Source organism: Archocentrus centrarchus, chromosome 24 (assembly GCF_007364275.1).
Source record: "Archocentrus centrarchus isolate MPI-CPG fArcCen1 chromosome 24, fArcCen1, whole genome shotgun sequence".
Taxonomy (NCBI): Eukaryota; Metazoa; Chordata; class Actinopteri; order Cichliformes; family Cichlidae; genus Archocentrus; species Archocentrus centrarchus.
In genome coordinates this window covers 4,296,636-4,429,982 of record NC_044369.1, presented here as the reverse complement: position 1 = coordinate 4,429,982, position 133,347 = coordinate 4,296,636, and the positions used below count along the sequence as shown (strand labels likewise).

The window sequence follows — 133,347 nt, the reverse complement described above, 5'->3', positions numbered from 1 at the left end:
GCCGCTGAATTATGAAGAGGGAAAAATACAAAAGACAAAAAAATAAAACAAAAAACCCATCAGATCTGCATGCAGGAACAGATTATAATCAATTATTATTAATAATATTTCAGTCTTATTGTCTGCCTTTGCTTTTGCTGTGATGCATGAACGGAGAATTAGCATCACAGCTAAACCAAACCTGTCCCTAATATCTGCATTACAGTATGTGTGCTAACTTTGGGTTCATATGCAGCTTTTAGTCTGAGGAACGCTGTAAACTGCACACCAAGCAAAACCTCATTGCTGGCTTTTATCAGCACATTAGCCTTTAAGATGCTTTAATGGCCCCGGATGATGATTTCATTTACGTGCTGACTGAATTTGACTTTTTATAATGACTTTGGTGATAATTCAAAAATGAACATGACAATATGAAGCTACTAAAAAGAAAGCAGGTTTTATTTGCGGTGAATTTGTTTCACTGCTTCAGGATATCATGCTGTTTGTCCTCAGCGTCACAGAGCTGAGGAAGGGCAGCTTTGACCCTCCTTCAACAAGGCAAAGTCACTTGAAACTGCAGATACATCTGCAAGTTCTGCAGAGCTCTGCATGCTCAGTGGTGCACAAATATGGCATTAATTATGATTAGTTAAGCTACTCAAAATGAAATGATGAACAAATGAACTCATGTTGCAAATCTGGGCTCGTATAATGTGAAAAGCAGACTTCAGCTGAAGTCACAGATGCTTCATTCACATCTCTCCCCATGTGTGTCATTATGAAATCATATTTTGCAAGGGAGAATGACAGCATATGGCCTTTACATTTTTTTGGATTATTTATTTGAGCTCAGATTTGTTAAGAAGATAAAATTACAGCCCTCTGAGGACCTCCATGAACGCTCCCGAGGTGGTTTTCAAAAGCTCGGCGGCCTGTACTGTTACATGTGTCATAGCTGGTGTCTGAATGTGTCCAGCAATACTTTGATCCAAGAATCAGTAGGAAAGACATAACAATAACACAGAAATAACATTCAAAATGCTGAATTCCTTAAATAAGAACAGATTTTAAACTCATATTTCTGTATACACTTCATACAACAACCTGTGTAATAAACAAGATAGATAGCAATTTTAATAAAATACCAACAAGGAAAAAAAAAATCTTGCATGTGTGGTAAAGCACAAAGCATCACCCAATAAAGTATATCTGTAATAAAACACTGTGTCTCATTTAATTTCATCTACATTTACAAGTGAACAAAACAAGCTCTGATATCAGTGTTAACCTTAAAAATAATCAGTGAACCTGCTCTGAGTGAGATTCAGTTTAGCTATGTTCAAGCAGTATACAGATGTTTAGTTCATGTAAACTTTTTATCCTAACAACTGGAAGCATCTACAGTGGTTGTGTGAGTGTGTGTGAGTGTGTGTGTGTGTGTGTGTGTGTCCCTGTGTATGGTAGTAATCTTTACATTTCCTCGTGAATCTCTTATTCAGATCCTATCGGCTCTCACCGTCCGACTGCTCGAGCTTCACCGCCGTGAAAAATATGTCCAAGACGTGACTGATCATTTTAAACTTGCACAATACTGTTTCTCAAAATGGAAAAATGCTGATAAACACCAGAATTTGGTCTAGTAAAATAAATATTTTAACTATTCATAATGAGAAGGAGAAAATAATTACATTTGTGGTTTTTTTTGGACATCTGAACTGAAAAGATCAGGCAGCTCTAATACCATCACTGAGGTTAGTTCAGTGTCATGAATTAAAGTCAATTTTATATATATATATGTTTTTTTTAACCTCATTATTAGTTCACTAATTCCAGTACATCCAAAAAGGAAATATTTCAAGACTCTATGAGGGGAATTAGAAACGGAGGAAAAAAACTAAACACAGTGAATCCAGGTAGGCAAGCAAATGAGATTCCAAGGTTAATGTTGGACATTTACAAGACAATTTTTTTGATATTGTCTGACATCAAAATGGTATATTCCGCAAAACAAACAAACAAACAAAAAAACTCGGAAATTTGCAAGAAAAGGAAAATAGAAATTCGGTGAGATTAAAGTCAAATTTACTCAAATCAATTAGTAAATTAATCACGGAGCATAATCCCAGTATTACTGCAAATTTGTGATTTATTTCTTGCAACTTTACCACTTTAGTCTCGTAGAATTTTGGGATGATTTAGTTGAATATTAGCCCCGTCCTCTCTTCTGTCTGTCTGGCTACAATGGCCCTTTTTGCACTATACACCACTATTCCTGTTAAAGATGAAAAACAGCCGAGTCGATGAGATTACATTGTTAGTGATGAAATGTGTGAAAGTGTGTTTGTATTGAACAGGCTGAACAAATCAACATGCAACATGTTGCATGTTGATTTGTTCAGCCTGTTCAGTGCAGGGAGTGCTGTTTAGTGCAGGGAGGCCTTACACTGTCAAAACGATATGCATAAAACAGTATATGGACTGTACCATGTGAATGTCACTGATAAATGAATCTGCTGTCTTAAAAGGTGAATTTAAAGGATCATTAAAGAGGCAGGCAGGTAGCTGGGAACCCTCCCCTGTGACTTGTGGTCTGCAACACAAAGCATGACTTTTAAATGGATCCCATTTTCCCCAATCTTTGCAAGACTGCAGGCAAACATTTAGGCCTAATGAGAGGTTAACTCCAAATAAACCTACTCTTAAAGTTGTATTTGCAATTACTGTGCACGTGAATGTGGATACATTAATCACAGAAACATGGCTGTTAGTCAGAAGTGGTGGTTGGCAGCGTTTGCCGAATGCCTTTCATCTCACATGTCTGAGGCCGGGCGTCTGCTGCCTCTTTACTGCTTCAGCCTTATTTTGTGATTAAGGCTGATAGCATATCTGGAGTTTTCTGAGGAAAATACGACTTTGTGCAGGTTCAGATAATAATGCCAGTGCAATCTTCTATAATTTTCATCCCCATTACCCTTTTGTCACAGTCGTAAGCACTGAGAAGTCACCGGGACCTTTGGCACTGAAGAATCTCTTTAAAATCTTTCTAAAAAGAAGAAGTGCTGCCCTCACAAAATAACACGCATTGTGTTCCTTTCCCTTAAAATGACTTTTAATGATGCAATCACTGTAGTGTATCAAAAGCAGTTTCCTTTTAATAGAGCTCAATGTGAAGAGATAATTATGCTCCTCGTTTACTGTTTTTAGCTTCATACATCAGTGTTGTTAATATAAATGTCTGGATTGAACTTTACTTTTATTTACTCAAAGAAAAGTTTGAGTAAACGAAGGAAACAAAAACAGGAGGCAGTGACTGTTAAAGCTGTCACAGAGCTTTAACAATGTGAATTAGCAGGAATATTGAGCTTTAGATTTCTCTGCATCATAGAAATGGTATACGTGGGAAATATGGAAGGGTGTGTCCTTTATCTTTTGCTTTACTCATGCCATAATCATATGTAATATTTGGAACAATATTGGGGATAATATTCGTCCCTCAGGGAAGAGAACTTAGGGCCGTATGTCACTGTCACAGTGGCTGCAAATGAATTACTGCTGTCAGTTACATCAAAATCAATCTGGGAATCATATGAAGACAGCCTTTGGGGACACCGGTCAATATCTGACTGCTCCATGTGCTGCTTATTTAAGAATACAGTTAAATATGGATTTTAAAAAGAGGATAAATAAAATCTGAATTCATCTCATATAGCAGCCTTTGGTTTGGAGCTTGTAGTTCAGGAAATGTCTTTTTTTTTTGCCACATGAACAATTTACTAGTTTGCAACAGTGTGATTGGTTGGTAGAGATCAGACTACAAGCGGACAACAAACCAGAAATCTTGTCTTCATATGCAAATATCTGTTTACAGAGTGCATTAAAATCTAATCAATGCTAAGACTATCAAATCATCCAGTTTTCTAGATGATTTGCGCTGTTTGTGGTTTTGCTCGGTGACAAACTAAAACAATTCTGACACACAAAACTTGCTTATTTGAGTTGTTTTTCTTGTGTGACTTTAAAGTTAGAACATAATCAAAGAGACAAAAACCTTTGTCATGGCTCACAGCTGGTGTGCAGATGAACCTTTACTCTGTGTCTCCATCTGCAGACATGTTAGGAGGAAATGTGGACAGCAACAGTCTCATTGGGTGTCAGCAAAGGTATTTTGTTTGAGCAGCTCTCACAGGTACGCACAAGGTATCGATTGGTTTCTGTGCCGTGATGCACAAAGCTACTGAGACAGGTCTGTCACACCCAAGTTGTTACTTATGGATGCTTATAAAGGACCTCTTTTTGTCAGATTTATAAACACTGCCTACATGTCATCCTTCACTGTGCAGGGCCCATCTGCTGCTCTGTAAGAGGACTGCCTGCTGACTCCGCCACGGACGATGTGTCAGATCACCAATGCCAGAAGACACCTTTTACCTATCTGTACAGCAGCATCAAACAAAACGACAGCATTCGACTCACTAGGACGACTGTGCGTTGGCAGCAATGTGACTGGATCGTTAATAGCAGATTCGGGTCAGTTATGTAATAAAATAACTTGTTTAGCATATGATGACTAATCAGGCTGATTCCAAATGAGCTGCACAGAATTTTGTTTGGAAAAGCTATAAAATATTGAACCTTATTGTATAGAAATTATAAAAAAGGCAAATTTAGTTCCATGTTATGCACCTCTTTCTGAAAATAAAGAGCTTTTTAAATTATGAGTGCAGACTCTATCACAGTTAAAAATTTAACTGCATCAAGGAGTAAGTGTAGCAACATGGGGTTTCGCAAAGGGTGAACTCATAATAAAAATTTAATCAGACATGACAATGGCCTTAATCATAGGTGCCATGACAGAGTATTCAAACTGTTTCTGTAGCTACTGTCTGCTCTTCGAGGACAGGCTGATCACATATTCGGTAAAAGCGAGGTATCGCCATCATACCAGCAGATTATTATCTCCCTGTGATTGATGCAGACCTCAGTGGAAGCGCACAGATCGCACTGAGCCGAAGGAGAAACCATTAAGAACAAGTCTGACTCGGCTTTGCACAGGGTACAGCCTCTGAGCTGTGGTAAGCGAGGCTGACATGTCGTGTGCGCTGGTGTGATAGTTTAACATCCCAGCTGTCTGCTCTCGTTGCAGCCGGCCACCTCACGCTCTCTGCCTGCCGGCCTTTATTCTGTGATCTGCTCGGCTGTCTGTTTGCCAGCCTCACTCTGCTGCGCTGCCCCTCAGAGCTGCATGTTTCCCTCCCGCTGTACTCTCCATCTTAACATTCAGTTGTCATACCTTTGTACTTCATGTGCCTGTGGTGAATAGTTGATGTGGAAGAACCTAAACTAAAGTATGTCAAACAGTGTCAGCCAGTGCCAGGCTCATGTATATGAAAGAAGTCCACATGATATAAAAAATAATACCATAAAGTATTTTTGTAGCTTGTCTAACTGCTAAAATAATAAGCAATCAGTTAATTTAACATTGCACTTTAAAGTTCTTTTTTCTTTAACATAAATAAATGCTGACTGTGCCGCAGGTTATAGAATAATGACACTATCAGCATTTAAACTGATTCTCTTTAAGTCCGAGTGCACAAAACAGGAAATGATGACATTATTGTCCTTTCCTGGTAGCTACAGGTAACCTTCTCCTGCTAAAAGGCAGAGGCTGGAATAAGAAAAATTAGAGTGGAAACTGACAAAAGTGAAAGAGGCTCATTATTGGAGGATAACAGGAAGGCAGAGGAGGAGAGGGAAACTGAAAATAAACAAGAATGGATCTTCAAATTCATTTTCTTGATGGAGAGAGCTTCAGGACTTTAAAGGGTTCTAAAGCAAAGGTCAGAGGGCGTTATTCTGTCTACAGTTAATGAACCTATTGGCTAGTCTTGGACTATCCCGCCTAGCTGGAACAGTCAGCTGTAAGAATTTATTTTCCATCTGACAAACATCGCTTATGAATAAAAAGTCTGATAATAGAGAAATTATCATCAGACTAAAATCAACTGTTTACACGTTTGCCTGGATTCAAACAAAGCCTGCTCAAAAGTGATTCACTGGAAATCAGGAACATTTTCCCTTACCTACGCACAGCACTCTCTGTTTATAGAGATGACTTTAACCATTAATAAGTGTTATCACCTCAATGACGGATAACCTGGAACTGGACTTAAACACAAAGTCTGTAAAGAAAAGAACTGCAGCCACTCATTCTAATACGACTAAATTAAATCCTGCATTTAATAAATTATTAATCACTGTGTGTCATTATTAGCTGAACAGTTAAATTATTGAAGTGAACCAGTTACCTCATTTAAAATGTCTTGATGCATTCAGGTGCTGTCAGGAAGTTCTAACAGCATTCATAAATTTCACAGGGGATCCTTAAATATGCTGCAACCCAAACACTGAACGAACACACAAAAAAAGCCAAAATTTGCAGTCAGAAAATTAAAAATTCCCTGATTTTGGTAATGGAATAATTTCTTCATCAAACAATGACATGGACATTTTAATTCTTTAAACTAATCTGCTAATTATAAGGTGAGGTTTCTTAAAGTGTCAAACTGCAAATAGCTGATTGTTAAATGCATTATAAAATATTAATAATATGTGAAAATGAATTTGAAGAAAGTGAATTGCAGCCTGGAATTAATATAAAAAATGTCTATCTTGTTGTATGTGATTTTAAGAAAACATGCGAAATGTAGCAGTGTAATCCTTTTATCGCTAATAATTATAAAATATTTTAATACCCTGCTAAAATGATGGGATAATAAATCCAACAAATGTGCCACAAAGTCACAGGAGAGGATGATACGCTTTGCCCTTCTCTCCTATAAAATTAGTCTCATTTATTTTGTGCATCTAGATTCAGAAAATATATCTTTTGGTCATCTTCTGCCAAACAAATGCATAATTATGTGAGTCAAGCAGGGTTGTGTTATGGGAGAAGACAGTGCTGAGTTCTGTGACATATGGGTAAGAAAAAAAAGAGAAAAAATAGCTGAAAGGAAAAAAGCAGATGATTCATAGAGCCAACTCTTACCGTAAAGGGGGGTTTGCTTTTCCAACAGATAAATGGAGTGAGACCGAAGAGTTTAGACATTATTTTCAGAGGAAAGGCGCCCAAACCCCCAGTAATCACGCAGTAAACACGCAGTAAACTCCCAGTAAAACCCGCTGCCTGTTTGCCAGTTTGTGTCCAGGAGGTCGAACGAGCTGATCACCATCACTGCTGCTGATCCTGAGCCGTGCTTCTTGCCCATATGGGGCATTTTTCCTCACATTACTGTACAAAAAAAAGGGAAAAACTGCAGGTCAAGAGCTGTGGCCCCGAGCCCTCTTTGAAGTTGGATTTTGAGTTTTCCATATTCTTTATCATCTATCTGCTATACAACTGTAGGAAACACTATACTTTCACAACTCAGTCTCTTGAGCGTCTCTTCCCTGCTCCATACTGGATTGTTTAAAGATGTTAATTTACAGTTTCTGAAATTGGCACTTGACAAATACCTAAATAAATATATATAGAACACCATCAGTAGCTCTTAGGATGCCCTTTAGTCTAAGGAAACGTCCTTCTCGTCTCTGGCCGCCTGATTTTCCATGAGTTCCAGAGAAACATGAATCCAGCAGCTGCAGCTGCAGCATTTCTTGCAGGAAGGTGTTTTTCAGGGCGCGTGTTGCTTGTGCACGGTAAGTCAGTGTATTTGTGTGTGTAAATATTGATTCGGGTATGCTTTTGAGCTGTTACTGCACGGTTTAGTCTAGCGAAAGCAGCGGCTGCATGTTGTCTTCTTCACTCTTGACTTTTTCTGGTCGCTTCAGGACTCCCGGTTCCACCACCGACTGAGACCTACAAGAACAAAGAACAGGAGGTGATTAGCATACCTGCGTCGCCCACTGTGCCGGAGGCTTTAGAGTGTCAACTGTGAAGTGCAGCGACATATTGTAACGCTATACCTTGATGTTAAAATTTTCTGGGTGACCTAGTTATGTAAGATCTGATGCGATAATCTAGCCATTATTTTTTCTCATGTATGAGGGAAATACTGAGTATGAAAAAAATCTGCAATAAAATGTTTTTTAAATTTGGTCAGTCTTCACCTCCAGGTTGTGTCCTTATGCACTTCTGTATTGCCTCCAGCACTTCTGCTGTTTCAGTTCTTGACTTCCTTCAGCACGGCCCTCAAACTCGAGCAGATCTAACATCACCTTTTGTGTCTAACTGACCCAAGTTGCATTTTGGAGGATCATTAGTGGTTATTAGAGCTTGGTCTGCAGCATCACACAATAGACTGGAAGAGCTTTTTCCTCTAAGTCTACTGGAATGTCCTGAGGAATCTGAGGGAGGACATCTGGTACGATGACCTGAACTGTCATGTCACTGTGCCCAGCTCACAGTGCACTGAAAAGGAATTTTTTGACCACAATAACACAACTTGCCTGATTCACCTTTGTTCCTTACAGACTTTGAACAAGATCATACATGTGCTCGGGGTCAGAGTGTGACTTTCATGGATCCATCTAAAAATGACATCAGGGCTGGATGAGGTCCTGAGGTGGAGACGACCTTAAAGGGCAGACAGTCAGTTTTTTTTCTTTTTGGGTGGAGTCCTCTAAACTGGGGGCCTGCTGTGGCTGTATGCAAGTGCAATATAAAGGAAAATACTTACTTTGTTACTGTCAAAGCAAGTAGTCATTGTGCTTGTGTTGATTTGGCAGTTGAAATCAGGACATCTAAGTTAAATACAGCTTCTGACTGAATTGGGGCTATTTGAAGTGAATGTTTTACACTGGATAAATGAAGATCCATGAAAACACCATATGCTAAATGAAAAAAATGCTAAAATGGAAAAAAAAGTATACAGTATTCATATTTGATTTTTTAAATGAGTTTGACCTGCTTTATGAGTTTTGTTTAATACCTAATAAAAAAGGGGAAACCTGGCAGAATGAACTTCCATTCATTAAATGGAAAACTGCATTTGTGCCTGCTGATCTTACAATATAACACTCATAACAATAACAACTCTTTATCGGCTCCAAAAACTGTATATTTGCAGCTGCATGGGACTGAACAGAAAAGTGAGTTCATTTTTTAAAAGTACCTGTCAGAGCATTTATAACTGGCTGATGATTAATTTATGATTGGCAGGGTTGGGCCTTCCTGCCGTGACAGCCTGCTGCCTTAACCTACTGCTGTTTGTCTTCCATAGTATAAATGTCTTTGAGTCAGTTGATGTCCCACAGTGGTGCGATGATTTACTGTCACAGTGAATTACGCTGCACAGTGGCCTATGGGGGAGGGGGAGGTTGCTACAGCAGAAAATGTCAAACAGCAGAATCACACCTTTATGATACCAGATGTTTTAGTTATGATGTCAGTTTGCAACAAAATGTAAAGACGTTTAAAAAATAAGCACTCCATTTGAAAATATATATATACTCACATTAGAGCTGTGCAATTAATCACAAAAACAGCGCGATCGACAAAAAATTATGCCGCAGCGTTGCGTTTTAGTGGTGCATACATAAGTGGGACAGTGCTTTTGGCACAACACCGTAACCGTGCACCGCTGCAGGTCGGGTCCATGCAGCCCGCAACTGATTGGCCTCTTCAGCATAGTCGATTCCTCCTGTGCACTTCCATTTACTCTTTTAGTTTTTGAATTTATAAGTGAGAGAATAACAATCATTATCTTAATATTAGGAATAATAATCATAGCATCAATATAAGGACTCACAAATGTCAGCAAATTCCTGGAGGCAGATTGCTGAAACTATCGGAATGGATGTGAAATGAAGGAATAAACGAAGAAGTGGGAAAACTAGAGGGACAAATATGTTCACACCCAAAAAAAAAAAAAGCTGACCACAGCAAAGAGCGAGGCCCCAGGAGGGAAAAAGTCCTGGCATTTTATTTGTTTCTGTCGGCCGGCACCGCGTGTAAAGCACCGGGACATGAGCACATGGTGATTTCTGCACCAACATGACCGATCTGTTCAGCCAGCTGAAGTTCAAACACCGCAGCCCTGCCAGTATAACCAGTCTAACTGGCATTTGCTGTGTTGGCCTGAATGAAGCTATGATGGGCCAGCCTGACTGGAATTGATTGAATATAAATTTTGCGCACATGTACAGGATCTTTCAGCATGTCGTGGCAGTGCACCAAACTGTGAGCAAATTTATTTGGTCTAAAAATCTCAGTTATTAGTTATGATAACTGGTATTGTCTTTCTCTTTTCATTTACTTATTATTTGTGTTTCATTGAATTTATAAAATAAAATATTAATGTGTTTACAAAGTCAGTAAGTGATCATGTTAAATAATCGTGATTTCAATATTGACCAAAATAAAATGATTGTGATGATTATGATTGTTTTCCATAATCGAGCAGCCCTAATTCACGCAACAAATCTGCTTATATCATTGTGCCTTTACTGTTTCATTTTTCATAGACTGAAAAACTGACCAAGCTATTTTTTTATGTCATTTTGAAGATTCAAGTTCAGCCTTTTGATCCTTATCGTTTTTATTTGTAGATAACTTTTTAGAGACTGTTTCCATCTTTCATACATAAATCTGATCCACAAGGATCACACATGGGTCCAGCTGCCTAAATCAAAACCTAAATAATATAAAGTCAGATGGAACCATTTAGTGCATATTCATCCTCATCAGCTGATCCAATGATGTCAAGAAGACCACAGTGACATAAAATCTGAATATTAGCTCTATTATCTCATTTGTTTACTATAATTATACAAGGATAACCAAATTAGTGCCACAATATATTAATGCTCTGCTGAACCCTGAGATCATTAAATAGAACTGTGAGTATTTGCTTTTCTAAAACAAGCCTTTTATTAATTTCTGTGCATTACAATTTTTTCAAACCTGTGTTATTATCTGAGAAAATGTATTAGCTGGTAGTTCCAATCCCTGAAGCAGCTGTGAATTAAAGGGGTGGGGAGAGAAATAAGAAAACTCTGTAGCTGAGGTCATCACTCTCAAGCTCTTAAAACTAATCATGATCAAAAACAGCACAACAGTAAATACAGTAAATGTGGAGGTTTTTTAAATGGTAAGCTGACCTCTTCATGGTCTTCGGGGAAAGGTTCTTCTCCAGGTCTCTCTCCAGGTCTTGTACTGACAGCGTGTAGGACTCTGGACAGTAGTCGGTTTCCTCGTCGTACGCGTGGTCCAGCAGTGTTCGAGCCCACGTCCCCATGTCGTAGGGTGGCATCATCCCACCGAGCTCGGACGGCAAGATCTCTGGGTGGATGAGCTGATGGAGACTGTTGAGGTTGTTACCATGCATGAAGATCTGCAAAGGGAAAAGTCAGTTTGAACCGGCAACATGGTGAAATTCATGGATTTTTCCCTGCAGATTCTTTTTTCTGTTCCTGAAACCGTGAAAAACTAGAAATATCAGAGACTGAAAAGCCTGACTTTTAATCCTCTGATATGATATCATCAGTGGAAAATATCATTATGTTAATGTCTTTGTTCCTAATTAATGATAACACCGCAACTTGTTAGAATTGAATTTTAATCTATTTTTTTGCCCATGTAGCTAATACCTGAATTTATTTAACTGTTTCATTTATGGATGCATTGCTTTATGTCTATAGGTTGCTAAATGGGTCAATACAATTTCAAAGGAAGGAAGAAAGAAAGAAAGAAAGAAAGACCCAAATTACTTCATAGCAAACAATAAAGACGAAGCAGAATCTTCTGGGCTCTAATATTGCGTCCATCCCCACAGACTCATTTTAAATTTGCAGTTTTACAGCTCAAACAAACATGTTTGGATCCTTTTACAAAAATAGTTCTGGTCTCTGTACCAAAATTTCTTAAAACAATTTGTGAATTTAAATCCATCCATTTAAATTGTCTCAAGGCTGAAAGTTATGCAATGTAAGGGACATGTTTTCTGTCTGATAGATTTCACCTCCATTAGTATGAGCACCTGAACTGGAGCTCTCAGAAAAGCAGTGCAGCTGGCTGTGGTTATTTTTACTTTTAGACTGTCTGTGATCCCATTTTGGGGAGTTCTTTTTACTTGATTTTGCACCAGTTGAACGACGGATTAATGACAAATCTCTCGGCTTACCCTCTTCCTCGTCTTGTCTTTAAGGAAGGGTCGAATGACGGTGTAGAGAGCGTGAATGTACCAGGGCTGATTCACAAAGTGGATCCCTCCAAATCTGGCAGGAAAACTGTCCTGTAGAAAACATGAGCAAACAAAACTGATGATTATGGTAGAATCTTTTTTTTTTTTTATCCTTTAATACTTAAAGTTCACCTAAAATTAGGTTATTGAGTTGCTGCCCCGGGTGGAGGAGTTTAAGTTTTATCTCGGGGGCTTGTTCACGAGTGATAGGAGAAGGGAGCGGGAGATCGACAGACGGATCGGGGCTGCGTCTGCAGGGATGCGGACGCTGCATGGGTCTGTTGTGGTGATGAGGGAGCTGAGTTTGAAAGCAAAGCTGTCGATTTACCGGTTGTTCTACATCCCTACCCTCACCTATGATCATGAGCTTTGGGTAGTGACCAAAAGAACAAGATCGCGAATACAAGCAGCAGAAATGAAGGATCACTGGCCTCTCCCTTAGAGATAGGGTGAGGAGTGCAGCCATTCGGGAGCGTCTCACAGTAGAGTCACTGCTTCTCCACATCGAAAGGAGCCAGTTGAGGTGGCTCAGGCATCTGACTAGGAAGCCTCCTGGGCATCTCCTGAATGAGGTGTTCCGAGCATGTCCTACTGGGAGGAGGCCCCAATGCAGAACCAGGACACACTGGAGAGACTATACTGTATGTCTCAGCTGGCCTGAGCTGGTGGAGGTGGCTGGGGAGAGGGAGGTCTGGGCTTCTCTGCTTAGGGTGCCGCCCCCTTGACCCAGCCCTGGACAAGCAAAAAAATGGATGGATGGATGGATGGCATTTGTTTTGGGGGTATGATTTCCTTTAACTGACAGATGGTTATTTTCTAAGAGATGCTGTCGACTCTATACTACAAGCAGAAAGACGGGAAATAGCAGTTCTCATGAAATACCAGTGAACGATCTTTAAGCTGAAAAACAGCACATGGTGACTAAAAACACAGAAAACATGCAAAGCCAATGCATCATAGAAAACAAACTGTAAACTGCACATTGTCATGGAAAGATCAAAATCTTAACCGCTGCTGTAAATTCAGTATTCACTACTACACTGCACAGTATTTTATAACAGCGCCAGCCTCAATCAAATTGGTTTTTTTTTTTCACCATTGTTTCAGTTCCAGTGAAAGAAAAATGACCTGTGTGAGTTTCCTGTCCCCTTCTATTAGATTAGTTTTGTAAATGGGCTCTAATCTCATAGTCAATAGGAAATAGTCTGCAGTAGCCACAGGACGAGACCCGAGGGAAATGAGGCCTTGTTCATACAGGATAGCGTGTGTATTCTGAGCCCAACTCTGTGAATCCTAGACCGCTGGACACCATTATTATAATTATGCTCCAGTCCATGTGTGTGAATCATGGTTTGGCCGTGGCCCAGTAGTACGGTGAGATTGTACAGCATTGTGACATAACAGAGCTGGCTGATAAAAACGGCTTGGGGAAAATGTTTTATATAAACATGTTGGCAGTGTGTGGGAGAGATGGTGACAGTGTCTGAGGTCAGTCCAGGTTTGTAAATCAGGATTTGACTGATATGAATCATCAAAGCCCTAAAGTTGCCACCAGTGTTTTTGGTCTGATGCCAGATACAGTTTATGGACAAGGCTTAGATTTACTGGCAAAACTGGTGTTAATTCAGGATGCCCAGAGGATGAGTTCTATTAATTGTGGCAATTTTTAGATTAACAATCAGGCCAAAATTTACCTCTAAACAACAGAGTAATGGTCATATAATCCATTAAACCTTTTCTCTATTAACCAAAGTGAGGTTCTGCTTGTGCACCAGAATAAAGAGGAAATTGTAAAGCTATTGATTTGGTACACTGGAGGTCCACAACACAACTTCACCTGCTTCCAAGGTGCATGGAAGACAGGAAAATGTCTAAGTAGGTCAAAAACTAATGCAACACATCTAGCATGCTTGTGTGTTTGCAGCACAGTGGCTCAGTGACCAGCAGTGTAGCCTCACAGTAAGATTTCCCCTCTGTGTGGGGTCTGCATGTTCTCCCTGTGCGTGCGTGACACGTCTCTGAGGGGTCTGGTTTCTCTGCCTTTAAAAAACAAGCAGTGTGAATGCTGCCCATGTCAGGCCAGGATGCTCCTGCAGAAAAGATTCTCAATCTCAAGAGTGTCACTTCTTGGGTATTAAATAAATAAATAATATTTTCTTTATACATCATATAATGCTGTTCAAGCAATAAAGTTGATTTAATCCATCATTTTTGGCCACTTCCTGATTTCAGTTTCCATTTTGACCTCATTGTTGTTGAACAATCTGGACCAGGCTGACAATGATCTTTCATTTAGCCATACCCATATTTCAAAAGCTGCCATGGTCTGTGGATCTTGTTGTTTTCAGTCATCATTTTGTGTTCTTCAGTACTACTGACTTCCAGTTAGGATTTCTTGGAGCTTGTTGCCTTGGTTTTATTGCTGTTTAACTTTAGTTCTGTTCAATTCCACTATTATTAATTACTTATTATTAGTTTTATTTTAGAATTCTAATTCTATTAGAACTCCAAGTTATTTATATTTTATCCTTTGAATTTTGGTTTATTGTTCTAGCCTCCCTAGTTTCCTCCATTATCCTGTTAAATCCTTGTCTCTATGCTCTGTTTCCCTATTGAATTACTTCCCATTTTATTTTGATAGTTCACAGTCACTTGTGTTTTGCTGTTAGTTTTACTTCCTGTCTGGTTGTCCTTGATTAATTTTATCTGTTTGTTGTTACTCAGCTGCTTCCACTCCCCTTATCCCTCAGTGTGTTGTGTATACATCTTTCCATATTTTATACACACACACACACACACACACACACACACACACACACACACACACACCCACACACACACACACACACATACACACACACACAAAGAAATGTATTTTGGTCAAATGGTGGTCAGACAGCTTCTCTCTCAGCTGTCATATCCCTCTGTGCTCCCCTTTGACTCTGAACCTCTGGCCTGCCCTCTGCTCTGACAGACATTTTCACTTTGATGAAGGGACCTGCTGCATTATACATGAAACACTGAAAATGGAATATGAGATGTAGGCCCTGTGCTCTGCTGGAGGGACAGGAGGAGGAGAAAAAGAAACAGGAGCTAAAGGATTGATCTGTCTTCGCACAAGTGATGTCTGAAGGGAAAGAAAGAAGCAGGAGGTGTTCAAATACAGGAGTGTGTGTGTGTGTGGGGGGGGCACAGCAGTGAGAATAACAGAAGGAGATTCAAAAGGGAAAGATGCAAGAAGATGTGGAGGACTGAAGATGGAAAAAGAGCCTAATTGGAAGTTATTTTTTGGTGTTCAGCTTTTGCTTTGCTTTTATGAAACACTGATGAAAAGAATCACCAAAGAGGCTGCAACAGGCAGTATGACTGGATGAATAATAGTCGAGAGGAAAATAGACTTTAAATCAATCTTTCGAACTAGACTTGTATTCGTTGTACAAGTCCAACAAAAGATCTTGCATATTTTTCAGTCAATATTCATCCAAACTAACTTCTGTTCAGATGCCAAAGTTTATTTTTACATTTTCTTCCACGCAGCTGAGCAGAAACCTTCCTACGGGCCATAAAGTGACGACATTATGCAGATTATGACTATGACTACTGTATGACTTTTCTTGCCTGGGGCATCACCTGGTTGTGTCTCTTTTTATATTTCTCGCAATAGAACAAAATCTGTTTTTTGCCAAAAACGGAAAATCCACTGACTGGATATGTCAAAACTATAAAAAGTGAATCTTGCATGTCACTCATCAAACGCTGTGGTTAAAAACATAAAAACCCCTCAAGGAATACTACAAATTCCCACAGGGCCAAACAATCTGTATTTTAACTGCAGCAAAAGGGGTTAAATCTCACAGACAAAAGAGCTGTGTACTGCACCTCTCAGTGCAACAAACACATACAGTCCCAAATGCAGTCATATCTTTATCAGTCGATGGCGTGCTGGAGAGCATTGCCTGATCCTGAGCTTTTTTTTGACCAGACTGCTGTGTGTGGCAAAGGAATGGTGATAAGTGGAGGATTAGTCGAGAGCAGTGATATAAAGTGTTACCCATTTTAAAAAAAAACAGTAAATTAGTACAACTGTAAGCCTACAGAAAAAAAAGAAGAAGGGTAATGACTTATGACTTATCATACCTGGCCACTTATGTTGACTAATTCCAGCAGGATAAAGCCTCTCCCAAAGTGGAAAATAAACTCTCTGGTGTGTGTCTCTCTCTTAACCAGCTGCCGTAACACTGTTCTGGGTTTTGTGTTTGGGCCACACAGTGTATGATGCTCCCTTAAGGAGCGCATGTTAATACTCTGCCCCACAGTGATGAGATTTGTTCTTGGAGAGATGATGTTCAGGTGATGGAAAATAGCGCTCTTTGCATGGAGACGACCAAAATAGTAAAATTTGAATTTTTTATATTTGTAATATTCATTTGTAAGATTTTTGGCAGTACATTGAAGTTACTGTTACGTCAATGAAGTGTTTCATCAAAGGCAGTTGACTCATTGTGTGCCTTTTAAATGTGTGTTTACTGTGGATACACTTTTCTGGTGATTGAGAAATACTTAGGAAACAACCAGTAAATGAGAGAGAACAGTGTAGAAAAGAATGCCCCATGTTTTTCTGATTCGACCTGCCTGTACTCTGGTCTGAAAACACCTGTGATTGGCCGAAGTCTCTTGCCGGGGGTTAGATTTTCAAAAGCCTGAAAACAGTGAGAAAACAGGCTGGTTCAGACCACTTGAATTCCAGTGCACTAAAAGCTTATATTCTTGGATTGTTGGGCCAATGATGCAAAAACAGTTTGTCTAACCTACGTTTAAGTGAAACCTTTTTTCCTCACTTAGACTTTTTGTCTTGAGCTGGTTTTATTCTTATTCTCATCTACTTTGGACAGAGTTAAAAACCTGTAATTTTAACCAAACTAGATGGTAAATAAACAGCTTGTGTATTAAGTAAATCCAAGCTGCCAATTCCAGAAACCAGACAGTCAACACCACTTCCACATTTCCTTTGATGTTTGGCTCCTGGGAGGCAAAATTCGATTCTAAACAAATGAGCGAGTGTGGGGATTATTTTTGGACTCCTGCTCCGGGTCACTGCTGAGTGTGTTCAGTTACTGCAAAATGTTGACAAGAATTGAAGGTGACAGAAGATGGAGATGGGTCCAACAGGACATGTGGAAGTGGGGAGAATTTTTATTTATTTATTTCCATTTATTAAGGCTGAATTTGTACATTCAGACGTTGCTTCATCTCTCTCCTCCCCCCCTCCTCTGAGAGCCTGTGGCTTCACAGACGAGGATAAACACATTAGAAATGATTTTCTCTTCAAAGCTCGGTCTGCCATATAAAGCAGCACCAACCCACTGCTCAGTGACACTCGGCAATCCAGCAGATTTCTGTCTAAATCTAACCTGCGGCCACAATCTGCAAAATGCAGCAGGATTGCATGAAGCTGCCAATCTTGTTGGTGATGGTCGTCTTTTTTTCTACAGTAATTACAGTAATGACTAGGAATCATTTTTCATAGCTTTTACTTAAGAGGAGACTATACTGAAAGGGAAAACCACTTAATTTTTCACTCCCACTGTGTGTTGGATCATAAAGAGTCAGGTAGGTTTGGTAGGTGTTGAAGCCTCTCTCATTCTGCCATGGTGATGCTCACCTGCTCCACCCAAGCAAATAATAAACTAAACAGCAAAGCTTTAATTTGGAGCTCATATTCAGTCAGCACTTTGAATACTTATACTTACTCAACTCATAAATTTATACATTTAGAGGTTGATGTTATTGCTCAGTATATCAAAATTAAGATAATTAGACTATCTGGGTGATTTAACAATAAGAAAACATTAAAGTAAATGAGTTTGGAAAGCTAAGAAATGTGTTAGAGTTAGTCACTGAGAATATTAATCGTGGAAAACAAACAAAAATAACAATTTGGTTGCAATTAGAATAAAATCTTTACTTCATGTAAACTGTGGGGAATGACAGGAAACAGGAAATAACGAATCTGTCACGTGGGAAGAAAAGTCATATATATTTACCATTTACACACCTGCTCTTCAGTCACTGTATAAATGTATCAGTATTGACACTGACAGGTGCTATCTTCAGCTGTGCTGGTGTGAAAGCTTTTTATGTTGTAGCCATGACAACCTCTTTTGTCCCATGTGACTTAAATGCAGCATCAGCATAGGCCCTCCAGTGTCTCTGGACCACGAATGCTGTGGGTCAAACATTGTGTGTGTGTTGAGGGGCACACAGACGCACAGCGGTGATGACATGTGACTTACCCTTGACGGCTGGAGCAAAGAACGCATGAAGTCAGCCAATCATCAGCTGCCACAGCTGCTTCTTTTGTCAAACGTCTGCCCAGCAAGATTATAAGCTGCACTATGATGATGCAAGCAGTGAGCCCTCCGTAAGAAGACTGGATGTGTCCTTTAATATGCACAGAAAGCCAGAAATCCAGCAAGTATTCTGGTGGTCAAATATTCAAAAATCAGGATCGATATGGGCTGCAGAGGATAGAGATTCACATTCTATTAAATTAATCTTCAATCTTACCCCCTTTTTTTTCAGCACATATTAATTAACACACTGTAAAGACGGTGCTAATGTGACAGATTCAGCCAGAAGGCCTGCACATACGTGTTATAAATTAAAAGACGCCAACAACACACACAAAGAGCAGACACAACATATGGTGTCCTCATTAACCTGAATTTTCTTTGACATCATGTAAATTTTCAGGTATAACCCATATTGTAGTGACGGAGGATACAAAAATAATTCCCATATCTAATGAATAAGGTTTTGTTATATAATGTTTTGCTGAACATTATATAAAGAAAACATTTTTGAAGCCTTTTACACACATTTTCTAAGTCTTTTGGCTTCTCTAAAAACTAGAATTTACAATAAATTTATTTTAGTCAAATGATTTCATTGTTCTTACGAGAAAAGACCAAACAGTGCTGGTTGGTCTCCCAAATTCTTTCTGACTGTCTACCAATGATTCCAAGATATAAATCATTGATCAAAAATCTATACTTTTGTTTTAAAGTAGTTTATTATGCTTTTCCTTGTTTTTTCCCCACTGTATACATACTGTCACAATGGTGGATTATCATATTAAACAGATAAATGTAATCCCTTTGAAGCTCAGGTATATATATATATATACATACACACACACAGTATGATCAAACTGAGGGAGGAGGGTTGGTCTGAATGGGGAGGAGCTAAAACATCAGCGCGTCAGACAGCGGATAAACTGAGGGGTTGCACGAAGAACCAACGGAAGATAAATAAGGATTGTTTTGATTTGTGAATCATATAAAGCTACTGAAGCAGAGTTGAAGAATGAGACTTTTTTTTTTATTTAGGTGTTCTTTTTGGTTTTTCTGTGGTTTCTTCATTCTGATTTCCATTTATTCAATAGTGTTATGTACCATCAGTTTTATTTTAATTTTAGTTACTGTTATTTATAGAGTTATTAGTTTCTCTGTGTCACCCCCCTGTTCATTCATGTCTCTGTTTCCCTGTTTAATTTCGGTAGTTATTTGTCTCTTGTATCTTGCATTTAGTTTTACTTTATCTCTTTAAATAATTCTGATTAAGTTCAGCTGTGGCTTATTACCCGCCTGTTTCCACTTCCCTGATGACCCTCATGTGTATAAATAGTCCAGTGCGTCTCCTCAGACTGTCTTAGTGTCTGTTTCTTATCCCCTGTGTGCTCCTCATTTGTTCCTGAAGGTGTTTGATTTTTGGTTCCTGAGCTCCTGTCCTAATAAACATCTTCTGTTAATTTAGTCTGCCTCAAGTGTCACCACAATATTATTAGTAGTATTACAATAGTATTAGTAGAAATACTACGGTGGTAGTATTTCGTGAAATGATACTCAAATCGGAGGAATTAGAACATTGGTTGGGACCATTTGCTTCAGTGGATTAAAGCACATTTGGTTTTATATTAATATGGCAGCAGATTGAGTGAAAATAAACTGCAGTGTGTTTAATGTGATTATGGAACATGTCAGTGTGCCATAGACTGTGGCTCATTGATCTGTTTAAGGGTTTCTGGATAAAACTCCAGCTCTGACACCGTGCTGTAAGCTATATCGTGTAATAAATGTTAATAAATATGATTGATCTTGGTCTTTTCAATGGGTTTGTTGACAGTATAGTCAAGAATGCTAATATAATATGAACAATTACAACAAAAAGCTGAACGGCCCTGCAAAGCTGCTCCCAAACCACTTTCTACACGTGAATATTCTTCACATGCACTATTTAATTTATCAATTATTCTTTGAATTTGACATTTAATGGCAGCAATTTACCAAACCAAACAAAAGCTGCAGGAAAAACAAAAGCAGCAGGCATCTGCTCTTCAATGAAGACTGGAGAAAGATAAAACAGCGAGAGTCTGCACACAATAGCTGAGAACGTTTAGTTAAAAACGCTCCACATATTTTCTACTCTTGCTGCGTTAAATCCTTTTCAAGATATTGTTTTTTTGGTGTGTTTGACTTCAGGTCTTTATCAAAGCAAAAGCAAAGTGTTACCTGCAGTTTAAACCCTACAACATTTACAGAGAAGCACAGCATGAGTGAGAGGGGGTCTGTCAGCAAATCTGTCAGGATAGGTCAATATTTAACAACCGTAGTGATGAACCTTTCAAAAGAGTGTGTGACAGGCAGCAGATTTACGTATTCAAATTTACATTGTTAGGTCATCTAAAGACAACAATATAGATATAAAGGCTTTCCTTTCATGTATATTAGTCCATGTCTTTATCATAGAGCTCTTTCTTCTGAACCTCTAACTGTATAAACTTGTATATAAAAAGTTTAAAAAGTAAAATATTCTTGACACAGTTGCGCTAAAAGTTACCGGTGATACTGGCAGCAAAGAAAACCTTTTAAAATGTTAACCACTGGTTCACTGTCATAAAAGGACTATAATTGTTTTGGGATTGCTGAGAGCTCCACGGTGGGCAGGCAGCTGTGATTGGATATAATTATGGTTGGACTGTAGCCCAGCAGGTTGGCAAAGTGTTGAATGTGGAAAAAATAAATATGAAGTGGTGAGAAAGTGCAAATGTTATGGTTAGAAACCACAGCAAACTTCAAGGAAGAGAGAGTCATAACTAAAGAGTCTTCTTTTTTTTGTTTTCACATAACTGAATAAATCAATCAAGCTCGATATTTTTTTTGGGAATGTGAGAAAAAAATTTGATTCAATCTCAGGCAAAACTACAGCAGCAGATACAACCAAGGAGGGCAGTTTTCACACAGCAACAGGAAAAAGAGAGACAGATCTTTGCTGTGTAAACCATGTATTTTATGGCTGAAGTAACATCAGGTCACACAGAGCTACAAACTGTGAGTCAGAGCCTGCTCATATATTATTTAGTTTCTCCAACAGGAACTGTGACAGCGGCACGAGACAGGATGGAACCAGTTGATGGAAACCAGACCCACACTAACCCATTCAGACCTGAAGGCTGCTCTGGACAGGCAGATGAAATCTGTGAGGAATTTCTGCATTTGACTCCTTCATTGGTGAAGCAAAGCATGATAATGCTCACAGTAAACTTATTTCAGAAATTCAGCTTGTAAGAAAACCCTGAAAACCACCTCGGTCCCATTGAGTTGTGGGAGAGTGGATTTAATTTTCTTTGTTGTGAGTCCAAAATTGTATTTTTGGTCACTTGCATTCAGAGGACAAGTGGATAGACTTTGCGATCAGGCTAATTTGTTACAGTGAACACAGTAAAATTGGTTACATTTGGCAAAGTTGGTCTTCAATACATGTATAAATAAAAGTGAATTGAATTACATCTCACAACACTAAAATACCCCAAATATTCCTCGAATGTCTGCACTGTTCACATAAGTATTTTATCTTCTCCTTCTTTTGGCTGCTCTGTTTAGGATTCACCACAGCGGATCATCTTCCTCCATCTCACCCTGTGCTCAGCATCTGCTTCTGTACTCCTACCATCTTGTAAACCTTCCCTTTCGCTCTCGCTGCTATCCTTCTGTCAAAATCACAGCTGACACTCATCTCCACCCAAGCCACCCAGTCTTCATCTTGTGCACTGTCCGGTGCTTTTGATGGTTGACCCCAGGTATTTAAACTCATCCACCTTCACTCTACTCCTTACATCTTCACTGTTACACCTGCCTCACTCTCATTCACACATGCATTCTGCCTTGCTGCTACTGACATTTCATTCATCATTTCTCCAGAGCATACCTCGAACTCTGCCGCCTCTTCCACCTGGTCCCTACTCTCAGTGCAGATCACAGTGTCATCTGCAAACATCATAATCCATGGGGACTCCTGCCTGACCTCATCTCTCACCCTGCCCATCACCAGTGCAAGCAAGAGGGGACTCAGAGCTGATCCCTGATCCTCTGTCACTCTTACCACACACCTGACCATTGTCCCGCTGTCCTCATACATGTCCTACACCACCCTCACATACCTCTCACCCACTCCTTCCTCATGTAGTACCAATGTTCCTCTCTTGGCACCTACCTGCTCATTTACAATAATAATATTTTATATAAAAAACACTGAAATCATTTGATAATAGTTCAACCATATGCTACCATTGTTATAAGACTGTCTATAGTCATATTTTGTGTGTTGCTCTAGTCCTTAAGGGGGTCACCTTCTATATAAGGTTATTGTAAACAATACTGAAATATTTTAAATCCTGTATATTTCATTGTAAATCTATTTCTCTCTGTCATTGCTGCCTTGAGTCTTTGTTGAAACAGCGCTGCAACATTCAAGATATTTGTTGGAGAGTTTGAGTCTATCAGGACTCCACTAGTGAGCAGTAGATGTAACCAAATCTGACATGTGTCGTCGAGGACTCTGATTCTGAGTCGTGGTCATACATTTCTCTCTCTCTCCGTCATGCTTTTTCAGTCTTTCTACACCACATCAGGTTGATGAGCTCTCTATTCTCTGCTCTGCTTCTGTCACTTCCCATCTGAACCAGACTGAGTAAACGTGTCCTCGAGTAAAAAAGTAGGTTTCTGAGAGAAAAAAGACATCATCCATTTGAGTGTGTTTTCTTTTTTTTCCCTCAGAGTTTAAAGTGTAGCCTGGAGTTCTAACACTGTTTGCTGCTGGCCTGCTCTTTACAAAAGCCGCCTGAATGGAGTTAATACTGAACTTACAAAAAGAGGAGTGGAAACGAAGGGCGTATCTTCCTGGAAGTGACAGAAAATGCTGTTTGCTGTCACTGTGCTGGGGCAGAATTGTACAGCAGTGCCACTTCAGTGATCTCTGAAGGCTGTTTTTTTTTTTTAAACCCAAGTTCAAAAACAAGCCAGCTCCTCCAATAAAATAACCCTTTTACTCCACTTTTCTAAAGTATAAATGCAGCATTAGTTCAACCTTGGGCTCTACTTCCATGTTTTATTTCCCTGGAGCCTTTTATCCAATTTTTTTTTACTCAAGAGTCATCCCCCTGCTGCTGCTCTGTATCCACTCAGGACATTTTCATCTGTCTTTATTCCAAAACCTTTTAAGCAATCAGACTTTTTTTTTTCTTCTCTGTAATGATGCTTAAATTGTTTATCATATTTGTTCCTTTCTGGGGTGATATTGTTTAGATTAAACCTCCAGCTTTGATATCTACCTTAAAGGTACGTACTGTGGTGCTACTGTATTTATCCGTCTACCTTTTTTGGTGTGAGTTTTTCAATTGTATCTTTTGGCACTTTGAGCATCAAATTATATTTAGTTCCATTATATTCAAAAGAGGGCAGACATATTTAACAGCTGATATCTCCAAAATTGGGAAACTCACTATACCAATCATGATAGATAAAGAGATGATTGTTTTTCTCATGTATGATGTGCTCTTTTAAGGTTCTTACCGAATCTTTCTGAGCTCCTTTCATTTTTAGCACATCCACGCTACCACAGACAAACTGTATGATAGAAAACGCTCATACGTCTGCTGGGAATGTATGATTACAATAAAGTTATTTATGGAATTATTCCACTTTGCTGCAACAGTTAAATGACCAAGGTATTGAATTTGCTTATCAACTGGCCTGGCTTACTGGAACACTTAACATGGATTAAACAGCATTAATTTATTCATAGAAAAAAGAACAGCAGTGGAAAGGCTGCTCTAAATGCTGTTGTCTGTTCTATATTAAATAACCTCTGCAGAGTAATCACATTGTGCTGTTGAGCTGAAGTCTTGTGAAGCTTTCAGGTAAATCCAGTAAATCCAGCGTTCCTCTTTTCACAAACTGCTGAGAAGAATCAGGAATCATATTTCTTTAATCCACAGTCTTCGATAACCAATCATATTAATGTCCGTAAATTTCTGAAGTGAGCCTCTATCACAGCCTTGGCGTCATGATGGTTGGGTCAGATCACTTTGATGTCAGCTACTAAATAAAAATGTCACAGAAATTAGTAACATGATCTAATAGATTACAAACATGTAATCGTACCACTACATGGATAGTTTTGTGTCAAACAAAACCCCATGTTAAAAAAGACAAAGCCACATTTCTTTCTCTACAAATAAAAAGGCCAAATCAAATCCTTCATACAAATATATATGTGATATAGTACAAGCATGAGTGCATATACTTGGTCATCATGAAAAAACCAGCACAAGCAAATTATCCTCAACACTGTAACTATGAAGTAATTACAAATCTTTTATCTGAGTTGATCATAGCTCCTTAGGTTTTGCAGTCTGGTTACATAATCCTGATTACACGTAGTCCATTCCTTCCCAATCCTGGATTTCACCTACTGCATTATAAATGTAAAGCATGAGAGCAAGTGGGATGAGATTCGTGGCAAATTTTCCACCTGCAGCTGAGCCGGCTCACACTTAGAGCAAGAAATCATCTTTTGAAGTTCCTATCATTTCCCTCTCAGGCTGCACAGGTGCAACACGCACCAGTGTTTTATCTGAAGCCTCCCTCAGTGTGCAGGCTCAGTGCTCATCAGTCCAACCTCGGTGTGCGCTTAATTAGCAACGAATCAAATCGATACACATACAGCAAATTGAAAGTAAAATGCTGTTAACACACGTCATGGGAATAGCAACAATTTATGCCAAAATATAACATTGATACATTAAAATCATTCCTAATTATAAATATTGTCCTGTTTACATTAGATGACCACAGGTTTGAAACACTTAATGAGGAAATAAACACTTACAGTATGCCAGGTATCTACAGTAACCCCATAGCTTATTTCCTGCACAAAATTGAGGCTGAGAGGAAAGGTTACACCAATTAAACTCTGCAGGATATACTGCCAACTCCACTCAGTAGCTCCGAGAGAGAGAAATCAAATTTTTCCCCAACAGAGAGCGATCATAAATGTATTTAAATATCTATATATGTTTTAATTCAGCTTCCTGTGGAGTCCTCTGCATTATCAGGTCTTTGCTAAATTGACAGGTTAATGAACCTGAGCGTTCAAATCCATCCTTTACGCCGGTGCTTCAGTATATGTTATCTGATAATAAAGAAGGTTTCTTTGTTGCTTGGCAGGGGTTCACAAAGGAATGAGCAAATGGTAAGCTATTTAAAAAATCTGCTAGAGGACCTCTCGCCACTGACAAGTTTCTGCCCCTGGTCTCTCTCTCTCTCTCTGTTTGTCCAGTGTGTGTGTATGTGTGTGTGTTTGGTGCAGTTGACCTGAGTGTCCAGATTGTGGGCTGAAGCTCAACAGATCTTGTCCTCCTGCCAAACAGACAGAGGGAAGGAGAGAGACGCAGCAGCAGCGGCCTGATTTGGCCCACCGTGCTCGCTTCATCACTGCGTCATGACTCCTGAAGCCTCTGAGCAGCAAACACACACACACACACACACACACACACACACACACACACACACACACACACACACACACACACACACACACACACACACACCGCTATGCTTGATTGATTCCCTGGATATTAAGGGCATAAGCCAAAGCTACTATCTGTATCTGCATGTATTCATTAAAAAAAAAAGCATAAGTTCAAATCCATGTTCAGATGCTTACCACTTTGATGAGTTATGGTATCATATCAACAGAAATAAAACAAAGGTAATGTTGCCCAGTATCAAAATCCCCGAGCGAAGTGGCTGATTTCTGGGAAGCAATAGTCTTGTGCTTGTTTCCAGAAAATGCCATTATTCCATTCTGGCCTTCTTCAGTTCTCTGAACACAACAGACAAGGAGCTACAAAGTCAGCACGGCCCATACACCCACAATAGACACAATGTTTCCAATTTTCATGTCTGAGTCATTTCTGATAAACTGTAATCCAGATATTCAGATTCGATCTGACCCTTTAATTCTTCTCTCTTTAAAGAGCAACTTGTTGGGAGGCTGCGGAGGGTGGGGGTGGGGTGATGGGTACCAAGGCCATTAGATTAGATTATTCTGAACTGTGACTCATGCAAACCTGCTTAAATAAAGGCAGGAGCTAGAAATGAGCAGTTTATCCACTTACAAAAAAGCAAACTTGTAAGAAATTCAGTCTTTTAGGGCCATCATTAGTTTCACGTGGTGCTGATGCGCAAAAGCAAACACAAAATGGCAAAACCTGCCTGTCATTGCCCCGATCCAAATAATAGATCACTAATGTCTGGCAAAAATAAAACTCTAACCTTATTGCCTTTCTTGCCCTGATTCTGTACAGCAAATATTAAGTTTGGATGCAGATAAAAGTTTTGGTTGTCTATTTTGTTGCCCCTGCAGCTCTTAATATTGTCTTAAGTTCCTCAGCTGCCATTTTGGTGCGACAGAGGATGAAGTAGGTTTTACAGAGAGCGCAGTGTTATAACTTTTAATGCTTTTGTAACTACAAAAGCATTAAAATTTACCAGTTAACACGTTGCAGCTGAATAAAAATCACAAAATGTATCCAACTATTACTTTAACTAGTTCAGTGTTTTATGGCCAAAGTGTGAAATGTTCATTCTTCACAAAAATCCTTCTGGAGATTTCGCAGTAAAATAGTCACTTAAATCACTCTTTCCAAGCATATGAACAAAGCGACTGATGCTGGTGCAGATTCACTTTCAAAGACTGAATGTGATCTTGAATATTGGCAGAGAATATCAGCTATTGGCAGATTGTCTTCAAATCTTCACTTGCAGGAGCCAAACTCGGCGTAGCTTATTTTACTGAAACGGGAGAGCGTTTGGTCAGATAGCCGCTGCCTTCATCCATCTGCACCTTAGAGATAACAGGCAGAGAGGACAGTCTCAATCGACACAGCATTATTCACAAAGAAAAACGTGGTCAAGAGCGTCTTTGTTCATTAAAAAGCATCTCAATTTCCTTTTTTGCAGACTGTAACAACAGAATATTGACAGTGATAAGTGACAGTGACTGATGTTATCTGCTGGTAAACTGTCAAGTCTTTGATTCCGAATAAAATGTAAAACATTAAACCACTTTGACTCCATTTCCCGTTAACCATTTTTCCCACCATGTAAATGGCAAATTAATTCATACTGGATGTCCTAATTACACTGCTTTAGATAAAATAGATAAATTACAGGCTGCCTCATAACCTTTTTATTACACTTGATGACGATGAAGAAAAGCAGGAGGATCATAAATCAGCAGAGTGGAATTAATGTTCTGAGACAGACTTCTCCCTATTCATAATAAAGTGATATTTTACAGATGATTACCTCTAATGAATAAACAAAGTGTTTTCATACATTTAAAGCCGCTTCACAAAACATACAGTAGGTCAACATTAATCTCGTGAATTTTCTGCAGCCATTGTTGGCACATTTTTCAGGAGACCCAGTTATTCTGCAGGGCTCTATATGTTACATAACAATGCTAATGCACTAAATCCACAGAGAGCGGTACTCTACTGTATATGTTAATGTGGTCTAAATATCTGCAGATATCCAGGCTCTAGGGATAAAAGTGTGTCACTATTCCAAATTTTCCTAAAAAACATGAATAAAACTACACATTATCCAACAAGTTAAAATAATTTACAAAAATAAAAATTTGTTTGCTATTTCTGCTCTCCTTTTAACCGGTGGAGCCCGAGTCTGTTTCACTCAGAGGTTTCTTTCTTGTTAAAAGGGAGTGTTTCCTCCCCACCGTCACCATGTGTTTCCTCCACAGCTGAGGTGAGATGGATTTGTCTCTAATGCTACAGTCAAACTGAGGAAAACAGAAGATTATTGTGACCATGTGCAATGAACTTGGCAATCTCGGTTGCTTGGTTGCTTTGAAGATGGGGATCATGTCTGCAACCGTTGTTTGTCAAGACGGATTCAGTCTGCTATCAGTTTGTGATTGAATGGTGTCAAGTTGGCAGTTACATGCAATCTTTTATGATAATATGGTGATCAATTGTGGTAAATTAGTGAAACTACTTTCATTTAGAGTTCAGCCAAAACCTGAAACAGAAATTCTGAAACTCCTCCACCAATGACAGGATGGTAACTTAACTGCAAAATAGTATTTATTGGACGATGCTGGCAGTCTGTCTGCATTTATGAATTAGATGACAGATATTTGCAAACTTTTGCCAATCTGTCTGAGAGTGACTGCAGTCAGTCTGAGTCAGACCACAAATATCTGGAGACAGGTTGTCTCCCATCAGAGGGGAATTCAGTTCAACATAGCCATGATTTCATTGTGTTAGCTGGTCTGAGAAATCCTAATACTCTGGTGGGAGATAATGGGTATCATGATGGTGGTTATCCACTTTCTCTGCTAAGCCGGGCTTTCTGCTTCAGGCTCTGAGTGTGCTAACATAAAAAACTGGCTTTGAGACTTACACATAAAATGAGTCCCTATGAGTGCCACCTACTCCAATCAGAGACAAAGTCAGATGATGGTGATTAAATTGGTAATAAAAATATTACAGTAAAATGCAACACTTGCAAATAAGACAAGAGATTAATGCTGCAGAAAATCATTAATATTGGGATTAATGATGACCACAGAGTGGTAAAATAAGCAATTTTAATTCAAAATATTTATTTTAATGCAGAGTGTGCTCTCAGTGCTGCTGTTTATTTCTAACACGAAGGGTGCACATTAGCGCTCTGAAACTTTAAACCGGATACATTTGGACATGTTACTGTCCCACAGCATAATAAAGGAGATGTGGAAGTTTCTTTAGTTTCTCAGCAGATCAAAGTGTGCGTTCTGTGTTCTAGTAGCTGCAATTCCAGCAGAGACCTGGCAGCAGATTAGAATCAAGGCTGACATTTATACATTTTCTGCAAATGAAGAATGCACTGCTGTAGCTTTACAGCTGGGCTTCATTTGTAATGTGAGCGGGTATGGCTTAAAACAAATTGCACATATAAAACACATTCTCCCAGCAGAGAATCTATGCTTTTAAAACATGCAGTAAATAAAAGAATCTGTGACTTTATTAAGCCCATTAATCTTGCTTCATTACACACCTTTCTGGTGAGCTGTGCAATCGCCTTGTGATCGTAAGCGGTCACTGCAACTACTATAGATTGCCGAATAAAAAAAAAATCAGTGCAATCATCAAAAAACACCAATTTTTCCTACTGGCAAGCAGGTTGCTGTCCTATTTTTGCTCCAGCGTGACTGAGCCATAACATTGTAAGGTCTTGACCCAAAGTACCCTGAAAAGACTTGGCGCTATTGAAACCCCACATTCCCACATTCACATGTTGTAGCTGTCTGATGTTCCTTGTGGGAAACTCTTGAAAATATGCAGAACAGATGGTAATGTGGGCTGCTTTTGTTTGTTTTGTATAGTCCCTGCCGTTAACAAGACAGACATCATAACAGACAAAGGACATCTTTGTAATGGAGTGAAACAGAAAAAAAATGTTCAATGAAGCCACGGCCCATTTCTCATTCTTCCTCTTTTTTAAAAATGCCTTTTCAACACTTCTTTCTCTCTGAGTCGAAGCCCAACGTTACTTCCTTTCCTATTCAAGCCCATTTTTTTAAACCAGCCAGCATCCTATCTCACATGCCTTTATCATCACTGAGCTTTTGGCCTTTTGGAGGGCTGCACCTAAGTGCGCCTCTGTAGCCTCTGCTTTGTCTAAATCCCTGCAATCCCTCTCTCTGTGTAGCCAAATAGCTTCAAATGGACATATGGACACCGATGCGGGCCCATGAATCCCACTTTAAACTGGTGTGGAAGTGATCATGATTGTTGTTACAGTTAATCCTGATGGGAATACGTGGAAAATTAGCAAGTCCTTCAATAGCTGTTAAAACATTTCATTAAAAATAAATATATCAGCCTTAACACCCACAAGATTAGGATCAAATAGCTGAAACAAAGGGACTGTTTCTTTATACTGTTTTTGGAACAGTATGTATGTGTATCTAGTATTTAGTATATGGAACATTACACTATTAATATTACATTATTAGTGCCTTTACGTAGCACATGATTCATTTACAGTATTTTGTGGCACACTCACTGACACCCAACCGCCCGTGAGCATCTGTGGAAGAAAGGAGACGACCGAGGAAGATGGAGAAGTGCGTCTCTGTCTCGGCGCGCGCACACGAAAACTCAGACGCACAACAAAAGGGAGCCCATCTGGAGGAGAGGGCAGAGCAGCCAGCGAGGCAATCCGACATGTTGCCGTGGCAACGTGGCGAGGGTGGGATGTAGCAGGAGGGAGCCGCGGAGGGCGGAGGAAGAACGAAGAGGAAGAGGAGGGTAAGGTGAAATACGCTGTAGCATTCAACTGGCTGCTGACAAAGAGGATGATGATAATGATGCTTCTCCGAGGTTCAGGAGAGGGTGAGGCATTTCTAAGAGGATCGCTACAATGAATTGTTTGGACTTCATTTTGCTTCTATACAAAACGCTGATTAATGAATAATTGTGATTTAGTGTAATCTCTAAGCTCGTTTTTAAACAAAATGAGTAATTACCTCAGTGTAGTTTGAATGGCCTGTCGGCTGTGACAATATTTAAACTGCCTTGCCACTATTGTCCCCTGTGAACAGTGTTGGAGTGGGTGAATTGAATGAGAAGGGACAAAGATAGGGGGGAGGATGATGATGTTGTTAAAGAAAGATTTAGGAGGGAGGGCAAAGAAAACAAAAGTAAAAGGGGCTTGAGAAGGAGGGGACGGGCAGATGAGCAGAATTACTCCCCTACTGCCTACAGTTTCTTATATTCTGCAGATATCTTCCTTTATTTTGTTTTATGCTTGAATGATGAAGTGAAACTGGAGGTGATATGAATAAACTGTGATGATGTCACATTGTCTTTTTACAACTTTTACAGTCTAACAAGCAATAAAATAAGAAGTTGTGATTAATCCTCTGGGGGCTGTGAATGCCTCTACTAGTTATCATGTACATCATCCATTAGCATGAGATATTTCAGTAGGGATCAGTGTTGGGATGGAAGCAATAAACAAACTATCAAGTATTTTGTTTTCCTCATTCTTGCAAAGAAAGACGGTACACTGATCTGATCTGGCAAATAATGCAAAGGTAAATTAAGTTTAATAGTAAAATATGACTATGTAATGATGATTGACAGTGTTATTAGAAAAAGTACTATCCTTCGGTGGTCTATGGCACCTCTTCCACAGCATGTCTTTTCTCTCCCCTCAGCCCAACCGGTCACAGCAGATGACCCCCCCTCCCTGAGCCTGGTTCTGCTGGAGGTTTCTTCCTGTTAAAAGGGAGTTTTTCCTTCCCACTGTCGCCAAGTGTTTGCTCATAGGGGGTCATTTTGACTGTTGGGTTTTCTCTGTATTATTGTAGGGTCTTTATCTTACAGTATAAAGTGCCTTGAGGTGACTGTTGTGATTTGGTCCCATATAAATAAAATTGAATTGAATTGACTTGAATCCATACATGCATCCATTTTCTTCTGCTGATCCATCTTAGAGGTGCAGGGGGCCTGGAGCTTATCCCGGCTGGCCCAGGAGGAGAGGCAGGCTACACCCTGGACAGGTCTGAGAATAATCCTGTTAAATCTAAGTATTAAAGACGCTAAGATTTCCAATTACTACATTACACACAGTGAGAATAATCTGTGACTGTGACTGTGAGGTAGCATTGCATTGATTTTGTATCCAAAAAAAAAAAAAAACAGCAGTAATGAATTGGCTGCTCATTCATCTTTGAAAAAAATCTGATGGTCCAGCAGGTTTTTGAGGTGATCTGTTTTAGACATCTTGATGGATATAGAATATTGCACATGCAGAAACCTTACTCATACCAAATGTGTAGTATTTAATTTTCAAAGAGAAAAGGGCTGAGTCAGTCAGGATCTTATTGATTATGAGTGAGCTTGCACATCCTGAGGCCCATAAATAAAAAGCTGAACAGGACACCAAGAACTGTCAGAACTGATGCAAATAGATCATCTAGTGTGACCAAAAGCTCGGCCACAGTAGACAGAAAATATCAACACAGTCCAACCAACAAGCAGCCAAGGTTACAGAGTTTTTTTTTGATTGCCTCAGATATTTGCCATAAAGTCTCTGTTGTCATTTCACATGTCACACAATCTAAAGAAGAAGAAACCAGAACATCAATGACATAGTAGCTCGCCCGGCTCATTATCACAATTTACAGGTTCCTGCAACAGATGAAGTACAGAAAGAGAGTTTTAACCTTTGTCGTCTCCGGTTGGCTCTACTGCACAGACCAATGAAAATTCAAATCCAATGAGAAGTCAAGTAGGCTCATGAACTTTCATATCCAGGATAACTTAATCTGGTTTCACTAAAATCTGACCAATGCTCACGGAGGAAAAGCACTTCTTGAAAAAGTACCCACAAAATGAGCCATAAAACATGGACTCTGACCCGGCACGATGGGGTGAAGACTCATTTAGTGATCACTGATTTAAGTTTCACTGAAAAGAGAGGAACACGTGGAAAGACACATTGTCATTGCATAAGCTCATCGGTCCAGTGGCCGATGAGCTTATGCAAAACCAGCATCAGCCTTCTTTCAGTCTGGAGGTAAACCTTTATGCAGAGATTTTTAGAGATCACACAACTATCCCCACTGAGGATGAATGAAGTGTCATAGATAGGATCATATATAGTGAGATAGTAATGTTGATGGGATTGATGGCACACAGACAAAAGGCTGACAGGACTGTAAGACACTTTCTAACCTGGTTAAACTAAATGAAATGGGAAAATTCAAGAACCCCAGCGTGTTAATGCACAGCTTTGTTTTGCATTACAGTGATGTACGCTGTGAGAGGAGAGAAAGCGGCTACTACCTTTGGCTTTAGATTCAACTCATTGTCATTGTGCACACAACGAAATGATCGTTCCAGATCACTCATCCAGAGACGAGCATCTGCAGTCATGCAGCCAGAGACCAGCGCTACCATTAGGCGATGTGGTTTAAGTGTCTTGCCCAAGGACACAATGCGGCGCAGGGACAGGGGCTCGAACTGGCAACCCTCTGGCTGCAAGGCAAGCACCTACACACTGCCACCAACTCAATTATTTAATGGAAGTGAATCTCTTTATTCTGCTTTATTTTTTATTCTGGATTTCCCCACCAAATACAACACTCAGAAGTACGGCCACAACAAAAACTGTGTGATGGGCAAAATGTAAACAACGGCGTCCTTGGAGGTCATCTATCAACAAATCTGAGTCAAATCCTGCTGACAGACAGAACTCTGATCTTTTTCACATTGTTTTTAGGCCATTGAAATTAAATACTGCATCCTTGAATGCACTGGCTGTCAGCAACTGCACAGTCAGTTAACCGCCAGATTCAGGACAGCTCATTCATTACTGTGAGTGGCAGGTAGCTGATCTGAGGTCAGACTGTGACAGATCACCTTAACGAGGTGATTCACAAATCTAAACCTCAGTGAGAAGACAGCAGAGAGGCCGCTGCAGTCCACAGTTCAATAAAACAGCTTCACCTACAGTTAAGAAAATATAATTTCTTGACTTTAGTTTTATTTTGAGATTTATAAATGTTTCTGTGCTTTTTTAATCTGGCTTAATAATCTGTAACGTCATGTTATGAACTCTTTTTCATGTAAAACTTGCAACATTGAAACATATTCACTACATAGATCACTTTGAATCCTATTTTCAAAAGCATTGTTTTGAGAGGAACAACCCAAAAGAACATTCCACACACTTGAAGCTCTAAATCCCTCTGTGACATTGTAATCCTGCAGGATTATGACGGTATGGGTTTGAATCCCATCTTGCACACACTGTCTCACCTCCTGTGTTTCTCAGGACACTTGAATGTAATCTCATTTATGCAAGCATAAAGAAATATGAGTGGAAGGTTGCGTTACACACAGCTGAGAAAATCAATCGCAAACTATGCTGTATGTACTTACAGGAATAGGAACACAAGCCTCAGACGGTACCATCTGTCTGCAGCACAAACAGTGAGGCAGCACACGAAAACAGAGACAGTGAGAAGTTCAGCTTAAGGACACAAACCCCTTTGCATCAGATACCAACGCAGAAGTCTTGCCCCGTTCACCCTGTTCTGACATAAATCAGTAAGCAGAGCAAAAAAAAAAGGAAGGAGCTTTTTTTTTCTTTCCAAATGGTGGAACCAAAAAGACGCTAAAATACTCCCAACATAAGATTTTTACAATCACTGAAAATAAAAAAGAGTTAATCATGTTTCCTACAAGATATTTCATAATCTTTTGGCGCTGTCCCAAATTTGCCACACATGCACTGCTGGGAAGTTACTGAGTGTAACCTTAAGTTTAGTTCAAAAGCTGCAAATCATAATGAAAAGAAATTTCAGAGACTTATGGGCAGTGTTGCTTTAACGTGTCCCTGTTATGCTTTTCTGCTGTTTCCTTTATTGTGTTATTGAACATTTTACAAAGTCTACACAATGGGAGGCAGTCATCATCTGACTGTGCTGCTGGACTGCCTGAAACACGCTGTTTTGGGGTCCAGGCTTTTCTTCTGTAACATACCTGAACTGATGTTAAACACACTAGCATGATGTTTGCCTAGCGGCTAGTTTGGCAAGCCTAACAATGAGAAGCTGCCTGGCTCATATTTCAACTCCAGGATCTTGTTTTTAAACTGATGGCTCTTAAAGGGCTGGTCCTTGACTCATATACCTGTTTTCCATCAACATGATCCCAATCTGGAATGAACTCCATACATTTCCACCAAAAACAAAGGTGCTAGAAAGCTTATAACAACACAGCGACACGGAAAAAGCCAAAAGTTGGAACCAACTGTAGGTGGAAAAGAGGTAAGTGTTATGTAACCAACACCTCATTTTTGACAGTCCAACTGACCAAGTCTTTTTAGAAGAGGGAGGCAGGAGCTATAACAGACTGTTTCTGGCAGCGGAAAAAACATGTGTGGTAACAATGTACCACATGAGTCAGTGTTGGATTTAAATCCATTGCAGCAGGACCCTCATCTCATGACAACACAGTGAACCTGCAAACCAAAGTGGAGCTGTTTGGCTGCAATGCACAGCAACACGTTTGGTGAAAATGAAACAGAAAATCAGCACAAACACATCACGCCAACTGCCAAGCACAGTGGTGCAGCTAGGGAATCATGGGGTACACTTAATTTCTCACAGGACTGCGTGAACCAGCATTAGAGCACCAAATGTTGTTCACATTCATTGATGAATGACTCGGCTCGCCTTGATGATTGGCATAAAGGCATATAGATATTAACCGAATGGGCAAAACATTATATAATTTAGGTTTTTATATTTAAAAACAGAAACAGGATCAATTAGCTAACTTAACGGTTGAGGCTTTTGTCTAAGAAAATATAAATCTGCAGTCAAAGGCCCAGCAGGGGATCAACTTAAGCCCAGCAGCCTGCGGCGCTTGTAATGCACTGGCAGAAACCAGGGATTCGCTGATCATATTCGTGCAGTCATGCTGATGAACCCTTAATGGCTACCGCGGTCCTCCAGACAATCCTAACAGAGCAGAGAATATGTTGTTTACTCTCTATAAGAGTCAGTGATGATGGGTCATGGTGTAAGACAGAACAAATGACCCCATCAGTATCTCTGCCTCCCCACATTTCCTGTCTATGTCTTGGATTTACACTTAAAGGCAAAAAATGTCCCAAAGATAATCCTCAGAAAACCACGATCAGTTGTGTATTTGAGGATATAAAAAATGAGCATGAGAACCCTTGAGGGGCCCCAGCAGGGATCTAGAACTGCTGTTGCTGTGATCTGTTCACAATACTGAGCTACAAATTTGGATCCCACTGCATGTGGCCTACATGCTATTTGTACTTCCTTAAAACTAACACTATCAGGGTTGCCATGACAAACTTTGAGGCAGTTTGAGCAGCGGTTCAGGAATGTCAAATTATCTTATTTTAGGATGGTTAAGATTATTTATCCTTAAAAAAAGGCAAACTCATCTGTCAAACACAATTTCAAGGTAAGTGGAATTGATTTGTTGTGGCTCCATTTTCAGCCTGCTTTTCAACTGATAAGAAGTGAGTGTGGAACATGCAGTGCATTGTAGCCACAGCACTATTGAAAACCCTGCAAGAAAAATAAAGAGCAACACCAAAAATAAACAAACGTTCACCGCGTTTGGTTTGAAAAATGACAGTTTGTCTGCAGAACTAAAGATGCTGCACGCTTGTAACTGCTTTTATCTGTCTCACTGTTGTCGGTTCATACTGGCATCCAGAAATCCTGCAGAAGGAGCTGAAGGGTTTAGAAACAAGGAGAAACATGGGCTGTTAAATTCTTTGTGTATCAGATAAAGTTGCCAATGCAGAGAAGATAACTCGAGGACGCATTTGGTGTAAATCAACCTCAACTACTTCAAATCCTCACGCACAAAAAACCCCCCCTGTGCATCAGTGTGACTCAGCTGCACTCAGTGCACTTAATGGTTTAAAGATTCACAACCAAAACCTGCTCAGACTGAAGTGACTCACTGGCTCTTTAACAGCATTCAGATCTCTCTCTGAAGGTTTGGGGATGACTCAGGCTTAATTCTACAGTACAGAGGCTGAAATACAATATTTAATGCATTTGCTAAGTGTTTATTTAAATAAAAATTATTATTTGGGGGAGAAGCAATGCCAAAAATACAATTTATATGCACCTAATTTGCAGCCTCATCCCTGATTAGCTTTTGAATACAGGTTCATGTAAATGTCTCTAAGCAGCAAATCTCTGAGATTCTGCTGAATGCATAAACAAGAAAAAGGGGGCCTAGTTTTAGCTGTGACTTATTTGGGGCTTTAATTAATATCCATAGAAACAGGACAGTGTTTGTGTGACTGAGCCAAAGCAAACAAGTGTAAGAGTGAACTCATTAAGGTGGAAAAATTATGGATTTTTTAAATATTGCTTAGGTGTTAATGTAGCTCAGTGGGACAAAGAAATAAAGCATATATACAGTATCTGTTAGCAGGTACTTTTTGGCAAAGGTCATAGGCAATCTTAAATTGTAGTCCTATCTTAGATTCTGAGAAGAATAAGACTGAATTCATCACCACAGCCTTTCTGATGTTAGCATTGTGGTTTTTGCATTTTATTTCTCAAAGTAAATCCAATTGAATCACCTTATCGCACATATTCTTTTATTTTTCTGCACCAAACAGCGAGCATGCATTCGGGTGAGCAGTTGCACAGTTGGGAATGACTCAGGGTGCAGCTAATAGCTCCCATCAATAATTCAGGCTCTAATCTGTGTCTGGAGAGCTGTCAGAAATGTGTTATGTATGGACGCGTCACAGTGATGCACTGGCTCGAGTCTACAGTTATTTCCTCGGCCTGAAAAAAGGAGGATTTTTCCATCACCAACATACCACATCAACTGTGTGCTGACAGCACAAAACTAATGTTTACAGGAAGTGGAGGAGGTGGAAAGGGGCAACAAAGTACCCGGCTACAGAAGAAATACACTCGTCTCACATCTTTGTGGGGGCTAGTAGAATTGTTACTGTGGGGAGCTTATTTTAGTCTCTCCTAGAAAAAAATGATTATTAGCTGGCAAAAACAAGACTGTATTTTGCAAACTAGTAACAATAAATTTAAACCAATGAGAATGTGGTCAGATGAAAGCAAATAACTGACCAGTCAACGAAGAGGCGACATCATAACACACAAAAAAGGTTAAAGATTTAATTACAATGAAATCATTTACTCAAAAAAAAGTGTTTCCATTACTTTAAGGTTCGTGGAATATTCATAATAATTGTGTAATGCTGCATACTTTGCTATAATGGCATAATATTATTTTTAAAAATGTTATTTTACTGTGAAAATCGCAGACCCTAACCACCTTAAAACACAGGTAAGTGCACTCACCGGTGCACTCACCTCTCAGCGCCCAACACGTCAAACCTCGAAGCAAATGGGCCACAGCAGCCTAAGACCTCATCGGGTGCTACACCTGTCAGGTAAGAACATGAAACTTAGACTGCTATTCACACGGGTTCACCAAAACTGGACAAGGAACGATTTGATAAACAATCCCAGGTCTGAGTCTTGATTTCCACTGTGACATTTGGATTGTAAGGTCAGAGTTTGACTTAAACACTATGAAAACATGGATCCATCCTGCTCAGTCCAGACGAAGTGGATTCTTGAACCTGGTAATTAGTTAACTGTATTCAAACGGCCTCCATAACCACCAGATTTCAGTCCAACAGAGCACCTTTCGGATGTGGTGGATTTGCAGCCACTGTCAGTATGGCTCAGCAGCTTGCTGAATCTATGCCATGAAGAATTAAAGCAGTTCTGGTAAGGTGTAATTAACAAAATGTTGCATAAGTGCAAATTATACAGTGAGAATTTCATGTTACTAATCAATGTTTCCTTTCGGTTTCTGGAAGAAAATACTCTCCTTCCTTCTGTTTGACCACTCAAAATACAGCTGTAAGGAGTCAATAATCATTACTCTACAAGATGATTTCTACATTTTAATTCTACATTTACCCTGAAGTCAAAGTTACACATATTCTCACAACGCTCAACCCCCTAAAAACCACAGGTAACGGACCAGACACTGAGCGGTACAGTTGTTGCTATGGAAGCATTTTACACAGTAAGGTTTCATATCCATCATTACTGTTGAACCTTTTTGATTATTCAAAATATGTTTTCATGCAGGTCCTGTTTATCAGCAGCAGCACTAGATTTTTTGTCGGCTGTCGTAGAGGTACATGGAAATCTTCTGTCGTACTAGTTTTATCCTCAGGGATAAGAAAAAAAAATCAGGGATGTAAATTAAGTGTAAAATTGAAAGGATGCAGCTGTGACACTTTGGTATCCATCAGAGACGTATCAGGTAATTTCTCAGACCACGCTGCGTCTTACTCAACACTTCCCTGAAGAAACACTTCCCCTTAGCTTTCACTGTGACTAACGGGGCTCAAGACAGATTGGCAGATGATTCACAGGGATGTCGAGAAAGCAATAAAAAAAAAACCCTTATCCATGTCTGCACAGACACAACCTAGATCGACAATAACTCTTACTTCCTAACCGTAACCCCCGTCCTAACCTTATCCTAAAACTCTGATGGTTTATGTTCTGGGGATTTGATTTTTGCCCTCATAAGGAAGACAGGTCCCCTGAATGTGACTGTAAACAAATCCATCCATCCATCTTCTTCTGCTCATCCAATTGTCCAAAAGTTGTGGAAGGGTTGGAGCATCTCCCAGCTGCCATAGGGCGAGAGGAAGGGCACGCCCTGGACAGGTCACCCTGGACCTGGAGTCTGCTGCAGGGCTGACAGACTGGTGACCTGAGAGTTATGTCTCCACAATATGAGTAATTCTCACCCAAACACAGCAATAAGCAGGACCTTTCCTCTTGGGTTTGGCTGGTGACACGAGGACAGCGGCATGCACCGGCTGTGAGCCTTTTCTACAGTAACCCATTTAGATAATGACGTTAAAGGTGTCCATGATGGCTGAGAAGACTAATGTGTTTTCATGCCATGAAAAATCCCAAATGTACTGATACAAATGCAGCGAGCACTGTCACGTTTCACTTCATTTCTCTGTTTACACGATAAAAGCTGGAATACCACCTCTTATTAGCAAACTGACAACCAGTAAAAATCACTTTTTTTGCATCATCTGCCTGCCAAACGAGGCTTGGAAAGAAGAAGAAGAAGAAGAAACACCCAGCAGTGTGTAATCAAAATGGAAATGACATTATTTCCTTCCTCGTGCGCTTTAAAGAAGCTCACAGCTTTAACGCGGTGCTTGACTTGTTCTGAAGTGGAACATTTTGACTGCAGAGAGGATGATGGAAAGAGAGCTGGAGGTTTGTTCCGCTGCTGTAGCAAAAATAGTACTTCAGAGATGAGTAAAGCTTAAAATATTACAAGACAGGGCAAAAAAAGTTGGTGAGGGACACCAAGAAAATGGGTTAACGTTGGATCACAACTAACAACTATTTTGTTATGCTGAAAAAAATCTAATTGAAAATTTTGTTACATTGTAATTTTTTTTGACCAAAGTAAAATAATCTATGAGAATATTTGTTTGATATTCAATTTACCACATTAATCAACATGTAAATTAGTAAGGTTTAGCTCTAGTGCAAACTCAGGAAACAATAATGATTTGCCTGATTTTAAGACATTCAGTATGTTTACAGAGCCCTCATACCCTGATGACTAAAATACAAAGGTTACTGAGGTTTAGGAAACTGAAGCTATTCGCTCAGACTTTAAGAGGAATCCTTGTTGAGGATAAAATTCATTCTTGGGATGTTTTGAGATGCAAACTGCAGCCAAACTCACTGCCAACATCTGCCTGCGGCTCCCTACCTGCAGTCCCTCGATGGCCAGCCGCAGCATGCTGGGGGTCAGTTTGGACGCCTGCTTGAAGGTGAAGTTACTCCAGTCGATGATGAGGATGAAGCCGTTGACCTGCAGCTCGGGATCTTCTATCATAGATTCCAACGACAGCAAGATCGCCCTCAGTATGTCCACAAAGGTGTATCTGAGAAAAATGTAAGATAACTGGTAACTGCCCGCACACTGACAATAAAACTAATGTTGCATTTTAACTAAAATAACAGAATGGGTAGGAGCAGTAATGAAAAACATATATTTTGAGGGCATGGCTAGCTGAGGCGGTGGATGACATTTGAAAAGGTATTTGTTTCAGTCACTTTTCAAATGAAAATGTCAAACGTTCTCCAAACAGAGAGAGAGAGAGACTGTGTGCTGCAGTGTACGATTACAGAGTGAATGTCTTTGGTTTGACTCCCGATTAAACAGGTCAGGCTTTTTGAGGACATCAAACTTATGAGAAACTATGATAAGGCCTTTGCCATTTTATTGACTAAAGAATGTATTGAACAAAAAAATGCTACCTGAAGATCAATCAGTTTAAAAAAAAAAAAGAGCAGTCGCCCCAGACAACGGTCCTGAGCTGCCCTCAAATCATAAATCTCATAAAGAGCTGTAGACAGTATCTCTTAGTCATCCTGACACGACTTTGTCGGTTAAATTTATTGATAACCTCACTCAGTTTAATTTGGTCTTGAATTAATCACAAGGTCTTCAGTTCCTTTGAGCTCACATGTATCTGCTGGGTGTTTTCTGGCACATTTTAATTGCTGTCATTGGTGACCGTGCGGTCCCCGGTGCTACTTTAGTCCATCCCTGCGGGTTTTCATCCAGCTGATGCCTCAGATGCTTCACTCACCTATTTAACACTTGTGCTTTTTTCCTGTTTGCTGTTGCCCTTCATTATCTTATCTCCCTCCCCATCCTTCTCTGCCTCTTTATCAAGAAACCTTCTGCCTTCTTCTATAGATAATGCATTTTTTTAATTATCTTATCTGGCAGCAAATCGGACCTCCCCCTCTATAATTACAAGAACAGGTTGAGCGTACTACAAATATCCAAAATATTCAGTATAGCTTTTTAATACTTCTAAGTTTTTTGGACAGAAACAAAAGCATAGCATGAAAGATCCAAACAGATTTCACTGATTGATTCATGTCCACAGAGGAGAGATCAATCACTTATTTCACATGACGTTAAGAATGCAATTAAAAGTTGCAAACTTTTTGTTCTTGATTCCTGTAGCAAAGATTTTATCATAGTGTGGTTTATGTGATCAAAGTCATGACAAAGTTAGATAGATTTAGAGATAGATGTGATGTTTTAAATTAAATACACAGCAATTTATTTGTTATATAATCAGACGTCCTGTATGGGACAGATGGCAGACGTCTCTATAGACTCTGGTTATCCAAACAATAAACAAGCTCAATCTCATATTAAAGCCAAACAAACCGAAACTTACAGCTTTAATTTGAGTCGAGTTTCTAACCTTGGCCCAGTCTCTGCTCAGGCTGCGCTCTTATTTATGAGACAGGAAAGCAGCAGACTGTGTGAATAACAGAGGCAGTCATACAGAATAATGAAATCTCCCATCAAACAAACAGGAAGATCGTCTGCAGGTATGTCACCGATATGTTGTTGAGGAAATTTTTAACACTTGATCTTAAATTATTACCTCTGTACATTTATTGGCTGAAACTGTAAAGGTAATGAGGGGTACCTAATGTCCCTGTGTTATTCAATAACACAGGGACTCCACTTTATCTAAACACTAAACACTAAACACTTTACCTAAACACTAAATCTGTCATTATCTGATAGTGGTAACTATGAAGATTTCCCCCCAGAATAAACCACAGTTTAGGGCAGCATTAGTGTTGGTTAGGCCCTGAGGAGTCTGGAGATGATTTACATTACAGGACATGTGAAGACATTACATGAATGCAGGATGTGACAAACGCGTGCATAAAATCCAACACTTCGTGCCATGGATCAGAAGATAACGAGACAAGCCTCTAAAACGTGAGACGTGGGTGTTTTCTGGGGTTCGTTTGATCAAGCAGCCATTAAAAAGCTGTCTGAACTTGTTTGTAAAGTAAAAGGAGAACAGTAATCCTTTTAGGCCTGACTTCAACCTCATTTCAACCCTTCACCAATTCACAGTTATCCACCAAGCAATTTTCTGTTGATTATAGGTCTAAATTGTTCACAGGCATTATGGCTGAAATTGGTTTGAAAAAAGAAAAGAAAAAAAAAAAGAGAGAATTTTGTAGACACCGAGTATTTTTTCCCCAAATGTACAGACACCTTTTTTTTGATTACTGTACTGGCGGAACAGTGATGCAGTGGTTAGCGATGCCACCTTATAGCAGGGTTCAAATCTGCTGAGGAGAAAAATGCCCCCTTTTAACCACATTTAGATGCAAAGGACATCTTTTTGTAGAAATTTCAACCACCTGAGAAAATTGATTTAAACCCAAATTTCAACATTCTTCAGAGATCTACCAAACACGTCGTTTAAACTCTTTTTAGCAGGATGTTAAGTGTCTACTTTACAGTCATGCAAACGGCCCAGTGAGGAACCATATTGAATATATTCACTATTTAGTTTTAACATATTGATAACTTTGTTACTAAGCAATAAACACAAAATGCTAGTAGAAATCTTATTCAAATCCGAGACATTTAAAAAGAATAAAAGCTGCGAGCACTGATCAAAAAACGTTCTTCCTGGAATCCGGCAGGTGTTTGGTCATAGACCAAAATATTGGTAAGCCGCAGGCAATGCAAAATTTGCCACTTTTTCATCTACAGAATATGTAATAATTCAAAATCACAGTGAAAACAGTTCATCCCATTCATCGTCTGCACACCATAAATATTTCTTTAAAATAATTGTTGGGATATTAAAGTCTGGAACAAAGTTGTGGACCACCTGACGGGAAAGGATCAGGCATGCAGTCAGACTTGAGAATATAAAATATATGTTTACTATTACTGAAATAACATGCTGACTGCAGGAAGTTCAGTTGCAAATGAGTACCTTGTACTTTACTGTACTGTACACCTTCCCACACACTTCTGGTCTGAGGCTGTGCTTTGTGAATTGGGATAGGCTACCTCTCAGTCCCCATTAAAAGAAAGCTTAAAGCTTCATCATCACACTTCAGACAGCGTTCTGTGACCGGACACAGCCCAGACAGCACCTTTGGGATGAACTGGAATGCTGATGGTGAGCCAATTAGTCCAACATCAGTGGTCCACCTCACTCACATCCTCCCATTTTAAAAGGATAGAATGCTTGTCAGGGGATGAGCTCAGCTATTAGATAGTGTATGGCTGATGTGTTCAGATGTTTGCATATCTTTGGCCACATGTTTTGTTTTGTTTTAGTCATTTTGGATTTCCTACTTTTATTTTTAATATGCCCATAAAGATAAGTGAGTCGGTGCAGTGAGAGTTCTAGCAGTTTCCTGGTAAACCAGGGCTGTGTGGTGCTGAATAGACAGTTCCTTTAACCAGTCTCCACTTTATAAATATTAAAACACTGATCTTTATTATCCATAAGCTCTGTTTCTTTTTATTATGACCCGTGTCTCTTTATTACCTGCTCTGGTCCCAGTTGGCTGCGAACAGGACCAGTATTTTCCTGCCATATCTGTCCAGATTGGAGAGCACGCCAGGGAAACCATCCTTCAGGGCCTGCTTAATGCCCGGGTCAGTGGCTTTCAAGTTCTTGAACATGTCCAGGTTTTGCTGTCTGTATTCAAAATACTGTGCCAGCAGCCGGAACGCCTCGAAGTGGTTGAATTTCCTCGCTCGGAGGAATCTGAGGATAAACGCGTCGTCTGTCCTGAGGAAGCCGATGTCCGGTCTGGTGATGATCATGTCCCGGACCTCCTGGATGTCCTGGTGTAAAGTCTCAGGGTTTTCTTTCAGCTCTACCTTGGCTTTCTCCAGGGTCTCTGGAGACAAACCAGCCTGTAAGTGAGTCATCTTTTCCCACAGCTGTCCCTCCAACGAGGGGGATCACACCACACCAGCTTCCAATGAAACACCAGAATAAATGGTTACCCCCCACCCCCCCGAGCAGCAACAGGGTAAGTAAGTATACTGAACTGCTTTCTTCACGGTTTCCTGATCAGTAGCTGACTTCAGATGGAGGCCTGCTGCTCTGTAGACGTAATCCACCCTGAACTGGCACACGCGTAGCTGCTATGATGCTCCTGTGATGCATTATCAACATTTGGGCCATTCACTTTTGCGCACAGAAACATTTCAATCCCACCACAAAGAATTCAACTTTACCATAATTTCCCACCATGTATATCATAAATCAGGTCCTCCAGGCTTCAGGCGGTACATCCAACCTGCTGATCCGGGCGGCCTGAGCTCGGAGTCGACAGACAGCTGCTTCCCTCCATGTCAGAGTCTCTCCTCTCGTTCTCTCTCTTTCTGTGGCACAATGACGACGACAGCATCACCGTCTCCCCGGCGTCGCTCGCGGCGGCCAGGCAATGCGGCACGACCCTGCAGCAACCTGCTATATCATCATCATCATCATCATCATCCCTCCGCCTTCACAACGCATCTCCATCCGCCGACCGACCAATGCTGGTGCTGGTGCTACTGGTGGTGCCGCCGACAGTCAAATCGAAGCAGGTTTGGCCGCTTTTTCTGCGTCTACATCCCAGCCTTAATCTCCGCTGCTCATCATCATAAACCCCAATTTTGGTGTTATTTTAGATATCTAATAATGTGTTTAACAAAGCCCTCAAATGGGCGATCCAACAGCACAGGTGTCCCGCAAGGTTTTGTGCCCCTCCTGTCTCCGGTTTCTGGGTTTTTTTTGGAAAGGGGTGGGGTAGATGTGTGTGTGTGTGTGTGTGGGGAGGGAGAGGATTGCCGTCTCCGCTCCGCCTGCTGCTGTTGCTGCTGCTGCCGTCTGTTCGCCGGGAAAGTGACTGACAACAAGAGTCTGTGCTCCGGTCACCACCGGGGGGGAGGGAGGTGGGGGGTGGAGGAAGGAGGGGGTGGAGTACAAGTTAAAAAGACAACAGATGCAGCGAGGAATGAAAGCAGGGAGGAGAGGGCCGGGTGGCAAAGAGATGCAGAATAGCTGTAAAAAAAAAAAGAAAAAGATTCTGAGTGGAGGAGAGGTGAGAGCAGGCAGCTCAAATGAACAGAGGGGAAAAGGTTGGAGGGCAACAAGATGAAGGTAAAATCTGAAGACAGGGGTGGATTTGGGGCTGTGGAGGCCTGAGGCAAAGTTATGGACCTCTCTGTGACCCCTTTCTTTCTCTATTTCGCCTTAAAGAACCGTATGCATGCACATTTTTAGCTCCCAAATTATTCTTGGTTTAATTTTATCAACATTTTTGTGGAACACTTTTAATTAAATGCCATTTGTGAGATAGAAAATACTAGAAGATATGCTGCAGCTTTTTAATTTCTTTTCTTTCCTGCCATCCTGTTATTTCAGAAGATGATAGTAACCCACATGTGAAGGATTTCTTCACCCTGAAGCAGAAATGTAGAAACCAAACCAAATAGTCTATGAAATGTCCTGATTTCTTGCTTATTTGTGTTTTCTGTACATTTTATTCCCATACGTCACACCCTCAGAGATGTTCCAAAGCCTTCTAAACATCTTTTAGAAGAACAGTTAGTGTTTCATATTCCAGTGCAATTTCACATAAGCCTAAGGACATTTTAAAGGTATATAAAATATCTTGAATGACAGTTTTACCTGATTTCTCACTTGTTATTTTGGAGAGTGTAATTTTATTTTAAATTCTTAGAAAAATACAGTCAATTTCACAAAGACAAACATAAAAGAACTAAAAGTCATCACGTGCTCATGGTGCAGTTTTGAATCTTTGTTAAAAGTTTCTGAGTTATGTTTTATCTACAGCAGAAAATAAGAATACCAGTGGATCAAATCTGAAGCCCGTCTGTTTATCATAAAGAACGAGGACGATATAACTGCTAACGCTGGCAGTCTGAGTGTAACCAGCAGGATTCTCTACAGAAACATCAGCATCTGAGAAAAAAGAGGCTCTGCAATTATTCTGATAATTTGTGACTTTTTTCCTGCATTTTGCATGAAAGATGAATTCATACCACCATCAATGCCTCATTAACTTAAATTATCACTCACATTAGAGCTGTTTTAATGATTTTTAACATATTCTTTTGTAGGTTTGTGTCTGTCGGGGAGGTTCCAGATCAGAATAAAGCAACAAAGAGCTGGACGAGGGGGGGGGGGGGGCTTGTCAGAAAGATGCAGGAATGGACAAATTATGAAATGCCACTTATTCGTAACCTATATAATAAAACAGGGCACAAACTGCAGAGCTATCCATTGTTTTATGACTAAATTGACATTGGTAGCTACAATAAGCTGGGAATTGTATCAGTTGGGGGTGCGGGGTGTGGGGGGTGCAAATGAATGGATGAATCTGGAGGGGGAAAGGGGGGAGGAGGTGACACCTGCTCAGTGCTGACCAGACAGCTGCACTTAAACATGCTGAATTAATTTCTATTGTAGCTGCCTGCTTGTCTCTCTGCTGCTTTACTGTGTCACTGCATATGGTCGAGTGTGCAGCTCAGTCACCTTTACTGCTGCCTGCAACATCATGACATGCAGTCATGACAAATATGCAACAAATAAAACAAGTGGACAGTTTATGGACAACTGAGCTTATGGCCAGAAAAGAACAACAAAATATGCTTTTAAAAAAAGGCACTTTGGTTTTTACAGGGGAAGCTTTATTCTGCTGTACGGTGGGAGGAGAAGAGTTTAAATTAAGAAGAAACACTCCTTTAGACTTGTGGAGAGGAGAGGATGCACTTCCTTGCATCCTTTCCTTATAGCACTGTTGGCCTGCCTGTATTTAAATGGTTAAAGCCAAAAGAACCACTTCACAGCACTGGGTGGAACCCTCTTTTGATGTTTGTAATAAATAAAGGAGAATTTAGCATATAGAGTAAATGCACACAGACCTGTTGGAAATGAACTGTGTTGTTTTCTCATCCACCTCCTTTCATCCTCGAACACTTCAGTTCAGCTGCCACCACTGTGAGAGGAATTGCATGTAAAAAAAAAAAAATAAAATTTGAAATGCAAATTGAGTTTTTTTAGTCTTTAAGTGAAAAATTCATCTTTCAGAAAGCACATTTCCTCCTGAATTAGCACAAATGAAATGGCCTCCCACTCACAACAAAACAGATCCAAGTATGTCGCGAGGCTCTGCGGGAGAGTTCTCAGCCATGCCGCCCCTTAGCTCACATTTTCTTTTTGCTCGGTTTTCTCATGATTTTAAAATGTTAAGCTGAGAATAAAAATACACTTTGTTGCTGCAGTATTGCCACATCACTCATACACCCTCTGCTTAAAGCATGCATTGGATGGTAAGTAAGGAGCAATGATTGGAAAAAACCCTGATAGTGGGGGTGGTTGGAGGGGCAGATCCTTTATGGGCGGTTAGGGGAGTACAGAGCAAGTAACAGGCTCCCAGGGGAAGCCATGGGGTTGCAGTGATTGCCCTGAGCTCTAATGGGCTGGTGTAGGAGCAAATTGAATGTATTGGGGACATGCATTAGACATTACCTCTGTTTCCAAAGGCCCGGCTGCCATTTTCTGATTTGATTTGCCTTTTTAGTCTCTGAGGACCGAGAAGCTAACTAACAAAATGAAAAACAAAGGACTTCACTGGCTGCAGCAAGCATGTCCAACTGAGTCAGGACTTATAGACCCCGCAGGTAAATGTCCTGCTTTTAGTCTTCAAATGTCTCACAAAGACAGATGGAAGAGAAATTAAAGGAAAACCAGCATAGTGTAGTCACTACATTTCACCAGAGCAGTGTCAGTGATTCTTGGCATTTGGTCTCCAAGTCTCTCCATCCAAACTGAAGGGATGAGGAGCATATCTCCAAAAGATGCTCCCTCATTCTGTATTTTAATGATAGTGGAGGAGAGCACCGTTTAACACAAAATCTCAACTGCTTAACTAGTTGGTGACTAAAGACTAAATACGAAAACCATGCTCAATGTTTTTTTTCTTTAAAATATCAAATTCATGTTGCACTGGATTCATTCACTTTGGCATCTCAGTGATCCTCGGCATTGCTCTATTCATTTACTCTTGCTCATAGAGGTTAAATTGGTGGCTATATCAGAGGATTGCAATGGCTTCTGCAATAAGGGCAAGTATGAACAGTCATGGTATAACATTTAATACTTGAGATATTTAATTTCTGGAAACACAAATTAACCAAATACTAACATACCACAGCACAAGATAATGGTTGATGTTTATCCTCTGATATTTACCCAGAAAACTTTTCTGCTCAGAAGATACTTACTGACTTCCTGTGTTCCTGACAGCGGATATAACACAGATATCCATATACAGAATTTGGAGACACCTCAATGAAAAATACTAAACTTTTAATCTTTTTTGTGGTGCAATGGCGCCCTCTGCTGGTCAATAAAACATAATTTAAATTCCCTTAAATCCTTTTGCTTTTCAAGTTTATGAATATTTATCCACAAATAATAATAATAAAACTATACAAACAAGGAATTACTGATTTTATAGGCAAACTAGAAAAAGCATTTCCTGAAGAAAATGCACTGTGAATGCTGCATGCTGAAAGATTGGAGCTGAAATGCCAAGAAAGGCTTCAAACAGCTGGAACCTTATTTGCTGAATGAGCTTCAATGAACTGCTGAATACCTGAACTGCTGAACTGTTGAATACCTGAACTGCTGAACTGCTGAATTGCTGAACTGCTGAATACCTGAACTGCTGAATTGCTGAACTGCTGAATTGCTGAATTGCTGAACTGCTGCATTGCTGAACCGCTGAATTGCTGAACTGCTGAATTGCTGAACTTCTGAATACCTGAACTGCTGAACTGTTGAATACCTGAACTGCTGAACTGCTGAATTGCTGAACTGCTGAATTGCTGAACTGCTGAATAGCTGAACTGCTGAATTGCTGAACTGCTGAATTGCTGAATACCTGAATTGCTGAACTGCTGCATTGCTGAACCGCTGAATTGCTGAACTGCTGAATTGCTGAACTGCTGAATTGCTGAACTGCTGAATTGCTGATCTGCTGAATTGCTGAACTGCTGAATTGCTGAATTGCTGAACTGCTGAATTGCTGAATTGCTGAACTGCTGAACAGGTGTTAAAAATGTTGAACAGGTGTTAAAACTGCTGAACAGCTGTTAATAACGCTGAACAGCTGTTAAACTGCTGTACAGCTCTTAAAGTGCTGAACGACTGTTTTAAACCTGAAAAGGCTGTTAAAGTGCTGAACGACTGTTTAAACCTGAAAAGGCTGTTAAAAGTGCTGAACGACTGTTTAAACCTGAAAAGGCTGTTAAAAGTGCTGAACGACTGTTTAAACCTGAAAAGGCTGTTAAAGTGCTGAACGACTGTTTTAAACCTGAAAAGGCTGTTAAAAGTGCTGAACGACTGTTTAAACCTGAAAAGGCTGTTAAAAGTGCTGAACGACTGTTTAAACCTGAAAAGGCTGTTAAAAGTGCTGAACGACTGTTTAAACCTGAAAAGGCTGTTAAAAGTGCTGAACGACTGTTTAAACCTGAAAAGGCTGTTAAAGTGCTGAACGGCTGTTTTAAACCTGAAAAGGCTGTTAAAAGTGCTGAACGACTGTTTAAACCTGAAAAGGCTGTTAAAAGTGCTGAACGACTGTTTAAACCTGAAAAGGCTGTTAAAAGTGCTGAACGACTGTTTAAACCTGAAAAGGCTGTTAAAAGTGCTGAACGACTGTTTAAACCTGAGAAGGCTGTTAAAAGTGCTGAACGACTGTTTAAACCTGAAAAGGCTGTTAAAAGTGCTGAACGACTGTTTAAACCTGTAAAGGCTGTTAAAAGTGCTGAACGACTGTTTTAAACCTGAAAAGGCTGTTAAAGTGCTGAACGACTGTTAAACGTAATGTCATAAAGTAATAACATAAATCTGCAGAAGAAGCTGAGCATTTTGATACCAGAATGGTTTCTGTAGCATAAACGGTGCTGAAGTTATGAAAGAACAAAAAACAGCTCAACTTTGAACAGCTTGCATGCAGAGGAATAATCCACCAATCAGTTTAAAGTATTATGAGCCAATCAGAATGCTGCTACACATTTAGTTCTGCCAACTCAAAACAGCTGTGTAACTGTTTAACTGCAGGCACTTTGTGGCAAAGCCCTGTTGAATTTGTCTTGGCGCACCTCCCGAACAAATGCTTATAAATCAAAAACCGTAACTGCTATCAAAATAATTTTTAAACTGTGAGCGTCACAAGGACCTGCTCTAAACAGCGGTGTAATTTTTATTTTCCTGGGTTGAAAAATGTGGTCATGGGAGCAGTTTAAAAAAAGGGTCTTTTCTGGTTTTGAGAAAATCACCTCCCGAAAATTTCTATAGAGGCGGATGGAGGAGTTGGAGGGTGCTCCCTCTGCTTGAAGCCTCACAGTTTAAAAAGTTTATATTTCTCAGGGCTAAGAGACACATTGTTTGAAAGTAGAGAAGCAGCTCTACGTTTTGATCATAAAATCATGGCTGTAGAGTGAAGAGTGTGGACACAGCGGCAGTTTAGAGAGATATTTTTCAGCTGAAGAATTTCAAGTCTCCCACTCTAACCTTTGGAATGCGCACTCTAGACGACCACATACACAACCATTATAAACGCTAAAAAGAGCAAAAAACCTTCTTGTGCTTAAACTGTAACTGTTTAAAAACCATAAAAGATATTAATACAAAAAGTAATAGCTGAATAGCTGAGAGTCATGGCTTTATTTTAAAGTTTAAATGGTGTCTCTAGCTTAAGGTATGCTGAAGTTCTTAGCTTTTAAAGTCTGAAAGGGTTTTAAAAGGTTTTTAAGCTTTCCCCATTCATTTGAATGGGGCCAAAAAAATTAGAAAAATATTAATATTAAATTAATGGCAGAAGATTTGAACCTGAAAAGTAATAGCAGCGATCTCCTGAAGAAGCCGCACGTTTTGATACCAGAACGGTTTCTGTAGCTTAAACGGTTTTTGAGATCGAAGCGGTCAAAAAACGTACGGAAGAATAATATATAATAACTAGAAAAAGCATTTCCTGAAGAAAATGCACTGTGAATGCTGCATGCTGAAAGATTGGAGCTGAAATGCCAAGAAAGGCTTCAAACAGCTGGAACCTTATTTGCTGAATGAGCTTCAATGAACTGCTGAATACCTGAACTGCTGAACTGTTGAATACCTGAACTGCTGAACTGCTGAATTGCTGAACTGCTGAATTGCTGAACTGCTGAATACCTGAACTGCTGAATTGCTGAACTGCTGAATTGCTGAACTGCTGCATTGCTGAACCGCTGAACTGCTGAATTGCTGAACTTCTGAATACCTGAACTGCTGAACTGTTGAATACCTGAACTGCTGAACTGCTGAATTGCTGAACTGCTGAATACCTGAACTGCTGAATTGCTGAACTGCTGCATTGCTGAACCGCTGAATTGCTGAACCGCTGAATTGCTGAACTGCTGAATTGCTGATCTGCTGAATTGCTGAACTGCTGAATTGCTGAATTGCTGAACTGCTGAATTGCTGAATTGCTGAACTGCTGAATTGCTGAACTGCTGAACAGGTGTTAAAAATGTTGATTAGGTGTTAAAACTGCTGAACAGCTGTTAAAGTGCTGAACGACTGTTTTAAACCTGAAAAGGCTGTTAAAGTGCTGAACGACTGTTTAAACCTGAAAAGGCTGTTAAAAGTGCTGAACGACTGTTTAAACCTGAAAAGGCTGTTAAAAGTGCTGAACGACTGTTTTAAACCTGAAAAGGCTGTTAAAAGTGCTGAACGACTGTTTAAACCTGAAAAGGCTGTTAAAAGTGCTGAACGACTGTTTAAACCTGAAAAGGCTGTTAAAAGTGCTGAACGACTGTTTAAACCTGAAAAGGCTGTTAAAAGTGCTGAACGACTGTTTAAACCTGAAAAGGCTGTTAAAAGTGCTGAACGACTGTTTAAACCTGAAAAGGCTGTTAAAAGTTCTGAACGACTGTTTTAAACCTGAAAAGGCTATTAAAAGTGCTGAACGGCTGTTAAACGTAATGTCATAAAGCAATAACATAAATCTGCAGAAGAAGCTGAGCATTTTGATACCAGAATGGTTTCTGTAGCATAAACGGTGCTGAAGTTATGAAAGACCAAAAAACAGCTCAACTTTGAACAGCTTGCATGCAGAGGAATAATCCACCAATCAGTTTAAAGTATTATGAGCCAATCAGAATGCTGCTACACATTTAGTTCTGCCAACTCAAAACAGCTGTGTAACTGTTTAACTGCAGGCACTTTGTGGCAAAGCCCTGTTGAATTTGTCTTGGCGCACCTCCCGAACAAATGCTTATAAATCAAAAACCGTAACTGCTATCAAAATAATTTTTAAACTGTGAGCGTCACAAGGACCTGCTCTAAACAGCGGTGTAATTTTTATTTTCCTGGGTTGAAAAATGTGGTCATGGGAGCAGTTTAAAAAAAGGGTCTTTTCTGGTTTTGAGAAAATCACCTCCCGAAAATTACTATAGAGGCGGATGGAGGAGTTGGAGGGTGCTCCCTCTGCTTGAAGCCTCACAGTTTAAAAAGTTTACATTTCTCAGGGCTAAGAGACACATTGTTTGAAAGTAGAGAAGCAGCTCTACGTTTTGATCATAAAATCATGGCTGTAGAGTGAAGAGTGTGGACACAGCGGCAGTTTAGAGAGATATTTTTCAGCTGAAGAATTTCAAGTCTCCCACTCTAACCTTTGGAATGCGCACTCTAGACGACCACATACACAACCATTATAAACGCTAAAAAGAGCAAAAACCTTCTTGTGCTTAAACTGTAACTGTTTAAAAACCATAAAAGATATTAATACAAAAAGTAATAGCTGAATAGCTGAGAGTCATGGCTTTATTTTAAAGTTTAAATGGTGTCTCTAGCTTAAGGTATGCTGAAGTTCTTAGCTTTTAAAGTCTGAAAGGGTTTTAAAAGGTTTTTAAGCTTTCCCCATTCATTTGAATGGGGCCAAAAAAATTAGAAAAATATTAATATTAAATTAATGGCAGAAGATTTGAACCTGAAAAGTAATAGCAGCGATCTCCTGAAGAAGCCGCACGTTTTGATACCAGAACGGTTTCTGTAGCTTAAACGGTTTTTGAGATCGAAGCGGTCAAAAAACGTACGGAAGAATAATAAATAATAATAAAGAATACAACAACAATACTGTGAATGCTTTGCAGCATTCACAGTAACTAGAAAAAGCATTTCCTGAAGAAAATGCACTGTGAATGCTGCATGCTGAAAGATTGGAGCTGAAATGCCAAGAAAGGCTTCAAACAGCTGGAACCTTATTTGCTGAATGAGCTTCAATGAACTGCTGAATACCTGAACTGCTGAACTGTTGAATACCTGAACTGCTGAATTGCTGAACTGCTGAATTGCTGAACTGCTGAATACCTGAACTGCTGAATTGCTGAACTGCTGAATTGCTGAATTGCTGAACTGCTGCATTGCTGAACCGCTGAATTGCTGAAATGCTGAATTGCTGAACTTCTGAATACCTGAACTGCTGAACTGTTGAATACCTGAACTGCTGAACTGCTGAATTGCTGAACTGCTGAATTGCTGAACTGCTGAATACCTGAACTGCTGAATTGCTGAACTGCTGAATTGCTGAATACCTGAATTGCTGAACTGCTGCATTGCTGAACCGCTGAATTGCTGAACTGCTGAATTGCTGATCTGCTGAATTGCTGAACTGCTGAATTGCTGACTTGCTGAACTGCTGAATTGCTGAATTGCTGAACTGCTGAACAGGTGTTAAAAATGTTGAACAGGTGTTAAAACTGCTGAACAGCTGTTAATAATGCTGATCAGCTGTTAATAACGCTGAACAGCTGTTAAACTGCTGTACAGCTCTTAAAGTGCTGAACGACTGTTTTAAACCTGAAAAGGCTGTTAAAAGTGCTGAACGACTGTTTAAGACCTGAAAAGGCTGTTAAAAGTGCTGAACGACTGTTTTAGACCTGAAAAGGCTGTTAAAAGTGCTGAACGACTGTTTAAACCTGAAAAGGCTGTTTAAAGTGCTGAACGACTGTTTAAACCTGAAAAGGCTGTTAAAAGTGCTGAACGACTGTTTAAACCTGAAAAGGCTGTTAAAAGTGCTGAACGACTGTTTAAACCTGAAAAGGCTGTTAAAAGTGCTGAACGACTGTTTAAACCTGAAAAGGCTGTTAAAAGTGCTGAACGACTGTTTTAAACCTGAAAAGGCTGTTAAAAGTGCTGAACGACTGTTTAAACCTGAAAAGGCTGTTAAAAGTGCTGAACGACTGTTTAAACCTGAAAAGGCTGTTAAAAGTGCTGAACGACTGTTTTAAACCTGAAAGGCTGTTAAAAGTGCTGAACGACTGTTTAAACCTGAAAAGGCTATTAAAAGAGCTGAACGACTGTTTAAACCTGAAAAGGCTGTTAAAAGTGCTGAACGACTGTTTAAACCTGAAAAGGCTGTTAAAAGTTCTGAACGACTGTTTTAAACCTGAAAAGGCTATTAAAAGTGCTGAACGACTGTTTAAACCTGAAAAGGCTGTTAAAAGTGCTGAACGACTGTTTAAACCTGAAAAGGCTGTTAAAAGTGCTGAACGACTGTTTAAACCTGAGAAGGCTGTTAAAAGTGCTGAACGACTGTTTTAAACCTGAAAAGGCTGTTAAAGTGCTGAACGACTGTTAAACGTAATGTCATAAAGTAATAACATAAATCTGCAGAAGAAGCTGAGCATTTTGATACCAGAATGGTTTCTATAGCATAAACGGTGCTGAAGTTATGAAAGAACAAAAAACAGCTCAACTTTGAACAGCTTGCATGCAGAGGAATAATCCACCAATCAGTTTAAAGTATTATGAGCCAATCAGAATGCTGCTACACATTTAGTTCTGCCAACTCAAAACAGCTGTGTAACTGTTTAACTGCAGGCACTTTGTGGCAAAGCCCTGTTGAATTTGTCTTGGCGCACCTCCCGAACAAATGCTTATAAATCAAAAACCGTAACTCCTATCAAAATAATTTTTAAACTGTGAGCGTCACAAGGACCTGCTCTAAACACCAGTGTAATTTTTATTTTCCTGGGTTGAAAAATGTGGTCATGGGAGCAGTTTAAAAAAAGGGTCTTTTCTGGTTTTGAGAAAATCACCTCCCGAAAATTACTATAGAGGCGGATGGAGGAGTTGGAGGGTGCTCCCTCTGCTTGAAGCCTCACAGTTTAAAAAGTTTACATTTCTCAGGGCTAAGAGACACATTGTTTGAAAGTAGAGAAGCAGCTCTACGTTTTGATCATAAAATCATGGCTGTAGAGTGAAGAGTGTGGACACAGCGGCAGTTTAGAGAGATATTTTTCAGCTGAAGAATTTCAAGTCTCCCACTCTAACCTTTGGAATGCGCACTCTAGACGACCACATACACAACCATTATAAACGCTAAAAAGAGCAAAAAACCTTCTTGTGCTTAAACTGTAACTGTTTAAAAACCATAAAAGATATTAATACAAAAAGTAATAGCTGAATAGCTGAGAGTCATGGCTTTATTTTAAAGTTTAAATGGTGTCTCTAGCTTAAGGTATGCTGAAGTTCTTAGCTTTTAAAGTCTGAAAGGGTTTTAAAAGGTTTTTAAGCTTTCCCCATTCATTTGAATGGGGCCAAAAAAATTAGAAAAATATTAATATTAAATTAATGGCAGAAGATTTGAACCTGAAAAGTAATAGCAGCGATCTCCTGAAGAAGCCGCACGTTTTGATACCAGAACGGTTTCTGTAGCTTAAACGGTTTTTGAGATCGAAGCTGTCAAAAAACGTACGGAAGAATAATAAATAACTAGAAAAAGCATTTCCTGAAGAAAATGCACTGTGAATGCTGCATGCTGAAAGATTGGAGCTGAAATGCCAAGAAAGGCTTCAAACAGCTGGAACTTTATTTGCTGAATGAGCTTCAATGAACTGCTGAATACCTGAACTGCTGAACTGTTGAATACCTGAACTGCTGAATACCTGAACTGCTGAATTGCTGAACTGCTGAATACCTGAACTGCTGAACTGCTGAATTGCTAAACTGCTGAATTGCTGAATTGCTGAATTGCTGAACTGCTGAATTGCTGAATACCTGAATTGCTGAATTGCTGAACTGCTGAATTGCTGAATTGCTGAACTGCTGAACTGCTGAATTGCTGAAATGCTGAATTGCTGAACTGTTGAATACCTGAACTGCTAAATTGCTAAACTGCTGAATTGCTGAACTGCTGAATTGCTGAACTGCTGAATTGCTGAACTGCTGAATTGCTGAATACCTGAATTGCTGAACTGCTGAATACCTGAACTGCTGAATACCTGAATTGCTGAACTGCTGAATTGCTGAATTGCTGAATTGCTGAACTGCTGAATACCTGAACTGCTGAATTGCTCAACTGCTGAATTGCTGAACTGCTGAATACCTGAACTGCTGAATTGCTGAACTGCTGAATTGCTGAATACCTGAATTGCTGAACTGCTGCATTGCTGAACCGCTGAATTGCTGAACTGCTGAATTGCTGAACTGCTGAATTGCTGATCTGCTGAATTGCTGAACTGCTGAACTGCTGAACTGCTGAACTGCTGAACTGCTGAACTGCTGAATTGCTGAATTGCTGAACTGCTGAATTGCTGAATTGCTGAACTGCTGAACAGGTGTTAAAAATGTTGAACAGGTGTTAAAACTGCTGAACAGCTGTTAATAATGCTGAACAGCTGTTAAACTGCTGTACAGCTCTTAAAGTGCTGAACGACTGTTTTAAACCTGAAAAGGCTGTTAAAGTGCTGAACGACTGTTTAAACCTGAAAAGGCTGTTAAAAGTGCTGAACGACTGTTTTAGACCTGAAAAGGCTGTTAAAAGTGCTGAACGACTGTTTAAACCTGAAAAGGCTGTTAAAAGTGCTGAACGACTGTTTTAAACCTGAAAAGGCTGTTAAAAGTGCTGAACCACTGTTTAAACCTGAAAAGGCTGTTAAAAGTGCTGAACGACTGTTTAAACCTGAAAAGGCTGTTAAAAGTGCTGAACGACTGTTTAAACCTGAAAAGGCTGTTAAAAGTGCTGAACGACTGTTTAAACCTGAAAAGGCTGTTAAAAGTGCTGAACGACTGTTTAAACCTGAAAAGGCTGTTAAAAGTGCTTAACGACTGTTTAAACCTGAAAAGGCTGTTAAAAGTGCTGAACGACTGTTTTAAACCTGACAAGGCTGTTAAAAGTGCTGAACGACTGTTTAAACCTGAAAAGGCTGTTAAAAGTGCTGAACGACTGTTTAAACCTGAAAAGGCTGTTAAAAGTGCTGAACGACTGTTTAAACCTGAGAAGGCTGTTAAAAGTGCTGAACGACTGTTTAAACCTGAGAAGGCTGTTAAAAGTGCTGAACGACTGTTTAAACCTGAAAAGGCTGTTAAAAGTGCTGAACGGCTGTTAAACGTAATGTCATAAAGCAATAACATAAATCTGCAGAAGAAGCTGAGCATTTTGATACCAGAATGGTTTCTATAGCATAAACGGTGCTGAAGTTATGAAAGACCAAAAAACAGCTCAACTTTGAACAGCTTGCATGCAGAGGAATAATCCACCAATCAGTTTAAAGTATTATGAGCCAATCAGAATGCTGCTACACATTTAGTTCTGCCAACTCAAAACAGCTGTGTAACTGTTTAACTGCAGGCACTTTGTGGCAAAGCCCTGTTGAATTTGTCTTGGCGCACCTCCCGAACAAATGCTTATAAATCAAAAACCGTAACTGCTATCAAAATAATTTTTAAACTGTGAGCGTCACAAGGACCTGCTCTAAACACCAGTGTAATTTTTATTTTCCTGGGTTGAAAAATGTGGTCATGGGAGCAGTTTAAAAAAAGGGTCTTTTCTGGTTTTGAGAAAATCACCTCCCGAAAATTACTATAGAGGCGGATGGAGGAGTTGGAGGGTGCTCCCTCTGCTTGAAGCCTCACAGTTTAAAAAGTTTACATTTCTCAGGGCTAAGAGACACATTGTTTGAAAGTAGAGAAGCAGCTCTACGTTTTGATCATAAAATCATGGCTGTAGAGTGAAGAGTGTGGACACAGCGGCAGTTTAGAGAGATATTTTTCAGCTGAAGAATTTCAAGTCTCCCACTCTAACCTTTGGAATGCGCACTCTAGACGACCACATACACAACCATTATAAACGCTAAAAAGAGCAAAAAACCTTCTTGTGCTTAAACTGTAACTGTTTAAAAACCATAAAAGATATTAATACAAAAAGTAATAGCTGAATAGCCGAGAGTCATGGCTTTATTTTAAAGTTTAAATGGTGTCTCTAGCTTAAGGTATGCTGAAGTTCTTAGCTTTTAAAGGCTGAAAGGGTTTTAAAAGGTTTTTAAGCTTTCCCCATTCATTTGAATGGGCCAAAAAAATTAGAAAAATATTAATATTAAATTAATGGCAGAAGATTTGAACCTGAAAAGTAATAGCAGCGATCTCCTGAAGAAGCCGCACGTTTTGATACCAGAACGGTTTCTGTAGCTTAAACGGTTTTTGAGATCGAAGCGGTCAAAAAACGTACGGAAGAATAATATATAATAATAATAATAATAATAAAGAATACAACAACAATACTGTGAATGCTTTGCAGCATTCACAGTAATAAAGAATACAACAACAATACTGTGAATGCTTTGCAGCATTCACAGTAATAATAATAAAGAATACAACAACAATACTGTGAATGCTTTGCAGCATTCACAGTAAATATCAGACAGTTAAATCAGATGTTTGATTTCTAATTTGTGTGTGTGTGTGTGTGTGTGATTAGACTTTTTGTAACTGTATAGAGGAGAATAGCTGATTTTAATTTTTCCATAAGCAGTCCACTCAAATCTGCAGAACCACGGACAGCAGCAGCAAATCACTGAAAGGATGAACCAAACCCAAAGAGACTGAACGCAGCAACAGCAGATGGCAGCGTTGGTGCAGTTAATGAACTCGCTGGTACAACCTGTGTGACCTCAGCCACAAAGGTTTGGCATGTAAATGTCATCAAGAAAAGGGAGGAGGAAGACATTTATGTTACTTTTGACTTAAATTTTTCTTGCAAGATTTCCTTAAGGTTTTGTTGATGCTGTTTATCAATACTGTTCTATCAAATCTTAAGACGACACTGGATTTCAGCTTAGGTGGTACTAGAAAAAAAAAACAAAAAAACCCCAAAACCCCCCAAAAGGTTTAATAATAGAAATCCAACAGGGAAAACAAGGTATGAATGATAAAGATGGGAAAGGAGAGAAAATCTGGCGGCTTCCCTGTGCACCTCCCCTGAGCCCCAGATGCAGTTGCTCCTCTGCTGGGTGTGGGACCACAAGGTCAAGACAGTGTTGATCAGGTGGAATAAACTGGATTGTAACCCCCATAGTGATCAAAGACACTGGTCAACATGCCACACCCCACTACCCCTCTCCTCCTGTCCAAACCTCTCTGTAGGTGAAACCACTGACCCTACAAACAGAGGGGGGGGAATCCTGGGGAAGTCCTGGAAAGAGGGAAGAGTGGATGGGATGATTGAATTGGATTGAGGAAGGAGAAGAGATTAAGCCTTTACTAACTACCTTAACCTCTTCTTTTAGGGAATTGTAGATACTTGGTTGCATTTGCAATATAGCAGATCTGCTCATAAACAAAAATAAATAAGAGGAGTTAACAAGAAGGAAGGAAAGGATTCATGTGCCAGCACACAATGCTATCTTTGCATCCAAAATAGTGACTTATGCCAGCTATAGGTTCATGCTATGATATTATCAGGCATTAATGTGCCCTTTGACAACCTATTGTTGGGTGCTACACAGATAAAATCGAACTGAATCTACCCAGAGTTTGTTGGAGAATGAGAGGAGAAACAAACGTTCCTGTAAATAAAAATAACTGCAGTAACTAAGTATCTAAACTTACACTAAAGCTAATCAAACTAAAAATAAAGTCCAACAAGAAACAAGTTGAAAAGCCATACAGTACACACCTGAATGTTCAACAGGGTTCCATAAATGATCAGTTTTTATAGCGCAACAAAGGGCTCACTTGGCAGGTCTAAGATAAAAACTGTGCAGATGGTATCAGCTGCATTCAATCACCTGGTGTGCAGAGGGGAAAGGGTGAGAGGTGTAGTTTACAGGAAAGAGATACGCACACACACACTCTACTCAACAAACTTATAGGAATGCTTTTTAATCAGAGTTCAGAATCAAGTCAATTAAACCACTGGGATATTGATGTGGTCAGTTAAGTATCAGTTGTTAATCAGTTTCAGCTGCTTTGGTGTTCATGTAATTAACAACAGGTGCACTAGAGGGACAACAATGAGATAACCCCCAAAACAGGAATGGTTTACAGGTGGAGGACACTCACAGTTTTCCCTCCTCATCTTTTCTGACTGTTTTTCCACTAGTTTTGCATTTTTTAGGGTCAGTGTCACTACTGGGAGTATGAGGTGATAACTGCACCATGCAGAGGTTGCACAGGTAGTTCAGCTCCTCCTGGATGGCACATCAATATGTGCCATTGTCAGAAGGTTTGCTGTGTCTCCCAGCACAGTCTCAGAGCATGGAGGAGATTCCAGGAGACAGGCAGTTACTCTAGGAGAGCTGGACAGGGCCGGAGAAGGTCCTGAACCCATCAGCAGGACCTGCTGATGGGGATCTGCTCCTTTCTGAAAGCAGGATGAGCACTGCCAGTCCATCAGCGACTGGTGTGAATGTCTCTGACCAAACAATCAGAAATAGATTTCATGACGGTGGCTTGAGTGCCAGACGTACTCTAGCGGACCCTCTGCTCACTGCCCGGCACCGTGAAGCCCGACTGGCATTTGCCACAGAATACCAAAATTGGCAGGTCCACCACTCACTGGTGCTCTGTGCTTTTCACAGATGAGAGCAGGTTCACCCTGAGCACATGTGACAGACGTGAAAAAGTCTGGAGAAGCCGTGGAGAACATTATGACATTTGGGTTAAAATAGGGGTTCATTTGGATGTAAATGTGTAGGGAGTGATTAGAGGATCAGCACTGATTTTCCACAGAAGCAGAAGTCTGAATTAATAAAAGTGGAAATGTTCAGCCGAGTCACACACACGTTTGTCTTTATGTTTATCGTGTCTTTGTAAACCATCATTTATTCACTGTAACTTTCTGCTTGATCGACATCTAAAAACAAAAGCTGTCTTGTGAATGGATTATGTAAAGATCGGGATTATGCTAATTTATTTTAAAATTTCCAGGTTGCTTGGATGCCATATGATTTTGATCTGCTGTTTGTGTTACTTCTTTGAGATAGATCGGCCATTTCTGACTGACTTCATATTGTATAATATATTTATTTTACCAGTGACCTGTCATTGTATGGTTTGATTTTGAGCCTGGAAACATAAAAGTATCACATGTTATTGTAAAGACAAGATTGAGGTGATCCAATGAAAGCGTGGTTTGTCTGAGTTGTTGCTTTGGACTCATACAGGAATTTTGGGGCTGATATCAATGTTCAAGGAGTAAAAAAATCCAGACATATCAGATGATTTTCTTTACTTTAAATTATGCAGGTATACATATAGCTGTTTTTCCTGCCCTGCCCTGTATGAATTGATTCCCCGTTGGGCTTAAACTCTTTGATTTCATATGTTCAAAGCTCCATCAACTGCTTTACACATATAAACACCACTGAAAGTGTTGGTAGATCAAACGATAAATAAAATTACTTAAAAAATTAAACAGGTGAATATTATGGCTTGAAAATGCTTTCCACGAGTCTCCCTTCATTCAGTTATTATGGCAGGTCTTCAGTCAGAGCTCTCACTCTGGTACAGTCACAGTTACGTCTCCAACACACCAGCCGATCTGTTGACTGTCAGGAAAATAGCATTTTCATTTTGGGTTTCTGGTCTAGACAGATGATATCTGGGGACTTCCATTGCTGTTTTATTGTTTATGAATCTAAGCGCATTAAATAAAAGCTAAGAAAAATAAAATAATTTGCATAAGGAAATGAGTGCAGGGTGTACACTGCCTCTCGCCCTATGACAGCTGGGATTAGCTCCAACCCCCCCACCCTCACAACCCTGAACAGGATAAGTGGAAGAGAATGGGTGGATGGATGGATGGAAATAAGCAATGATTATGAGAGGTATTTTGGATAATGTCACCCCTCTTTTGCTCTCAGCATGCTGTTTACTGTCCCTGCAGCCTGAGTCTGCTCATATTTTACATATTCCTGGAGAATATGTTCAGAGAGGTTAGCTTCTCTCCGTCTCCTCCCAGCAGGGTGTGTGCACAGAAACACTGAGAGCTGCATGTGTGCAGCTGGTGTAAATGTGGGAATATTATAATCAACTGTTTTTTGTTTTGTTTTATGTTTGGAACACAATCAAATGTTACCATCTTATTAACATTGCCTCCCCCGCCCCCCAAAAAAAGGGGGTAAATAAACATTTAAGCATCTTCATGGGGTCACACGTTTATTGGTCACTTCTGAAACTTCTCTGCTTCCTAGCATCCTGTAACACACGCACTGACAAATTTCATAACACTATTATAATGACACTCCTTTTTTCAGTGGCTGCAGTCCTTTGTCTCCATTCATAAACTCATCACAGTAGTCCGAGCCTTGTGTTCTCATACAATAGCTCTACTCTAGTGGGAAATGTACAACTCTGGTTACGGGATGAAATTTTAATTGGAAGTAGAAACTCAACCACGCAGTTGGGATGTCAGTAGCCGGCCCCTCCAGCTCATTCATACTGAAGGTGCACACACTGTGCACACGCACACGCACGCACGCACACACACACACACACACACACACACACACACACACACACACACACACACACACACACACAGAAGCACAGGCCATTTCTTTTTAGCCTTCAATACAGCAGCTCTGGAGTTCAAGAAAGGCTTTTTTGTTGGCCGGTGTAGTTAAGGTCCTATCGTCTCTGCTTCTTTTAACTTTGTGATGAACTAAAACTTTCTGCCTTATATCAAACTCTCTGCACACTGGCCTTAAGGAAAATATATTTATCACTCAGATCAACACATGATAACAGCAAGACTGAGTTGTTACATGTTGTTTGGTGCATGCATATACACAATTCAACCTCAGCAGCAACACAGTGCTCAGACATTTAGTAAATTTTGAAACAACCCAAATGGAAATGGTTATTCTTTCTGAATGCATGAACACGTGCAGTAAACCTGTACGTAAACCTGAGATCAGTTATCACCACTAATGATGAGCCTTTTCCAGTTGCCATTAAAAGGACACCAAACTAGTTTTGATTGCTACGAATGACCTTCTGATGCACTGCCAGACTAATGTGGCTGCAGTCCACACCCTGGGGGGGAGTCAGCTTTATACTCTAATAGAACCTTAAACAGAATGTGAATTATTTGTCTCCAATTAAATACTAAATAAAAACACTAAAAATACTAAACAGTAAAGTAAGAGCAGACAAAGGCTAGATTCCTAAATTCCCTCCACACCATGCCTGAACTGAGACCCTGAAGCCAGCAGCATCTCTGTATTTGGAGTCATTTGATGCTTTTTTGTGATGCAAATTGTCCATTTTATTTTATTTTATCCCTCTCACATTTAAAGAATCATTAAAAAAAAAAAATCCTGAAACCAGATGCAGATGGCCTCCAAATCACTTATGAGTTGGACCAAACCAAAGCTGAAATTTTCATGCAAATTTGTCCAGATTTTTTTTTTTTTTTAGAAAATCAAACTAAATCAATCACATGTATTATTATTATCCTATTTTATACACATCTCAAGGGCAAAAATAATTGAAATCAGAAAGAAATGTATTCAGTTTCAACAGAACACAAGAATTAGCTAAAATTCACAGAAATCATATTTCTATTTACAGTTCAGTCCTTTTCTTCTCTCACTCTTTCTTTCATGCTCTCTTTAAATTAGCCTTTATTTGCATGGACGCTGCTCCAACTTGGCTCGCCTGCCATCACAGTGAGGTAATGGCTTCTCTGGAGCCTGATTGGCTGCTGGGGGAACTGCCTATGGTGGTCCCATACAAAGGAGCGATCAGGGCTACAAGAAGTGTGGAGCAAACTCCCGTCTGAGACTGGACCCCCAGTAGTGTACACGCATGTGCGCGCACACATGCACGTATATACATACACTACCCTTGGATTGCTTGTTGCTATCTCCATCACTGATGAAGGAGCCCATTCATGCCCGCTGACAAATTACTACTGAAGCATGAGACTAAAGAGACCTCCCCCATCCCTTTGTCTCTGTCTCTCTCTCTGGCCATTATAGACTGTGTGAGACTTGGGTGTGAGAGAATATCACACGGCGGGCCAGAACTATGAAAGGAGCTTTATGTGTAGCTGTTCTGAACAGCAGAGCTCTGCCAAGTGGGGTTTTTTTTGTGGAAAATGTGTAAAGTAGCATTTAATCTGAAGGTGAGAGATTAAGTTTTACTGTAACTAGTATAATTACTATTTTTATGCCGGTCAGCACATTCTAATGTGCTAATGTTGCAGAAAAACAAAACTGATGCTTGACAGAAACAAATAAGGAGAAACTTTTCATTACTTCCATCACAGACTTAGACTGAGACTCATCTTTGTCTTCCTGTTAATAAGATCGGTGCCACAGCTATTACCAAAACATGCTCACATACGATGCAGGGAGGTCAGGGCAATTTGAGCAGAGTACTTTGTGTTAGATGCAAAAATATGGCATTTTAAATTATAACAAGAATGCACAATTATTATCTCAATACCTTCCCTTGATGCTGAAGAATTGATACAGTGACTGATAATACTCCATAATGCCTGTTGAGAGACTTACTAAGTAGAACTGCACCTCAGTAGGACTAATTACTTTTAGTCCAGACAGCTGGTTTACCAAAAGGATTACTCAAGGACAAGAAGGAGGAGGTAACCCAAGGTCTCCGGACACTGCTGACTTCAGCTGTGAGCTAAAAGGATGCTCAATGCAGCAAGGCCGGGGCTCTGCAGACAACAAGGATATTCAAGACAAAGCATGGTACCTTCACATTTCAATAATGTAAAAATATTGCTTTATGTGTAAAAAACATTTATAGCACTTCAGAGTTCAAATATATTTGGAAAAGCAGTGCAGCAGATCATAACTACATGCTGAAATCTGGGTCATTTTCCAAATGAATTACTACCCATTAGTCCTTAATGATGTTTGTGTGTTATTACTTACAAAATTAAATAGCAAGAAAGTTTCCCATCATCGTGACTAATGTTAAATCACCTTACTCATTTGTAGATGCAGCAGAGCACAGTTAAAAATATTGATTTGTTCCTGTTTCTTTAGTTTGAAACTCACTGGCTCACTAACCAATACACACACTTCTGCTCAGGGGCTCCGGGTAGTGGGGAATGATTTATTGTACACGTCCCGTCTACAGTGACAGTTTGATACAGCCTCTGTTATGGCTGAATCTTCTATGAGAAAACATAAACTGGAGAAAGAGTGAATATCATGTAGAGGTGGGACTGACTCTGTAATTTAGGCACTGAGTGAAATCACTGGGTGCCAAACTCAAATTCAAAAAGGTACGTATGCTGTACATCAGCCAGTTAACCGTGTGAACCCAAAACTGGCTCAGACATTTTTGTTCAAGGTATCGTGGATCACAGGTGGGCTACAAACAAAAACCAGAAATCCTGTCCCTTCTCTGCATGTTACACATATTCAGCTGCATCTCTCTTTAGCTCGCTAGAGATCGAAAATCCCGAACTTTACTGAGCAGTGAAAACAAATAATGTGCCTTCAACTCATTAGCAAACGTTCGATTATTTAATTGGGAAATGTTGCTTAGATCTTTTGTCCTGACGAAATGTTTCAAGGTTTACTGTTAGACCAAAAATCAGCAACTTGCTGCAGAGAAATGTGCAGAAAATATAACTCAACTAAATCTGCCAGCACTAAACTGAACGAGGGGTTTCTGGCTATTAAGAGAGGGGCTGCATTTAAAACTCACAGATGTTAAAGGGGATTTGGGTGATTTGGAAACCTGAAGGGTAATCGTGATCTGAAACACACACACACACACACACACACACACACACACACACACACACACACACACACACACACACACACACACACACACACAGATTCCAGCTCCCCAGGAGAGGGCAGTTGGATGGCTGTACTGTCGTGACAGTAATCCTCAGATTAACTGATTGTGGGCCTCCACCAGTCAGCCAGCCAACTGGAACTAAAGCAGAAATGTATGCAAACCTGAACATGTGGGTCAGTCAGCCAAACGGAGAGCTGGCCAGACAGACAATCATTTAAGAAGACAGTCCTCCAACCTGCTTAGCTGAAACTCTGTTTTCAGCTATTGAACCACCTCTCTTTCACTCATTAGCCTCATTAGTTTTGCTTCCACAACCTCTATTTGGAAGAGGTGTCCATGTATTTTAATAAACAAACATATTTTTGGTGGAAATACTTGTGGTGTGCCACCAAAACCTTCATAATTTCTGTTATTTCATAGCCAGATAGAAAAATATGTACTGATCAGAAGCTTGGAAATCCTTTTCAATGTTCATGTTTTAAGAAGAATTAATTGTTTTTTCTCTGTGACATGAAATTGATCAGCAATCCTGTAAATCCTGTACCATAGCCTTATGTTCCTATAGCCTGGCTCGGGCTCTAAAAGCTATTCCAATGATGGAAACTGCCATAAAAAGAAAACAAATTTCATATTGCACTGTGTAGTACTCCCTTCACAAGCTAGCACAAGGGTACTATAATCAAAGCTATGAGCCTTAGACCACAGATTCTGATGTACTTGCCTCCATACTTGGTTGTGTAATGGGGTCTCCTCCTTCTCTATTCTTAGAGATTTGATATTTCTGTGCTGCTCTGTGAAGGAAATCTTATTTATTTGGTAAAGCAAAAATAATGCCGTTTTTTTTTAAAGATTTAGAGGAGTACATTTTGTGACCTTGCACATGTTGAAATGAAGTCCTGAATGAACCCTTTAATGAGACCCTGTCTTATACAACCACTACACACCTTTATCTGCCTTAAGTTCAGACATGAGATGCATAACGCTGGCTTCATCAATCCGGCAGTTCAGTAGTTAAAAAAGGACCCAGAGCACTGGGAGCTGTACTCATGGTTACCGTGGCAATGGAGTCCTCTCCATCGCCATGCTCGCCACCGACTCTGTCTCCACGGTTACGTTCTGTAAGGCTCTGAGTGGAGGGAGGCAGGGGTTGGTCAGGAATAATAATGGCAAAGAGGCACATGAGGGGGGAAAGTTTAACAAAAACACAAAGTACACATTCACTGCCCGAGAATATTTCCTAAACTCCTCAGTTTAGAAATGTTACAGTGAAATAAGGTAACACAGACTCGCTGCCTTTATCGTACATGAACTGACTGTAGTTTCCTCCCAAAGGTCCCGTCTGAGCCTGGAAAAACCCTGATTTAAAAAGCTGAATCTTTAGGAGCGGCGTAATCAGTGTTGGAGAAGGGAGGCAAAGGGACAAAGGAGTCGGGGGGGTGGGAGAGGAGAGGGGCAAATGCTTGAAGCGCTGGCTGAGAAACGAGTTTCTAGAAAGTTTGAAAAAGAATAAAATGAGGGGCTGAGGGTGGGAGGGAGTATGAAGGTCACCAGGGGTCAGCCGTTGTTCCTACGCCCCCCCTGCTGGGACAAACTAGCCGGCACAAGTTTAAGTGTGACTTTCAAGTTAGCCACTCTTACAGGAGGCAGCTCAGCTTCTTTTTACATTCAATTAACTGCAACAACTCGTTCTGTATTAACCTGCTAGTGCAGAAATACAACATGATCAATGCATCTTTTGCATAAAGATCTTTATTTAATAGAAAAATAATCATTAAACTCCAAATCAATTTTTTGTCTGTTACACGTAACATAATAAGTACTCCATTTTTATGCAGCAGTTTGACATGCTGTTCTTACACATTGTACCAGGGTTTCTGTTCTAGTGCATTTTATTGTACACATTTAATAGTTAAAAGGCGTCTTTCTCAGAGTCTTATACATAATAAGCACGTGTTTCAATGACAGGATAAACTGCCGGTTTATAAAACATTAAAAAGCATCTAAAGAAGCAGTTTTAGTTTTATATGAGCAGAATGCATCACACAGTCCAATATTTTAAAATGAATGTTTCAAATTTAAAATTTTCTGTTAATATTTCAGTTACGTCATCAAAGAACTGGATTAAAATACATTTCCTTGGTCTTTCTCTAAATATTTAATTTGTATAATTAAACGATAATTTTGGTGATGCTGCAAACTCTCTATAATATACATTAAAAACACATTTGAGTAATCAGAAGAATATAAAATAAGCCAACAAAGGAGTGGCTGGACTCTAATGAACTAACTTTCTTCCTGATCTTCCTGCTCTAATGCTGTGAATGAGGGGTGTGGGTGGAGGTCAGAGGGTACTCCACACCTCTAAAGCCTTCTACATCTGAAGTATCAGATTTAACCTTTGCTCTGAAATATGTCAGGCATGCATGCTTTATCAAAAACATGAGCTCAGGCAGCAGAGCTTAGCAGCAATCAATCAGTGCAGGGAGGACTACACGGAGCAAACATGATGGATTTATCTACTGTCAACATTTGGTCCTGACTCCATCTGCATGTGTTTGCAGACTGATGCAAGTAAGCAGGTAAAATCATGTCAGCTGGACACCAGCTTGCATTTCTTTGGATATATATTCTCAAACAGCAGAAGTATTATATTGCACTTCCCTTTTTCTGACTTCATCTTTCTACTTAGCAAATATTACATTTCAAAAAGAATAAATTATCAAAGAATATTTGTTTATATTTTGATATTAAGATTTCAAGCAACACACTGATTTTCCCTTTTCTGTCATTTCAAGCAAAGTATTAAAAAAAACCTGACTCCTGAGAAAAATCCCTCAACAATCCTTCATTCTGACGCTTATTAATGCTCCCAGGCTCCCTTTGCACATTTGGAGTAGGACAGTTGGTCCAGGTAGAGCACAGAACACACCTGGCTGACCTTGCAGCCTCCGTCACAGGTGATGCTGTTGTTGTAGCTGACCATGAAGTGATTAAAATACTTATGGAAGGTTTTGGTCTGCGGCAGCATGAAACTCAGGCCCAGCTGGAGTAAGCTTTGCGGCTGCAGGTCAATCAGTCCAAAAGCCTCAGTCATGACATATTCAAGCCTCCAGTCTGATCTTTGTTTCTCGTTGGCTTCCGTCAGATTCAAATAGTACTGCCAGATATCCTTCAGAGAGAGAGAAAGGCAGCAAAAATGGGAGAGAAAGAGGAGAAAGAAAAAAGTCTTTGAGTCTTTTTGAATGCCACAAACTGGTTTTTGTGTGCTGACTGACACCGTGATTAATCATTAAGAAGGACTTCGGCTTCTGTCTTTGAGCAACGAGATAAAAGTTAGAGTAGGTGTTGGCGTGCGGGACGTTTATAGTTTGACCTAAATTTGTCACCGTGGTTGCCAGCTTGAACAGTTCTCATCTTTCTTTTGTATTCTTTTTAAGTTTGTAAGGTCTGATTGTGGTTTGATTCCCGGGGTTTCACTGGTCCCTTTACCAAAATAGCCGGTCCTTTAACCACCTGTAAAACTGATCTGTCACACCTGTCAGGGCAAATGTGTTAGTGTAACAGATTTTAGCTCGCTACATGTAACAAATTGTTTCGTGATTTTTACCACTTCTTACCGCTTTATGTATTCGGGTGATGGTTTCCAGAATATCAGATTCCTTCTTTTCTTTTTATGGTTTAAACAATTATTTTTTCACGCATAAATGGGAGATTTTACTGCTACAATGTGCAGAGACACTGTAGAGAATAGTGTATTTTCAGTCTTCCTTCCATGCATTCAGACATTCAGATATGAGCTGACTTCTCACCAGCATAGTGTAGTCCTTGTTGTTGTACAAGTACATGCGGAAAGATGGGTTGTTGGAGTAGGACTGCTCAGCATCTTTGATTGGTGTAACAGCCGGTGACACAAAGAGAGAATTCACAGGTTTACCTGCAGAAAAAAAAAATATATATAGTTTAGTTACAGAAAACAGGAAAGTGAAGGTCAGCCCGTTCCTTAACACAGTCAGCAGTTTGTCTGCAGCTTTTTCTCATTTTATTTAGAGCGGAAGCTGCAATTATTTCAAAATGCAGTCAAACTGGATCTCAGCAGAAAAATATATTTTCATTTAACAGACTTGACGAGTTTCCAGCCTGCTGCTGTACAACAACATACTTGAACATCTTGTTGGAGGAGCACCTGCTGCTTTAATAAGAGAAGTTTAAAAATGAAAATTGATGATCGGCAGAATCTTTTGTAGCTTGTGAAAATAAATGACTTCATCAGTACATGTGGAGTACGACCAAGCTCAACTCTGAGTTTTATTATTATTATTATTATTAGCAGCTGGAAGCATTTTTTTCAAACACATTTGTCACATTTGTTGGTCTTGGAGTCATTCGGTCTGATCCTGGTGGGGTCAAAACTGCAACTAAAATCTACTCTGAATATGAATTATGAAGAGATGGACCCAAACATGACAGCATCCTGATAGTTTCTGAGGTCTGCGAGAACCTCAGCATCTGAGTCTTCCTTTTGGGTGAAATCTTACTGCTAATTACTGATGTTTTATTAATGAACATTAACGCTTTTGCTCAATTATTCCAGAATGTTTTCTTTTTACATTCATAATCAGGATTATCGAGTACGCTCCTCTCTGCTGCTTACGACCGATTCTTCTATTCACTTCAGATGTAACAGGCGCTTCATATTAGAGCTGCATTACTTTTCTCAAAGGTGCTAAAAATAGAGTCCATGATGATATTTGTGTGTGATCATAAAAAAGCCCACCTACAATAATGTGTAGGTGGGCTTTGTGTTTATGTTGCTGTGCTCATGCATTAATAACCTCAGCAATACAAAGAGTGTGTTTGCTGGAGTTGAGTTATATCTCTTAGTGTTTACGGGGGTTTGCATGTGTTAATATCCTTGTAGAAATGACATAATTAGCTCACAATTGGTTTGTGAGTCATCGTTAAAAACTGATAGTGCACTTGGATAAGAGGAAATATATTAAACTCCATTTATTAAAAATACTGATGGATGTTTTTACCACCTTGTTTGTCCTGCAGCACCATGATGCTGTCTCTGTGAGTGTGTCCATAGAAATGTCCTGCGATCACGTGACTGTACTTCCTGAAGATGGTGACCAGTCTCTCGTTGTGGCTCTTTCTTATAGCTGTGGTGTTTCTGACAAAGGGCAGATACCCCACTGGTACATGGGCTATGATGTACACCTAGAGAGAGAAGTATGTCGCATTTAAACATAGAAGTGAAGTGAAAATGGACGGATTAATGGAAGAAAATTCATATTTCCATGTATTCAAATATCCAGTCAGCATTATGCCAGAAGCTTGTTGATGGCTACCAAAAGCATCTAATCAGGCTCCAACTTGCTGAGGGACATTTAACCAAATATGAGGGGTGCATGTATACTTTTGGCCTCATGTGGATTATAGAAAATCCAAAACAATTTCAAACCTGTGCACCCAAGTCGATAAAGATGTCTGCTATATAATTACTCCACCATGGAGAAAGAACAGTTCAGAGAAATCATGAAAAGCTGTGTACAGCTTATACACACATTCAGCTTGATTTATGTGCAAAAATATAAGCTATGATTTCAAGCACAGACCAGCCTCTGTCATATCAATCGCTGTGATGATCACTACGGTGATTAATATGACCAAATAAAAAAGGTCTAATCGGTCAGGGTGCAGCACACAGCAACACAAGATTTTATACCTTTTCCAGATTCTGAGCAGCTTTCTCCAGAGTTTTTTCCAGCCACTCAAACTGCCCGGCCGGGTCTGTCATGTTACGCGTGACTTTATCGGGGCCGTAGTAAAGGATGGTGTTGACGCTAACCACCCGCAAACCAGGCTTAGCCAGCTGCGAATAGAAACCGCCTGCAAGGGCAAAACAAAATGAAGTTACAGCACAAAAACCTGCCGCATCAAAGGACATTCATAATCACATGACAAAGGTCGGTGGTTTTCTGACTTCCTCATTTCGTCATGTGGGAACTTCACAGTTCTCAGACATTGACTGCTTCTATATTTCTGTTGGCAGCGACTCGCGTACCTTGCGAGAGCGTTAGCAGAGCGTCAGCCTGCAGCCAGGGTTTCCAAAACTGGGCGGCAGCTTTGTAGATGGCATTAGTGGAGTCTGGCATCTGGTCCTAAGAACAGCGATAAGCAGAAAATATGTACTGTTATCCCAAAGCAGGTTACACATTATTACAAATGTGAAATGCAATCTCATATACAATAGCAGATAATGCAGATGGATTTCACTCAACCACATAAATAAGGCAAAGTCAGCTGACAGTCTGTATCAGAAAAACTTCCCTCCCTCAGTTACTTCTGCAAAAAAATAGCAGCACAAACTGAAACGCTTCATGCAGCAACTAATGTTTAGGTTACACTTTCATTTTAGCTCAGAATGTGATACACCGTGCAAACATTAGTCCAGCATACATCATTATTTTTCTCTGAGGAAAGCTTGAGGTACTGCTTTGCTGTCTACTTGCATAAAGTCACCTGAGGCCAGTAGTCATGATTTCCAACTGCTGGGTAGACTGTCATATTGGGGAAGTGCTGTCTGATGGTCTGGGTCATGTTACTGATGACCTGGATGACTATGTCTGTAGAGAGCTCATCTGGAGGGACGTGAGGCGGGCTGTCGCTGTCAGAGAGGGGAAATAAAATCCATTCATTTCATTTGATTTCCACTGAAATGAAAACTAAATAAAATGTGACACGTGGTGATTCCAACATGTGTTGCTGTTTTGAAGGGTTTGCTTAAATTATCTGAATCAATGGTGATCAATTTTGCTTTTTTAACTGGTAAAAATGTTAATTTAAGAAAAACAGAGAGCACTCAAACGATCAGCCACGATAAAAGAGAAAAGAAAGAAAAATGACAGTCCAGTTCTAATCATGCAGTTTTCCTGTTTCTGTGATTTATACTTTTTTCAGGTTTACTTTTAAAAACACTGGATAACTGGTGTGAAACATGGTTACAGGTTACAATGAAAATATTACTAAAAAAACAAAAACAACATGTAAATGCTGTATCATTGTTTAAATTAGTCAAAATCTACCCAGTTGATGGATATGCCCCATTGCACAGGTCACTGATGAAATATGCAGCATTTCTAAATCTAACAGCAGATTTCTAAATGCAGCCTCTTTCTGATTTTGGGGGGATTATTTTGCTTTTCTTTAAGGGAATTTTAGGCTAAACTGACATATTCCCAGATTCAGCAATAAACTTGACGAGTATTTATTTATTGTTACCTGCCATCAGTCTCTCAGGACATCCAGAGACAGCAGTGACCAAAATGATGAAATTAGAACCCAGGTACAATAAACCAAAGTTCTGCTTTAATAACAAAACAGCAGGAGAGACTGAGAAAACAAGTGAATATCTGTATGCTATTAGGAAGACAGAATTCAGCTTGTCTTGTAGTGGCTTATTAAACTAAAATCCTCCAGTGAGGAAGATTAAAGATGCCCCTAAATGTGAGTACAGAAACTGCAGTAACCGGGAGCAGCTCAGTCATCATTTTTCCAGCAGAAATCTGGAAAAAAAACCCGACTTCCTAACAGCACTGCATTCCTGCTACATCACACTAATTCATTCCACACATGCTTGGCTTGTACAGTATTGCAAATATAATGTAAATTCCGCTGTACAGTGGATTTCCCCATTAAGTGAAAAGGCAAACTCATGACGCGAAGCACAGTAACAATAGAATAAAGCACAAATCTGCTTGCACAGTAACTTAATCCTCCACCCCAGGGAGTCTTTTTCTAGTTTCAAGTGCCAAGCCGTTCTCTTAAGCATGTTTAATAAGCCTATGAATTCCTGGTTTAGCTGATTAGCTGCAGATTATTAAAGAAGTGTATGGGTGCAGCTCTGCTGAGACTGATGCTTACAACTGCGCTTACTTAGTCTATGTCAGTCCTGCAGTGTAGTGAACATTAGTTCACTCTAGTTCACCTCTTACAGAGCATGTAGAGCTCTCTTTAAGCTACTTTTCACAGGGACTCCACAACTCCTGTTCATCTGTCAGACCTGGAGCTTCAGAGCTTAACTGGGATTACATAATTTTATTCAGTACTATTAAATACAGAAGGCACTCTGAAATGAGTGCACTTTCCATCACAGGGACCAAAAAAACCCTGCAATGATCTGGGAGGATAAAATTGTAAGATTATGCAAATACAAAATGCAGTTTTTAAATGATGATTTCATTTATTAAGGGGAAAAAATACTACCCAAACATTCCTGCCCCTGTGTGAAAAACATAATTACCTCCTAAACTTAACAACTGGTTGTGCCACCCTTGGTAGCAAGAACTACAATCAGGCATTTGGGATAATTGGCAATGAGTCTTTCACATCCCGGTAGAGGAATTTTGGCTCACTCTTCACTCCAGTGAACCACAGTGAGAACCATTATCCACGAATGGAGAAAACCTGGAACAGCGGTGAACTTTCCCAGGAGTGGCTCCCTACCAAAATTACTCCAAGAGCACAACAACGACTCATCAGGAGGTCACAAAAAAACCCCGAACATCTAAAGAGCTGCAGGCCTCACTTATCTCAATTAAAGCCAATTTTCATGAATAAACAATAACAAAGAGAACGGGCAAACATGGCAACCACGAGGTGCAAGGTGAAATCCACTGCTGACCAAAAAGAAGACAAAAGCTCGTCTCACATTTGCCAAAAAGCATCTTGATGATCTCCAAGATTTTTGGGAAAATATTCTGCAGACTGATGAGGCAAAAGTTGAACTTTTATAAGGTTTTAGTCTGGTTACATCTTCATAAACTAACACAGCGTTTCATAACCAGAGAATCATATCAACAAATATGGTGGTGGTACCATGATGGTCTGGGGCTGCTTTGCTGCTTCAGGACGACTTGCTATAATTGATGGAACCATGATTTCTGCTCTTTATCAGAAAATCCTGAAGGAGAGTGTCTGACCATTAGTTCATGCCCTGAAGCTCAAGCACACTTGGGTTGTGCAGCAGGACAAAGATCCAAAACACGACAGCAAGTCCACCTCAAAAAGAACAAAATGAAGGTTTTGGAGCAGCCGAGTCAAAGTCCAGACTAAAATCAGACTGAGATGATTTGGTGTAACCTTAAACAGGCCGCTCATGCTGGAAAACCCTCCAGTGTAGCTGAAATAAAACAATTCTGCAAAGTGAAAGACTAACTGGCATTCTTCACAAACATGTGACTGCAGTACTTGCTGGCAGGAGTGGCACAAACAGTCATCAGTTTTAGGGGGCAATTACCTTTTCACATAGGCCCAGGTAGGTTTGGATAGCTTCTTCTATTCATAAATTTAATCATCATTTAAAAACTGATTTTGTATTTACTCAGGATATGTTTGTCTAATATAGAATCTTGTTTGATGATCTGAAACATGTAAGTTTGACAAATATGCAAAAAACTAAGAAATCAAGATTGATACCCACTGTGTGCTCATAAAAAAGACACAAGGGAGAAAAGTTGTGGGTTTTCATCATGAGATGTGAGCCAGACAATAAATGCAGAAGTGATACTTTTCATGCTGACACACATGAAAGAAGACACACTCAGCGGTGCGTTTCTTACAGCGAAGCCGGTGACAGTGAAAATCCTGAACTTAATCAAAAACACTATGATGTCGCCTCTTCAACCATCCTAACCACTAAGAACTGCTGGGGAGAAACAAAAATCTCAACTTAATCAGGAAAATCTCTTTGAAGTTAGCTTGATGAACTTTAGAGGGAAAAAAAAGGACAGAAAATACATCTGAGTTCAACAATTGTAGCCTTGCACACCTTTAGTAAGATTAAAGTGTTAGTGTTACAGTGAGCTAGAGGTTTTAATGATGACAATGCCATTATCGAGCCTCCTGACTTTTCATAAATATTTGGCCTGAAAAAGTAGACCTAAACAGGTTAGGAGAAAAAAAATGCTTGCACATGACTCATTTGTACAAAATGTGACTGTTTTGCAATGTCGGAAAAAACATCTCATTGATGAACAGGACTGATAAGTTTAGAGGCGTGTTGTAAGCTGATGACTGGAACAATTTGGAACTGCCAGTCAAACCTGTAACCTTGAGCTACTACCCATAAGCAGAGGTGAGGACTAGCTTACTGTTAAGCACATGCAGGTCTAACATGACACCGCCCCTTCAATTTTTCACAGTTTCCAAAGTTGTAGCCTTCATCTGCAACAGTCTCTGAAACAAGTGGCATCGCGTGAGGCAGATTAGGCTTCGCTTTGGAGATAAAAACCAATAAGAAGAGTCTGAGTTTACATAAAGATAGTACTGCAGTACTCTGCAGTACTGTGAACTAACAGTAATGTTCAGAGGATAATGTCACACATCAGTCATGTGTAAGGATGCTAAAATTTTCTTATTAAAAGTGAACACAAAGTGCAGCTGAAGTTAAAAAGAATGTCATTAGTTTTGCAATTATTTGAAAATGAACCAAGATCCAGGCTAACCTGAAGCTTTGGACTGTGATGGTACTACAAAACACATGTAAAACTGTAATCTAATTTGAATATCATTGTTTTTACTGTTACAACAGAACTGTAAAACGCTTCTCTGAAGAAGGCGACACCATTCAAACAAACATCCTCAATCTTTCAGTCCAAAAAGTACAAATCACTCTCACACAAAGGTGCATGACAGCTACTGCACGATGAGGATGTGAAACTAATCGAAAACCACTTCTGTGGTTTCAATTATCAGTTAGAGACAAACTGCATGAAACGTATGAAGGGAGCGCAGCAAAGCCTTTTGAAAGATGATGTACTAAAATATCACGATATACCGCTCCCTCTCTCTCATCGGTGTACCAACCCGGTCCATATGATGAAGTCCTCTGGCTGTGTGAGCGATGCCATGTTAGTGAAGGCCGACTCGATGAGGCGGTAAGGCGAGTCGCACAGGAAGTCTCCATACAGACCAGGATTGGTGGCGGGAACTCCTTTGGAGGAATAGCAAACCTTGGTGGGGTCTGGGGCCAGGTGGTAGGAGGGGTCCAGGTGGAGGTCGGTGATGTGCCAAAACCTGCCTGGAGAGGTGGAGCCAGGGTGAATAATGAAAAATGAACCATATGAACTCACAGGTTTAATCATTCTGCATATTAACTGTACAGCAGTCTTTCTTCCTTGAACATATTACAATCTAAATATTATTTTATGACACAAAAGAAAACTAACTATAAACATACTTTTAATCTCTCCTTCAAACAACCCATAAACCCTCTGTAACCGCGTTTTTGATGTTTTCTGGCTAAACTCTGTTTACAAATCTCTCAATTATATCGTTTTCATAATTAACATAGAAAATACGACTTCCACAGCAAATGTTCACACTAAATACAAATCCACCATGTCTCAGTGTAAATTCGGCAGGCATTACATTAACCAAACAACACTAAATTTAAGAAAAGTTCCACTTTTATAGCTGAAACATTTCACGCCGTTCATTTTATTTTTTACGTATGAAGCCCATCCGGTAAAGTAAGCTGTGAGCTGCACATTTCAGGTGGTATGAGTATTTGGGTCACTGGACTGCGATACAAAGTAAAAATACTGCGAAGTCACTAACGGAGGAAGTTTCGGCGCTATCGCTCACCTGTGCCCGGCAGGTTGCTGCTTCCAGTCGGTGCCGCCGCAAGCGGAGCCGCGCTGCAGCACAGCAGGAGAAACCACAAAAGCTCCAACATGTTCAGTGTGTTTAAACCGACCGCAAAGTGTGTCCCATAGCTTATAAACACTTCAAGGTACCTGTGAACGTTCAGTGACCCTTCCCAGAAGTAAACAGGAAGTACCGCGACCTCGTCACGTGACTTCTGTTTTGAAGGGGGAGGGACTTCTGAAAATAAAGGTCGACCGCCTGCAGGGCTCATTAATGTAAGAATATGTATGGATGTGGTTTGTGGAGCCTATCTGACGATAACCCTAAATTTGCTTAACATTTCCAATGAATGGCTCTTCTATTTTATGATGTGATATTGCTGCTTTCTCATTGGTTAATGAAATAAATGCTTCTGGTACTCTTCGGTGCATCAACAGCAGCTTCCTGCCCAAACACATCTGTAGGCTGCGAAAGAAACGCCTCGAGTTGAGACATCTCGAGCTGCCTCATATTACACAATCAATGCATTTTTCCCCCCTCTTTGATGTTACATTCATGTATCAACATGCGATGTTGCAGTGTTGGTAGGATTATTAAAATCCCCCATTTGTCTCTGTGCATGGGCAGGAATGCCTTTCATTTATAAACTATATTCTAGCAAGCTTTTATTTGTTTCTCCAAACTTGTATCCACTTCAGATCACTCAGCAAATACAGTAGAGTAAACATTAACCTCACAATTAAATCTGGTTTGCATAGTTTTTTTTTTTTGTCTCTACCAGCTCCTGAGGGGAACGTCTCCATGAATAATCTCTAACCATGTCTGCATGCACTGCTGAGTGTGCAGTTCAGGGGTTTTTCCCCCTGAATACCTGAATAGTGCAGTCGAATTGGAACACTATTAAACCGTTGTGGGCCACTGAAGTGAAACTTTCTATCAAAGTTTGTCAGGAGCTGCTTTATTTGATAAATCTGTGAGTTCACCTGTGCATGCAAACCCTTTTAAATTGTCACATTATTATAGCTATTTTAATTTACTTCATGGAAACATCTCTCCTCTCCTGAATTAATGTTTCTTTTTGCTCTGCATAGAGACGTTGCTGTGAATATAGACACTATTTCTTTGTTTTAAAGTAGTTCAATAAACACTAATTACCTTGGCTTATCCAGAGTAAGAGGAACACAGCTCCTCTAGATATATACAGAAGTCTGCTGCCCTCGAATATCTAAAATACGAGAGCTGAATGACTAAATATGTTATTACAATCATTCAAAGCATGAACTGAAGTCACCTGAGGGATTAAAGTAAGATAAAAATCACATTAAGTGAGTCATAAGAGGCAAGTTGTTTGCTCTAAGGAGGTAATCTGGCAAACTGATGAAGCTGCTTTACTTTGTCCCAGAAAATAATGTCATGATGCCAACAAGCCAGAGAGGAAAATAGTGTTTATGTTTAAATGGACTCTGCTGATTATATAAATGGCCACAGACATGCAACCTTTGCTGTACCCACAGCCTGTTGTGTCTTCTTTTTTATGCTCATTCCACATATCTGACATGATGGTGACAGTTTATGGCCTCTGAAAGGTTTGGACTAGAGAGGGATTCACTGTTTTGAACAAATTCTGTCATAAATCACAATCCAGCTAGTTTAACACAATTTCATCACATCAAGGAAGAGACAAAGATTTAATTCTCTGTGTTTTTTTAATTTGTTTTTCACACAGGGTTGCAAAGAAGATCCATCCATCATGACAGAAATGTAGTCATATAAAAAAAAATCTTACAAAACACGTGCAGCTTGCAGACCTTTTACATGTGAAGGAGGATGAAGTGCAAAGAGAAACATACAGTCAACAATAATTATAAACCCCACACTTTGTGTCCAGTTTTGGGAGGCTGTGAGAGCTCTCATGCCTTCTCATAGGTACGCACTGCATGGACGTCTTCAAAGGTCAATTTCTGCAAAGGAGAGAGGACAGACAGCATGGTTCATAAGTTTAACTAATTAAATACATTTGTTTGGTCGGTGCTCGGGTAAGTTGGGAATTGACGTTGTCCAACAGAAGCAGTTTAATTCAACAGAATAGGAAAAAAGAATAAACAACTGAGTGGTGGGTGCATTTTTGGAGCTTCAGACAAACTATTAAAATGTTTTTTAATTACTTTTTAATTCTTCATTTTCTAGATTTATGTGTAATTCCTTTAAGTGATTATTAATTGTTTTCCAAGCCTACTAAACTTTAGCATGAAAAAGGAAAAGTTTCTGCACAATTTTATGCAGTAGATCAGGTGATAAATCAGTTGTTTCCAGTGATGACTGTAGATACGGTGATTAAAAAAAGTTTCAAGTGATTTCAAACTGGTCTGGAAAAACATTGCTGCAGTCATCTGCTGATTTACCCTCTATCTTCATTATCACCTACGACTCCACCGAGTCTCTGACTGTTTAGTAAATGCACAGGAATAAGAAGTTTATGAGATCTGGGTGTCTTCGTCTCACCATGACCATCTTGCCGTCCTTGATTTCTCTGACGAACTTGGTCTCTTTGCCGTCCCACTTCTGGACGTGGATGAGCTTGTCTTCCTCCAGAGTCACCGTGGACTGAAAAGAAGAAAGGAAGAGCATGTATCTTGTTTGGGAAATGGAGAAATCAAAATGCAGCCGAGTGTTGGCCCAGTTCCAGAGATGTCACGAGGTCAGCCATCGCCACTGAGTCAAACAGAAACAGCACAAACTGACAGAAAACTTTTTACACATAAAATCAATTTTTATCTCTAATTTCCTTCAAACATTTGGAGAAAATACTGTTAAAAATTGCACAATGATTTGAAAGATAATTTAATCAAAAGTGCAGAAAAAACTTGGACCCGCCCAGCGACTGCAGATTAGCCTGAGCATGAATTTGCCTCTAACCACAGGCCACATGGGAACATAGTGAATTTCTTTACTTGTGCACTTGGACATTCCTTTAATTCTTTTATGTATAAGCGCACAGTAATAAAAAGCTGCAAGAATCTGTCTTTCATTCATTGTTGGTCAGCTCACTTTGCAGTTCCTGTCATCAGCGGTGGTTTCATCAAACTCCTCTCCCAGCTTGAAGGAGATCTCTGTGTTCTTGAAGGTGCTCTGGGTGCGGATCACCACCTTGTCTCCCTCCTGGCTGATGATCACAGTCGGCTTGGTCACATTACCAACCTGCCTGGTGGCAAAGCCCACGCCTAAGTCAAGGACGGAGGTGAAAATGTGGCTGAGTTACAATAAACTCTTTTTTTGTGCAAAAAATAGTTGTTGCATTTGTGTGTTGAACAAAAGAAAAGAGAAGAAGAAGAAAGTTTTTTCACTCACCAAGTGCTTTCATATAATCATCAAAATTCTCACTTTCAACCAGTTTCCAAGTGGCACAGAAGGCGTCGACCATGGTGAAGGTTTGCAGAGAGGCAAAGTTAACTCCAAAGCACACTGAGCGAGCTGCAGCTTCTGCACGTTTACCCCCTTATGTTATTTTACAGCTTCTTCTTATTATGCATGCAGGTGGGAGGCACTAGGCATGCCATTGGCTCAGGAGATTTTCACTGAGCTGTGATTGGGTAGTTGAATTGGGTCATGTTCTTGACAAGGTTAAAAAAAAAGAACCTAACTTTGTCCATTTATGTGCCTGATGATGTAATTACTCTCATTCAGGGATGCCAGTGTTTGGTGAGAGAACGCTTTGCCATATTTCATCATAGGAAAGTTTATATTTAAGAGTAAAGGAGTGACAAACTATTTTCACTCAGTTAAAAGTTATTGCTTCTAATGTGTGACTGAAAAATGAGGCTTCAGATGCTTTGGAGAACAGACTTCTTGTTTATGAGCCTCAGGAGTTTGTCCATATTTATATTTCTTTCTTTCATTTTCTCTTCGGTTAGTCTTGTGTTACTGCACAGACAGCAGTCCTTGTGTCTGGAATGTTTCCTGTAGGGACGCGTCAGTGAAGCAGAATCACTTTATTTGACAGCCTTTTGTCCTTAACTGCATTAATGACCCCCCTGGCTACAATGTCTTCATGCTCAACACACACACTAATTACTGTGACTAAATGGTTGTGTGCGTGTGTGTGTGAGAGAGAGAGAGAGACGGAGAGTGTGTGTAACTTTCTCACACCATGTAACTGATGGTGTCACATCTGATTCAAGTTTTTGGTTACAAAAAAGCAAACTGTGACTTCTTTTCACAGGTTATGGTCAACAATGATCCATTTTATGCTGGATTTATGGATATAAACAGTCTTCCTGTATCTTCTTTATCTTTATACATTTGTTCAGTCAGGCTAATGCCAGAGGTGCAAGGTGATAAACTAAGTTTCCATACCTCTGTTTTTAACATGTGTATACTGTGTGTTATTTCATTTCAGATAAAAAAAATGCTAATTTTCTCTCTTTGCTTGTCTGATAGATTCAGTTCCATAAAATATCAAACTTCACTTTCATTTCCTTCTTTTTTGCCTTTTTCTTAATTTTTTTACTTTCATCCCATCTTTAATATTTTACCATTTTTCTCCATGTTTAAACTTATTTAAACTACTTATTTGTACTGCATGCTGCTCAAACAGCCTTCAGACTTTTTTATTTATTTCTTTGTAAAAATTCTTTATTGTTTAGCTCTCCTTCTTCATCTGAATTATAAACTTGAAAATCCACCACAGTGTAAATCTTGTCACCCAAAAACACAAATACAGTACAGTCAGAACTTTTATTGTTTCAGTAAGAAGAAAGATTACAGTAAAAAAAAAAAAAAAAAGCTGGCTAAATTATATATTCCAGGACTGCCCTGCTGGTTTCCTGGAAAGTATATCACATATAAAATGCAGCTAAGGACACTTTGATAAGTTTTATTTTGATTTCTTTCCACTAACTCTAAAACTGGGCACTAGCGGCTTATTCTGTCAACACTATATATATAAATATAATATAAACTGCTGGCTCTTAGGCCCAGTGTTATAGAGTTCTCTCTCAGCAGTGATAATGATGTTTAAAGGAGAAGGTCAGCAGTGTAAATACATGGGTGTTGGTATACTTTTAGGTTGGTAGTATGTGGAAATGAATGTAAAGATGTGCCCCCCATTTACCTTTACATTCATCTGACGCCACTCTGTGGTAAGAAAGAGAATTGCAGAAAGTTGTACTGTCTAAACTCAGCTTTGCTTCTTTTAATAATTTTTTTGGCCTTTTGCAGCCTTATTTGATAGTATTGTGGAGAGAGACAGGAAAGCAGGAGGAGAGATGTGGGGAAGACACGCAGTAAACAGCAACTAGGTCAGGACTCAAACCTGGGCCTTCTACACTGCCATGTGGTATACAGTATGTAGTTGCCTGCTCAACCACTGAGCCACCCTGGCGCCAAACTCAACTTTACTTCTGTCCGCAGTTGCTTTAAGAATATATTTGAGTTTTCCTGCTGAATAATGAAGTGTCCTCCACTGAGTTTTAACAGTTAAAAAAGCTGCATTTGGAAAGTTGCCCCTATAAAAACTGTTCTGTGTGATTACTTGTTGGCCCAGAAGTGGAGGTAAAAAGTTCTCATTACACACTGAACCACAACAGGCACAGTGACTGAAAATATTCCACATTAAAATATTGCAGAATTCTCATCTAAATTACAGATAATAACTTAATTATTCATAATGTTAGAGTTATTTTTTTTTACATGCACACATAACAGAGACCTCAACCACAAACTCAAAGTGAAGTACAGATTCTGACCCTTTTTTTTTTTGGTGCTAAGCTTCAGTTTACCCAATATAAAACAGCAATTAACAGTACAGTTGTTACAGTTGGCCACAAACACCAGGGGGGGTCCTCATCCAGGGGGACCCCAAGGCGTTCCCAGGCCAGCCATGGTCATGCTTGTAAGAATATGCATGCCATGGCGAGACATAATTTCTCCAGTGGTCTGCCCTGGGGCCTCCTCCCGGTGGGACATGCCCGAACCACCCGAGAGGCGCCTCCTCGGGCATCCCAGTCAGATGCCTGAACCATCTCAACTGGCTCCTTTCAATGTGGAGGAGCAGCTGTTCTACTCTGAGCCACTCAACAGATGGAGCACCCACGAGTACCCTGCCCAGATCCAAGTACCCACCGTCCAAGAAGGGTGGGTACTTGGATCTGTCATTTGGCTCATTAAGCGGAAACAACCGTCAGGACGCCTTCCCCGACCTGAACGTGCAGGAAAGCAACCCTCTCATCCACCAGTGAAAACTCCAACCATGCAGGCAGTAATCCGAAGGGATACAAGAATACGCCCCCGAGCTGAACGCCTCTCACCGAGATCAACTCCAGACTGGAAAAGAGTCCAGCCCCTCTCCAGGAGACTGGTTCCAGAGCCCAGACCATGTGCTGCGGTGAGCCTGACTACATCTAGCTGGTATCTCTCAACCTCATGTGTCTCAGGCTTCTTCCCCTCCAGAGAGGTGACATTCCATGTTCTAATAGTCGGTCTCACTAGCCAGGGATCAGTCTGTCAGAGCTTTCGTCCTTGGCCACTGCCCGACACTCATTGCACCCGACCCCTATGACACCACTTGCAGGTTGTGGGCCTACAGGAGGGACCATGTCACACACTACCATGTCTCCTCTTCAGGCTGCACCCAGTGGGGCACCACAGCCACTAGACGTTCTCCATCAAGCTCCCTCCGCAGGCCAGGCTCCAGGGTGTGACGTTCAAGAAGCCAGTGTGAGATGCTTTGAGCTTTGTGACATGGTGCATTATTCTGGTTACAGCCGCTATTAGAAGCCAGGTACACTGTGGGCATGGTCAGCAGGTAGGCTGTGTTTAAGCAATGTTCAGCTGATACTAAAAAGCCCAAAACATGCCAGGAAAACATCCCCCACACATTACACCACCACCAAAAGCCTGAACTGTTGATACAAGGCAGAATAGATCCATTCTGTCATGCTGTTTATGTCAAATTATGACTCTACGAACACAGTGTTGCAACAGAAATAGAAATTCATCAGACCAGGCAACATTTTGCTAATCTTCTATTCTATTAATTGGTGCATCTGTGTAAACTGTAGTCTCAGGTTGCTGCTCTTAGCTGACAGGAGTGGCACTGGTGTGGTCTTCTGCTGCTGTAGCCCATCTGCTTCGAGGTTTAACATGTTGTGCTTTCAGATATGATACCTCAGTTGTAACGAGTGGTTATTTAAGTTACTGTTCTCTTCCTATTAGCACCAAGCAGCCTTGCTATTCTCCTCTGGCCTTACAGGGGCATTTTCACCCAAAGAACTGATGCGTCACTCAATATTTCCTCTTTTTCAGACCATTCTCTGGAAACCCTCAACAGTTTTATTTTTGTGTTTTCTAATTATTCTTTATTCTTTATTTTGGTTTGACTTTTGATCGGTTTAGTTTCAATACTTCTTAGTTTATATATTTGTTAAGATTTCATAGATTTGAAAAGTTCAGGTCAACTCACTTTTTTTCTCTTGGTAACTTATTTTAATGAACTAAAGCATTAAAAAAAATGACCCACTGGCTTGAGAAATGATGACATGTGATAAGTTTGGGTGTTGGGGAGGTGTCAGTTTCTGGTAGCAGCTTGCACAATGTGAATGTGGAAACGGCAGCAGCAGAGATGTGGTGGTTTCCTCTTTTTAAAAATAAAACTTCAGCACACACACACACACAGGCAGAAACAGCCAGCAGTTTAAGTCAAAGACAAACATGTTATTGGGGTGAAATATCTGATCATGATCATAACATAACTCAACAATTACAATGTTGTTTTTCTGTCATCACACGAGTTTCTGTTTTTGTTTCTCTGCCAGTTTCAACTATTTAACACAAACACAAACACAGAAAAACTTTCACACTTGATAAGTGTTAAGGAAGTCAAATAGCTGCTCTGTACGTGTGTGAGATTCCATTAAAGCACAGGAAACAGCAGACGTGGGTAATATCATTTTAATAAAAGTTAAGTAGAAAACATGTAACTGCAGAAACCAACAATAAATACACAAAACAGACAGTAAAATAAACCACAGTTATTTTATAAAACCTTTGGTCTCCTCATGTGACCATGAAGTACACAATAAAACAACAGCATTTATTAAAACATATAAGCTTGGATAATATCTCATTTGTTGATGGTGGAATAGAGGTCATTGGGATCAGTGGAAACTTTGAGATAAGGTGAGGGAGCTGTCACAGCGCTGTAGGTCACAGTGTCACCTTCATCATCGTGGACCTAGAAAGAAAAATTACAAAACATATTTTAGTTAACACATAATCTGACATCACACTAATGAACAGACTGTGAATAACTGGGGTGGCTGCAGCTCAGGAGGTCGAGCAGGTCATCTACCTGGCTGCTCCAGTCTGCACTCAAAAGCATCTTTGGACAAAATACTGAAGCCCAAGCTGCTCTCTGATGTGTTTGTGTGTGATTGTTAGAAAGCACTTTGATATAGAAAAACATGCTTGTATGAATGAGGGAATGGGACATGTTGTATAAGGTGCTCTAAGTGCTCAAGTACAAAAGCACTAAATAAGAACCAGTCCAATAACTCTAATGGGAAGCGTACCTGAGCTCTGGTGTTACTGAGGGCATTCCTGGTGTGGTTGATGGAAACGTAGTTAACATCATCCTCAGGATCATCCTACACAGTGAAGACAACAGAATGACTCTCTCACCTGCTAAATTCAATCATATTTAATCACTGTAGGACAAAATTGCTTTTGCTTTATTTCACAAAGGTAAACGTTACTGTAATAAGGTGAGCTCACCGTGTCCTGATGGCTTCCTGGAGCAGACGGAGTCCCTGCAGGGTTTAAGCTCTGTCCCTGCACAAACACAGGCGACTAACAGTAAGACTTTCATGCATCATCTTACATTAAAATGTAAAGCTATATATATATATATATACCATACAGCAAATATTTAGGTTTTAGCTTTGTATCATCCCAAAAATCTACAACCAGTTAATAACAAAGAAATATCTCCTCCATGTTAGACTTAGTTATGTCAGGGATGATTTAACACATTCATAGGCAGCTGTTTGTGGTGTTTTCCTTATTTTTCTGTTGTTTATCGTCTCTGTGATGAGTCCTTAAGAGTAAAGGTGACTGCTGTTCCTTTCTTTCTATCCAGCAACCACACCTGTGCAAACATTTGTTTATTTGGTATTTAAACTCACTGCGTTTTCTTCCACTTGTGTTTTTTTCCCTGAAAAAACAACAGAGCATAATTTCATTTCCACAGTAAAATTTAAGCTTTTATCAAAGTTTAATATGTTTAACCTGCAAATGTTCCAACCTTTAGTTTTCTTCCATATGATGACTGCTACAATTAAGAGAGCTGCTAAACATACAGGAGCAATAATAAAGAGCAATGATGGACCTGTAAAAAAAAAAAGAAACATATTTGACATGATCAGTGATGATCTGATGGATGCAAGCAACAAAAAGATTAAATACTGAGACACTGAGAGATTATTTCTCCTCCCACAGACAAATTTTGTTCTGGTGTAAAAAAATAAAATAAACAAGAAGACAGAAAGAAAAACACCTTTGCCTGTACCTTCATCTGTTAGTGCAGAACCTGAACAAATACACAAATTCAGGACAAACTTTGTTACATAAACAACTACAACAAAGATGGGTGTAATATTTCCATTGTGTGTTATTGTATGTTACTAATGTCATTATTCTCACCTGAGGACTGATGGCTGTAAGGAAACAGCTGCACTGTCTCACTGTTCTGATTCATCACATTACACTTTAATAACTCATAAAACTTTGACCTCTGATTGAGGTCAGATATTGTAAATGTCACAGTGGCAGTGCAGGATCGTGCTGATATCTTCATGTCTGAGGGTTTGTCTTCACCCTCATAGATCCACTGCACTGTGTGTGCACATTTATCAAAGTCCAACACAGAGCAGAACAAGGTGACTTCACCATTGTTCTCATGTTCAGTCACTTGTACAGATGGAGACATTTTGAGAGAGAAAAACAAACATGAAGATAATTAACTTCATCACTCTGATTATAATTATTGTAACATTGTAGCTTGTTGTTCTAACAGGACATTTTGATGTGAAAATATGATGTAAATACTCACTGTTGATGACAGACAGATGAATGTCTGCATATTGTTGTTGGTTGTGTAGTGACGGAAAGTGTCTGCAGGTGTAACAACCAACATCACCAACTGTGATGTTCTTTATAAGCAGAGAACAGTCTGCTGTAACTCTCAGTCTGTCTGATTTATTTTTGGCTTCTTCTACAATCATCCCATTAATAAACAGCTGGACTATGTCAGTGGATGTTACACCTTTGAAGGTCCACTGAGTCCTGCCACAGTCAGAATGACCACAAGGCAAAGTCTTTTCATCACCATCTCTGACAACGAATATGGAGGTATTTTGTCCAGTTGTTGCTGCTGTGAAACAGAGAAAATCATTTGGAAAATAAAGTGTAACATGGATATGACTGTTATGTTCATAGTTGGTTCACTTCTGGTTTCCAAAGTTCAACAAAACTCAGGAAGTTGCAAACCAAACAGGTCTCAGTCAGAGGCTGAATGATGTAACATTAGTGGCAGGTTATTCATTTACAGTGTGTTGTGTATTCTTACCTTTAAACTGAAGCATCAGGATCAGGAATGAAAGCATTTGAATCCATCTGAATTCAGCCATCGTGCTTCTCTGTCTCTCTTCCTGCTCTCACATTCACAAATGAGACGTCTCAAAGATGAAGACAGCGCTGACGCCCTGCTCTCTTCCTCATAGTGACATCACTCCTTCTCTCTCTTCTGTCATTGGCTGAATGAATTTAGTTCCCAGCTTTTACTCTCTCTAACCTCCCTCTGTCTTCATTTAGATTCTAAACATGTGAAAAACTTTTGGAGATTTTAACTTTGTTTGATGCATTTTGCAAACTTTTCTGTCTTCAGTCTTTTACAGGGAGGACTCCAGCTGAGTAGAATAGAGGACATTAAATGTATGAAAACTGTTAGTTTAGAGAAGTGTTTGCATCAGTAAGAACACAGACAGTGTTTATGATCATGTCTGCTGTCAGCAAACATGAAAATAAATTTCCCACTAGAGTTTGAGTCTTGATGTCCACGATGACACACGGTGACCCTGCAGCAATGACCACTTCCAACGGCTAAATAAAAACACTGATAAGATGTGTTAGTGGTCTGAGACCTGTGGGCTCCTCATTGCACCGATGACATCATTGTTTTCTGAGAACTGAAGGGGAAGTGTTTGGTGAGAATGTGGGTACAGCAGCAGCAGAGCTCTGGAGGTTTGAGCCTGCAATGATGAGCAGATAAACAGCAGAACCACAGATGGTTACCACACTGAGGAGTTTTTAACTTTCCCAGCTTTTCAGGAGCAAACCAGGAAATAAACACCGTGAATACTTTATCTACAAATGACATTTGTGGGGATGATTTAAACACAACAAGCCTCAAAACTAAAGCGTAGTTCATCTGCACTCAGATGGAGTCCAATAGCGCCACCTGTCACAAAGTGTCTACAACCAGATGAAGCTTTGACACTTCCACATCTGGATTTATCCCTATTATTTGTTCCTGGGGTAATTCTGTACCCCAGGTCCCAATTTTTTAAAATAATATTATTGAAGTAAATGTTATCAAGCAATCCACTTAGGAGTTTGTTCCTTGGTCATTACTGGTCCTTTTTTTATGCATTGCCCTCATAAATCAATAGCCACTTATTAAGATATTCATTTCAGTTGCGAAAGTTACAGTTTTATGGACCTGGGGTAATTCTGGCAGGGTAATTACCCTGCCAAAAGGTGTCTCTTTTTGATGCAGCACTGCTACCTAGTGGTATCTCTATATAGGTAGGATATATAGAAATATATATATCGATATATAGATAGGTAGATAGATAGGTATATAGATAGGACTAGAATACTTGAATGAAATCCTATATACATCCAGCTGCAGCTGTAAAAGATCTGGGAGAATAAGTAGGGGTAAGACATACAAAAAGTGTCAGCATGTAGCCCGGTTAAAAAAGGGGAAACTGTAATAAATAAGCTGTTCATAATAAATATGTGATATTTGGTTAAAAACAGTTAAAAATATTTTTTGTTGTGTTAAGTTCATGGATGAAATATTAAGAATGTTAAAAACCATTAATTTGATTATTGTATATTTCTTTTGGGTTTAAAAACTGTATTTCTTTGAAAGAACTGTTTTTTCCGGGTGGAAGTGAAGGAGACACAGGTGGAATGGCGGAGTGCGCACGACAGGAGACCAGAGGAGCTGCTGCAGAGAAGTGGATTCCCGCAGAGATCGGAGGCAAAAGTTTATGGCTACAGACATTTGGATTGTCGGTTAGACAACTCTGGGACTGTGGGCCATTGTGAGAACAGCAAAAGTCGACCTGAAGTTTGCTGTGTGGAAGTTTGCTGCTCGTTGGTGAAGTGAGTAGCTAGTGACTGAAGCGATCGGACTGTAAGCGGCTAGTAGCTAACCTAGTTTCAAGACAGCTGCCCGGTCTGGACATTTTGTTGGCCTGGAAAAGAGACAGCATCTAAGCAACAAGTAGAGTGGCCCGGGGACGCCCGTGGTTCCTCTAGTGGAGGTGAAGTCCATCTTGTTCTGCAGTGATTCCTGAGAGCTTCTGTTCTCCGGAGATGAGGCCTTCTGGCTAACTTCTTCCTGCGGGACACGTGTCTTTCAAAAAGGTACCACCATTTTATTTTGTTGCTCCAGGTGGAGTGAAACGACCACTGAGTTTTAGGTCACTACGATCTCCAGCCACCATTCAGGCCTGCAACATTTATTTTCTTTTATATTGTTTTGCCGGCATAGTGTTAAAGGATAAGGATGATTTGAAATTTAAGTTGAATAACAGAAGGCACTTTAATTTTGTATTTCTCTTTTATTTTCCTTCAAATATCAGTAAATTGACCCTTTCCATTTCAAATACTGTTGTGTTTATTGTGTTTACAGTAAAGCTCATTCTCTTTAAGGTTTTAAGGTGGTAGTAGTAAATGTACATTCTCTGTTGCTAATCCTATTGTGCGTTAGTGTATGTTAGTTTGTGGGGGTAATTTGAGTTGAATAATCTTTAATTGTTAACAGTTACAGTAGATAGAGAAAAGAACCTAGGGCCCCATCTACATCGTTATTTATATATATATGGTAGACGGGCTACATAAAATGGAGGCACCGCTGGGATGTTCACAACCCCCCTTTTATTAGATTTCAGTGGATTAGCTAAGAAACCGTAGAGAAGCAATACTCTTAAGAATGGCAGATAAGGTAAACCTTGTTTCTGAGCTGAAGAGATGGTGCAGGGGTGAAGGTTTGGATGAAGCCCATGGACTAATGGTCATTGTTCCAGAAGATACTGAAATATCCAAAATTGAAGAGACTCTTGAAACTATTAAGTGCTTAGGGCGAGTTCGTGTCAGAGGAAGGATCTTTGATGCCAGATCAGACAACCTGAGGGTTTTGTGTGAAAGTAGAGAAACTTTATCTGGCGCAAGGCTTCCTTCAGAGGTCCATCTTCCCGAGGGAAGGGGGTCCTGGCCCTTAGTCACTACAGGAAACTCCCCTGACACTGCTGATGAAGAGTTTGACAAAAAACTAAAAGGGCTATTGGCAGCTGAAGGAAAGACCATAGAGGACCTTAAAGTCCTGCTGACTACTGGTCAACGCCCCACGGACTCTACTGAGTCCATCCTCCAAGCAGTTGGGGATTTTTTGGAAAAGGCTACTTAACCTCCCTGAGAAGGTATTTATCGACGCTTACGCATTTTTTCAGGAGCACAGCCTGTCCCAGCTGGGGAAGAGCAGTTTGAGTACTGGCTCGAACAGGCATGGCTCATGATAGAAGAAAGTGAATGCACTGATAAAGAAAAAAAGCGGCGATTAATAGAAAGTTTAAAGGGGCCAGCACTGGAAATTACAAAAGCTGTGCGAACCTCTAATCCGGATGTTAGCCCTGCTGTGTATTTGGAAGCCCTAGAAAGTGCTTTCGGAACAGCAGAATCCGGGGATGATCTGTATTTCGCATTCAGATTGATGCAGCAGCAACCTGGAGAAAAACTTTCCGATTTCCTCCGAAGGCTGGAGCGCGCTCTCTCTAAGGTCATTCAGAGAGGTGGCATTCCCCCTAGTTGTAGGGATAGGGCTCGTTTGGAGCAACTACTCAGAGGGGCAGTGGCCTCTGACCTGATGTTAATCCAGCTACGCTTAAGAGAGCGAAAGACAGCTCCTCCTACCTTTCTGCAGCTTTTGAGTGAAGTTCGGGCTGAGGAAGAGTATGAAGCCTCTAGGATGAAACTCAAAACTTCAGTGCATCGAGGAGAAGCAACACAGAGAGTGGATCTAAGACAGGCCGAGATCCAAAGTCTAAAAGCTGAAATCAAAGAGCTCAAGAGCATGGTTGCATCGGTTGGGACCAAGCCCCATGTACCTAAGGATGAATATCCCAGTGCTGGTACTGTGATCAAAGAACACACTTTTGAGATCACTCAAGAGTCTGAGCTGACATCTTTAAAAAAGCAATTAAAGAGGTTGCAGCAAAAAGTAAATAAAAGAGTGCCTGAATCAGACACGCTGGCCCAACCAGCTACAGTTTCAACTGTGGAAGCTTCTGCTAGCTCCCTCTCCAGACCCTCCAGACACACAGAGGAACAGTTCTGTTACCGGTGTGGGGAGAAACGTCACTTTGCCGCAAAATGCCGTAATCCAGAAAATCAGAGCAATGTCATTAGGCAACTGATTCAAGCTCTAAAGCTAGCAAAGGTACACCAACCTTCTGCAAAACCAGCAAGGGAAGAGGTTAACTGTGGTGTCAAGAGAAGTCTCGTACTTACACCACAGGACTCTGGAATCCCTGAAGGTTTGATTGGGCCACCTAGCATTGTACAGTTAAAAGTTAATTGACACTCATGCCATGCTCTGTTTGATAGTGGCTCTCAGGTCACTATAATTTTTGAGTGCTGGTACCAAAAGTACCTCCCGGATGTCCCCATACAACCAGTGTCCGGTCTTGCTCTGTGGGGTTTGAGTGAGTCAGAGGCTAGCTATCCTTATCGTGGCTATGTAGTGGTAGACCTTGAATACCCAGCCATGGTCACAGGGACATGTCAGATTGTGACAGTTCTTGCCCTGATTTGCCCCAGTCCCCGAACTGATGACCAGACCCCAGTTATTATAGGGACAAATACCAGTCATGTCAGGAGTCTAGTGGAACAGTGTCGAGCAAGTGGCATTGATATCACACAAACTCTTGGCATACCGGCTGAGTCTAACAGTGAGCATTCAGCTGCAGAGACTACATCACCTGCCAGTGAGTCAGAGGACAGTGTTGGCATGGTGACATGGCAGGGCCCTGGCCCTCTTACTCTGCCCCCAGGTGCAGACCAGCAGGTGGTCTGCAAAGTTGATCTCACACAACCGGTTGATAAAGAGATCCTGATGCTTGACTCCTCTCCCTCGGCTCCACTTCCAGCCAGTGTGTTACTGCAACCTATGGTAGTACCAGGCCATGCAGTGAATGTCAATAATTTCAGAATCCTGGTTCAGAACCAGTCTCGGAAAGAGACAGTCATACCAGTGGGCACGGTCCTGGGACACATGTACCTCACTGAGAGTGTTGCTACAGTTCCTCTGGCCAAGTCAGCATCAACATCAGACATTGATGCCAAACTGATTAATTTTGGAGATTCACCTGTCCCAGAAGAATGGAAGAGACGATTAGGAGAAAAACTGTCTCAACGATCAAATGTCTTCTCCAAGGAGGAATGGGATGTTGGGCTAGCCAGAGATGTGGAGCACACAATTCGCCTCTCTGATGATAGACCCTTTCGGCAGCGTTCCCGCCGCCTGGCTCCTGCAGACATTGAGGATGTCAGAAAGCACCTCCAACAGCTCCTGTGTGCAGGCATCATTAAAGAGTCTCGTAGTCCATATGCGTCACCAATTGTGATCGTTAGGAAGAAAAATGGGACTATAAGGATGTGCATTGACTACAGGCTACTGAATAGCCGGACAGTTCCCGATCAATACACTACACCTTGTATTGATGAAGTACTGGACTCCCTGTCTGGAAGCCAGTGGTTCTCTGTTCTCGACTTGCGGAGCGGCTATTACCAAATAGCCATGGCTGAGGAGGACAAAGAAAAAAACTGCATTCATTTGTCCTCTGGGCTTTTTCCAGTTCGAAAGAATGCCTCAGGGAATAACTGGAGCCCCAGCAACTTTCCAAAGGTTAATGGAAAAGACTGTTGGTGACATGAACTTGCTGCAAGTACTGGTCTACCTCGATGACCTAATTGTCTTTGGAAGGTCCTTGGAAGAGCACGAGGAAAGGCTCCTCAAAGTTCTAGACCGACTTGCAGAGGCTGGACTGAAACTCTCTCTTGAGAAGTGTCAGTTCTGCCAGCCAAAAGTAAAGTTTCTTGGCCACATTGTATCCGCAGATGGTGTTTCACCAGACCCACAGAAAATCGAGGCAGTCATTGGCTGGCCTCAGCCAACAAACCTGAAAACATTGAAATCCTTTTTGGGTTTCTGTGGATACTATCGCAGGTTCATAGCCAACTATGCTGCCATTGTCAGACCGTTGACTGAGCTGACAAAAGGCTATGCTCCCACCCAGAAAAGTAAGAGGCAAAACAGAGACCCTACTAAGACTTACCTGAGTGAGTCCGAACCTTTTGGTGAAAGATGGGATCAGTCCTGCATAGATGCATTCCATCAGATCATCTACTGCTTGACTCATGCCCCTGTGTTAGCTTTTGCTAACCCTGAAAAGCCGTACATCCTGCATGTGGATGCAAGCTTGAAGGGGATTGGGGCTGTCCTTTATCAGGAATACCCAGAAGGATTGAGACCAGTTGCATTTGCCAGCAGAAAGCTTAGCCAATCTGAGAAACGATACCCAGTACATCAGCTGGAGTTCCTGTCACTTAAGTGGGCTGTGGTCGACAAGTTCCACGATTATCTTTATGGGGTTCGATTCACGGTGCGCACCGATAACAATCCCTTGACGTATGTACTCACCACAGCCAAGCTTAATGCAGTGGGGCATCGATGGCTTGCTGCCCTTTCCACATACGACTTTGACATCTATTACCGACCTGGAAGGCATAATATAGATGCTGACCTCCTTTCCAGAAACTTTCCAAACAGTGATAACACAGAATGGGAGATCATTCCGCAGGCAGATGTAAAGTCAGTCTGTCAAAAGGTTTGTGTCTCTGAGTCCTCAGATGGCCCCCCAAGGTACATTGATCAGTTAGGAGCTCCTCCTGCTTGTGTGCCACACATCTACTCTTTCCCGACATACATGGGATTGAAGTCTTTAGAGAGTCTGAGACAAACACAGCTGGTCAGTGCCAAAAAAGAGGATGCGGTAATTAGAGCAGCTTTGCAAGCGGTTCAGAATAAACAATGGCCTGAGGATACAGAGAATAATCCAGAGGTCTCCCAGCTGAAACAAGACAAGGATAAGCTGGTAATAAAGGATGGGCTGCTTTATCGAGTAAGCAGGCACCCTTCAGGTGAAGAACTCACTCAGCTTGTTCTACCTATGGAGTTCCGTAAGAGTGTGTTAACATCATTGCTCGATGATTTGGGACACCTTGGCATTGAAAGGACCACTGATCTTCTGCGGAGAAGGTTCTTTTGGCCCAAGAGATGTGGAGCAGCATGTAAAGACTTGTGGAGAGTGCATTACCCGTAAGTCACCTCCACAGAGAGCAGCTCCATCAGATCCTGAGCAGCGGCCCTATGGATCTAGTATGTATTGATTTCCTTTCATTGGAACCTGATAGGAAAGGCATGAGCAGTGTATTAGTGATCACTGATCATTTCACTCGCTATGCACAAGCTTTCCCTACCAAGAACCAGAAGGCTCAGACTGTGGCAAAGATACTGGTTGACAAGTATTTTGTACATTATGGTCTGCCTTCTAGAATCCATTCAGATCAGGGCAGAGATTTCGAGAGTCACCTGATTCGAGACATGCTGAAGATGATGGGAGTGCGGAAGTCCCGAACTACTCCGTATCACCCACAAGGAGACCCTCAACCGGAAAGGTTCAACCGGACCCTGCTTTCCATGCTTGCTACTCTGAGTGATGAGAAAAAACAACAGTGGAGTCAACATGTTGGATTTCTGGTGCACGCCTACAACAGTACTAAATGCGATGCAACGTGGTATTCCCCGTATTATCTGATGTTTGGCAGGGAAGCCCGGCTAGGGCCCCATCTACGTCGTTATTTATATATATGGTAGACGGGCTACAAGCATATCTGGCATGGCTAGAAATACAGGACATTGACCTTGGACTTGGGGATGTTATTGTACAGTGAACACAGAAAAAAGTGATTTGTTTCATATCAGACAAATTTAGATGGAATTACCTAGTCTTTCTATACATGTATATAGATATTTTTGTTCCCAAGTCTTATCAGCTACCTGGTACTGTGTAACTTCATTTTAGGTATGTTCATCCAGAATGAGGTTGCTAATGATAAATGTTTTGCATAATATTCATATTCAGTTGTTTAAATGCATGCAGTGTTTGTTTGGTGGTTAAATGCATGCAGGGTTCGTTTACTGGTTGAAATAAAATTCTTTTTATGGTTATATCAATGCTTTCTTTGATTAAATCAATGGGGTACAGAATTACCCCAAGTCACTAACAACGTAAACAAAAAAGTGCACAAGTATAAGGGTTATTCTGAGCAGATTTTAGCTCAAACACATCAGACACGACCTCTGCAGCTGTTTTTATGTACTGCTCCTTTACAAACTATGAAATAAATCAATACTATTATATGAATATGACAAGGTTCAGTTACCTTTGCAGAAAATAGCTGAGAGAAATGTCTTTCAAAGATCTCCTTTTTACTTTTATATTGTTTTTAACTTTGACTTTTTCACTTTTCTTTGACTAACGTTGAATTAGTGCTTCAGCATCTACAAGTCTTTTTATATGACTAAGTGTATTTGTATTTGAGCATATTAATATAATTTCCACACAAACTCGTATGTTAATCTTTGACTATTTAAAGTATACCCTGAGCGTGCACTATAGTAATAATAGTACCTTAAAGTGAAATTAAACAGATGATGACATTTGATTTATTTCATAGTTTATTTGTTAGTTGTAAATAAAGCAGCTGCAGAGGTGTCTGATGTGTTGACCCTGAAACAGGAATGTGTCAGCTAAAATCTGCTCGGAATGAATCCAGGTGCAGATGTGTCACAGCTTCATCTGGTTGTAGGTGATGGCACTTTGCCACAGGTGGCGCTATTGGACTCCACTCCATCTGAGCGCCTCTGCTTGGACTCTGCCACAGCGTAGCACGAGCTTTCAGTCCATCGGAGGTCACCTAAAATAAAGTGTCAGCTTTGGTTGTAGGACTCAAATCACGCATCAGGATGTGGGAAAAAGAAGGTTTGCTGAGCAGTTTGGTGACTTTGCTGAGTTTATGAATCTATAATGTCCTTCAGGACTGTAGCAGTAGTGCCACGTGGGAATCTCACATTTACACTCAAAGATGTTTCATTTTCACATAAAATATTCACAGTGGTTATTTCCTGCTTTGTTGGCAGCAGCTCCTGAAAATCAACTGTTAGGACACATCTGTTCCACCCTCACCAGTCAATCCAACACCAGTTCATCTGGAACACCAGCACACTGTTCAACCCCCCCGCTGACCCTCACCTCTCATTGGAGAGTGAAACATGGGATATGAGTGACTGAGGTGATGAATAACAGGTGATGTTTGATTTGTTTCAGTGTTCCCCATCAAATCAGTTTGACTCAGATTAAAGTTCAACTTCATAACTGGAGTTTTAATGAACCTTCATGTCTCATTGGAGCGCTGTCAGGATATTTTGAACTGAATCACTGGGTCGTGTTTATTTCCTGCTGTTCACGTGTCATACTTGTCTCTAACTATTTATTTTCAATTCAGACTAACATTAAAATATTTTAATACAGGAAGGAAAGTTGGAGCATTTTCATCTGGAGCAGAAACATCTGGACCAGCATGTTGATGCTGTTTGTGGATATCCTGATGACTGATGTCAGGCCTGCTCCAGAAATGATCAAATTATCTGTTTTTTTTTTTTTTTTTTTATTCAGCTGTATTCTAAATACCAGCTGTCTGTTATTAGTTTCAGAAGTCGACTAGAATAAATAAATAATATTTGATCTGTGTGATTTTTCTAGGATGAGCAGTGAGGATTATGTATACATGTATAGTAATTTCAAGAGAGATCTCCTGTGCTGATTAATCAGTAATATTTCAGTAATAATTTACATTTCTTTACCTCCTTCTTCCAAATCAGTCCAGTGTTTGACCTTTCAAAATAATTTACCAGCGATGGTCCTTTTATAGTTGAGCATCTTCCAGAGTGTTTATAAAAAATGTAGATATATTTTAAAAGCACAGGTAATTAGGTCTGTTACATGTTATTTTCATTTTAAATGTTAATCATAAGGGTAAAAAGCAGTGAAGTACCCAGTGAAGCTGAGCTGATGTCATCAGGTATGCTGCTGTCCTCCTGTCCTCAGAAGTCTGCTGGAGTACTTGCCAAGTAGGAACTCGCAGGTATTGAAGGACAAACTGTGTATTTGGTCCTGAGAAACGCCCACTGAAAGAATGGACTGAGGACCAAAGTTGTGGTGTTAACTACATCAGTGTTAGCCCCGGCCCCTGACTTTGATGAGTGAGGTTGACAGATAAAATAAATTCATGATGCACTGCAACACAGAAACCATGAAATGTCCTGTCGCTTGTTTGTGTCTATTGTTAAGTGAATGGGCGTCTGGTGTGAGTGGGCTACCCTCTGTGATGGGGGCAGTAGCACCAGTCTCAGGTGCTGCAGTGCTCTGGGATGCTGTCACCACGGCCCTGGGTTCATCCCCCCCTGCTCTGGGCTGGGGTGTGGGAGATCAAGGTGCCTATTGAGCCAGTGGACAGCTGGCTCGCTTCTTCCAGGGTTTTTTTTTTTTTTTTTTCCTTCCTGGTCATATCCGCCCCCTCCCCCTCCCCCCCCACACACACATACACACATAGACAGACACACACACACACAGACACACACACAGACACACACACACACACACACACACACGTAGGGTGGAAGCGCCACGCGCAGAGCTGCGGCCACTTGCCTCTCCTTTTTAATTGCACTATAGTCATTATAACACATACACACATACTACTCGATACACATAGGACCTTTGGGGCAGGCATGTTACCCAGGGGTTGATCCTCATTACTGTCTGTCCCCAAATTTTATTTGCACTTTAGACATGGAGGGTTTTGGGGGGGCAGTGTGGACGAGCACTGACGATCAGCAGTTGGTGCTTGTGGCACAACTGCCCCCTCAATTTTAACTGCACCCTATACACCTCATTCATTCACATGAGTGAGTGTGTATGTGCATGTATATATATTTGTGCATAAACGTGTACATGGGTGTGCTTGTGGGTGTGCGTGGGGTTGTATGTTTGGCTGGACCTGGGTCTGGGCCTGTGCCTTGCCTCCTGGCCGCTCCATGCTGGTTGCCTCTCCCCCCCTGCCCCCCTGGGGTGTGGGTACCTCCGGGTTCCTGGGATGTTCTGGCGTGGGTGGTGACCTGCTCCCCTGGGGGCTGCGGCGCGGGGCTGCATTGGCCTCTTCGGCGCGAGGGGGGGGCTCTGTGGGGGCTCGGGCGGTCCTCGGGTGCCGGGGCCCTGGTGCCGGCCTGTGCGGGGGGCTGGCCGCTGGGGGGGGGGGCTGGGTTCTCGTTGCCTCGGATTCTCTGGTGCCCTTGCTCCTTGACTGGGGGGGCTCCGTCCGAAACCTCCCTCCCCTGGCTGCTGGGGTGGGTGTGCGGTTGTCTTTGGAATGAGTGGCCGCGGGTCTTCGTAGGTCTTGGTGGGCTGCTGGCGGCCTGGGCTTCCTGGGGCTCTCTTTGTCTGCCTCTAGCTTCTGATGGGCAGGGCTGCAGCGTTCTGCCCTCATTGGTAAGTACATTTCATGACACAAACACAAATACTCACGTAATCATAATACAAAAGGGTTGGTCTGTGTAATCAAGCAATTTTTGTTTTCCCCACACAATTTTTAATTTTGCAAGTATTGTCAGTATCTTTTATGTTTAACAAGTGACTAATTATTTGGTTTATTCATCCTATTTTTTTTCTCTCTATTCTCTTCTTTCCCTTCTCTCTTACTCTCTCTCTTTCTCTCTCCCTTTTTCTTTTCTTCTTTTCTTTTTCCTAAGCCTGTCAGCTCTGGCAAAATGCATCACACAGTATGCTAAAAATAATTCAAATAAAATAAAGGGTCACACACTAACAAGAGAAGCCTATAGAGAACCTATAGAGCTCACCTTGAAATAGCAAATATGTTTGGCACAACAACACGCTCAGGTCACAGTTCTGTTTGCAAGATCTGCCAGACATGACAGGCTTAAAAAACAAACAAACAAACAAAAAAAGAAACCATGAAATTATTAAATAAGGAAATAATTTAATTAATCACACTCTGCAAAAGGCTAGCAACCTGTACAAGGTATACCCTGCCTCAGACCCTATGAAAGGCTGCACCCCCCCCCACCCCCTGATCCAGAAAAGGAAAAGTGGTAGAAGATGTATAGATGATTTATTTATTTATTTTTCCTCATTTTTGGTGCTCGATACAAACAGAATAGAAATAAACTTTATTGTAGAAGTTTATATAATAGTGGAGAGATAAAGAACATCATACTGTGGTCTGAGGCTCAGAGTTATTTGTGAAGATCCATAAAAAATGCACAAGTAAAAGTTTTCATAAATACTTTAAGGTATATTATCATTAGCATGACATAAACAGATCACATAACAGTGAGTGACAGATGAAGTCACAAATATGATTCTAATTCTGGGAGCTAAATTTTGCAACTATGAAGCAATTAAAAAAATACATAAATACATCTGCATTAACAGCTGTTATCTGAAGGTCAGATCAAACTGTTTCATTCTGATTTAAATGCAGGTTAGAAAGTTTCATAGTGCAGAAAATGGCTTCAAAACTAACAAAAACCTTTGATACGAGATAAAGTTATCACCTATATTTAATTTTTGAATATTACAATACTGAAAATTATTATTCTGTTGGCGAGAGGTGGTCTCACACGCACGCACACACACACACACACACACACACACACACACACACACACACACACACACACACACACACACACACACACACACACACACACAGAGATCAAAAGCAGAGGGAGAGATTGAACAGTGACCTACAAGGACATCCAAAGTATTAATCTGATCCTGAGTCTGTTTTCTGCTCATATGAAATGTGCTGAGATGATCTTTAACAGCAGTGACGTTGTTTCTGTGCTGAGTTGATGTTGATGATCAGTGGAGTCTGACAGAAGCAGAAGGGTCTGCAGAGTTTTCATAGGTCACTGTACCTTCATCTTCATCACTGTGCACCTGTGGAAAACAACACAACACACTTTAGATGCTCTCATCAAACTGACACTCACACTTTGTGGGATTGTTTAAACTCACGCTTCTTTTTTCCATCTGTGTTTTGTTCACTGAAAGAAAAAAAACACAACAAAGGAAATTGAACTTTATTGTGAAAGTTTATCAAAGCTTCCTGTGTATCAAAGTTTCATCTGTGAATGTTCTCACCTTTAGATTTTGCCCACATGTTGACTGTAACAGCAGATATTAAGAGCGCAGCTAAACCCACAGAAGCAATGATGCATCTTAACAAATATGGAAAATCTGAAAATAATAATAAAAACATTTTAGCTTCAGGTTTTTGTTCCACAAACAAAATGATAAGATTTCAAAACTGACAAATACTGTCAGTGTTTTATGTTGTGGTGATGAAGCATTATAGTTTTGTCACTGAAAATAAACACTATACATACCTGCACAAAGGATGACAAAAGCAGGTGTGAAGTTCATAAAAAATAAAAAAAAGCAAGACAAAAAGACAGCAGACATGTTTTGTGATTACCTTCATTTGTTGGTGCAGTCTCACCTGAGCAAATACACAAATTTTTAAAAGTGTCCCTTTAGGAAAAACATCTTTACAACAACAACAACAACAAAGACAGGTGTGTTATTGTGTGTTACTGAGGTTAATATTCTCACCTGTTGTTCCACCTGAGGACTGATGGCTGTAAGGAAACAGTTGCACTGTCTTAGTGTAATGATTCATCACATTACACTTTAATAACTCAGAAAACTTTGACTTCTGATCGAGGTCAGATATTGTAAATGTCACAGTGGCAGTGCAGGATCGTGCTGATATCTCCATGTCTGAGGGTTTCTCTTCACCCTCATAGATCCACTGCACTGTGTGTGCACACGTATCAAAGCCCAACAAAGAGCAGAACAAGGTGACTTCACCATTGTTCTCATACTCAGTCACTTGTACAGATGGAGACATTTTGAGAGAGAAAAACAACATGAAGATAATTAACTTCATCACTCTGATCATAACTATTGTAACATTGTAGTTTGTTGTTCTAACAGGACATTTTGATGTGAAAAGATGATGTAAATACTCACTGCTGATGACAGACAGATGAACATGAAAGTCTGGATATTGTTGTTGGTTGTGTTGTGATGAGCAGTGTTTGCTGATGTAACAACCAGCATCATCACCTGTGATGGTCTTTATAAGCAGAGAACAGTCTGCTGTAACTGTCAGTCTGTCTGATTTACTTTTGTCTTTTTTTACAATTGAACCACGATGAATCAGCTGGACTCTGTCAGTGGATGTTAAACCTTTGAAGTTCCACTCAGTCCTGCCACAGTCAGGCTGACCACAAGGCAAAGTCACTTCATCACCAAATCTGACAAGTAATGTGTAGATTTGTTCAGTTGCTGCTGCTGTGAAAAAGAGAAAATCCTTTAGAAAATAAAATGTAACATGGATATGTTGATAGTTGCCATACAAATTGGTTAAAGGAGTGCAGGGTTAAAGAAGAAGTCTTAAAATGGGAAGATAAAAACACTAGTTATAAAGCACGCATTAAAATTGTTAAAACTCACATAATTTCTAAACTTCTTTTTCTTGCCACTGTGTTTCCTCCCCCACAGAAAGTCATTACACTCAATAAATTGTGTTTAAAAGTGATATGGGGAACAAACCGTGAGGTAACACAAAGAATATTGATGTATAAAAATAAAAGAAATGGTGGTTTGGGAGCAACAGACCCGAGCATTGCACTTAAAATCCCATTTATTAAAAACATCTGTAATGCAATGAATAGAAGAGCATTTTGGATTAAAGGAACTGAAAATCAGTGGATTAAATTGAGAGGAAGAGCAAGATCTGATGTTCCCTTTTACAAACTTATGTTTGGAGATTGGATGACAAATTAGGATTGTTTAAATATAAATTGGAATACTTTAAGTACAAAGCAAATCTACAACATAATTAATGGAAAGAAAAATGGGGGGCAGATAAAACATAAATATGTGAATAATGATGAAATCTCTCAAACTATTAGAAATGTAAATGAAAAAATTATTTCAGAAAACTTAAGAGGTACTGTATGGCTCATTTCAGTAGGTACACATCCTGTTAGAGCAATTGTACAGTTATGTTGCCACAAAGAAATGTCCTATGGATAACTGTGATGAAGATGAAGCATTTACTCCTGGAGTGTTACCGAACAAAAGAAATAAGAAGCAAAATGGCTGATGTCGATTTTGATGGAGATATTAATGAGAGATCTGTAATGTATGGTCTATTTAAAGAAAAAATGGTCGACAGCAAAAGAAAGTTGTTTTGGTTAATTATGTGCATTATCAATACCCACATTTGGAAAACAAGGGCCAAGTCAGTCATTGAAGAAAAAATGATTAACAGTGATGTTGTTTTTAGAAATGTTATTGTGGATCCGAGGAGGAGAAAAGCTATTGGACAGACGAATAACAGCCCCCCCCCTTCCTTGGAATATTTTAAAGATAAAAAAAAAGAAATAAAAAATGTAATGATGAATATGTAATGTGAATTCATGTTGTTGTGTTTTGTTGTGATGTGGCTGTTTGTTTGCCAAATAATTTGAATAAAGGCTTTAAAAAAAAAAAGTAAGAAAAAAAAAAAGAAATGGTTTGGGTGATGTGACTGAGAGCAAAGCTCATGGTGCTTTCCGGAAAACGGGACGTTCAAAGACTACCGATAAAAGCCAGCTTAGAACACTTTATGAATTCCGTAAATTTAAGATTTTCCAAGTTGACATTCAGTTTTTGGTGGTTTATTTTTTGGTGTTGAAACCATGAGTTTCTCCTGAGTAGAGTCCATGCTGTCATTATTGCACCAAGTTAACGAGAATGGTCTGAGGGTAACGCTTTCTTTTAAGGCCCGCCCTTAGGCCATAACTATCCTGTAAGTAAATTTAAGTTATGTGGAATTAGCTGTAATTATTTTTAATTAAGCGGTAATTATTTTGACTAAGGCTGTCCTATTTTGAATAGGGCCCTAATTATGTGACTAAGGCAGTCAGTATTTTACAGGGATATACCCTGTAGTACATTTAAGTTATACATAATTTAACAGTGATTAACCTGAAAAGCCTCTAATTTTAATATAGTCGAAAAACGTCTTACCATGTTATATTGTAAGCATGTATTTATCATGTCATGGTTCATGGCAGATGTTTTACTATTCAATGTGTTTTCACAATTTTATATGAAACATTTTGCCTTTCCAGTGTACTTGCAATACCATCATAATTTGGAGCTAAGTCTAATCTTTTTTTATTTACATTAAGTTCAAATAGTCAAAATAAATACAACATTCCAATATCAGCACATGCATATGCAGTTTATTTACAAGTGAAATCTATTTAGCCTTATTAAAAATAATTACGGCATAATTAAAAATAATTATGGCATAATTAAAAATAATTACAGCTTAATTAAAAATAATTCAGCCTTATTAAAAATAATTACGGCCCAATTAAAAATAATTACAGCATAATTAAAAATAATTCAGCCTTATTAAAAATAATTACGGCGTTATGGCTTTTTTCTACTCTGAGCACTCAAAACACTTTATACAACACGTTTACCTTTACACATTCACACACATCTAAACTATGATGGTTACATCAGAGAGCAAGTTGGGGTTCAGTATCTTGCCCAAGGATTCTTTGGCATTCAGAGCCAGGAATCAAACCATCAACCTTCCGATTAGTAGATGACCTGCTCTACCTCCTGAGCCACGGCCACCCAATCAATTATAATAATTAGGAACAAACCCTGGTACCCGCACAAAGGATGACAAAGGCAGGTGTGATGTTCATAAAAATGAAAAGGGAAAACAATAAGACAGCAGACATGTTCTGTGATTACCTTCATCTGTTGGTGCAGGCTCACCTCACAAATACACAAATTTTTAAAAAAATGTCCATTTAGGAAAAACATCTTTACAGCTACTACAAAAAGAGAGGTGTGTTATTGTGTGTTACTGAGGTTAATATTCTCACCTGTTGTTCCACCTGAGGACTGACGGCTGAAAGGAAACAGCTGCACTGTCTTAGTGATCTGATTCATCACATTACACTTTAATAACTGATGAAACTTTGACTTCTGATCGAAGTCAGATACTGTAAATGTCACAGTGGCAGTGCAGGGTTGTGCTAATATCTTCATGTCTGAGGGTTTGTCTTCACCCTCATAGATCCACTGCACTGTGTGTGCACATTTATCATGTTCGGACACAGAGCAGAACAAGGTGACTTCACCATTGTTCTCATGTTCAGTCACTTGTACAGATGGAGACATTTTGAGAGAGAAAAACAAACATGAAGATAATTAACTTCATCACTCTGATCATAATTATTGTAATGTTTTAGTTTGTTGTTCTAACAGGACATTTTGATGTAAAGATGATATAAATACTCACTGCTGATGACAGACAGATGAACATGAAAGTCTGCATATTGTTGTTGGTTGTGTTGTGATGAGCAGTTTGTGCCGGTGTAACTACCAGCATCACCAACTGTGATGGTCTTTATAAGCAGAGAACAGTCTGCTGTAACTGTCAGTCTGTCTGATTTACTTTTGTCTTTTTCGACAATCATCCCACGATGAATCAGCTGGACTGTTTCAGTGGACGTTAAATCTTTGAAGAGCCACTCAGTCCTGCCACAGTCAGACTGACCACAAGGTAAAGTCACTTCATCACCAAATCTGACAAGTAATGTGTAGGTTTGTTCAGTTGCTGCTGCTGTGAAAAAGAGAAAATCATTTGGAAATTAAAGTGTAACATGGATATGACTAAAATTTAAAATTCTTCTCCTCGCATACAAGGTATTGCACTTCCCTCTCAGACTGCTGGCTTACTTGTGGTTCCTAGGATACTTAAGAGTAGAATGGGAGGCAGAGCCTTCAGCTTTCAGGCCCCTCTTCTGTGGAACCAGCTCCCTGCTTGGATTCAGGAGACAGACACCCTCTCTATTTTTAAGATTAGGCTTTAAACTTTCCTTTATGATCAAGCTTATAGTTTGAGCTGGATCAGGTGACCCTGAACCCTCCCTTAGTTAAGCTGCAATAGGCCTAGTCTGTTGGGGGGTTCACATAATGCACTGAGTGTTTCTTTTCATTCACCTCTTTTTACTCTATTTATACTCCACACTGCATTTAATCATTAGTTATTATTAATCTCTGTCTCTCTCCCCTCAGCCCCAGCCAGTCACAGCAGATGACTGCCCCTCCCTGAGCCTGGTTGTGTTGGAGGTTTCTTCCTGTTAAAAGGGAGTTTTTTCATCGCTCTGTTGCCAACTGCTTGCTCATACGGGGTCATTTTGACTGTTGGGTTTTCTGCATAATTACTGACGTCTTTACCTCACAATATAAAGCGCTTTGAATCAACTGATTGTTGTGATTTGGCGCTATATAAATAAAATTGAATTGAAGTTAGTTCACTTCTGGTTTCCAAAGGACGGTTGGGAGCCAGTGGTCCAAACTACAAAATGGCTATACTTGACTCAAACTAAGGCATAAACACAAGCCTGTAGTGATGGGTCGGTTGTGAATGATCCGGCTCTAAGCGCCGGCTCCTGATAGTGAGCTGCTTCTTTTTTCTTTTCTTTTTTTTTTTTTGTGGAAGCTGCACGTGATTGGTTAAGATTTGTGGCAGAATCTGCATGTCTACATGGACCAACAGGGTGAGGGGGAGGCAGAGACACACGACACAGTGAGTCCACACAGATCAAACACAGAGGGAGCGTCTCCTGCAAAGTTTGCTCAGAGACCAAAGAGACAAAAAGGAAGTTGCACTTCACCTAGAGGCTACATGCAGGAATGGTGAGGAAAAGTAATTCATTTTACACATTGTTTTAACTACAATCTGAGGAGCCATTTGGGAGCCGAAAGAGCCAGCTCTCTGAAAAGAACTGAACTTCCATCACTATAAGCCTGAAACAGAGCACACAGCTGATCTCAACAATCACAAATACGCAACAACAAGCAGGGGAAACTCAGGACTTAAATACATGAGGGCTGATGAGGGAAGTGGACACATCTGGGAAACACAGGTGAACAACACACACAATAACACAAAGAAAGTAAAACAGAACACAAGACACAGGGAACAGAAGACACAATAAAACAGGAAACAACTAGATGAAAACAGGAAAGCGGACTTGACATACAACACTGGGAAAACCCAAAACACAACCTAGAACAGAAACAAAGGAAGCTACAAAGGAAACACAATTCAAACCTAAATAGAAATAAGAACGCAGGGCCAAAGGACCCAGGACCATGACACTTACTGTTAAACTGAAGCATCAGGATCAGGAATGAAAGCATTTGAATCCATCTGAATTCAGCCATCGTGCTTCTCTGTCTCTCTTCCTGCTCTCACATTCACAAATGAGACGTCTCAAAGATGAAGACAGCGCTGACGTCCTGCTCTCTTCCTCATAGTGACATCACTCCTTCTGTCTCTTCTGTCATTGGCTGAATGAATTTAGTTCCCAGCTTTTAATCTCTCTAACCTCCCTCTGTCTTCATTTAGATTCTAAACATGTGAAAAACTTTTGAAGATTTTAACTTTGTTTGATGCATTTTGCAAACTTTTCTGTCTTCAGTCTTTTACAGGGAGGACTCCAGCTGAGTAGAATAGAGGACGTTAAATGTGTGAAAACTGTTAGTTTAGAGAAGTGTTTGCATCAAGGAGAACACAGACAGTGTTTATGATCATGTCTGCTGTCAGCACACATGAAAATCAATTTCCCACAAAAGTCGAGTCTTGATGTCCACGGTGAAACATGATAACTCTGCAGCAGTGACCACTTCCAGCAGCTAGATAAAAACACTGATAAGATGTGTTTGAGGCTCCTCATTGCACTGACTGTTTTCTGAGAACTGAAGGGGAAGTGTTTGGTGAGAATGTGTGAACAACAGCAGCAGAGATCTGGAGGTTTGAGCCTCCAATGATGAGCAGATAAACAGCAGAACCACAGATGGTTACCACACTGAGGAGTTTTTAAGTTTCCCACCATTCTGAACACGCAGCAGGCCTGTTATTGCAATTTGAAAGAGAACAAGCTGTTGACCACTTTGCCTACAATTGCCCTTACCCTGGAGAAGCTGCACCATGTATATATGAACTTCACAATGTGGGCAACATTCCCCATCACATCAAAAACTGCACAAACTTTACCAACAACTTTACAGAGACCTGTTCTTACAAACCAGAACCAGCTTTACCCCAGATCACATTTGCACACTGTTAGACTTCTGCCTTACCACCACATATTTCAAATACAACAATGGATTCTCCAAACAAAAGCATACAGCAGCTTGCAAAAGTATTCATACCCCTTGAACTTTTCCATATTTTGTCACATTACAACCACAAACATAAATATATTTCACTGGAATTTAATTTGAAAGACCAACACAAAGTGGTATACAGTTTTGAAGTGGAACAAAAATTATACATGATCCAAAACATTTTTTTACATTAAAAACTGAAAAGTACAGTGTGCAAAAGTATTGAGCCCCCCTGAGTCAATACTTTGTGGAACCACCTGTTGCTGCAGTTACAGCTGCAAGTCTTTTAGGGTATGTCTCCACCAGCTTTGCACATGTAGTGACTGAAATTTTTGCCCATTCTTCTTTGCAAAGCTCAGTCAGATTAGATGGAGAGCGTTTGTGAACAGCAGTTTTCAGATCTTGCCACAAATTCTGGATTGGGTTTAGGTCTGGACTCTGACTGGGCCGTTCTAACACATGAATATGTTTGGTTTGAAACCATTCCATTGTAGCCCTCGCTTTATGTTTAGGGTCGTTGTCCTGCTGGAAGGTGAACCTCCGCCCCAGTCTCAAGTCTTTTGCAGACTCCAGCAGGTTTTTCTCCAAGATTGTCCTGTATTTGGCTCCATCCATCTTCCCATCAACTCTGACCAACTTCCCTGTCCCTGCTGAAGAGAAGCAGCCCCAGAGCATGATGCTGCCACCACCATATTTGACAGTGGGGATGGTGTGTTCAGAGTGATGTGCAGTGTTAATTCTCCACCACACATAGCATTTTTCATTTTGGCCAAAAAGTTCAATTTTGGTCTCATCTAACCAAAGCACCTTGTTCCACATGTTTGCTGTGTCTCCAACATGGCTTCTGGCAAACTGCAAACGGGACTTTTTATGGTTTTCTTTTAACAATGGCTTTCTTCTTGCCACTCTTCCATAAAGACCACATTTGTGCAGTGCACCACTAATAGTTGTCCTGTGGACAGATTCCCCCACCTGAGCTGTGGATCTCTGCATTTGGTCCAGAGTCACCGTGGGCCTCTTGGCTGCATCTCTGATCAGTGCTGTCCTTGATCGGCCTGTGAGTTTAGGTGGACGGCCTTGTCTTGGTAGGTTTACAGTTGTGCCGTACTCTTTCCATTTCTGGATAATGGATTGAACAGCGCTCCGTGAGATGTTCAAAGCTTGGGAAATCTTTTTATAGCCTAAGCCTGCTTTAAACTTCTCCACAACCTTCTTCCTGACCTGTCTGCTGTGTTCTTTGGACTTCATGATGCTGGTTCCTCCCCAATATTCTCCTAACCAACCTCTGAGGCCGTCACGGAGCAGCTGTATTTGTACTGAGATTAGATTACACACAGGTGCAGGGGTGTGGTGGCCATCGGGAGTTTCAGGAGGTTTCCCGAACGGACGGTCGTTTCCAGGCCGAACCGGCCGGTGATCAGATTTAAAAAAATTTTTTTTTTTTACCCAATTAAGCACTGCAGCGCTCGCGGCCACAGGTGCAGACAGTGATGGTCGACCGCGAACGTTTCAGCTCAAAGAGCTGGCTCTTCACTGAGGGCCGTTTTTCATCAGGAGGGGCCACAAACACATTCCAGCCAGCACACCATGAGAGGCGAAAGGCGCGACACCCCCCTTTGCTGCTCAGCTTTCATTCTCAGTGGCTCCACTCTGCATTCTGCTGTCGCTTAAAAATATATAATATATAATAAATTATTATTATTATTGGTCTGTTTGGTAGATTTGTTTGCAATGTTTTGTTCATTTGTTTTTGTGTTAAATAAAAATGAAAGGTTTCATCAAAATATTATACAAAAGGGAGGTTTGGTAATAGAACAAATACATAAAATCAAGCAAGTATAAGGCTTCTCATACAGGGAACACTGAATACAAAGGGATCTTACAAAACATTCATATTTGCCAAGTTAAGCTAAAATATATGAGGCTGCAGATGATAATAAATTAAGAGCCGTGCTTTCTTTGCCATTACATACACACACACAGTTGTTTTAATGCTGCTGAAAATACATCGTGTTTTTATACTGCAAATAAAGTTCTCTTGTTTTAAAATTATGGTTTGTCTGTTGTACGATCGGATAAAAGGCCTCTCCAAACCTGAATTTCAGCCCCAGCCCGCCCCTGCACAGGTGGACTCTTTTTAGTCATTAGCAGTCATCAGGCAACTTCTGAATACAATTAATTGCACTCAGAGAAAAGGGGGCTGAATGCTTTTGCACACCGCACTTTTCAGTTTTTTATTTGTAAAAAATGTTTTGAATCATGTAAAATTTTTGTTCCACTTCACAATTCTATACCACTTGATGTATGATGATTTTATAGCAGTTTTAAAGTGCGTGTACATTTTTGCCACGAAGGTGTCCGGAGGGTGCAAAATGCTTCACGAGACTATGAATGACATGTAAGAGTAAAAGACATTAGATTTCAAAAATTTAATGAAAAAGAAGATTTCCTGCAAAAAATCATGCCACTAGCTGCAACACAGCGAAAATGATTACCAAAAAAAAATGTACAAAAATGACCGAGGAGGCCATAAGGTTCAATGACACAGAGTAAACCACTGTTTTTTGCTAAGACTGAATAAATATGCACTCAGTTCAAAGTTGTTTTTTTCTTCTTTTCTTGCTTTCTGTATACAAGATTAAACAAATCAAGATAAATGATATTTATCTGCCTTTAACATCCTATAACTGATAAGCTCATTGAAAGATTACAAGTGTGTTTTTGTTACCAGCTTATCTTGTGTGAATGTGAAGGAAGGAGTGTAAATAAGCTGCACAGCAGACATAGAGAGAGTAGCAATAGACTGCAGCATTAATTATAACTGCAACAGGGATAGTATTAAATATAACTACAGCATCATGTAACATATCACAGCATTAATCTTAACAACAACTAATAAGTAGCATCATAGAGTTAAAAGTAAGCAGAGCTCGAAATATTGAAGGTGTTGGATCAACACTGCACAGAAGACAGAAATAAGACTGCTCAGTAATACCTGGATTTACTGTGAGTCTGTTTAATATAATTTGATTCTACTTCACCATCATCATCTGCGTCTTCATCATTATCATTATCATAGCTCCTCCCACTTTTCCGTTAAAATAAAAGATAAATTATAGGTACTTTTGTACTGAGAGTAGTGTGTGATCTCACAGTTCCAGGTTTTCTGCTTTCTAATGATCCCCATCTACAGAATAAAAAAGCTCCATTCATGCACATGTTCATATTAATTTACCATTTTTACACTGTTAAAAAGCCAATCCTGCAGACCATGCGTTGCGGCATAGAGGGAGCGTGAGTGACCAATAGTAATACATCTGTCAATTAATCACAGCTCGCTATCATGTAGCTTTGCTGAGCTAATATGTGTCAAACAAAGTTAGCTTGTAATGTTTACACCGGTTGCTGCCGACAGCACCTCTGTGTTAAACCAGATGTCAGAGCGTCACTGGAGTGAATTATTTTGTCCAGTAGAGGGCAGTGTTGACCCTCAAATGAGAGATTTTTCTCCTGTTGATGATTCTGTGCTCATTTTGCCTTACTTGTCCTTACTGTTCATAGGATAATTTATTGGTAATGACTGTGGTACGTGCTGAATAGATGTTGATTAGTTAAAAGTGATATTTTATTGTTACCATTATGAACTTATTTCAGAACCACATTTCTACTGGTCAGCCCGAGTGTGTGCTTATTGTGTGGCAAAGGAAAATAAAGTTCTAACCTGATGTGACATCGTCTCATGTCTCTGACCGGACTATATTACAAGGGGACAGCATTGTTACCATGAGTGAGAGATAGTGGGTTAGTGTGTCCGCTGTAACACACACACTTCCATTTCATTAGTTAGATTCATAATAAGCTTTAATCTGTGGATGCTCTCACCTTTAATTTTCTTGCACTTGATGATCTCAACAATTATTAAGAGTGCTGCTAAAGCCACAGGAAGGCTAATTAACCATAAACAACCTGAAAACAGAAAAAAAAATCATGTTAAATATGCTAATTAATGTCTCACAGTGAAGTTTCAATCTAGTATTTAGATTAAAGAACAGAACAGCTTCAAATGGGAGTTTGAAGTTTTTTATCTACAGTTTTCAAAATGAATCCTTAAGTTTATTGTTAATAATGATCAGAAATGATCAGTGCCGTCACTGAGTGAAATCAGTCACAAAGAGAGAGCTGCACCAAAAACCTCCCTGTGACGTCAGTCTGACATTCAGACTTTACAGTTAAAGTGTCACCACCCTCTGAGGTCTTTACTTCCTCTGGTGTTGGTTTAAATGTTGATGTTGGTGATTCTGTGATAGATGCTGCTGTTGTACCTGTTGTTGTTGTTGTTGATGATGTTGTTGTTGTTTTTTTTGTTTTGCCATCTTCACCTACAGCAGAGCAATAACAAAATTAAACAAAATGATGGTAAGAAAGAAAACTCCAAAGTACCTTTACAAGTACTGATAATGTACATTAATGTGAAATCAGTCAGATAAAACATATTAGACCAGATTTACTAAACAGGGAAAAACAGCGTGAGAGGAATTCAACAATAGCGCTCACATTTGTAGCACAATTAGCAGTAAATTATGAGTCATAAACATCAGTAAATCAGCTTCCACTGTTCACTACACACACACACACACACGCACGCACGCACGCACACACGCACGCACACACGCACACATACACATTCACCAGCATACTGTCAGCTGTAGTGTCCTTCGGGGCTGTAGCAGTGGTGTCATACGGGACTCTCACCATTTAAACTAAAAGATTTTCATTTTCACATAAAATATTCACAGTGGTTATTTCCTGCTTTGTTGGCAGCAGCTCCTGAAAATCAACTGTTAGGACACATCTGTTCCACCCTCACCAGTCAATCCAACACCAGTTCATCTGGAACACCAGCACACTGTTCAGTGAGATCTGCTGAACAGTGTGCTGATTAATCAATAATATTTCAGTAATAATTTGTAGTTCTTTACCACCTCCTTCCAAATCAGTCCACTAGTTGAGCACCTTGTTTATAAAAATGTAGATATATTTTAAAAGCACAGGTAATTAGGTCTGTTACATGTTATTTTCATTTTAAATGTTAATCATAAGGGTAAAAAGCAGTGAAGTACCCAGTGAAGCTGAGCTGATGTCATCAAGTATGCTGCTGTCCTCCTGTCCTCAGAAGTCTGCTGGAGTACTTGCCAAGTAGGAACTCGCAGGTATTGAAGGACAAACTGTGTCTTTGGTCCTGAGAAACGCCCACTGAAAGAATGGACTGAGGACCAAAGCCGTGGTGTTAACTACATTAATGTTAGCCCCGGCCCCTGACTTTGATGAGTGAGGTTGACAGATAAAATAAATTCATGATGCATTGCAACACAGAAACAATTAATTAAATTAGGAAATAATTTAATTAATCACACTCTGCAAAAGGCTGGCAGCATGTACAGGGTGTACCCTGCCTCTCATCCTGGGATAGGCTGCAACCCCCCCCCCCCGTGACCCTGAAAAGGAAAAGCAGTAGAAGATGGATAGATGATTTATTTATTTATTTTCTCACTTTCGGTACTCGATACAAACAGAATAGAAATTAACTTTAATGTAGAAGTTTATATAATAGTGGAGAGATAAAGAACATCATACTGTGGTCTGAGGCTCAGAGTTATTTGTGAGGATCCAGAAAAAAAATGCAAAAGTAAAAGTTTTCATAAATACTTTAAGGTATATTATCATTAGCATAACAAAAACAGATCACATAACAGTGAGTGACAGATGAAGTCACAAATATGATTCTAATTCTGGGAGCTAAATTTTGCAACTATGAAGCAATTTAAAAAAAATACATAAATACATCTGCATTAACAGCTGTTATCTGAAGGTCAGATCAAACTGTTTCATTCTGATTTAAATGCAGGTTAGAAAGTTTCATAGTGCAGAAAATGGCTTCAAAACTAACAAAAACCTTTGATACGAGATAAAGTTATCACCTATATTTAATTTTTGAATATTACAATACTGAAAATTATTATTCTGTTGGCAAGAGGTGGACAGTATTAATCTGATCCTGAGTCTGTTTTGTCCTCATATGAAATGTGCTGAGATGATCTTTAACAGCAGTGACGTCGTTTCTGTGCTGAGTTGATGTTGATGATCAGTGAAGTCTGACAGAAGCAGAAGGGTCTGCAGAGTTTTCATAGGTCACTGTACCTTCATCTTCATCTTTGTGCACCTGTGGAAAACAACACAACACACTTTAGATGCTCTCATCAAACTGACACTCACACTTTGTGGGATTGTTTAAACTCACGCTTCTTTTTTCCATCTGTGTTTTGTTCACTGAAAGAAAAAAAACACAACAAAGGAAATTGAACTTTATTGTGAAAGTTTATCAAAACTTCCTGTGTATCAAAGTTTCATCTGTGAATGTTCTCACCTTTAGATTTTGCCCACATGTTGACTGTAACAGCAGATATTAAGAGCGCAGCTGAACCCACAGAAGCAATGATGCATCTTAACAAATATGGAAAATCTGAAAATTATAATAATAAAAACATTTTAGCTTCAGGTTTTTGTTCCACAACCAGAATTATAAGACTTCAAAACCGACAAAAGCAGGCAGTGTTTTATGTCATGGTGATCAAATGTTGTGGTTTTGTCACAAAAAATAAACACTACATAATATTTAAGAACAAATGTCGTTACCTACACAAACAATGACAAAAGCAGGTGTGAAGTTCATAAAAAAATAAAAAAGGAAGACAAAAAGACAGCAGACACGTTTTGTGATTACCTTCATTTGTTGGTGCAGTCTCACCTGAGCAAATACACAAATTTTTGAAAAATTGTCCATTTAGGAAAAACATCTTTACAACTACAACAAAAACAGGTGAGATATTTCTATTTTGTGTTATTGTGTGTTACTGAGGTTAATATTCTCACCTGTCGTTCCATCTGAGCACTGACGGCTGAAAGGAAACAGCTGCACTGTCTTAGTGTCCTTATTCATCACATTACACTTTAATAACTCATAAAACTTTGACTTCTGATTGAGGTCAGATATTGTAAATGTCACAGAGGCAGTGCAGTATCGTGCTGATATCTTCATGTCTGAGGGTTTGTCTTCACCCTCATAGATCCACTGCACTGTGTATGCACATTTACGAAAGCCCAACACAGAGCAGAACAAGGTGACTTCACCATTGTTCTCATGTTCAGTCACTTGTACAGATGGAGACATTTTGAGAGAGAAAAACAACATGAAGATAATTAACTTCATCATTTGATCATAATTATTGTAATGTTTTAGTTTGTGGTTCTAACAGGACATTTTGATGTGAAAAGATGATATAAATACTCACTGCTGATGACAGACAGATGAACATGAAAGTCTGCATATTGTTGTTGTTGGTTGTGTTGTGATGAGCAGTTTGTGGCGGTGTAACAACCAGCATCACCAACTGTGATGGTCTTTATAAGCAGAGAACAGTCTGCTGTAACTGTCAGTCTGTCTGATTTACTTTTGTCTTTTTCAACAATCGTCCCACGATTATTCAGCTGGACTTTGTCAGCGGATGTTACACCTCTGAAGAGCCACTCAGTCCTGCCACAGTCAGACTGACCACAAGGTAAAGTCACTTCATCACCGAATCTGACAAGTAATGTGTAGATTTGTTGAGTTGCTGCTGCTGTGGAAAAGAGAAAATCATTTGGAAATTAAAGTGTAACATGGATATGACTGTTATGTTCATAGTTCCCTGTTCTTTGTAATATTAGTTTCATTGGTTTCACCTGTTGTTCCCTGCTGTGTCCACTTGCCCTGATTACCTAGTGTGTATATTTAAACCCTCAGTGTTTCTCTGTTCTTTGTTGCGGTGTTGTCTGTGTTACCTCCCTTACCTGTGTGTTTCCCCAGTTTAATGTTTTGTTTCCTCCTTCCTGTTGTGATTGGTGTTTTGCTGTTTGTTTCAGCCTTGGTTGAAATTTTGGATTTTGTGTCTTTGTATTATTCGAGCTGCCTGCAATAAAGCCGTTGAGTTTTAGCTCTGTTGTATTGCGGCCTGCTTTGAGGTCTTTCCCTTCCTGCCACACAGCCATACATGACAGATGCAATGTTGTGTTTTTGGGTAGTTGTGTTTCTGCAGTATTTCAATGTAAATACAAGCTGTGGAGTTTGTGCATGTGATCACAGACATTAAACACTATACATAATAATGGTAAATGATTTAGTTCTTATATAGCTTTTTTCTAGTCTGAGCACTCAAAACAATTTATACAACACATTCACATTTACCCATTCAGACAAGCATTTCTTTCTGTAGCCAACTGCTTTCTATGTAACATTCACACACATCTAAACTATGACGGTTACATCAGAGAGCAAGTTGGGGTTCAGTATCTTGCCCAAGGATTCTTTGGCATTCAGAGTGGAGCAGGCAGGAATCAAACCACCAACCTTCCTAGTAGATGACCTGCTCTACCTCCTGAGCCACAGCCACCCAATCAGTAATAATAATTAAGAAAAAACCCTGTTACCTGCACAAAGGCAGGTGTGATGTTCATAAAAATAAAAAAGGAAAACAATAAGACAGCAGACATGTTCTGTGATTACCTCTGTTGGTGCAGGCTCACCTCAGCAAATACACAAATGTTTAAAAGATGTCCATTTAGGAAAAACATCTTTACAACAACTACAACAAAGACAGGTGTGTTATTGTGTGTTACTGAGGTTAATATTCTCACCTGTTGTTCCACCTGAGGACTGACGGCTGAAAGGAAACAGCTGCACTGTCTTAGTGATCTGATTCATCACATTACACTTTAATAACTCATAAAACTTTGACCTCTGATTGAGGTCAGATATTGTAAATGTCACAGTGGCAGTGCAGGATCGTGCTGATATCTTCATGTCTGAGGGTTTGTCTTCACCCTCATAGATCCACTGCACTGTGTGTGCACATTTATCAACATCCAACACAGAGCAGAACAAGGTGACTTCACCATTGTTCTCATGTTCAGTCACTTGTACAGATGGAGACATTTTGAAAGAGAAAAACAAACATAAAGACAATTAACTTCATCACTCTGATCATAATTATTGTAACATCATAGTTTGTTGTTCTAACAGGACATTTTGATGTGAAAAGATGATATAAATACTCACTGTTGATGACAGACAGATGAACATGAAAGTCTGCATATTGTTGTTGGTTGTGTTGTGATGAGCAGTTTGTGCCGGTGTAACTACCAGCATCACCAACTGTGATGGTCTTTATAAGCAGAGAACAGTCTGCTGTAACTGTCAGTCTGTCTGATTTACTTTTGTCTTTTTTGACAATCGTCCCACGATGAATCAGCTGGACTGTTTCAGTGGACGTTAAATCTTTGAAGAGCCACTCAGTCCTGCCACAGTCAGACTGACCACAAGGTAAAGTCACTTCATCACCAAATCTGACAAGTAATGTGTAGGTTTGTTCAGTTGCTGCTGCTGTGAAAAAGAGAAAATCATTTGGAAATTAAAGTGTAACATGGATATGACTAAAATTTAAAATTCTTCTCCTCGCATACAAGGTATTGCACTTCCCTCTCAGACTGCTGGCTTACTTGTGGTTCCTCGGATACTTAAGAGTAGAATGGGAGGCAGAGCCTTCAGCTTTCAGGCCCCTCTTCTGTGGAACCAGCTCCCAGCTTGGATTCAGGAGACAGACACCCTCTCTATTTTTAAGATTAGGCTTTAAACTTTCCTTTATGATCAAGCTTATAGTTTGAGCTGGATCAGGTGACCCTGAACCCTCCCTTAGTTAAGCTGCTATAGGCCTAGTCTGTTGGGGGGTTCACATAATGCACTGAGTGTTTCTTTTCATTCACCTCTTTTTACTCTATTTATACTCCACACTGCATTTAATCATTAGTTATTATTAATCTCTGTCTCTCTCCCCTCAGCCCCAGCCAGTCACAGCAGATGACTGCCCCTCCCTGAGCCTGGTTGTGTTGGAGGTTTCTTCCTGTTAAAAGGGAGTTTTTTCATCGCTCTGTTGCCAACTGCTTGCTCATACGGGGTCATTTTGACTGTTGGGTTTTCTGCATAATTACTGACGTCTTTACCTCACAATATAAAGCGCTTTGAATCAACTGATTGTTGTGATTTGGCGCTATATAAATAAAATTGAATTGAAGTTAGTTCACTTCTGGTTTCCAAAGGACGGTTGGGAGCCAGTGGTCCAAACTACAAAATGGCTATACTTGACTCAAACTAAGGCATAAACACAAGCCTGTAGTGATGGGTCGGTTGTGAATGATCCGGCTCTAAGCGCCGGCTCCTGATAGTGAGCTGCTTCTTTTTTCTTTTCTTTTTTTTTTTTGTGGAAGCTGCACGTGATTGGTTAAGATTTGTGGCAGAATCTGCATGTCTACATGGACCAACAGGGTGAGGGGGAGGCAGAGACACACGACACAGTGAGTCCACACAGATCAAACACAGAGGGAGCGTCTCTTTGCTCAGAGACCAAAGAGACAAAAAGGAAGTTGCACTTCACCTAGAGGCTACATGCAGGAATGGTGAGGAAAAGTAATTCATTTTACACATTGTTTTAACTACAATCTGAGGAGCCATTTGGGAGCCGAAAGAGCCAGCTCTCTGAAAAGAACTGAACTTCCCATCACTATAAGCCTGAAACAGAGCACACAGCTGATCTCAACAATCACAAATACGCAACAACAAGCAGGGGAAACTCAGGACTTAAATACATGAGGGCTGATGAGGGAAGTGGACACATCTGGGAAACACAGGTGAACAACACACACAATAACACAAAGAAAGTAAAACAGAACACAACACACAGGGAACAGAAGAAACAATAAAACAGGAAACAACTCGATGAAAACAGGAAAGCGGACTTGACATACAACACTGGGAAAACCCAAAACACAACCTAGAACAGAAACAAAGGAAGCTACAAAGGAAACACAATTCAAACCTAAATAGAAATAAGAACGCAGGGCCAAAGGACCCAGGACCATGACACTTACTGTTAAACTGAAGCATCAGGATCAGGAATGAAAGCATTTGAATCCATCTGAATTCAGCCATCGTGCTTCTCTGTCTCTCTTCCTGCTCTCACATTCACAAATGAGACGTCTCAAAGATGAAGACAGCGCTGACGTCCTGCTCTCTTCCTCATAGTGACATCACTCCTTCTCTCTCTTCTGTCATTGGCTGAATGAATTTAGTTCCCAGCTTTTACTCTCTCTAACCTCCCTCTGTCTTCATTTAGATTCTAAACATTAAAAACTTTTGAAGATTTTAACTTTGTTTGATGCATTTTGCAAACTTTTCTGTCTTCAGTCTTTTACAGGGAGGACTCCAGCTGAGTAGAATAGAGGACGTTAAATGTGTGAAAACTGTTAGTTTAGAGAAGTGTTTGCATCAAGGAGAACACAGACAGTGTTTATGATCATGTCTGCTGTCAGCACACATGAAAATCAATTTCCCACAAAAGTCGAGTCTTGATGTCCACGGTGAAACATGATAACTCTGCAGCAGTGACCACTTCCAGCAGCTAGATAAAAACACTGATAAGATGTGTTTGAGGCCTGTTGGCTCCTCATTGCACTGACTGTTTTCTGAGAACTGAAGGGGAAGTGTTTGGTGAGAATGTGTGAACAACAGCAGCAGAGATCTGGAGGTTTGAGCCTCCAATGATGAGCAGATAAACAGCAGAACCACAGATGGTTACCACACTGAGGAGTTTTTAAGTTTCCCACCGTTCTGAACACACAGCAGGCCTGTTATTGCAATTTGAAAGAGAACAAGCTGTTGACCACTTTGCCTACAATTGCCCTTACCCTGGAGAAGCTGCACCATGTATATATGAACTTCACAATGTGGGCAACATTCCCCATCACATCGAAAACTGCACAAACTTTACCAACAACTTTACAGAGACCTGTTCTTACAAACCAGAACCAGCTTTACCCCAGATCACATTTGCACACTGTTAGACTTCTGCCTTACCACCACATATTTCAAATACAACAATGGATTCTCCAAACAAAAGCATACAGCAGCTTGCAAAAGTATTCATACCCCTTGAACTTTTTCATATTTTGTCACATTACAACCACAAACATAAATATATTTCACTGGAATTTAATTTGAAAGACCAACACAAAGTGGTATACAGTTTTGAAGTGGAACAAAAATGATACATGATCCAAAACATTTTTTTACATTAAAAACTGAAAAGTACAGTGTGCAAAAGTATTGAGCCCCCCTGAGTCAATACTTTGTGGAACCACCTGTTGCTGCAGTTACAGCTGCAAGTCTTTTAGGGTATGTCTCCACCAGCTTTGCACATGTAGTGACTGAAATTTTTGCCCATTCTTCTTTGCAAAGCTCAGTCAGATTAGATGGAGAGCGTTTGTGAACAGCAGTTTTCAGATCTTGCCACAAATTCTGGATTGGGTTTAGGTCTGGACTCTGACTGGGCCGTTCTAACACATGAATATGTTTGGTTTGAAACCATTCCATTGTAGCCCTCGCTTTATGTTTAGGGTCGTTGTCCTGCTGGAAGGTGAACCTCCGCCCCAGTCTCAAGTCTTTTGCAGACTCCAGCAGGTTTTTCTCCAAGATTGTCCTGTATTTGGCTCCATCCATCTTCCCATCAACTCTGACCAACTTCCCTGTCCCTGCTGAAGAGAAGCAGCCCCAGAGCATGATGCTGCCACCACCATATTTGACAGTGGGGATGGTGTGTGCAGTGTTAATTCTCCACCACACATAGCATTTTTCATTTTGGCCAAAAAGTTCAATTTTGGTCTCATCTAACCAAAGCACCTTGTTCCACATGTTTGCTGTGTCTCCAACATGGCTTCTGGCAAACTGCAAACGGGACTTTTTATGGTTTTCTTTTAACAATGGCTTTCTTCTTGCCACTCTTCCATAAAGACCACATTTGTGCAGTGCACCACTAATAGTTGTCCTGTGGACAGATTCCCCCACCTGAGCTGTGGATCTCTGCATTTGGTCCAGAGTCACCGTGGGCCTCTTGGCTGCATCTCTGATCAGTGCTGTCCTTGATCGGCCTGTAAGTTTAGGTGGACGGCCTTGTCTTGGTAGGTTTACAGTTGTGCCGTACTCTTTCCATTTCTGGATAATGGATTGAACAGTGCTCCGTGAGATGTTCAAAGCTTGGGAAATCTTTTTATAGCCTAAGCCTGCTTTAAACTTCTCCACAACCTTCTTCCTGACCTGTCTGCTGTGTTCTTTGGACTTCATGATGCTGGTTCCTCCCCAATATTCTCCTAACCAACCTCTGAGGCCGTCACGGAGCAGCTGTATTTGTACTGAGATTAGATTACACACAGGTGCAGGGGTGTGGTGGCCATCGGGAGTTTCAGGAGGTTTCCCGAACGGACGGTCGTTTCCAGGCCGAACCGGCCGGTGATCAGATTTTAAAAAAATTTTTTTTTTTACCCAATTAAGCACTGCAGCGCTCGCGGCCACAGGTGCAGACAGTGATGGTCGACCGCGAACGTTTCAGCTCAAAGAGCTGGCTCTTCACTGAGAGCCGTTTTTCATCAGGAGGGGCCACAAACACATTCCAGCCAGCACACCATGAGAGGCGAAAGGCGCGACACCCCCCTTTGCTGCTCAGCTTTCATTCTCAGTGGCTCCACTCTGCATTCTGCTGTCGCTTAAAAATATATAATATATAATAAATTATTATTATTATTGGTCTGTTTGGTAGATTTGTTTGCAATGTTTTGTTCATTTGTTTTTGTGTTAAATAAAAATGAAAGGTTTCATCAAAATATTATACAAAAGGGAGGTTTGGTAATAGAACAAATACATAAAATCAAGCAAGTATAAGGCTTCTCATACAGGGAACACTGAATACAAAGGGATCTTACAAAACATTCATATTTGCCAAGTTAAGCTAAAATATATGAGGCTGCAGATGATAATAAATTAAGAGCCGTGCTTTCTTTGCCATTACATACACACACACAGTTGTTTTAATGCTGCTGAAAATACATCGTGTTTTTATACTGCAAATAAAGTTCTCTTGTTTTAAAATTATGGTTTGTCTGTTGTACGATCGGATAAAAGGCCTCTCCAAACCTGAATTTCAGCCCCAGCCCGCCCCTGCACAGGTGGACTCTTTTTAGTCATTAGCAGTCATCAGGCAACTTCTGAATACAATTAATTGCACTCAGAGAAAAGGGGGCTGAATGCTTTTGCACACCGCACTTTTCAGTTTTTTATTTGTAAAAAATGTTTTGAATCATGTAAAATTTTTGTTCCACTTCACAATTCTATACCACTTGATGTATGATGATTTTATAGCAGTTTTAAAGTGCGTGTACATTTTTGCCACGACGGTATCCAGAGGGTGCAAAATGCACCACGAGACTATGAATGACATGTAAGAGTAAAAGACATTAGATTTCAAAAATTTAATGAAAAAGAAGATTTCCTGCAAAAAATCATGCCACTAGCTGCAACACAGCGAAAATGATTACCAAAAAAAAATGTACAAAAATGACCGAGGAGGCCATAAGGTTCAATGACACAGAGTAAACCACTGTTTTTTGCTAAGACTGAATAAATATGCACTCAGTTCAAAGTTGTTTTTTTCTTCTTTTCTTGCTTTCTGTATACAAGATTAAACAAATCAAGATAAATGATATTTATCTGCCTTTAACATCCTATAACTGATAAGCTCATTGAAAGATTACAAGTGTGTTTTTGTTACCAGCTTATCTTGTGTGAATGTGAAGGAAGGAGTGTAAATAAGCTGCACAGCAGACATAGAGAGAGTAGCAATAGACTGCAGCATTAATTATAACTGCAACAGGGATAGTATTAAATATAACTACAGCATCATGTAACATATCACAGCATTAATCTTAACAACAACTAATAAGTAGCATCATAGAGTTAAAAGTAAGCAGAGCTCGAAATATTGAAGGTGTTGGATCAACACTGCACAGAAGACAGAAATAAGACTGCTCAGTAATACCTGGATTTACTGTGAGTCTGTTTAATATAATTTGATTCTACTTCACCATCATCATCTGCGTCTTCATCATTATCATTATCATAGCTCCTCCCACTTTTCCGTTAAAATAAAAGATAAATTATAGGTACCTTTGTACTGAGAGTAGTGTGTGATCTCACAGTTCCAGGTTTTCTGCTTTCTAATGATCCCCATCTACAGAATAAAAAAGCTCCATTCATGCACATGTTCATATTAATTTACCATTTTCACACTGTTAAAAAGCCAATCCTGCAGACCATGCGTTGCGGCATAGAGGGAGCGTGAGTGACCAATAGGAATACATCTATCAATTAATCACAGCTCGCTATCATGTAGCTTTGCTGAGCTAATATGTGTCAAACAAAGTTAGCTTGTAATGTTTACACCGGTTGCTGCCGACAGCACCTCTGTGTTAAACCAGATGTCAGAGCGGCACTGGAGTGAATTATTTTGTCCAGTAGAGGGCAGTGTTGACCCTCAAATGAGAGATTTTTCTCCTGTTGATGATTCTGTGCTCATTTTGCCTTACTTGTCCTTACTGTTCATAGGATAATTTGTTGGTAATGACTGTGGTACGTGCTGAATAGATGTTGATTAGTTAAAAGTGATATTTTATTGTTACCATTATGAACTTATTTCAGAACCACATTTCTACTGGTCAGCCCGAGTGTGTGCTTATTGTGTGGCAAAGGAAAATAAAGTTCTAACCTGATGTGACATCGTCTCATGTCTCTGACCGGACTATATTACAAGGGGACAGCATTGTTACCACGAGTGAGAGATAGTGGGTTAGTGTGTCCGCTGTAACACACACACTTCCATTTCATTAGTTAGATTCATAATAAGCTTTAATCTGTGGATGCTCTCACCTTTAATTTTCTTGCACTTGATGATCTCAACAATTATTAAGAGTGCTGCTAAAGCCACAGGAAGGCTAATTAACCATAAACAACCTGAAAACAGAAAAAAAAATCATGTTAAATATGCTAATTAATGTCTCACAGTGAAGTTTCAATCTAGTATTTAGATTAAAGAACAGAACAGCTTCAAATGGGAGTTTGAAGTTTTTATCTACAGTTTTCAAAATGAATCCTTAAGTTTATTGTTAATAATGATCAGAAATGATCAGTGCCGTCACTGAGTGAAATCAGTCACAAAGAGAGAGCTGCACCAAAAACCTCCCTGTGACGTCAGTCTGACATTCAGACTTTACAGTTAAAGTGTCACCACCCTCTGAGGTCTTTACTTCCTCTGGTGTTGGTTTAAATGTTGATGTTGGTGATTCTGTGATAGATGCTGCTGTTGTACCTGTTGTTGTTGTTGTTGATGATGTTGTTGTTGTTTTTTTTGTTTTGCCATCTTCACCTACAGCAGAGCAATAACAAAATTAAACAAAATGATGGTAAGAAAGAAAACTCCAAAGTACCTTTACAAGTACTGATAATGTACATTAATGTGAAATCAGTCAGATAAAACATATTAGACCAGATTTACTAAACAGGGAAAAACAGCGTGAGAGGAATTCAACAATAGCGCTCACATTTGTAGCACAATTAGCAGTAAATTATGAGTCATAAACATCAGTAAATCAGCTTCCACTGTTCACTACACACACACACACACACGCACGCACGCACGCACACACGCACGCACACACGCACACATACACATTCACCAGCATACTGTCAGCTGTAGTGTCCTTCGGGGCTGTAGCAGTGGTGTCATACGGGACTCTCACCATTTAAACTCAAAGATGTTTCATTTTCACATAAAATATTCACAGTGGTTATTTCCTGCTTTGTTGGCAGCAGCTCCTGAAAATCAACTGTTAGGACACATCTGTTCCACCCTCACCAGTCAATCCAACACCAGTTCATCTGGAACACCAGCACACTGTTCAGTGAGATCTGCTGAACAGTGTGCTGATTAATCAATAATATTTCAGTAATAATTTGCAGTTCTTTACCACCTCCTTCCAAATCAGTCCACTAGTTGAGCACCTTTTTTATAAAAATGTAGATATATTTTAAAAGCACAGGTAATTAGGTCTGTTACATGTTATTTTCATTTTAAATGTTAATCATAAGGGTAAAAAGCAGTGAAGTACCCAGTGAAGCTGAGCTGATGTCATCAAGTATGCTGCTGTCCTCCTGTCCTCAGAAGTCTGCTGGAGTACTTGCCAAGTAGGAACTCGCAGGTATTGAAGGACAAACTGTGTATTTGGTCCTGAGAAACGCCCACTGAAAGAATGGACTGAGGACCAAAGCCGTGGTGTTAACTACATTAGTGTTAGCCCCGCCCCCTGACTTTGATGAGTGAGGTTGACAGATAAAATAAATTCATGATGCACTGCAACACAGAAACAATTAAGTAATTAAATTAGGAAATAATTTAATTAATCACACTCTGCAAAAGGCTGGCAGCATGTACAGGGTGTACCCTGCCTCTCATCCTGGGATAGGCTGCAACCCCCCCCCCCCGTGACCCTGAAAAGGAAAAGCAGTAGAAGATGGATAGATGATTTATTTATTTATTTTCTCACTTTCGGTACTCGATACAAACAGAATAGAAATTAACTTTAATGTAGAAGTTTATATAATAGTGGAGAGGTAAAGAACATGATACTGTGGTCTGAGGCTCAGAGTTATTTGTGAGGATCCAGAAAAAAAATGCAAAAGTAAAAGTTTTCATAAATACTTTAAGGTATATTATCATTAGCATAACAAAAACAGATCACATAACAGTGAGTGACAGATGAAGTCACAAATATGATTCTAATTCTGGGAGCTAAATTTTGCAACTATGAAGCAATTTTAAAAAAATACATAAATACATCTGCATTAACAGCTGTTATCTGAAGGTCAGATCAAACTGTTTCATTCTGATTTAAATGCAGGTTAGAAAGTTTCATAGTGCAGAAAATCGCTTCAAAACTAACAAAAACCTTTGATACGAGATAAAGTTATCACCTATATTCAATTTTTGAATATTACAATACTGAAAATTATTATTCTGTTGGCAAGAGGTGGACAGTATTAATCTGATCCTGAGTCTGTTTTGTCCTCATATGAAATGTGCTGAGATGATCTTTAACAGCAGTGATGTCGTTTCTGTGCTGAGTTGATGTTGATGATCAGTGGAGTCTGACAGAAGCAGAAGGGTCTGCAGAGTTTTCATAGGTCACTGTACCTTCATCTTCATCTTTGTGCACCTGTGGAAAACAACACAACACACTTTAGATGCTCTCATCAAACTGACACTCACACTTTGTGGGATTGTTTAAACTCACGCTTCTTTTTTCCATCTGTGTTTTGTTCACTGAAAGAAAAAAAAACACAACAAAGGAAATTGAACTTTATTGTGAAAGTTTATCAAAACTTCCTGTGTATCAAAGTTTCATCTGTGAATGTTCTCACCTTTAGATTTTGCCCACATGTTGACTGTAACAGCAGATATTAAGAGCGCAGCTAAACCCACAGAAGCAATGATGCATCTTAACAAATATGGAAAATCTGAAAATTATAATAATAAAAACATTTTAGCTTCAGGTTTTTGTTCCACAACCAGAATTATAAGACTTCAAAACCGACAAAAGCAGGCAGTGTTTTATGTCATGGTGATCAAATGTTGTGGTTTTGTCACAAAAAATAAACACTACATAATATTTAAGAACAAATGTCGTTACCTACACAAACAATGACAAAAGCAGGTGTGAAGTTCATAAAAAAATAAAAAAGGAAGACAAAAAGACAGCAGACACGTTTTGTGATTACCTTCATTTGTTGGTGCAGTCTCACCTGAGCAAATACACAAATTTTTGAAAAATTGTCCATTTAGGAAAAACATCTTTACAACTACAACAAAAACAGGTGAGATATTTCTATTTTGTGTTATTGTGTGTTACTGAGGTTAATATTCTCACCTGTCGTTCCATCTGAGCACTGACGGCTGAAAGGAAACAGCTGCACTGTCTTAGTGTCCTTATTCATCACATTACACTTTAATAACTCATAAAACTTTGACTTCTGATTGAGGTCAGATATTGTAAATGTCACAGAGGCAGTGCAGTATCGTGCTGATATCTTCATGTCTGAGGGTTTGTCTTCACCCTCATAGATCCACTGCACTGTGTATGCACATTTACGAAAGCCCAACACAGAGCAGAACAAGGTGACTTCACCATTGTTCTCATGTTCAGTCACTTGTACAGATGGAGACATTTTGAAAGAGAAAAACAACATGAAGATAATTAACTTCATCACTCTGATCATAATTATTGTAATGTTTTAGTTTGTGGTTCTAACAGGACATTTTGATGTGAAAAGATGATATAAATACTCACTGCTGATGACAGACAGATGAACATGAAAGTCTGCATATTGTTGTTGTTGGTTGTGTTGTGATGAGCAGTTTGTGGCGGTGTAACAACCAGCATCACCAACTGTGATGGTCTTTATAAGCAGAGAACAGTCTGCTGTAACTGTCAGTCTGTCTGATTTACTTTTGTCTTTTTCAACAATCGTCCCACGATTATTCAGCTGGACTTTGTCAGCGGATGTTACACCTCTGAAGAGCCACTCAGTCCTGCCACAGTCAGACTGACCACAAGGTAAAGTCACTTCATCACTGAATCTGACAAGTAATGTGTAGGTTTGTTGAGTTGCTGCTGCTGTGAAAAAGAGAAAATCATTTGGAAATTAAAGTGTAACATGGATATGACTAAAATTTAAAATTCTTCTCCTCGCATACAAGGTATTGCACTTCCCTCTCAGACTGCTGGCTTACTTGTGGTTCCTCGGATACTTAAGAGTAGAATGGGAGGCAGAGCCTTCAGCTTTCAGGCCCCTCTTCTGTGGAACCAGCTCCCTGCTTGGATTCAGGAGACAGACACCCTCTCTATTTTTAAGATTAGGCTTTAAACTTTCCTTTATGATCAAGCTTATAGTTTGAGCTGGATCAGGTGACCCTGAACCCTCCCTTAGTTAAGCTGCAATAGGCCTAGTCTGTTGGGGGGTTCACATAATGCACTGAGTGTTTCTTTTCATTCACCTCTTTTTACTCTATTTATACTCCACACTGCATTTAATCATTAGTTATTATTAATCTCTGTCTCTCTCCCCTCAGCCCCAGCCAGTCACAGCAGATGACTGCCCCTCCCTGAGCCTGGTTGTGTTGGAGGTTTCTTCCTGTTAAAAGGGAGTTTTTTCATCGCTCTGTTGCCAACTGCTTGCTCATACGGGGTCATTTTGACTGTTGGGTTTTCTGCATAATTACTGACGTCTTTACCTCACAATATAAAGCGCTTTGAATCAACTGATTGTTGTGATTTGGCGCTATATAAATAAAATTGAATTGAAGTTAGTTCACTTCTGGTTTCCAAAGGACGGTTGGGAGCCAGTGGTACAAACTACAAAATAGCTATACTTGACTTGACTCAAACTAAGGCATAAACACAAGCCTGTAGTGATGGGTCGGTTGTGAATGATCCGGCTCTAAGCGCCGGCTCCTGATAGTGAGCTGCTTCTTTTTTCTTTTTTTTTCTTTTTTTTTTGTGGAAGCTGCACGTGATTGGTTAAGATTTGTGGCAGAATCTGCATGTCTACATGGACCAACAGGGTGAGGGGGAGGCAGAGACACACGACACAGTGAGTCCACACAAATCAAACACAGAGGGAGCGTCTCTTTGCTCAGAGACCAAAGAGACAAAAAGGAAGTTGCACTTCACCTAGAGGCTACATGCAGGAATGGTGAGGAAAAGTAATTCATTTTACACATTGTTTTAACTACAATCTGAGGAGCCATTTGGGAGCCGAAAGAGCCAGCTCTCTGAAAAGAACTGAACTTCCCATCACTATAAGCCTGAAACAGAGCACACAGCTGATCTCAACAATCACAAATACGCAACAACAAGCAGGGGAAACTCAGGACTTAAATACATGAGGGCTGATGAGGGAAGTGGACACATCTGGGAAACACAGGTGAACAACACACACAATAACACAAAGAAAGTAAAACAGAACACAAGACACAGGGAACAGAAGACACAATAAAACAGGAAACAACTAGATGAAAACAGGAAAGCGGACTTGACATACAACACTGGGAAAACCCAAAACACAACCTAGAACAGAAACAAAGGAAGCTACAAAGGAAACACAATTCAAACCTAAATAGAAATAAGAACGCAGGGCCAAAGGACCCAGGACCATGACACTTACTGTTAAACTGAAGCATCAGGATCAGGAATGAAAGCATTTGAATCCATCTGAATTCAGCCATCGTGCTTCTCTGTCTCTCTTCCTGCTCTCACATTCACAAATGAGACGTCTCAAAGATGAAGACAGCGCTGACGTCCTGCTCTCTTCCTCATAGTGACATCACTCCTTCTCTCTCTTCTGTCATTGGCTGAATGAATTTAGTTCCCAGCTTTTACTCTCTCTAACCTCCCTCTGTCTTCATTTAGATTCTAAACATGTGAAAAACTTTTGGAGATTTTAACTTTGTTTGATGCATTTTGCAAACTTTTCTGTCTTCAGTCTTTTACAGGGAGGACTCCAGCTGAGTAGAATAGAGGACGTTAAATGTGTGAAAACTGTTAGTTTAGAGAAGTGTTTGCATCAAGGAGAACACAGACAGTGTTTATGATCATGTCTGCTGTCAGCACACATGAAAATCAATTTCCCACAAAAGTCGAGTCTTGATGTCCACGGTGAAACATGATAACTCTGCAGCAGTGACCACTTCCAGCAGCTAGATAAAAACACTGATAAGATGTGTTTGAGGCCTGTTGGCTCCTCATTGCACTGACTGTTTTCTGAGAACTGAAGGGGAAGTGTTTGGTGAGAATGTGTGAACAACAGCAGCAGAGATCTGGAGGTTTGAGCCTCCAATGATGAGCAGATAAACAGCAGAACCACAGATGGTTACCACACTGAGGAGTTTTTAAGTTTCCCACCATTCTGAACACGCAGCAGGCCTGTTATTGCAATTTGAAAGAGAACAAGCTGTTGACCGCTTTGCCTACAATCACCTTTACCCTGGAGAAGCTGCACCATGTATATATGAACTTCACAATGTGGGCAACATTCCCATCCCATCGAAAACTGCACAAACTTTACCAACAACTTTACAGAGACCTGTTCTTACAAACCAGAACCAGCTTTACCCCAGATCACATTTGCACACTGTTAGACTTCTGCCTTACCACCACATATTTCAAATACAACAATGGTTTCTCCAAACAAAAGCATACAGCAGCTTGCAAAAGTATTCATACCCCTTGAACTTTTTTATATTATGTCACATTACAACCACAAACATAAATTCTCCGCCACACATAGCATTTTGCATTTTGGACAAAGAGTTCAATTTTGGTCTCCTCTGACCAAAGCACCTTGTTCCACATGTTTGCTGTGTCTCCAACATGGCTTTTGGCAAACTGCAAATGGGACTTTTTTATGGTTTTCTTTTAACAATGGCTTTCTTCTTGCCACTCTTCCATAAAGACCACATTTGTGCAGTGCACCACTAATAGTTGTCCTGTGGACAGATTCCCCCACCTGAGCTGTGGATCTCTGCATTTGGTCCAGAGTCACCGTGGGCCTCTTGGCTACATCTCTGATCATTGCTCTCCTTGTTCGGCCTTTAAGTTTAGGTGGACGGCCTTGTCTTGGTAGGTTTACAGTTGTGCCATACTCTTTCCATTTCCAGATAATGGATTGAACAGTGCTCCGTGAGTTGTTCAAAGCTTGGGAAATCTTTTTATAGCCTAAGCCTGCTTTAAACTTCTCCACAACCTTCTTCCTGACCTGTCTGCTGTGTTCTTTGGACTTCATGATGCTGTTTCCTCCCCAATATTCTCTTAACCAACCTCTGAGGCCGTCACGGAGCAGCTGTATTTGTACTGAGATTAGATTACACACAGGTGGACTCTTTTTAGTCATTAGCAGTCATCAGGCAACTTCTGAATGCAATTGTTGCACTCAGAGAAAAGGGGGCTGAATACTTTTGCACACCACACTTTTCAGTTTTTCATTTGTAAAAAATGTTTTGAATCATGTATAATTTTCGTTCCACTTCAAAATTGTATACCACTTTGTGTTGGTCTTTCACATTAAATTTCAGTGAAAAATATTTATGCTTGTGGTTGTAATGTGACAAAATGTGGAAAAGTTCAAGGGGTATGAATACTTTTGCAAGCCACTGTAGATCTGCCATGGGCTCCCCGTCTTACCCACTGTAGCAAACCTTTACGTGGAGGACGTGGAAAGTAAAGCTCTTGGCTGCTTCAAAGGGATGGCACCTAGCTACTGCTACAGATATGTGAATGATACCTGGGTCAAAATCAAAACCCAAGAAGGAGAATACCAGAGAGAAGATGTTACTGGTCCTGGACTGAGCGGTGCTTATTGAGGAAGATGGAAGCCTCAGCATCAAAGTTTACAGGAAGTCCACACACACAGAGAGCAGTACCTACAATTTGACTCCCACTGGAACACAAACTTGGTGTAATCAGGACCCTGCAACACTGGGCAGAAAACATTCCCTCTAAGGCAGAAGGGAAACTAAAGGAACACAGATGTAAAGAAAGTTCTTAAAACATGTGCTGATCCAAACTGGGCCTTCATCAAATCAGTGAAGATGCACAAGAAAGATGGTCAGAGACCAGCTAGAGACA

The 133,347-nt window shown here is 40.1% G+C and overlaps 6 protein-coding genes and 1 long non-coding RNA gene across 8 annotated transcripts; all 7 read right to left on the bottom strand.

Annotated features, from left to right (window-relative positions):
* Positions 1 to 6,749: 6,749 nt before the first annotated feature.
* clvs2 (clavesin 2) lies at positions 6,750 to 45,595 on the bottom strand. Its single transcript, XM_030722107.1, has 5 exons — positions 44,591 to 45,595; positions 40,954 to 41,128; positions 12,102 to 12,212; positions 11,080 to 11,312; positions 6,750 to 7,837 (listed from the first exon to the last, which is right to left on the bottom strand). The coding sequence occupies exons 1-5, from the start codon at positions 44,977 to 44,979 to the stop codon at positions 7,744 to 7,746; spliced, it is 1,002 nt and encodes a 333-aa protein (XP_030577967.1). The 5' UTR covers positions 44,980 to 45,595; the 3' UTR covers positions 6,750 to 7,743.
* Positions 45,596 to 68,933: 23,338 nt separating this feature from the next.
* Positions 68,934 to 79,015, bottom strand: smpdl3a (sphingomyelin phosphodiesterase acid like 3A). Its single transcript, XM_030722378.1, has 8 exons — positions 78,830 to 79,015; positions 78,050 to 78,263; positions 73,706 to 73,850; positions 73,248 to 73,344; positions 72,909 to 73,072; positions 72,220 to 72,400; positions 70,990 to 71,114; positions 68,934 to 70,349 (listed from the first exon to the last, which is right to left on the bottom strand). The coding sequence occupies exons 1-8, from the start codon at positions 78,918 to 78,920 to the stop codon at positions 70,041 to 70,043; spliced, it is 1,326 nt and encodes a 441-aa protein (XP_030578238.1). The 5' UTR covers positions 78,921 to 79,015; the 3' UTR covers positions 68,934 to 70,040.
* Positions 79,016 to 80,713: 1,698 nt separating this feature from the next.
* LOC115774088 (fatty acid-binding protein, brain) lies at positions 80,714 to 82,319 on the bottom strand. The gene is made up of 4 exons (XM_030721153.1): positions 82,181 to 82,319; positions 81,881 to 82,053; positions 81,335 to 81,436; positions 80,714 to 80,793 (listed from the first exon to the last, which is right to left on the bottom strand). Exons 1-4 carry the CDS (start codon positions 82,251 to 82,253, stop codon positions 80,743 to 80,745), a joined length of 399 nt encoding a protein of 132 aa, XP_030577013.1. The 5' UTR covers positions 82,254 to 82,319; the 3' UTR covers positions 80,714 to 80,742.
* A 4,524-nt stretch (positions 82,320 to 86,843) lies between these two features.
* LOC115774728 (uncharacterized) lies at positions 86,844 to 89,593 on the bottom strand. Of its 2 annotated transcripts, none has more exons than XM_030722116.1 (9): positions 89,454 to 89,593; positions 88,938 to 89,258; positions 88,529 to 88,795; positions 88,383 to 88,415; positions 88,131 to 88,214; positions 88,012 to 88,040; positions 87,602 to 87,658; positions 87,400 to 87,474; positions 86,844 to 87,062 (listed from the first exon to the last, which is right to left on the bottom strand). In XM_030722116.1, the coding sequence occupies exons 1-9, from the start codon at positions 89,512 to 89,514 to the stop codon at positions 86,952 to 86,954; spliced, it is 1,038 nt and encodes a 345-aa protein (XP_030577976.1). In that variant the 5' UTR covers positions 89,515 to 89,593; the 3' UTR covers positions 86,844 to 86,951. The 2 variants fall into 2 exon arrangements, with proteins under 2 accessions (XP_030577976.1, XP_030577977.1); XM_030722117.1 differs by having other exon boundaries at positions 88,395 to 88,415.
* A 12,620-nt stretch (positions 89,594 to 102,213) lies between these two features.
* LOC115774001 (uncharacterized) lies at positions 102,214 to 102,620 on the bottom strand. Its single transcript, XR_004019155.1, has 3 exons — positions 102,523 to 102,620; positions 102,397 to 102,425; positions 102,214 to 102,318 (listed from the first exon to the last, which is right to left on the bottom strand). It is a non-coding gene; the product is annotated as an uncharacterized LOC115774001 (long non-coding RNA).
* Positions 102,621 to 115,444: 12,824 nt separating this feature from the next.
* LOC115774791 (uncharacterized) lies at positions 115,445 to 120,738 on the bottom strand. The gene is made up of 9 exons (XM_030722207.1): positions 120,658 to 120,738; positions 118,793 to 119,116; positions 118,372 to 118,650; positions 116,991 to 117,317; positions 116,572 to 116,850; positions 116,423 to 116,446; positions 116,066 to 116,161; positions 115,940 to 115,968; positions 115,445 to 115,861 (listed from the first exon to the last, which is right to left on the bottom strand). Exons 1-9 carry the CDS (start codon positions 120,716 to 120,718, stop codon positions 115,784 to 115,786), a joined length of 1,497 nt encoding a protein of 498 aa, XP_030578067.1. The 5' UTR covers positions 120,719 to 120,738; the 3' UTR covers positions 115,445 to 115,783.
* Positions 120,739 to 127,803: 7,065 nt separating this feature from the next.
* Positions 127,804 to 130,959, bottom strand: LOC115774595 (uncharacterized). The gene is made up of 6 exons (XM_030721950.1): positions 130,889 to 130,959; positions 129,013 to 129,339; positions 128,593 to 128,871; positions 128,444 to 128,467; positions 127,960 to 127,988; positions 127,804 to 127,881 (listed from the first exon to the last, which is right to left on the bottom strand). Exons 1-6 carry the CDS (start codon positions 130,947 to 130,949, stop codon positions 127,804 to 127,806), a joined length of 798 nt encoding a protein of 265 aa, XP_030577810.1. The 5' UTR covers positions 130,950 to 130,959.
* Between the last annotated feature and the right edge of the window lie 2,388 nt (positions 130,960 to 133,347).

What these genes read in the sequence shown, in the direction of transcription:
- LOC115774088 (XM_030721153.1), bottom strand. Translation starts at nt 82,253, where the DNA reads ATGGTCGACGCCTTCTGTGCCACTTGGAAACTGGTTGAAAGTGAGAAT. An exon ending in TGATTATATGAAAGCACTTG is followed by an intron (nt 82,054 to 82,180) that starts GTGAGTGAAAAA and finishes TCCTTGACTTAG; the next exon opens with GCGTGGGCTTTGCCACCAGG. An exon ending in AGGACGGCAAGATGGTCATG is followed by an intron (nt 80,794 to 81,334) that starts GTGAGACGAAGA and finishes TCTCCTTTGCAG; the next exon opens with AAATTGACCTTTGAAGACGT.
- LOC115774728 (XM_030722116.1), bottom strand. Translation starts at nt 89,514, where the DNA reads ATGGCTGAATTCAGATGGATTCAAATGCTTTCATTCCTGATCCTGATG. An exon ending in CCTGATGCTTCAGTTTAAAG is followed by an intron (nt 89,259 to 89,453) that starts GTAAGAATACAC and finishes TCTGTTTCACAG; the next exon opens with CAGCAACAACTGGACAAAAT. An exon ending in TCATCTGTCTGTCATCAACA is followed by an intron (nt 88,796 to 88,937) that starts GTGAGTATTTAC and finishes CATCTGTACAAG; the next exon opens with TGACTGAACATGAGAACAAT.
- smpdl3a (XM_030722378.1), bottom strand. Translation starts at nt 78,920, where the DNA reads ATGTTGGAGCTTTTGTGGTTTCTCCTGCTGTGCTGCAGCGCGGCTCCG. An exon ending in CAGCAACCTGCCGGGCACAG is followed by an intron (nt 78,264 to 78,829) that starts GTGAGCGATAGC and finishes CCACCTCTCCAG; the next exon opens with GCAGGTTTTGGCACATCACC. An exon ending in TCTGCTAACGCTCTCGCAAG is followed by an intron (nt 73,073 to 73,247) that starts GTACGCGAGTCG and finishes TTGCCCTTGCAG; the next exon opens with GCGGTTTCTATTCGCAGCTG.
- LOC115774595 (XM_030721950.1), bottom strand. Translation starts at nt 130,949, where the DNA reads ATGGCTGAATTCAGATGGATTCAAATGCTTTCATTCCTGATCCTGATG. An exon ending in TCATCTGTCTGTCATCAGCA is followed by an intron (nt 128,872 to 129,012) that starts GTGAGTATTTAT and finishes CATCTGTACAAG; the next exon opens with TGACTGAACATGAGAACAAT. An exon ending in CACAGATGGAAAAAAGAAGC is followed by an intron (nt 127,882 to 127,959) that starts GTGAGTTTAAAC and finishes TGTTTTCCACAG; the next exon opens with GTGCACAAAGATGAAGATGA.
- LOC115774791 (XM_030722207.1), bottom strand. Translation starts at nt 120,718, where the DNA reads ATGGCTGAATTCAGATGGATTCAAATGCTTTCATTCCTGATCCTGATG. An exon ending in CCTGATGCTTCAGTTTAACA is followed by an intron (nt 119,117 to 120,657) that starts GTAAGTGTCATG and finishes TCTTTTTCACAG; the next exon opens with CAGCAGCAACTGAACAAACC. An exon ending in GTGCTCAGATGGAACGACAG is followed by an intron (nt 116,447 to 116,571) that starts GTGAGAATATTA and finishes GTATTTGCTCAG; the next exon opens with GTGAGACTGCACCAACAAAT.
- clvs2 (XM_030722107.1), bottom strand. Translation starts at nt 44,979, where the DNA reads ATGACTCACTTACAGGCTGGTTTGTCTCCAGAGACCCTGGAGAAAGCC. An exon ending in GCCAACTGGGACCAGAGCAG is followed by an intron (nt 41,129 to 44,590) that starts GTAATAAAGAGA and finishes CATTTTTCTCAG; the next exon opens with ATACACCTTTGTGGACATAC. An exon ending in TCCCCGAAGACCATGAAGAG is followed by an intron (nt 7,838 to 11,079) that starts GTCAGCTTACCA and finishes TTGTTCTTGTAG; the next exon opens with GTCTCAGTCGGTGGTGGAAC.